The sequence below is a fragment of the Lepisosteus platostomus genome, chromosome 4 (genome assembly GCF_059453375.1).
Source record: "Lepisosteus platostomus isolate fLepPlt1 chromosome 4, fLepPlt1.hap1, whole genome shotgun sequence".
In the NCBI taxonomy this organism is placed as follows: Eukaryota; Metazoa; Chordata; class Actinopteri; order Semionotiformes; family Lepisosteidae; genus Lepisosteus; species Lepisosteus platostomus.
This window is the reverse complement of record NC_142614.1, coordinates 62,641,578-62,773,360: the sequence shown is the minus strand read 5'-3', so window position 1 is coordinate 62,773,360 and position 131,783 is coordinate 62,641,578. Positions and strand designations below refer to the sequence as shown.

General features: G+C 35.9%; 3 protein-coding genes across 9 annotated transcripts; 2 read left to right on the top strand and 1 right to left on the bottom strand.

Annotated features, from left to right (window-relative positions):
* The first annotated feature begins 1,953 nt into the window (after positions 1–1,953).
* Positions 1,954–20,790, top strand: LOC148673564 (ubiquilin-1-like). Of its 2 annotated transcripts, none has more exons than XM_088630184.1 (11): positions 1,954–2,236; positions 5,550–5,701; positions 7,739–7,863; positions 10,614–10,876; positions 13,450–13,608; positions 14,864–15,089; positions 16,759–16,898; positions 17,621–17,704; positions 18,815–18,930; positions 19,166–19,337; positions 19,618–20,790. In XM_088630184.1, the coding sequence occupies exons 1-11, from the start codon at positions 2,117–2,119 to the stop codon at positions 19,768–19,770; spliced, it is 1,710 nt and encodes a 569-aa protein (XP_088486310.1). In that variant the 5' UTR covers positions 1,954–2,116; the 3' UTR covers positions 19,771–20,790. The 2 variants fall into 2 exon arrangements, with proteins under 2 accessions (XP_088486310.1, XP_088486309.1); XM_088630183.1 differs by having other exon boundaries at positions 1,955–2,236; positions 16,756–16,898.
* A 1,972-nt stretch (positions 20,791–22,762) lies between these two features.
* On the bottom strand, positions 22,763–30,409 carry LOC148673563 (gluconokinase-like). 2 transcript variants are annotated; one of them, XM_088630185.1, is made up of 5 exons: positions 30,264–30,409; positions 29,649–29,679; positions 29,476–29,562; positions 27,906–27,949; positions 22,763–24,755 (listed from the first exon to the last, which is right to left on the bottom strand). In XM_088630185.1, the coding sequence occupies exons 1-5, from the start codon at positions 30,299–30,301 to the stop codon at positions 24,410–24,412; spliced, it is 546 nt and encodes a 181-aa protein (XP_088486311.1). In that variant the 5' UTR covers positions 30,302–30,409; the 3' UTR covers positions 22,763–24,409. The 2 variants fall into 2 exon arrangements, with proteins under 2 accessions (XP_088486311.1, XP_088486312.1); XM_088630186.1 differs by having other exon boundaries at positions 29,476–29,558.
* A 2,809-nt stretch (positions 30,410–33,218) lies between these two features.
* frmd3 (FERM domain containing 3) lies at positions 33,219–128,198 on the top strand. Of its 5 annotated transcripts, none has more exons than XM_088630177.1 (15): positions 33,219–33,575; positions 79,528–79,632; positions 84,664–84,706; positions 88,034–88,112; positions 97,830–97,927; positions 99,365–99,488; positions 100,861–100,948; positions 101,236–101,324; positions 103,380–103,443; positions 104,326–104,361; positions 106,508–106,596; positions 108,597–108,671; positions 111,771–111,839; positions 112,093–112,217; positions 123,478–128,198. In XM_088630177.1, the coding sequence occupies exons 1-15, from the start codon at positions 33,471–33,473 to the stop codon at positions 124,110–124,112; spliced, it is 1,824 nt and encodes a 607-aa protein (XP_088486303.1). In that variant the 5' UTR covers positions 33,219–33,470; the 3' UTR covers positions 124,113–128,198. The 5 variants fall into 5 exon arrangements, with proteins under 5 accessions (XP_088486303.1, XP_088486306.1, XP_088486304.1 ...); XM_088630181.1 differs by lacking the exon at positions 33,219–33,575 and adding an exon at positions 63,225–63,541; XM_088630180.1 differs by lacking the exon at positions 104,326–104,361 and having other exon boundaries at positions 106,511–106,596.
* The last annotated feature ends 3,585 nt before the right edge of the window (positions 128,199–131,783 follow it).

The window sequence follows — 131,783 nt, the reverse complement described above, 5'->3', positions numbered from 1 at the left end:
GGTTGATACTATAGAGTTATGCAGAAAACATTTTATCCTTTGAAAGAACAAGTAACAGACATTACAAAATTCAGACCTGCATCTCATGTGAGGATTAAATCCCACGTGATGTTGGGTTCCAGTAAAGTGTTTTATTTCTTCTTAGCTTGAACTTTACACAATTAATATAAAACCCAAAAAATACAAATAAGGATTATGTAGCACAGGTCTTCCTCAATCTCTGCTCTCCCTGTCACCCTTACAAGGATCTAGTCCTTCTTTTATTGTATTTTGAAATAAATAGGATTAATAGGATCAAATACAGGTCCATAAATAAACTTGGTCCAACATCGGTGTTTTCTTCTAGCTCCTAAATCATTGACTTTAGTAGAGCCATCATAGTACTTCCATGTACTGGTTGATGACTGTAGATTGGGCAAAATCACGTCTCATCCCTTTTACGCTTAACTTTGCAGCTAATTGTGATTGCCTACCTTACATATTACAATTGTATTTAAATGGTCAAAGCTGTACAGATTTCAGTTTTGTCATGCAACAGCGTGGTGTGGTTTATAAAATATGTTAATTTCAAAATTTTAATTTCATAAAGAGGTAGGTAAGGCAATCATCAGTTAAGAAATACAGGTTTTGAATTTGAATTCAGACCATTTTATGATTTCTTTCTACCCAAAATGTTTACAAAAGTACGTTAGCAGTAAATGTATATTTCAATCAATGTAAAATTTCCTGTAAAAAATATATTTTTGTTACTTTCTCTTTTTAACACCTTTCATTCTGCCTAGTTATTTTACAGAATGTATTTAGATGAATGTCTTAGTTCCAGTTTTTTTACATTTTAAAAGGAGGATTAGTAAATTAAGGTTGAGAGTAGGAAAAAATTAAACTCTGGGATGAAAACTAAATATTGAAATAAAAGAATGAAGCAACTGTTTACATCAGTGATTGTCATCTCAGAGCTTAGAGTTCTCATTGATGGCTTCCCAGTCACATTCTTTCTTAACTGAGCACCTGAATTGCTTAATTGGAGCTTTATTATAACTGTTCCAGCTTGCGGAATTTTACTACGATTGTGAAATGTCCAATTGTTTTAAAGAGAAACCGTAAAAGATTTATAAAATGTCTGATCTGGCAAATTATTAACTTTAATTTAAAGCAATCAAATGTCAATTTCTGGTCCATAACCACCTCTACAGATATCTAACTTGTATCATTAAATTAATATTTCTATATAGGAAAAATTTGGAAACTACACGACAGCGTGGTTTAGTTTATACTTTTAAAATGTTATGGTCCTCATTTTAACTTCATAATAAAGTAGCTAAGGCATTCATCAATTGAAATACTGTATTTTGTAATATTAATTTTGCCCCCAAACAGTCCATTATGTATTTTTTCTACCCAGAATTTTACAAATGATACAATTCAGTATTGTTATTATATAATGCGTAATTAATTTTTATGAGACTTTATTACTTCTTGGGAATTAACATTTTTTTCCAAAATAAATGATTGTTCTGGATATTCGAGAATACATAATATAGATTCGTGAAGTTTCACGGTGAAACGGTGAAAACATATTTACTGAACAACTGTGATTCTTTAAACCACACGACCTGTATCCTCTTTTTTTTCTTACTTTTTTATTTTTTTTTCTGTATCCTTTATCTGCTTTCTGTAGTACTGCAGCATAAACCTACAATCGAAGTCAAAGGTCACACATGCGCAGTTTACGTTTTCGTTGGGGGAATTGGCCTTCCCCTTTCTAGTAACTTCCCCAAATGGCAACGTCATCGTCCAGCAAGTCAAACAGACACAATAAAGCCAATGTATTTACGTTCTCAAGTATTTTTATTTGCGGTCTTTTACAAAACTCACGACTTTTCTTTGTAAGAAATAAGAAATTCTTGGAGTTTCCTAAAATAGCTGGGTACAGTTGCTGGGATTTATTTTACCCATGATGCTCTAGACTAGGTTACAATCAGGAAGCAATAAGTTGAAGTGATCAGTTTCGCAGACATTTAATTTTAGATTGCACGGTTTAGATTTCTCACTTATCATTTTGTTTTTGTCGTCAGCTGAGAACCAACAGGGATTCAAACGAAAAACTAAAACCGACATGGCGGACAGTGGAGAGACCCCAGGACCCTCCTCTGATGCCAAAATCATCAAAGTGACAGTCAAAACTCCTAAGGAGAAAGAGGAGTTTGCCGTGCCTGAAGACAGCACCATCAAGCAGGTGAGTCTCTTCGAGATACTGTTAATCATTAAGCTCAGTCTCACCTCTAGAATCAGGACAGTCGTATCTTGATCAAAGTGATCTCTATCAGTAACAGTGATATTAGTTAAATCAGATAGTCGGCGACGATAGCACATCTGTCTTCCCCACCCCTCTGCACACACGGTCTGCTGGGTGAATACCAAGGGAGTTTCTTCAGAGCAGGTTACTGCAGTGCTGTGGCATGAACTCGAATCTCTTGTATCGCACCAGAAACCTACGTTTCTGCGCAATTTTCAGAAATGTATGTTGGGCTGTTTTCCTTCTGAGGTTTCAGTTTGCAATCTCAGTGATGTGAATCACTTTTTCCTGGCCTCTCCTTCCTGTATAGACCGCTGCATGTAACTTAACTGTTACCTGGGAATATGAGTAAAACACATAGAAACCTTTGAAGATGTAGAAGATTGTCTGATTTGGCATCAGAAATTTGTAGATGGGTGAGCAAAAGTGGCAAAATGGAAGAGTGAAGAGCCCATATTAAACTGGCGCAAAGGGTAAAAGGTGAGGGATACTTTCTTGAAAAAAGTTGCATTTCTTGTCAGATTTATTTTCTAGAAAATACCAACTTGTGATGGTTGTTCCTGTCTTTTTAATTCTGTAGGCCCTAATGTATGTAGGTTATTCTTGCTACTGCCAAATCACAGGTTTTAGAGACTGGCTAATTTTTTAAGCACCTGAAAATATTAATTTGCATTAGACGTTGGCTGGAGATGCACAGATTAGGTCAGTTATTTTAATCTGCGTTTTTTGAAAGAAAACCAACAGATCCTCCTATGCCAGGTTTCAGCCATTTCTACTTGTGTCTGTGGGGCTTTTATTTTGATGAAAACATGCTGAGAAAAGTGCATTCAGTTGTGAAATTAACTTTTAAAGTTGGATTTTAACCAGGCTGTGGTATACGTTGTGCCATACGTTTCTGATGATTCCTTGCAATTATTTATAATGTTAAATTTAATTTATCCTACACAGAACAAGTGTTTTTCCATTCAGGCTATCTTTAATGTGAATTTGTGAAATACTCCAAAACAAGATCACAGTTAATTTGTTTGTGTTCTTGGTTTAATTAAATAGAGAAATGTTTTTATACATGGGTTTATTTAAAGCCGCATGGTAAGGATAAGTCTAAGGATAAGATTTTCTCTTTGGGAGAACTGGACCTTTTTGGATAGTTGTGTGTTTATCTTAACATTTTTAGTGCATCAGTCAAGGTGGCATAGAAGAATTAAAAGAGTTTTCCTGTCTGTCATAAGACAGTCTTCTGACAATTCCACATTGAATTTCACTAACAATGCTGTTTCATCAGCACTGCCATTAAGTTGATAAGATGAATTTGGCTGCTGCTTGTTCTGGGATTGCACAGGAAAAAGGGGATGAATGGAATTCTGTCAGCAAATAATATTAATTAATCTATGATTTTATTTAGGTAGGGGATATATTCAGAGAAACCTTATACTGTGCAATTTACAGGAGGTATAGGTGAGTTTTAAAGATAAAGCAAGAGAGTGTGTGCTTGCTGGAGCAAGTGGCACCTATTTAGTACGCATTTGTACCACACACCAATTTGTCAAGTTCATGATGATTGCTGTGCACGCTTCATTTCGGCAACTGCTGGAGGCAACTCCTCTCATTACTATTGCTGTCTAGCCTATTTTCCAAAATGGAGAATGGACATAAAAATGAAAATTGACATTTTGGAGAATGTGATGCATACAAAGACAGGCCTTCCATCCTGAAAGATGCACTTCATGGCAGTCTGAACTTAATATATTGTAATCGATGAGTTAGCCATCAATTATAAATCAATGAGGAAGTCCAAAAAATCTGGTTTTAAACAATGAGAGTAGGCATGACACGTAGGCATCACTGTGATTTCTGGCTGAATGTAACATAACTATATGGCAGTGCCTCTTCTTCAAAGGTTAGATAGAAACATTTCTTGAAGTAGCCATCTCACTTAAAACATTTTACATCTAATATATCTCTAGGCATTAAGAAAATGAATAACTGCTGGATTACATTACATTATGGATTACGTTAAACAATAAATAACTTGTATTTTGAAAAAAAACTAAAGAAGGGTGTGATACATTCTAGAGAAGTAGTAGACCCTGATTGTATACCCAGTAAAATAGATGGGTATCAAGGAATGGTCATTGGGGGCCTTATGGTTATACTGCTAGCTAATTGACAAAGACGGTATTGTAGCATTTGAATGCTTGGTCGAGAAATCGGGCCTTCCTAACTCTCATTTTGGTAGATATATACAGGTCAGAACTTATCTTAAAGACAGTTTGAGCCTGAGTGTAACAATGAAAGATATAGAATCTCTAAGAAAAGATTTCCAAGCCAGGTATATAAACTATATGCAGGCAGAATACAAGTGATAAGAGTAAGATCCAAATGGGAAATGGAGGTTGGCACTTGCATAGCAATTGAGGAAAAGGAAGACATGTTTAAATCGGTAAAAAACTGCTAGTTCACCTTCATGGAGAGAATATACATGGAAAATTCATGTTTATTATTTTTAGCAGCCCCCCCCAGTTACAAGTCAAATGTGATGTGAGTACAAACATGAAGGAATTGTGTGAAACAGCTGGCAAATCGTACAAATTGTTTGATCATAGAAAGTTATGAAAATGTATTGGGAAATGTTTCGTGAAGAATTGCTTTATGCAGTACAGAGATATGGAGGAGACAGAGCCCAAAAGCGAGATGGGACACCAGCCCATTGCAGGGCCAACACTGACACCAACGCACACACTAACACCAGGGCCAGTTTTCCCAGAAGCCAGATTACCAAACAGTGTGTCTTTGGACTGTGAGAGGAAACTGGAGCACCCATGCAAAAACAGGGAGAACATACAAACTCCATCCTGATAGCAGTCCAGGTCCAGGATTGAACCCTATACTCCAGTGCTACCAGGCAGCAGTGCAACCACAGCACAACTGTGCCACCCTCAATAGGGATGAAGGTTCATAAATATGTGTAGATATCTGGTAAAAAAGCTCCATAATTACCAATTAAGATGACCATATCTCTAAAACTATTTGAGATGTTAATGTTCTGTCTCAAACAAAATTTAAATCCAACAGTTTGAACCTGTACACATGAAGAGGCAAAGGAAAATAACTAAATTATGTAAAAGTTACCCATTCTTGTCTAACATTCTTGTCTTATTCTTTCCTTGTAAGAAATAGTTATATTTTAACAGTTTTGGCACAGGGCTGTAATTGATTCTTTTCATAACTAACATAGTTTGTCTGTTCTTTTCAGTTCAAAGAAGAAATATCCAAGCGTTTCAAGGCACAGACAGAGCAACTGGTTCTGATATTTGCTGGTAAAATCTTGAAAGATCAGGATCTGCTTACCCAGCATGGTATCCATGATGGGTTGACTGTTCACCTTGTTATCAAAACACAGAGCAGGTAAGCTCGCTAATCACTCTTGGTATTTGGTTGGCTTTATTTCATTAGTGCTTTGTACTGTAATAGGGGGCCAATGAAGAGTCCTTATAAAAATATTTCACAAGATCCAATAAGAATTCTAACAAATATATTTACATGATGCTAAAAACGACATAAACTATGGAAATTTTAATCCATTTTTAAAAAGACCAAAACTTGAAGAAGTAGCAGTTAGGAGAATGTAATTGTGTGTATAAATAGGGCCTAACTAATATAACTGTGTATGAGAATTATTAGCTTGATTTACAGTGCCAAAAACGTTTATGAACCCCAAAGATAAATATGGAGATTTCATAGTTTTAACATGGTAGCCTTCTTGCATCAAACCAGTCTTAATGTAAATATCGAATAGGGTTTAATAGTATAACATTTGGGGGATGTGAACAAGGAAGTGAATCCCCTCATTTCAAAACCTCAGTTAAGGGAATAATTCAGGGAATCAGGTGTTTTAAATAAATAAGTAGATATTGGGGGCTGAGTTTGGTGTGTGAAAACAATTCATACCACAAAATCTCTGAGGACCCAGAAAGACTTATTGATATCCACAAACATTTACACAACTGTGTCTAGGGAACCGGGGATCCACCAATCCACTGTTGGACAATCTATTAATGGAGACCACATTAACTCAACTCGGGAATGATCATCCTACCAAAATCTCTCCCAGAACAAACAGGAAAATCATCAAGCAAGTTACAAAGAACCCAAGAGAACATCCAAGGAAATGCAAGCCACTCTTGGCTAATGTGACTGTTCATGACTCAGCTATGAGGAAACAACTGAACAAGAATGTTGTTCATGGAAGGATAACACGAAGAAAACCACTGCTCTCTAAAAGAGCATTGCTACCTGTCGAAAGCTCACCAATAAACATATTGATGATCGACAAGGCCTCTGGAACAATGTTCTTTTGACAGACGAGTTAAAGGTAATTTTGAACAGTTTGAACAGTGCTTTTGAACAGTAGAACCTCATCCCAACCATCAAGCATAGTGATGGGATTTGGGTCTGCTTTGCTGCCTCAGGACTTGGATTGCTTTCCATCATTGACACAACCATGGATTGTGCATTACATCAGAAGACTCTAGAGGAGAATATCAGGCCAACTGTCTGTGACCTGAACCAAACCGAAATTGGGTCTGGAATGAAATGGCTGCAGAAGAAGAATTTCCAGGTTCTACAATGGCCTAGTGCACCTGCAGCTCACCCAGTGCTGGTACTGACCAGGCTCAACCCTATGGTCTATGTGGATCCTAATGCCCCAGTATAGTGGCGGGGACACTATACTGTAGTGGGTGTCGTCTTTTGGATGAGACGTTAAACTGAGGTCTTGACTCTCAGTGGTCTTTAAAGATCCTAGGGCATTTCTTGATAAAAGTAGGGAATTATCCTGGCATCCGGGCCAAATTTTGCCTCTCTGCCTTTACCGTGGCCTCCAAATTGCCCCCATGTATGATTGGCTTGCACTTGCCCTGCGATGGGCTGGCGCTCTGTCCAGGGTGTACCCTGCCTTGCGCTTTAGTCAAATTCCCGACATAAAACCCCACAGAGATGTGGCAGGATCTGAGGCAAGTCCAATGGCCCAGAGATGAAGGAATTCTGTAAAGATGAATGGGCCACAATTCCTTAAAACCGATGTAAGAGACTGATTAGGAATTACAGGAAATATTCAATTGCAGTTATTGCTGCTCAAGGGGGAGCCACCAGTTTCTGAATATAGAGGTCCGCATTGTTTGTCACACATATATTGATAGTGAATGTTGTATCATTGGAGCCTAAATAAATGTTGAAACATGTTGTGTGTCATTTGTCCTATCAGATTAACTTGATCTATTATTAGGACTAAGATTAAAATCTAATCAGATTTTAGCATTTTAGGATCAAATGTGTGAAATATGTAAAAATCCTAAGGGGTTTATTAATTTTTTGGCACTGTATTTCTTAACTAGATGGAAATAAAGGAGAAATTTAATTTCCTTTTCCTTTTTTTATTTTAAGGTCACAGGACCAAGCAGCCCAGTCATCCAGCAGCTCGTCTAGCAGTAGTGCAGGAGTCTCCACTGAGTCTAGCAGCACAACTACAGCTACTACAACACCAGCCTCCAGCAATCCTTTAAGTCTTGGTAAGAAAGGCTGCTCTGCATCTTCCTTCAAAGCATTACACAGCTGGTGCTGAAAGTCTTATAACCATTAATGGCAATTATACAGGTATTCTTAAAGCTTGTGCTATATACAGAATACAGAACAAGAATAAACGGGCTCCATTCACAGGCCTTCCAACTCGTGGTTGTACAGAAAGTTTCAGTATCAGGCCTCGCACCCAGTAGCTTTTAATATGCCCAGAAATATTTTTCTGAATAATGAAGGCTTGCACACAGACAGTGTTGTTTAAACTGGGGGAAAAAGCTTCAATAGTTTTTTAATGCTGTTAAGACACGGTGTTAAGACCAGATCGGTTAAAATGCAAAAGTGAAATTCTTCTAATACAGGCAAAAGAATCTATCTTACATAACTCTTAGAATTGTATGGGTTAAGGCAGCATTGTGTAACACCAAATACAGTACCTTCAGTGCCTTTTCACTTTTTGTACTGTTGTTTTTACATAGGAGATTTACATATCCTATGGGGCTAACAACCTTACAGAACTATCCAGAGGAGTTGCTGAGAATGGACTTTGCCTTTAAGAATCTTATGCTCGAGAGTTTTTTATATGTATTTTTTTAGTTTATAACTGATTGTTTAAAAGTGAAAAATGATGTGCAAACGCAATGCAAACATCAGAATGTGACCCTGTGATGGCTTGAGTACTGTATCAATTCATCTCGCAGTTGACAGCTCGGTTGATTGCATTTCTGAAAGTTTCAAAAAATGTCTTTAACCTATTAACTGTCCAATTCCTGGGAAAAAAACAACATTTTATCTTGTTCACCTGACGCAAAAAATAGGATAGTAATTCCCATGTGGTCCACTTGAACAAACAGCAGAAGGGTTTGCTCTATGGTCTGTTTTAGGTCTGAATCGGTCTTGTTCATGCAGTTGACCATGTTGGAAACTGCTGAATTCATGCCTAGCTGGGTCATTATTTGTTCAACTTTATCTTGACCACAATAATAATTAATTCACAGGGGCAGTCTTCTTTTTCCGTTTCAGTGAAAGTTCCTGGAGGGAGGCTGGTGACATTTGTACTAAAAAGGTTACTTTAAAAATTCCACCATTTATGTCAATTAATTTATAAAATGAGGAGAATTAAATTAAATGAAATCTTAAGTAACTTTAAATTAGGTTTAATGTATTGTGCTATTCAAATACTTACAGGAGCAAACATGGCAAAATGGAGGTGGGCTTTATAGTATGTCTGCTGTTAACAATTTATGACGTTTCACATTAACAGCAGCCTGTACGGTATTTACCACACTAATGAACAATCTTTACTTTCCCTCTTTTTGATATGTTTTGACGTTGCCAGGTAGCAAACCAGAATGATGACTTTTTTCAGCCTACACATCAACTTGCATTTTCAACCTCTGATGGCTTAACAAAACAGCCTGCAGAGATGGCTGCTGACTGCTCTTTGCAACGGTAAACTGTTGTTGTTTCTAAAGGAGAAATGGCTTGCGACTTTGTAAATGAACCTGTTGTCATCTAGTTCCAAAAGCGAACGTTTGGAAATAAATGCAGCCAACTGTATCTTTTTCTTTACATATTTTCTTTCAGATGCATATTTGCGTTTTGTCACTGGGTTTTTAAGAAAATAATCGTAATGCTTTGGCCAGTATGGTCACCAGCGATTGCTGTTCTTTTCATTGTTTTCTTTACTGTTACCCCCTCAAAATTAAATGTATTTAACAAGACACTCCTGACCAAGAAGATCATGATAGAAAATCCTGTTCTTATTTTTTTGCCATAGTGGTAAGCGTTGTATGTGTGCATGCATGCACAGAGAAGTACTTTATTAATTTTCATTCAGCATACATTTGCCTGAAACCTTTCATCTCGACCAGTGGTTCTAAGCCATTTCATGAAAGCATTCCCTGTTAACCCAAAAATCAGAAATCGAATAACAACAACCACTTGGGTGCAAGTAAATAGATCCACCGAGGAAGCAGCCAAAAAGGAAAACAGAGCAATACAAAAAATGTTTTATCTGAGAATTAATGTGACTCTTGGGAATATAAAGCAGGCCTACATCTCCTAGAGTGCTGTGCTCCGTACTACTCTGATATGATACGGATTGTGTACATTTTAGTGCTGGGAAAACAGTACTTGAATATTTGATTAAGCATTTTTGTACATTTTCAGATACAATATGTAACATTCATGCTCAATAGGCTTCAGTTGACGGAAAGAAGAAGCTCATTTGCCACATGAACTGTGCTGATACATGATGCCAACTTACCAGAAACTATATTTAGGATGTAATGCGAAGGGTAGCATGTGGCTTTGATGTGTGATAAGATTGATGGAGATGGGAGTTAAGGTGAGCCTTTCAGCAGTGAATGGCAGAGAGCAAGTAGCTTACTTTTATTACTTTTTTGAAACCTAATGCATCTTCAAACTAATATATATTTTTTGGGCAAACATTTCAAAACAGATGCCTCCTCTTTAAGGTAATACTGTCAGTCTGATATATACACATGAAACATTAAAAATAAGGGAGTAAAAGTTGTACTCGTGCCATTTAGATGGGTAAGAGAATTGCACTTCAAATAAATTGTTTCTGCATGCTGAGCTTATTCTAGGTACTCAGATTTCACTCTGACATTGTGCGGGGAACAATCTCAGCATCATCCCTCAGGACTACTACTGATGACGATGTTCTTAGCCTCTCCTTATGTTGTCATTTGTACTGAAAGTGGGTTTGTGTGTGTTTCAGGGGGCTTTGGAGGACTGGCAGGCCTAAGTGGATTAGGAATGAACACTGCCAACTTCTCTGAGCTGCAGAGCCAGATGCAGAGGCAGTTGATGTCCAACCCAGAAATGATGGCTCAGATCATGGAAAACCCCTTTGTACAGAGCATGCTGTCAAACCCGGACCTGATGAGGCAGTTAATCATGGCAAACCCCCAGATGCAGCAGTTGATTCAACGAAATCCAGAGATCAGTCACATGCTGAATAATCCGGACATAATGAGACAAGTAAGTAGAGATGTGCGGTAAAACTTCTTTAGTCACGCGGTACTTACCGTGGTACGTTTTAGACCGTACCCAGTACGCTCGGTAATTTCCGGCAATTTCAGGCAGCGGTTTTATTTTTTCAGTTTTAATAAAGATTTTCTACTGTTTGCATTCATAAAATCTAATTTGATTCAAAGAACAAAATGACTGCGATAAAATGTCATTAACTTTAAAAGGGTGAGTAAAAAGGTATTTCCCGCATATCATTGGCTAGTAAGTATAGAAATATGACGTGATTTTGGAAATCACGCAGAAATAGTCACAGCTGATTGGTTCAGAACAACCTTGATTTTCATCAATATGGGCATTCCCAATGATCCATTGAACAGGTGCTGTTTTTTCTAGTTTTTCATTTTTCTGATTCTACTGTAACTCTAGTCGGGAAGGAAGTCTAGTCTTGATCATGTGTTTAATATCCATTACTACCATTAGACGTGCTTTGATTTTTTTTTTACCCTGTTTAAGTCAATATAGAATGTCTTGTCTCAGCAATGTTTTAAGCAAGTCTTGAGGATTCTTTGAAGTTTTAGATGAAATAGCCAAGGACAGTCGAACATGCTAAATATGTTTCATAAGGTTGTGAATCTCAACTTTACTCATTCTAAAGAAAAATGTTACAATTTACAAGCACCTGTCATATTTGATATAATATTGGTTATGCAGAATTTGGAGGTTTGTCTTTGTTACATCAATACGTGGGAGGGAATTTAAATCTGAAGGAGTAATGATTCTTTTGTTCAGTGTGGATCCTTAGTTTTACACTCAAAGGCAAACTTGGGGATGGAACCAAGAATTTCCTGGACCACTGAGCCATAAAATATATGAAAAAATGATTTTGTCCTTTTGGGTAATGTAAACTTATTAGTGAAATAGGATGTTTATTCTCCTTATTTTGATTGTTTTACCTGAACAACATGAATAAATCAGGATATGTTATCAGGATATGAGATCCTTGGTAAGGAAGGTGGCATGAATAACTTGTCTTCTGTATTTAGAGAATCCAAGCTCAAGTGTTTAGATTGACAAAGAAAATGCATGTCACTGGATTCATTTTCAAATTTTCAGTATACTCTAGTACATATACAAATGTTGTGAAGCAGTTTTTTTATCATTATACACCTGTGACACTTAACTCTAATGCCTTGATACAGGATACATTTAATTAGTGGAGAACTGGTACCAAATGTCTTCTCTTTGCAAGAAGCATACTGTATATAAAAAATAAAGTTTTCAAGAAGGACCACAGGGATAATACTACACAGTAAATCTTCTGAAGTCAGTCCCTGGATTCTGTATTTCTTTGCAAAAACAATATCACATTATAGTGTGATTTTCACCTTTGAATATCCCCTGAAGACAAAAACAAAAAAGGCAAATAAAAATGTTACATTAAAAAGCTTGCTGAATATATACCGTCTCAAGGAATCTAGGTGATAGGTACAGTAAATAACAACATAATATAACTTCAGGACTTGAACATCTGTAGCAAATGGGATTATTTCAAAGTACTGTGATGTGAAAATGTTAATCTGACCATTTCCCTTTCAAGTGGTTTAATTCAGCATGATTCTCTGAAAAATGCAGTGTGGTGAAAAAGTAAGTAGACTCCCTTAAGATTTTATGGTTTAACACATTTAGACTAATTTATTCTTCACCTCTCCCTCATCAAGACCTAACAGTAGGTAAAACTGACAAATTATGCACAAAAATCTATATTATCGTTATTTTAAATCACTTAGCCTACAATACCTTTGTGTGAAAAGGTAAGTGCACCATCTCGGTTAAGAGGGTAGAGTTCATGAGTCCATCATCAGGATAAGACTGAATAAGAATGACTTTAATGGAAGGATGCTCAGGAGAGAACCCCTGCCCTCCTAGAATAACATTGCTGCGTGGCTTAAGTTTGCAATATTGCTTTTGAATGAAAAACAAGACTTCTGGAACAATGTTTTCTAGACAGAAGAGTCAAAAGTGTTGTTTGGCCATATGAGGATAGCCTCATCTACTTTTAGAACTTGGTGAGGACCAGGTGAAGGTCAAATATGTCTAAACATATTAGACCATGATACATATCCATAATACATTAAACATAATACACCATAAACCATAATCTTCTTAAGGGGGTGTATCTACAGTTTCAACAACAAAGTACTCTTTGAGTGTGATATAGAACATGGATTCAATATGTAAATAAAAGTAATATTGCGGTGTTACAGTATGTTGTTACAGCAAACATAACCTGGTGAATCCCTCTAGTAAGAACATAAAAATGGTTATGAACAAGAGAGGAGCATTTGGCTAATCTTAATCATTTTGTAATCAGAAGGCATTAAAGTCAGAACTGTGCTACGATGTACTGTTTATTGCTCTTCACATTCCGGCTGCCTCTGTAAACACAAAGTTGTTTTATGATCCCTTAAAGATAGAACGTCTGACTGCTTCAGTGTCAATATGGTTATTAACCAGTTGTTTTACATTTTCTTATTGCTGTATCATTAAGATGCATGCTAGATAATACAAAACTGCCTTTGTAGACTCTGGAGCTTGCCAGAAATCCAGCTATGATGCAGGAGATGATGAGAAACCAGGACAGGGCACTAAGCAACCTCGAGAGTATTCCTGGAGGCTACAATGCTCTGAGGCGGATGTACACTGACATTCAAGAGCCAATGCTGAATGCCGCTCAAGAGCAGGTGAGTCCTTACACAGTCCGAATTTGAGGGAGAATGCATACTCTTCTGATTTTATTTTTGTGGAGTAGAACATTCAAATTCCACTTTATGCTCCACTTTAATCTGTAGGTAGTCAAATACCACTCTAAACTCTATTTCCAGGAAAAGCTTTGAGATAGGATCTCTGTGGTTTCCTGGTAAGTGCGCTGCTTCAGTCTGAATGCCTTTCATCGAGATCACCAGAATAGTAGACTTCTTCATACAATCAGACCATGATATGGAGAATATTATGGGCTATATAGTTCTCAGGAACACTGACTGAAATGATCATTTTTCTATATTCCCTGTGTAGATATAGCTTCAGAAACAGCAATTCATAAAAACAACCTCTTCAAAAAAGTCGCTCTGAGTATAACAGATATGGATGTGCTTCTTGTAGAAATTGAAATATTGTGTGTCTGCTTGGGATATATTTTGCTTAGTTGATTAATTTAGATCAGGTGAAATAATTTTCTGTCAAGCCCCATCAGTTTGATGTTTGATGTTTTTGCCATCGTGATGTATGTCCATAATAGCCTAGCAGAATTAGCTATTCTGGTCATTTAATTTTCATTAATTTTTAACCTGTACTGTAGTTTCTCCCAACTTCTCCTTGTTGGGTTTACATTTTCTGCTTATGGCAGGGCTCTGCTTAATGCACACTTTCAATTAATATTGAGAGCATTGAACTGAATACCCATCACTTGGTTGTAAAAGCCCTGTAATTAGTGAAGAAGGAGTAGAATCTTGAGGTGGTATTTTGTGATTACAAGGTTACTTTGAGCACAATTTCTGTGATCTCCGTGGAAGTAGGTGGGTGGGGGTACATATATTTACATTCGAGTTATGCTGTTAAATGGGTTTGCTGCCGGTACTGATGTTTTGTTATTACATTATATTATGCATTTGGATTAAAAGTCAAAAGCAGGTTACCACTGATACCACTTCACAATCTAATTACACTGAACTCGTTGACACCTGCACTTCCCCATTCTAAAAATGTGCTTGTAAGTTAAGATAATGATCAGAAAAGAAGTGCCCAGAAGAAAAAAAAAGGTTATAAGCCAATATGTTGTTCAGTTTACATAAATGAATGAAGTACATTTTTAATCTTTCCTAAATGCACAGGTTGGGGAGTTTCTCCTTGATATTTGTTTTTTACATAGGATTGAAAGTACCACTTCAGAACTGTACTTGTCATGTGATATCCTGTTGGCTCTATTTTCCCCAATTTCAGTTTGGAGGAAACCCCTTTGCTTCATTGGTGAACAGCGCATCTGGAGGTGGGAGTCAGCCCTCACGCACTGAAAACAGGGACCCTCTGCCCAACCCCTGGGCACCGCCTGCCAGCTCACAGCCTGCCTCCTCCAGTGCCACTGGCGTCACTGCTAGCACCACTGCCCCTGCCAGTGCCAATCCGGCACAAGGCACTGCCCACCCCAGCCTGGGGCCAGGGCTGGGAGGTAAGCTTGCAGTTGTCATGGTGTTTTTTTGTTGTTCAATAAAATGGCATCGGCAGCCTTTTGTCTCATTCTGATTTACTGCAAAAATGAGGTCCATGGAAATCACTCTCTCCTTGTAAAATTGTCCCTAGGTGACGTATTCTGAAATACTTTACATTATTTTAAGAAATTCCACGGAGTGGAATACATAATCTATTGCAAATAGCTTTTGCTTTTGTGTCTTTCAATTTGGAAAAGCCATTTTTTATCAAACCTGGTGATGGTGTCACAGTCATCTGCAACACTTTGGAAGAGATGTAGACAATACACAGGAATACAACCGTCAACCCTCCAAAAAACAGGGCTTTAATTTCAACTGCAGGATGGGTTCTGTTGTTTTTGTACTCATGAGTACCTGTAATGGTGTTGTAACTTAAAGTCTGCTGCCCACAGTTCTGCATATTTGAACTGATGACCTACCAGTCTATAGAACTCTTACCAGTGCTTCTTGGAATAAACTGCCCAGCATTCTTTCAAGATTTCCTCCCCCAAAGATCTTTTATTTTAAATAAAAAAAGAATACAAGGCTGTTTTCACACATTATTCTAGAATCACAAAGGAAGATGTTCAATTTCTTCAGTCCAAAAAGTATTTTGAGAAAGATGTCCTTCCATTGTGGAGGCACTGTGGCTGAGGGGTTAACACTGCTGCGTCGCAGTTCTTGGGCCGTGAGTTCAGTTCTGGACCTGGGGTGCTATCTGCATATCTATATGTTCTCCTTGTGTTTGTGTAGTATTCCTCACAGTTCAATAACATACTGGTAGGTTAATTTACTTCTCAGAAAATTGGCCCTGATGTGAGTGTGTGTATGTCTGTTTGTGCCCTGAGATGGTGTCCTGTCCAGGGTGTACCCAGCCTTGCACCTGTTGCTTGCTGGGATAGGTTCTGGCTCTCCAGTGACCCTGAATTGGAAGAAGTGGTTTGAAAATGGATGGTTGTGCTCCCGTTGATGATGTTGTCTTAGAGGGGTCTATTTTTTTTTGCTCTCAGCTGTGTCATTACTGGGAGCAGATTCCCGGAAGAGAAATATGACGGCTGGATGTTCATATTTCCTTCTGATGGCTATGTCCCGGTAGTCGGACTGGATGCCATGCAGTAGAAGATTTGTCTGATTTACCAGTCTTACCTTAAAAATATGTTCATATAGCTCTGCTGCTTTAAAATAAGCACACCAGAATCTAGTGGAATCAAGCTTTCCTGCAACAACTCCAGACCTGTTTTTTAAAAATACTTCTGCTTTCTGCTCGAATGCATCACGTACAAAGCCAATAACTAAGCAGTTGTTCCATATTGTATTTTGTTTATCTCATGCTTTTTATTTTTGTGTTATGGGTGGTCATTTTCATATAGGGCTCTGGAGAGACGGGAAGAAATACTAACTACAGTTAGTGTGTTTGAAGTGCTTCATGGGTTTAACTTACAATAACAGAAATAATGTCTGTTTTAACTGATGTGATCTGCCTTTTTCATAGAAGACTACAAATTGGGTGTTGCAATAAAATGAGATATGAATTTGTAAAAACCTAATAAACATTTTGGATAGACTCTAATCCATTCCATCAAGCAGACGATAAAATGAAAACACCATTATAATTTATCTGAATTAATGTTTTGATTTTTTTTTCAGCAGGAATGTTTAATACACCTGGAATGCAGAGCTTGTTGCAGCAGATAACGGATAATCCACAGCTGATGCAGAATATGCTGTCAGCTCCGTACATGAGAAGTATGATGCAGTCATTGAGCCAGAACCCAGACCTAGCTGCACAGGTACATAGAGAATAAAAATAGTCTGTCTGCCTGATGATATATGCAGTATCCAGCCATACATCCATACATTAATTATTCAACTCCCCACACCCAAGTACATATTAAAAGGAATAAAAGTGCCACTGACAAACATCACAATTATTTTAGTCTGCAATAAACTACTAAATGAAAATAACCCCATTGTTTCCTCAGCCTCTTTGAATTTTAAAGTATGACATACTTTTTATGTAAGTGTGCATAATTTAATTGTTTTGTTTTACACTGACTTGAAACATTCAGGCTTTTATTTCTAGTCAGGTGTACCATTCTTTTAAACTTTTGTTCACTCATTTGTTATTTCTTAATCTTAGTTTATCTTGACTGATATCTTCTGAATGTTTTTCACTTTATTTTTGTTTGAAGCACAGTAGGGTTGTGACACCTGTGAATATAACATGGAAATTAAGGTCAGAAATGATGCAAAACTAAAGTGTGCTTTATGTGAAAGTACAGCAGGAAAGATTAATATTTCTGCTACAGGCAATTTACAGTGTTGATTGAGAGCCTTATGTAATTTGCATTTGGTTTCTAAGTTGTCAATCTGTATTTAAACCTCATTATGTCAGGACATGTTTACTAAGATCTGGTTAATGAAACATGCTCTGCATTATTACAGAGTCAGGACAATCTGTAGAATATCTCTTCCCATTACTTGGTAGTAAATGCCACCTGCTGTTTTACAGATGATGCTGAATAACCCACTGTTTGCTGGAAACCCACAGCTGCAAGAGCAGATGAGACAGCAACTCCCTGTGTTCCTTCAGCAGGCCAGTGTGAAAAACATAAAGCAATGTCCATTGATATGTGGTACTGTTAAATAAGTCATATTTGTTAGGATCACAAACCGAATTAATGAGTGAGTAGATGTACTGTATGAGCTATGTGTTAGTTGGATTTGATGTTTTTGAGATCATGCTAAAGTCGTACAGTTACTAAATGTAACTTCATGGGTAGAAACAGTTAATCATGCAGTTCAAAAGGGAAGTATTTAAAAAGAGACAAAAGTTTTATTTTTAGCAGTCATTTTATTCTCATTTTAAGACCTTCGTTTCCAAAGACAATTTTTAATTTCCAAACAGGTGAAAATTTGTTAATGCTTTGTAAAAAAAGATGCATCCCTTTCTGCAAAAGACATCCCTTTCTCAGTAACTCACAGAGCTATTTTTTAAAGTGAAGCAGATCAGTGAAACTATAGATTGATTTATGAGGCAGCAGATGTAATAGCTCAAATGTATGTCGTTTTGGATAAAAAGATCAGTCAGATCAATAATTCAAATTGCAAGAAATTTAAAATATTTTAAATATTCCTTCAGATTTTAATATTGGTTTACTTAGCATCCACCCATACAATATAGAAATTATGGAAAACAGTGGAAAGTATATTTGTCTGCAAAGAGCATGTATCCCTATTTACACTGAAAGACCTAGTGTCTGCTTACACTATCATGATGCTGTTATGGTGTGCTTGCAGAGTTTGTTGACTTAATCAAACAATTTGTGTATTGTGGAGAAATGGAATATGATGTACAACCAAATGGGACAGGGAAAGACGATATCACCGTCTTGGTACTACTTTATACCACGTGACAAGCTTGCACGCTGTTGTGGACACAGCTGGCAGTCGCCTTGAGCCTTCTGGTGTGAACACAAGAATGTGTTCCCGATGGTCGCATGTGTACACAGATTTCATTGCTCCTCAATGCTGTTTTCAAGAAATGGTTGTTTAAATTGGCCAAAAGATTTAATAAGCACCCTATGTTTTTAGATTATAAATGCATGGGAAGTGTAAATGCTTTAAAGTTATTTTTATTATATACATTTTAAAATTGTAATTTGTAATGTCTTATAATTGCTGTTGCTTTTTTTCCTCTCTTCAGATGCAAAATCCAGAAACCTTAGCTGCCATGTCAAATCCTAGAGCAATGCAGGCCTTGCTACAAATCCAACAGGGTTTGCAGACTTTGGCAACAGAGGCTCCGGGCTTTATTCCAGGGTAAGGAGTCCTTTTACAGGCTTAAAATTGGAGAAGGCAAAGAAACATATATTTATTTATTTGACAAATTATAAGTAAATATTTTAATATAATGTGTTCTGCACTTAGTCCACTTGAAATGACAGTACATTTCTTAACAGACCTGCTGGAACTGAAGAGGTCAGCATCCTCCAAGTCTTGTCTTGTCGGACGAGTTCATCCTCCTGCTCTTAGCCTGTGGTTGTGGTTCTTACAGGTTAAACGTGGGTGGTCTCGGAGGACTGGGGAGTGCTGGTGCTCCAGGCAGTAGCTCTGTTACAGGTTCTGGTACTGGGGACATAACAAGCAGCAGTCATGGAAGCCTGGAGGCAGGGCAGCAACAGTTTGTCCAGCAGATGTTGCAAGCCCTTGCTGGAACCAGTCCGCAGGTAGGGAGAAATTCAAACTTCCAGATCACTGTGGCTTATGAGACGGTCTCATGCAAAGACATGTTGTGGAAATGCCCCCAAACCTGAATGCTTTTAAACTACCTTTAAATTATTGACATCTCGGGATCTAGGTAAGAATAAATTGACCCACTTGAGGACCTTAAGTGTCCCTTAAGAAATCACTTTAAAGTGATGAACCAAAGCTGGCAACAGAATTATCTGCATTTTCAGTCACACAGTATGTATTATGAAAAATGTCGTGTTTCCTTTCTCATCTCAGGCTCAGAATCCTGAAGTAAGGTTTCAGCAACAACTAGAACAACTCAGCGCAATGGGATTTCTTAACCGTGAAGCCAATTTGCAAGCACTTATCGCAACAGGAGGAGACATCAACGCTGCAATTGAGAGGCTACTGGGGTCGCAACCCTCATAGCACCCCTCTTTCAGGCTGCAAACAAATGTAATTTATTTTTGATATAACAGCTGTTCAATCTTTAAAATACTTGCTTTATTTCACTTTAAACCTGAAGACATTGGTCTTATGTTTAGGAAGTTTGGGAGCGCTGTAAAGTGAAGTGTAGTAGTTGTATATGAGCAGTGGGAATCAGTCCATTTTCACTAATAATGTTGCATGATTCCAAAACAAAACTGAAGACTTTAACATTCATTGTGGTTTTTTAGACCATTCTCAGCTTCTTACAGTTGTGTGAGCTGGTGTATATGATGCGAAACTGTCATACTTTGTATTTCCGTTTTTGGTTCTTAGCCTTCAGTAGTAATTTATATTCAGTTCAAAGACAAAACAGGCTAGAGTACAACTGATCACGGCTGCAATTGTGGTATATTGCTTCTTGGTTAAATAGCATGTTATTTTTGCTAATGGAGCCTTAAGATACATGACCAGATGTATTAAACTGGTATGCTAACGTAATTATCCAGAACAGTGTTTCTAGAAGTGTAAAACAGATGTATAACTCATTCAAAAAATTACAATTATAACAAAATTTGAATTAGACAACAGTTGTAGACTTTGAATTTCCACATTATGTAATTACATTATGTAATTTAAGTGAACTGAAGAATCTTGTTAGAAACACTGATCTGGAAATCTATACATGTAGTACACCTGTACAGAGAGATAGCATTATAATTTGTCTTCTAATATATACAGTGGTTAACCATCCTTGATTGTTAAAATCCTGTGTCCCTTTGAAGAGCACTGTATACCCAAATTAAAATGGTGTGCTTTTTTATTTTATCATCGGTTGACTCCTCATTCTATTCAAGAAAAGCGTTAGGATTTGCATCTCAAGATGCATTTTCAATTCAAATGTCACTTGTGATATTAATCTTGTTACTTTTAACTGCCTTGTAAAAAATTATATCTTTTTGGTTTTTATCCGTAGCTAATTCCTCCTGTTCACAGGTCAATAAAATCAAGTGTATAAAAATATGTCCTTGCAATTAATGCCATTTGTTAGATTATGTTGCTTTCATTTGATTTTGTTTTATAATTTTTTTTACATTTAAACATAAACACAGAGCATATTTTAGATATTGGTGTTCTATACTTTGAACTTGCTACTCTCAACTTTAACTTAATACATTTTTAAAGACGCACTCTTTTTACTAGAGCAGAAAATTTAATCAATCAAATCCCTAAAAATGAAGCATGAAAGATCATTAAATGTGGACCATGTTAATGTTAACATGTGTAACATTTCTTTACAGATATTTATTGGCTATATACAATTTCTTGTATGAGGAATTTATTTTCGCATACCCCAACTTGCTCTCCATGAGAGGCACAGACAGGGAGAGAAGCTTGGGGTCAGAGCGCAGGGTCAGCTATTTATACACCATTCCTGGAGCAGTTGGGGTTAAGGGCCTTGCTCAGGGGCCCAACAGAGTAGACGCTCTCTACTGGCCGCGGGATACAATCCGGCAACCTTCCAGCCACAGGCGCAGATCCTTAGCTACAGAGCCACCACACCACCCCAATGTTAAAGTGACCGAAAGCATGACAGGTGGCATCACTGCATGGCAGTGATCGATTCTGAACTGTAAATCTTTCCGTGCAGACTCTTTATGTTCTGTGTTTTCATTGATGTCTCCACACTGCCCTTGTGTGCATGTCAGTGAATGTGTGTGTATGGGCTTACATTCTGGAAAGTAACCGACCTCGGCCCTCTAAAGGTAGATGGATGAAAGAGTGAATATACTAAATATTGAATGAATGAATATTCCATTACTTAACTGGAATAACAGATTGGAAGAGTTTTTTTAAGCACACTATTCTAGTGGTTACTTCAGCATTCGGTAGAAGCCAACATTTTCAGTGAAGTCCAATCACCAAAAGAAGTAGAAGTAGAGACTCAGATTCCACTAGGTGGCAGTCAAGGTATCATTTAAATACTGTTTCACATGCTACAGGGACAGAAACATTTTAGACAAGAACAAGTTAAACCTGTAAAATTTTTGTTCTATATTTTTATAAAGGCTCCAAGAACATTCAGGAAAATGTTCATTAAATAACTATGTATTACACAGGTTTTAATGGCCATAAAACGGGAATGAAGTGAAGAACTCTACTCAAAAAGTCAGTAGATATCTACATTACACCTATAACAGTGTTGCAAACTACTATCACGTTTCCAAGTTAACCATATGTTTTAACATTGTTAATAATACAATTTAAACAGACAGCTAGACTTCATTTGCTGTTTTCTGTCAAAGGTTGAGAAAAAAGAACAGATGCAGAACAGAAATGGAGTTTACAGAAGAAGCTCTTATTTACTTGCCTAAATCCTTAAATAGCTTAGTTTTCATGTAGACATTTTCAATTTTCATTTCTTAAAATGCTGATGCTTTCACATTTTTATTAAGCTTCTCAGGTGCTTGGTTGTTTGATAATTGAAGAACAGCTTGAAAGTGCCAATTAATCAAACTTCCAGATCAATTAAAAATTAATAATAAAGGACGTAAATGCTAAATTCAAATGAAATCTGCAGAACTTGGTTTGAAATATTCTTTTGAGCTCAGAATTCAGACGCAACACTTATCAGTGTCAAATGTGAAAGTAAGGAATATGGCATTTGTATTCATACGGCACCATGCATGTGCAATACATAGATGGAAGTTTAATACTCTCAATTCATTTCCAATTTCCAATTGTACCTACATTTTTATATAAAAGCAATGACTTGATCCAAAAACTATACATTTTGTGCTCTTTGCTTTGTATCTATTGACTACATCTTATAAAAATTGTAGTGCAGTACTTTGTAAGGGATTCTAAAATGCCCCTGAGAATGTTTGAGATGAATGTTTGCAATGACATGTGATGAGTTTTTCGAGACAATGGGTATAAACTCCAAATTTGATCTTGGTTCCAAATCACATCTTCAAATAATCAGAATGACACCTTTTTCGGAAGGAGTCCAAAAAAGTCACTTTAATTGGGTAAAATGTCTTCTGTAATAAATAACATGCTGAACTGAATGTCAGTACGCATCAACAGCCAAACAAATGTGATAATGTCAACCCTGTCATGCAAGATACATATTGCACCACAAGACCAACACAGATCCCCTGTTAGTCTTATCAGTCACCTTTGGATTCATGGAAGACAATCATCCTCAACTGCAAGGGATAGCCAATGAATGAATGCGTCAAGAAAACATTTTGCAAGGTTATATTTGAATTGGAAATTCCAGGATATCCCTACACAGTATTACTGTATTTAAAAATATAACATGTACAAAAAACATATTTGATGTGTACTAAAATAGTTATTAAAGAGTGGTGGCAGGATTACCACCTTACTGCCTGACCTAAGCAAAGCTAGACCTAGTCACTACTAGGATGGGAGACCTCTGAAGAAATCCAAGTGGTGTTGATGGACCACTAGGTGGCTCTTTTTCTTTGGGACCAGTATTTCACATAATTCATGAAGGACACTGTGGCCTTCATAAAGCTCCCACTTAATTCAATTGGTAAAGGAATTTTCCCTATTCCCTCCTGATCTGGGGTGTTGCGAGGCTGCTGGCATGTAAATGACTGTGTATCACCTAAGTGGGTACTGCCTTCGGAGGTGGATGAAGTGGGTCTCCTTCCATGTCAGGACTTATTAAACTGTGTATGAGAACTGGAATACAAGGGAGAAATAATCCTACTGAATACATTTCTTTATTCAACCTTCAGCATTTTAAGTAATAATGACCATTTATCTTCAGTAGCTTCATTGTAATTAACCACCACTCTAAACCTAGAATTTGTTGTAGGATCAGATCAAATAAACCAGTGTAACAACATGTCTTGGATGATAAAGAAATAAACCCAGAACTGTTAATTCTGTATTTAATATATATTGTTTTACAATATGTGCATGGCACACCACAGTTTTGGGTCATCCAGATTTGGTCATTTTATTTCTTATGCTATACTAAGCAAAAATAATTAGAATCTAAAACAAGTTATGTTCATCATAAATGCTGTGCCACAGTAAAATCTGTATGATATACTGTACCGTTCTAACATTATTGGCCAGAAAGATGCTTATTCATGGCACTGGACTTAGCATCCCAGTGCCTACCCAGACGTACAGGGTGCAAAATGGGACCACATCCAGGACAGACAGCCCAGGGCGGCACCAAGACAGTTTAAAAGTATATCTTTGGAAAACAGAAGGCAACCAGAGCACCAAGGGAAAGCCCAGAAAGAACCCTGGTCCAGAATTGTACCCAGCACCCAAAATTTATGAGACAGCAATACTAATCAACGCTTCTCTACTTAAACCAGAGTAGGTCATTATCTACCAAAATTATAGCCTGCTTAATTTGTACACAGGATACATTTATTAGTTTTTATTCATCAATTTTAAAGATAATGGCAAAAATGAAAAATCCTGAACAAGATTGCAACACTGTTTCAGTGCGCACTTCCAGGAAAAATGTTGAAGTATTAAATGGGGTTTATGTATTGAATTAAAGGAACTGTCATCAATGCATTTCCCTCTGTATTGTGCGTTCTGCCAGGATCCAGCCTGCTGTTGACTTGAAGTGTTTCCATGGTTACAAATGTGAAGAAAGAGCTTTCTCTATCTCGGCTGTAATTTCTTGGATGCCACTGTCAATGTCCACAGTAATAGAGTTCTCGTCTTCAGAAGGGGGCTCCAGGTTGTCAAACTGGGACTGAATCAAACTTGCAGCCATGAAATGTCCTTTTCTGGCAGCCATTCTTTTACAGATGAGCTCCATGGACCCATGAAGGTACACAAACAGTATTTCCTTTACAAGATCGTGCTGAAGCTCACTGGGATTTAAGTGTAAAATATCTGATCCAAACACCAGCAGCTCTCGGTAGAATTTCTTCAGAGCAGAGCATGCCATGATCGCATGTTTCCCACCAGACAATTCCCTAAATATAACCAACACAAATGTTATCATTAACATGAGTTTCAATGTTCTGTTGCAGAAATGAATACTGCTTACATAGAGGAATGGATTGGGATCTTCAGGTAAGAGGATTATCCAGCTGTGCTACTTACTTAAAAGGTTGATCAGTTTAAATTATAGAATATTATGTGTAAAAAAAAAAATTTGGTAAGGAAAATGTAAAACCCCACAAAGAAATATTCGGAACTTTCTGTATTAGCATTGGACAACCAATGTGCCTTCATCCAAGGTAGCTTGATCTTTTAAACTACACAGTGTAATAAGCATCAGAAAGTTACAGAAAATATACAGTTTATACTGTATGATCTCATTAAGATAGGAAAAAATATATTTTTGACATACAGTACAGTGCTTGCATAAGAATTTAACCCTAGCTCAGAGGACGATCTTAATTCCTCAGTGAAGACTATGATGACATGTTCAGTCATCAATAATCAGACATTATGCGTGGTACCTGTAGCAACCATTTGATCCATGTCCTAACACACCTACCATACAAATCCCAAGGGCTCAAAAGCACACCGAAGCCAAAGGGCACCTAACGCCTACGAATTCCATAGTTTAATATCACTATAACAGGCTCACTCGAAAAGTTAAGAAGAGGTAAATTACAACGCCATCAAACTCTAAAGATTGGTTTGATACACAGCTGTTGGCATGCACAGTTTTAAATTGGTGGTAAAGTAGTTCCATCATTTAATGTGAAACAGTAGAAAATCACTTTCCCCATCAATATTGAGCTCTACCAAATATAGGAGAAGGTACAGTATATTTTCAATTGTAAGTGTTAGACCAGTAAGTGTTTAGGCAGCATAAAAATACAGCAATGACAAATTTATAAAACAACCAAAAAAGGGGACACCGATCTAAAGTGATTTAAAATTTTGCCAGTCTAAACAGTGGTAGGAGCACTCAAATGTGAGTAAAAGCATCAGATTTCAAGAATGAGATCATCTGTTTGAAGGGTGTTACACAGAATTCAGTGAGTAAAACCAATTTTCATGTGTTCTCTTTGCTGACACGCCTCCTTGTTTCAGAATCAATTATCTTTGGGTCCAAACTCCAGCGCAGCTGAGACTCTTAAACCTGTCACTAGCTTCATCTGTTCAAAGCTGACAAAGTAAGCCCTCACTTCCAAAAAACGCAGATGAGCAGAATGCTTTCAGGCAGCTACAACTCAAACTGAATTGTAATGAAAGCACAAATGCCTTTCCTGCTTCTAGAATATAGCTGAATATTTTGTGGCTAAGTAATGTCTCCAAACCTTTAGCTTGAAAAATAAAAAAATATATATAGAAGGCCAGCAAAGATCAAATATACATGATACAGATAGGGGGAATTTATAGGAATACTGAATATATAAAAAAATGGTGTAATCTGTTTCTGTTAAGGACAGATTTATTTTATAAACTGAAAGCATTTTGAAGAAATAATTAAATTCACAGAGGTTTAACTTTTCATTCCTTATCCTCTTGCATATGTAGATTATCATACTATTTTTAAAGGTATTTTAGAGCCACAGATGTCAAGCTGCATCTTTAGAAAAATCTCTGTGTGCTCAGGTTTACACATCAGTGTGGTTACCTCATTTAACTCCCAAAATGTATTTTTCCTAAAACTGTTCTCTAGCATGGTTAACAAAACCTAAGCCCAGTAAACTAAATATAATTCAAGAAAACTAGCAAGGAAAAAATGAATAAAAGCACATACACTGTCTTCTAAAAATGTTCAGACCCAATGGTCCTATGGTGTCACATTTAGCAAAATTATGCATACAGTACACATATTTAAATTAAATTGTATTAAAAATTATACTGAAGACCTCTAAGGATAAGACAGGTTACAGTAAATGTCATCAAAAGCTAAAGAGAAAAAACTGAAGTATACTGAAGTCATAATATATAAAAGAGTTCTAATATAAAAATCAATATTTGGTGGAGACAAATAACAGAAATTACAGTCTTTTTTTATCTCTATCAGCTTTGTCCCATTGCTTGGAGAAATTTTTGCCAATTCTTCTTGGCAGATTTGCTCAAGCTCTCTCAAGCTGCTTAGGGAGCGCCTAGTTTTCAATTATTTTCATAGATCCTCAATAGGACTGAAGTCAGTCACTACACTCAAGCATATTCATCTCATTATTCTTAAGCCTTTAGTTTTTGGCCATGAACTTTGAAACGTTATCCAGATGAAAGGTGAATTACTGTCCCAGTTTTAGAAGCAAGTTTTCCTCTACAATTTGCCAGTACTTTACTACATCTATAATCCCATCAGTCTACACAAGCTTCCAAATTGCTGCTGATGAGATGCAAAACTATAACAATGCTGCTTCCTCCATGCCTGACAGTAGTGAACTTAATATATATGACAGGATAGTGTCAACTGTGTGATGCAGTATGTTGGGTCTGCGTCAGATGTAATGACAGACGATGATTAACCACAAACATTTGCTTCTGTCTCAGCAATTTAACTTCTTAACTCTTTCCAAGTTGCCATTGGACCTGTGGTGGCATCCCTAACCAGTTTCCTCCTTGCCATGCTGCTGATTTTGGAGGGACAGACTTATCTATGTATATTAGACAGTGTCTAGGCACCTTACACTTAATAATCAACTTCACCATGCTCAAAGAGGTGAAATGTTTTCATAACCTGCTCCAGATCTGTGTCTTCGCTTGAAATTCACTTCCTGAACAGGGAACCTTACAGAGGTAGGTCTATTTATTCTGAAATGTGAACCATTATTATTCGACATAGACAGGGGCCACTCAACTAATTAGGTGATCCTGAATTAATCATAGTTTGCTACAGAAAAATCATGATTTTTCCATTTTCTTTTAAATGTGCCATTTTTATTTGAAGCTTTGGAGTACATTTTGTATATAAGTATGAATTGCCACATCAAAGAGTCATGAATATAAGCCCACAACATATGAAAACTGTGCAAGTGTTGAAATACTTGTGCAAGGCCCTGTATAACATCACGTTTATTAACTAAATGTATACATTCTGTATTGTACTAGGTGTGTTTCAAAATACTTTTTGTAGCAACTTTTTATAATAATAATAATAATAATAATAATAATAATAATATTTTGTAGTTTTCAAGATTTGTTACCTTAGGATTATGTCATGCAAAATGAGTAACCAAGGAATCCTATCCTGTTGAATAAACATATAAAACAGTCACAAGAGGAAAAAATATTACAAAATGTAATCATTTACCTAAATTAAAACACTGTCTTATAAAGCAAGTTACATTGCTTAGATTTTTATATCTTTGTCCTACGTCAAATGGCATTCTTTTCTGGAGTCTGGATGCTCATAATATATTTAACGATTTTTTCCATAAAACACCCATGGCAAGTTACAGATTGGATGATCCTGTTTATGTGGAAATGATGTGTGGAGCAACTGCTCATGGACAGTAATTACATACTGTATAGAGCTTTACTGCATGGAGTTGTTTTTAATTTTTGTGAATAATAACATATATAAACATACATTTCAAGAAACAAATGACTGGCCTCATTAAGAATATTTAATGAGGTCAACCAAAACATTCCACAAAACTTGGCAATCTTTTGAAACTGAAGCCATTATTTCACAACCCTAATAAAACCATACTTTAACACTAGGTGTCACCAATGTTAAAAGTCTCGCCATCAGTCAGACTGGATTTGTTAAATGCAATGTCATAGCCCATCCATCCATTTTCTCACTGCTTTATCTAATACTCAGTCGCAGGGGATCCGGAATCTATCCTGGCAAGCAATAAGAGCAAGGCAAGATAGAGCCTGGATGGAATGTCAGTCCACCAGATACAGACACACCAATTCTCCTAAAGCTGAATTAACCAACCAGTATGCCTTGGACTGTGGGGAAAAAACCCACACAATAAAGAGGATAACATACAAACTCTGTGCAGACAGCACCCCAGGAAATTAACCCAGGGCCCAGAAACTGCTAACCACTGTACCACAGCGAGTCTGATTTTGTTTTATAAATCACTGAATCGAATCGAGATTTTGTAGTAACAGAAGATGGAGTTTCTGAGGATCTTAATACGATGAATCATCAACCTTTTCTATTAAATATCCATTTGACATGTGATGGAAGTTTTACAGTAGTAAGATCTCATTTCTTTTCTGCCTTGAAACTTCACATTACTGTGGAAATTTCCAAAGCTCTTCCCCAAATTCCAATTTAAAAAACATTAGGACACTGTATAGAAAATACCATACGCTTGACTTAATTTAACCTTCCTTTCCAAATGAATAGCAGTATACAAAACCACTTGGAAATACGGTGGATGATTAATGGGTGTACCTGCCATCAAACTTTTATCCAGTAGCTGTGATTAAAAACTGTGGCATCTAAGGTGATTAATTTTGGGCATCTTAAGAAGGAGGTCTTTATAAGGTTTAAATATCTACAACACATCACAATTCACAAATCCACACATGACCCTACATTTGTCTCTTTGGCAAAGACCACACCAGTACCACAAATCACAGACCTCTAATGCTGCTGCTCTTTATGGCCATCTTAAGTACAATCAAAACGGTCTCTTTATCATTAATAATGATTTCTTGCACTTAAAAACAATCTCAAATATATTTGAGATTTGAAACTGCTCATAGCAAAAGTGTAGCAGATAGTCTAAGATAACCTTGAGAGCCTAGTACCTGATCAGTCAGTGGTATTCCATTTGCCATTTTATCTCTGTTTTCTTTGGGATGATAGTCGTCTCCATCAAAAAAAGTCCATCCTAGCTACAAAAAAGATGCATAACTGAAAGTTAACATTCCATAAGTACACATAAGCATTTGAATAACCTACTGTAAAAATCAAAATTTACCTTGTTTGCTAGAGATGCTCCCACAGTACTCCTGAGAAGCAAAAGGGCAAGTTATTTTAACAACTTGAAACAAATGCCACAAAGGACAGCTAACTGGCAAATCCTAATACAGCTCAAAAATTAACCAAACAATACATTATATTGTAAAGAACTGTTAAAAAACCCTCGGAAGTTTCAGCTGTTTACATACTGGAGTGCAGGGACAGCTGAGCTTATATTGATTAGAGAATGGGATCACTTAAATCACAAAACCAAGAGAACTAAATAAACCCAATGCTTTAAGCACATTCATTTAAGGCAGTTAGGTCGTCTACAGTGTCCTTAAAAGCACATATTAATACAACCTTTCCCCATTCACTTGGTACACTTCAGTTTGAAAGCGCAACAGTAAAATCGAAACATGAGACGCATTTTAACCGTTTTTAATTATTTTAGTGAACATCAGTCATTCTCAAATTAAATCAGTTAAGATGAAATCTTGATTTGAAATGACCCCCTATAAAAAAAAAACTTTTGTTTACTAAAGACATGCTTTCCATGATGAACGCTAACTCCAATATCAACACATACAGTATGTTCACTGATCAAACTACGTATAGTGAAGCAACAACGTACTTCCCACATCCACATACTCCCATTAAGACAAGTATCATTACGCTCTGTGCAGCAAAACTCCGTTTATATAATTCTTGTTATTATAAAACTGCTCCTGCTGCCCCAGCAGAAAGTCGCAAACGCGCAGTACTCTGACGTGAAACCATTTCCGCCTTTACATTTAAAGCTGTAGTACACGTGGAGGCCCGTCACAGGGAAAGCTATTTAATACTTTAAAATAAAACAGACTTCAGAAAGTTATTTTTTATAAATATAATTTAGTCTTATGTCTTTATTATATGAAGTTTTATAAATATAATTGAGTCTTATGTCCTTATTATATTACGGATATTTATATTATTCATATTGTAACGCAACGGGGGCTCAGGCGGGCGCCCTTGCCGCATTAGGTCGGCCCCTGCACCGTCCGGGGCTCGAACCTGGGACTTCCGCGTCTCTCTGCAGCGACCTAGCCCCGTGAGCTAAAGAGAGATCTCTCTACAGCCCAGTAGCTGTGGTCCTGCTATCACAGGGAAGGGCGGTGACGTCACCCGCTCTGGTACGCCGGCTCTTACACACACTGCTTGTCGGCCGTAAGCGTTACACTCTCCCCCGCTTAAATCGCCGTCCCCGGCGAAGGGCTATCCCATCCCGCTCCTGACACCAATGTAACGCAAAGGGGGCTCAGGCGGGCGCCCTTGCCGCATCTGGTCGGCCCCATCCCGACTGGAGGCTGGAACCCGGGACTTCCGCGTCTCTCTGCAGCGACCTAGCCCCGTGAGCCAAAGAGAGATCTCTCTTTGGCTCACGGGGCTAGGTCGCTGCAGAGAGACGCGGAAGTCCCGGGTTCGAGCCCCGGACGGTGCAGGGGCCGACCTAATGCGGCAAGGGTGCCCGCCTGAGCCCCCGTTGCGTTACATTGGTGTCAGAAGCGGGGTGGGATAGCCCTTCGCCGGGGACGGCGATTTAAGCGGGGGAGAGTGTAACGCTTACGGCCGACAAGCAGTGTGTGTAAGAGCCGGCGTACCAGAGCGGGTGACGTCACCGCCCTTCCCTGTGATAGCAGGACCACAGCTACTGGGCTGTAGGGAGATCTCTCTTTAGCTCACGGGGCTAGGTCGCTGCAGAGAGACGCGGAAGTCCCGGGTTCGAGCCCCGGACGGTGCAGGGGCCGACCTAATGCGGCAAGGGCGCCCGCCTGAGCCCCTGTTGTGTTACATTGGTGTCAGGAGTGGGATGGGATAGCCCTTCGCCGGGGACGGCGATTTAAGCGGGGGAGAGTGTAACGCTTACGGCCGACAAGCAGTGTGTGTAAGAGCCGGCGTACCAGAGCGGGTGACGTCACCGCCCTTCCCTGTGATAGCAGGACCACAGCTACTGGGCTGTAGAGAGATCTCTCTTTAGCTCACGGGGCTAGGTCGCTGCAGAGAGACGCGGAAGTCCCAGGTTCGAGCCCCGGACGGTGCAGGGGCCGACCTAATGCGGCAAGGGCGCCCGCCTGAGCCCCCGTTGCGTTACAATATTCATATTCATATTCATATTATTATATTCTGACCGGGCCGTATCTGAATTTTCTACTGCTGCTTAGCAACTGTTTTCCAGAAATGCTGTGTATGGAGCTTTTTAATAAAATAAATTCCACTATCTGTTTGGGTGGCATGCTTTTAAATTTCCCTGGATCACAGAATGAATAGAAAGGGAGAATAATTTAAATGACTGCATAGGCAGAAATCAGTAATTTACTTTATACCTTTGAAGTACTCTTATATATTACATTATTAACCAATTCCATAAAGAACACTGGGAAACAAACCTAAAAAATATTGAATTTGTCTGCGCAACAATTCATATTTATAATTAGTTAAGTGAAGAATTGTGATTCTTCTTAGTAACACGAATTGTTACCTTTTTTATGTATATATTTGTTTTGGCGAATAAGAAAAAACAGTTGTCTCAGTTGCAGTGAGATCTTGCATCTTTTCTGGGAACCTACCACACAATCTTGCATAAAAAACAGGGCTGGGCGAAAGAGAACTTGTATACTGCCAAGAGCAGCAAAGGTTCACCGCTGGTTGACTTTAAACCTTATGTTATACATTCTTATTACCTTGAATATCGGATGTGAAAACATGCGTGTACATTTCTTGATGGATTTACCTACTGTTATTAAACATGCGCTTCCGGTATTTTATGTATTTTTTAATTAATGTAATGCAGTCATAAGCTGCCTACAGTCGTGTTAGAAGTCTTCTACAATGTAACACACATTCAGGGAGAATGTGTTTTTACATTGTTTTCCTGTGTCGCATTAAAATGAACCACGTTGAATCGCCCCCCCCCCCCCACAGAGTGATGCTAAGTTACATTAGACATCTCAAGTACGGCCATTAAATTATTCATTGCATTTCACAGACATAAAGAAGAGTGAATTAATGTTCTTGAATTGAAGCCCACTATACTACACTTTGGACCATAAACGTCATCAATTTTGAACACATTAAATTAATAAATGATGTTCTGCAGAATCTTTTCAAGGGATACAAGATCACATGCCCGAAGACCATGCGGGACGTATTTCCAGCGATATTTCCATAACATTTTAAAACATCCTGAGGTGGTGCTATAAGGTGCTCACGGGCACCCATAAGGATTTTGCTCTACAAAAATATTGCAATCATCCACTGAAAATCAAAAGTATTCTACACAGTGAACATTTACTTAAAAATTCGGTGTACTTTATATACGGTTCATATGTGATTGTTTTCAGTGCAATCCGCTGTATTATTACTCTCCCATGTACATTAAAGATACATTCTTGATTGCCAAGCAATGCATTATTAAATATGTGGATTTTAATTGACGTTCTTCGTCTTGCACTGCATTTGTATTTCCCATCTAGTTACAGAATGAATCGATTTTCTGTGTGTTCTTGTCTAAAGACACTGGTCATGTGCAGGTTGAATAAAAGCCAGGCGTGTTTCTGGAGTAACTATGAATGGAGAGAAGCGCAGAGTAGCTTGTTCGCTGGGGACAGAAAGCGGCTCAGATCACAAACGTCAGAAAGAGCTCTCCTACTAGTCTGCAGCAAGGCGATCCTTCGATTGCTTGCAACTGATGGTTTCCATTTCATCATTTCAGTAGCCTTTTACACCAGTTCTTCTGCTTTACGTTGCCTTGTGACAGAGGTCTTCGCTTTGTCATGTAGAATTAATAAATAACGACAGAATAATGAAAATGCTTCGCTTTCGCACTTCAAGTGTCAAATCCTTAAACCAGGAGATTAAATGTACCATCAGGCTGTTGGATGACTCGGAGATCTCATGCAATATACAGGTATGCGAAAAGCTTTCTTCTCATTTGTTTATTTCCAGCGTTTATTATTTTTTTGGGTGAACTTATCGACGCACATTCAAACCTTACGGTTGCCAAGGAACCCCTTTCGCGATGTAAAACGTTAGCTCATTGTGTTGTGTTTGTGGAACAATGCAGTTACAAGCGTGCATGTTTACCAAACGCCACAGATTCTTTCTTACAATTTGCATCACATTGTAACACAACTGCACTTCGATGTGAGAAGGGTGAGCTGTGAAAGCTACAATTAGAACGGTCTGTTTTAAATTAGCAGTGTTCTAAAATATAAAATCGATTTTTATATTGTTTAAACCAAGAGACTGGAAAACTTGTTCCTAGGATATGCGCATCAATGGATGTCCCCAAGAATAGCCTCCTTAGAAAATAAATCAGAACAAAACCCATTTAAAAGCACAACTGCAAATGTGTTGTTTGATATAATACATTTTTTGGAAGTAGGTAATACATTAACCGGAGTCTTTTTGCATAAGGGCTATAGCAACACGAATTAAACTTGATATTTTAAAATAACCCACTTCTACTGAGTGGACAGAAAACTAGGAATATTCGTTCTCTAGTGTAATTTGTGCTGCATGGTTTCCATTTTAACTAAAGAAAGTTACGAACTAAGAATAAGAGGGAAAAAATCAGATGGGTGTGGTTTTGGTTACGGTGTGGGATACAGTACTTAAGTGGACGCAAGCTTGGAGTGGTGATGTTTCTTTGACTACGGGTGTAGTTATACTAATTGGCGTGTGGGGCTGGTAGATTCGACAACACACGTGGTTTTATCAATAATGTCTGAAATCCTGGCTCCATGAGTAGTTTTAATTGAATCTGCTTTTTATTAAATATGTACGCGAAGGTGAAGCATACAGGCTGTTTTGTTGTTGTTTTTTTTTACAATCTTAAATGACTTAAATGGGACATTGGCAATGGAATGGCAGACAAAACGTTTTGTGGTATGAAACCACTTTTATTTACTGGTGGTATGTGTTTAAAAATGTTTTGAATTTACTAGACATGAGAGTCTATAATTTTATTTTTAATGTGAACTAGTGACACAGTAATACCGTACTTTCCTTCTTCCTGAGGTGCTTTTTGAATGGTTTTAAGATCAGCACATACAGATAGGCCCGCTAGTTCTCAGTGCACTGGAGGAATCAAAGCTTCAGATTTTTATTGTCATCAGTGTTTAGTATTGTCTTTAATATTGGTGGAAAGGAAGGGCTTTACATTTTCACTTTATAATACAGCCCTGTGAAAGCTGTTGATAAATTGTATATTTAATTGTCAGAAATTGTTTTTTTGATGTCTTAATGTAGAAGAGGTAATGTCACATTTAATAGAACATTTAATTCATTTTTTGACTTGATTCAGGTCAGGCATGTCCAGTTCTGGCCCTGAAGTGTTTGAGCTCCGAAGGGTTTTCATTTCAACTCAGGACTTGAGGAGTAAAAAAAGTTGTGACTTGACTGGAGCACTTTGACAGTTTCTCCCAACTCTTCAGGTGCTACTACTTGAAAGAGACCTAGATAACCTCCAGGACTGGGACTGGACACCTGTGGCTTATGCCCCTATGAGCAAAGGACTCTTAGTATGAAGAACCAGAGGACTTTGCACTTCTGGCACAACCTGGAGCTCGTCAGGTTTCTGCCTCATAATATAGCACAGGATTGGTGCTGGCAGGTACTCAGCCTGGCTAAAATAAAAACACCTTGTTGTCTGAAAAGAAAAAGAAAAAAACTCAATAGAAAGACTGGCAATTTACATTTCTATCACTTCACATTATCGTGCAAGTATTACATCTTTTGTATTTACTACCATCAAGATCACCAGTAAAATGAAGTTGTGACAGTGAATGTAGTATTTTTAAGATCTTAGTTTTATCTTTTTTAGCTAGCACAGCAAAAACAGATGTTGTTTTAAATCAGATAAGATCTACCTGCTAAATAAAAAAGATAGAGAATATAGAACATTGGAACATACGGTTACAAACAAGAGGAGGTCATTTGGCCCATCTGGCACGTTTGGTTGTTTGGTAAATAGCTGTACAGTATATTGATCCAAGGATCACTTCCAGTCATATCTTGATGGAAGTCAAGGTACTGTATTGGCGTCAACCATAAGGCTGGGTAGCTTGTTCCATACTCCCACAACCCTTTGGGTAAGTGCTTTATGTTCTGGGTTCAAAATGCACTTCCACACAGTTTCCTCTTGTGTACTCTGGGTCACGTTTCACTGTTCATTCTGAAAAAGTCCACTGCATCAAATCCATCAATGCCTTTGAAGATTTGTTTGCCCTTGTAATCTTTTCAATCTGAGTTTAAGTTTAAATTGAGTAATGGAATATTGTTATCTGTGCACCATGCATGAAACGTCTTGTCATCATCTGGAGTTTTAAGGCGTGCCGAGAACTATTTTTTTAACCTTTTCTTAAATTTGAATGAAATGAAAGTGTGTTTGCCTTGGTTAGATAGAAAGGGTGCACGTTTCTTGTTTGCCTAAAATGAATCTTAAATACATTTGACACTTCCTGTAGAATCCTTGACAACTGCACAAAAAAGATAAAGCAAAAGCTTGTATCTCCAGTGAAATAGCAAGATATCCTCAGGCCAGTGCAGTGCACTGAGTCAGTCTACACATACTGTGCAAACGGCAATAGGAGAAAGAATTTCTGAAGTGTGGCATTACGGTTGCAGAAACTCCCCAGTGAGTGAATATGTTTAGAAGAATACCATATTATAAGATATTTGTCATCAGTCTATTGTTGCCAGATTTACTACTAACTCTGCCTTGCTACAAACCATGCAATCTAGGGATGATACAATAATATATCATTGTAAATAGCATTTATTTCTGTATTTAATGTTCTGTGGAAAAACAACAGTTTTGTTTATGTTTCACAAAAAAACACTGTTCATACAGCCTTACCAGTAATTGGAAACAATAACAATCTCCTTCAGCTAATACAGTACCTTACTGTGAAAAAAGCTGAAGGAATCAGGAATTTGTAGTTTCTCATGCAAGATAATGACACTTTTTATAACTCAATCACCTAGTTAGACAGAAAAAGGGTTAATGGAATCCTGTTTCATGGCTGCTTGTGATTTATATTTTATGAGTGGTGGCACAGTAGTCACAAGTCATTAAATTCTTACCTTATAACCAAGTGATAAAGTATATTCAGGTTTCTTCATTAAAGGAAGATAATTCTGAGAGAATGTAATTGAAACTAATAATGACTGCTATGACAAACAGAAATATTATTTAAATATATAGAATTGTACATCGTACCTTCTGAATTTCACTACTGCAATGCAGGAAATGTCTGCCTGTTGTGTTAGTGCAACATAAAGAATTGTTTTGTTCCAACTTTAACATTAGTTCTACACATACCTTTCTTTTTGAAGATAAATATGGAAGCCTCTTCTGTTCTTCATGTGAACAGATATCTTCTGTATATAAAAAATATTTTGTTTTCTTAAAATTGTTTGAAAGGTACAGTATTCTGGTGAGTCTTCCATGGAGCATGAAACATTATAAGTCATGTATTACTAGTTTTAACATGCAACCAAACCTTACTTTTTTAACTTGACTTTTTCTGTCTGTTACTTCTTCCATTCTGAGGTTTTGGAGGATTTGTAAACATTCATACTGTATTTCACTTGGAGACACTCCGATATGCTGGCACAACGGTACAACAGTGGTGCCCCACCTGAGAATTGGGCCAACCCTCCAGTTAGAACTTCTACTTAATGGAGAGAAAGCAGAGTACAGTGGCTTCAATTATTACATTGCGGTGATCAATTCTAGGGGTACCACAGGGATCTGTATTAAGACTACTTCTCATCTTAGTGAATATCAATGATCCTGAGACTCAAATGGTCAACCTGCTTGAATTTCACATATTACAGCAAAATAGGCGATAAAGGAAATGTTATAGAATTAAGCAAGTCATTAAAAAAATTAAGACAAATTTCCAGAGTGGGCAGACAAGCGGAAGATTATATTTAATGTTGACAATTTTCTATGTCATAAAAAACTTGTGAAATTCCTCTATCAAGGCTGTGTAATTAAATTAAACAGAATCTCAACATGAAGGCATGAACAAGTTTCTTTTTTATTAGGTCTGGTGAGATGCATGTTTTTGGATAGTGTTAAGGCCATGCACAGCTTCAAGGTCAGATAGCAGTACCCTGGCTGTATTACAACCTGATGCACTTTAGGTAATCAAATACCGCTGAATAGACATCAAATCAAGGACTAATTACATTCTTCTTTTCAGGTCACATACCATCTATTTTTAACAACAGCTTCAAGCTGCTCTTTTACAACTCGATGAATTCTTTAAGAATGATAAGGATATTGGTTCTTTCCATATTAACATCTCAGGACAAGAGTATGCTACAAACTATAGAGTGTTTAAAATACAATTTCAGCCAAAGCATAAAAAGAGTTTGAAGTAGCAACAGTGTTAAGACAACAGTGTGGAATAATGATTATGGTTCTGGATTCAAGACTGGAAACACAGTTCTTTTACCCTTTAGCAAGGTACTTCTGTCAAATTGCTTTGCTTAATGCCCTGCTGTAAATGGGTCTCTGGGTTATAAATGATTTTCTTCTCAATTGATTTATCCGGTAAAGTAAAGAAATAAAAAACAGTCCAAAATCAGTTCAATTATGAGGTGTTAAACTGAGGATGTGATTTGTAGAGCACTGAGATAATTATGTGATACAACTTGACCTATTAAATATTATGGTGAAGGTGGTGCCTTTTATCTTTTTTTTCTGTGGCATTCTGTGAAGTTCATATTTTAACACTTAATATCTGATGGTGTGGATGAACATACAGTATAGCAGGTAAAGCAAGTGTTTTGGACGCTCAGTTGAATGGATGTACAGTATATGAAACTATTTACGAGATATACTTTTTTCTCACATTAAAATAACTATATTTCACTGCTATTTTTTTTCTTGTAGATAAAAGAATTATCACAGGGGCAGAAATGAATTCTGCTTTGTCACTGTACAGTATACGGATAAATAAACAATAAGTATCAATAAAAAAGTAAAGCTAAAAAAGGATAAAAAAGAGACACTGGATTATTGCATGCCTGTTTTAAATGTCCTGCAAGGCCGTTTAAACCGACTTTCGCAGATGATTAGTTTTTGTTGTCTGCAATATTCTGCTATTTATTTTACAGTATATTTAGCTGAAATAAGACACCTGGCCCCTACCAGCAGTGCTGAAAGTGAATGTGCTTGCCAGATTTCCACAGGCCTTGTCTTGCACCTGATGTACAGAAGGGCTGAATACCTCAGCAATAGAATAACAAATAGGATTAGCAACCTGGCATAAAAAGACTAATTTGATGTAATTAGACACTTCATATTTGTTGAGGGAGAGACATTTGTCGGAGAGACATTTTGCTGAGGCTGGGGTGTGTGTGGTATTTGTTTTGTTTGATATACAGTACAGTATGTACAAAAATAAAACTTTGTAGGTTCTATACACCTGCTTTTTCACCTTCACACATACGTACTGTATGAATAAAGCAGTCTTGTATCATATTTAGCCCACTCTAATGCAATACAATTAGTTGTTAAATACTCTGGAGAGCATACCAGATGTACTCTGATATTGTGAGAGCAGGAAGAATTGTGTATGGCAAATAAATCTCGAGCAAATAAATGAAATGAATATTTATATGAAGAAAACAGAGCTACTAAGTCAAATGATTCAAGAATTCCTAAATATAATCATTCCAATTACATTGGGATCTCAGCATCTTTCCTGAAACAAGAGCTTGCTTGCCCCAGTATAAGACTTGGGAAGGTAAGGCACACTTAGCATTAAAAAGTGGTTCTGTAGGCTGAACAAGTTCACTGCTAGTTCTAGTAGGCAGCTTTTTTTGGTAGTATTGGATATGCAGTTCTGGATATTTGCTCTCAGCAGAAAAAATATATAGCTTTATTGGTAGGAACCTAACCAGTTAAAACTATAAGGGTGTAAGAAAGTGAATACAGTACATGGGAGTAGGCTATTTGCCTATCTAACGTCTTGGGCTGCTTGTACAGTAGCTTACAGACCCAAGGATCCCATCCAGCTGTTTCTTGAAAGAAGCCAGGGTAGCATCTCTGACAACACTTCATCCACGAGTAAGCACATCAAAGGCTGGAAAGCAGAGAAAATATTTAATAAATTAAAAATAAATATGGAGGAAAGAAAGCATTAAATAAAAAATGGATCCAGCTATGAAAGGGGTACATTGTATTGCAAACACAGGTAAAGAAATATATTTGGAGGGATGACAAGTACAATGAAAGCAAAAATTCAGTGGCAGATTTTTATTAGGTGTTACAACAGCAAAAGAACAGTAAAGGATTAAATATCTCCGAGGTAAAAATTGCAGTTTGAGAAAATGAAAGGGCGATGGCTGTGATAGTAGATTAGTATTTTAGTCAGACTCTCACAATCCTTTATAGAAAAAAAATGCCTCCTGGTCTTTCTCTTACACACACTTCTGTTTGTTGTTCTCTTGTTTCACTGTTGGTTCTGAAGACGTCCAGTGGGTGGACTTTGTCAGAATGTTTGAGGATTTTGAAAGCTTGAATGAGGGCCCTTTACACTCTTCCCTGTTCAAGATTAAAAGATCACATTCTTTTAGCTTGTCAGTGTAGGGCATTCCTTTAAAACCAGGAAGGCATCTCATCTTCTTCTTTGGATCTTTTCTGTTGATGTAGTGACAAAAATGTTCACACAACTTTTAAATGAGATCTTATTAATGCAAGGTACAATTTTAATATAACATCCCTTGATTTACATTCTACACTTCTGGCCTTAACATTCTGTGTTTCTTTTGGTGTGTATACAGCTGTTTTTTAAATAGCAGTTCTTTCAAACTTATAGTAAAAAATCCTTATTATTTATAGTTTTTGTTTTTCCTACCTGTACTATATAAAACACTGATAATAAGCTGGAACATTCACCCTAATTATACTCTGTCTATTCATTGACCAATTATTGGTCCAAATACCTGTATATGTATTTTCTTGAATTCCTACCTCTTGCAATTTGAGAATTATTTGTTTATGAGGAGCTTCGTCAAGAGCCTTATGTCATACTTCAAAGAACTCTAAACAAGTTAGTGAAACTTTAAACCTGTCCTTTTGTGAAACCATGTTATCCCCTAGAATAATCATGGTGCTCTAGAGATGACCCTGTAGTTGCTGTCATTCTTTTCATCTCCATAACATAATATGTAATAAAATTAAGAGTAAGTGGTATTTACTAGTTGGTTCACTTTTGTTACCTATTTTGTGGACAGGTGCTACAATTTTCCAGTCCTTGAATATTCACTGCCTGTAGTGACTGTTGGAAATGTTGTGGTAATGGCCTGTATTAAATAAGTACAATCTTACATGTTCTATTTCCACACAAGTTCACATTGGTGGTGGTGGAGGGGAGTCCCCATTACCTATAAAGTGCTTTGAGTGCAGTGTCCAGAAATGCGCTATATAAGTGTAAGCTATTATTATTATTACGACCCACAAAGACGCAGGGTGAGCACCCCCTACTGGCCCCACTAACACCACTTCCAGCAGCAACCCTAGCTTTCCCAGAAGGTATCCCGTCCAGGTACTGACCAGGCTCACACCTGTCTAGCGTCAGTGGGTTGTCAGTTGTGAGATGTAAATCCCTTTGATAAAAGTGTCAGCAAAGTAATTCTCTCTAACCATGAAATTATGAATAATGAGAATAATGCCATTGGTACAGCTGAACCCTCTTAACTGTCTCAAAATACGTGAAATTATGAAACTTACAAATTGAAACTGAGGTCATGAACAAATAGTCCACATAATTGCTAAACATTCCCATCTACTATTAGATGTAGATGTGCACAGTTTCTTACTAAAAATCAGAATCAGAAGATTTTTACACTGACGTGTTTACTTGAATTTGACAATTCAATGGATATGTTTGTACTCCGATTCCAGTGTGACCTTTCTACTCCAACCATTATTGTTCCTTGATTAATTTTGGAGTCCTGTTGTTCAGTAGCCTTTTGGAAAGTGGTAACAAATCACCATTAAATGCTTCTTTTTGTTTTGGAAATAGTTTGGGACAAGGCTTAACACCTCAGGCTTCAAAAGCGATTGCTTTTAAATATTCTCACAGGGCTCTTACATCAATTAAATGCGATATTGTCCTTGATATTGATATCGGTGAAAATGTGTCTTTGACTCCTGAGGATTGTAAACAACCTGTAAAGCCTCCAGGACTGTGGGCTGTCCTGAAGGAGGTCGACTACCACTAGCTATGCACATTATGTTCATATCGTATTGCCCTTTCATACCATTCTGTATCATGAGTCTGTTGTACATTGATAGTACAGTTTGCCATTCTATATCAACGCATAAATGTTGGGTTTTACTTTTTGTTTTCACTCTCTGCTGATTAGAATATGTTTTGGTTTCTAAGAATTAAAGATGGTTAAGTGTTTCTGAACACTTTAGAGATTTTATAAAAAACTGAACATGTAGGGAAACACAAATGTCTTTTAGAAATATCAGGTAGTTGATTCCAGGTGTTGCCGGAAGTGTTAAAAAAGCCGATGAGTTCATCTTCAGATACCAGGGAGTCCATAAATTGAATATAAACTGGATTTGTTTGATTTGCCTCATCTGTCAGCATCCCATTAAATCAGCCCTGTGCGAGAGAATGAAATTATCTTACTGGTGACCTTTCCTTGGCTGTTGGCAGTCAGTGGTCTGTGACACCTCTAAGAAAGCTTTCCTTGCCCAAGAGTGAAGCACAAGATGGGTTTAATTTGTGCTGATTCCACAAGGAACGTAAATATTTTTTCGACAACCTAATTTCCACTAGTTAATTTCAGGACATTTTCACGTAAATGTCAGAATGTGATAAACTCTTTCTGAAGCCTTGAAGGGGGATTGTTGGTTTCATTGTGAAATCCCAGTCTCTTGTGTCACTGTTTTTAAGGGGGGTAAATTGTTTTTTTTAACGTTTGTTTGGAAAATTTGACATTATTTTGTTATTTAAAATAATGTCAAATACAGCCTATCTACACTCAGTGCTTTTTGTAAGTCATTTTAGGTACAGAAGGATTTTCTTAATGAATGTTTGCAACCAAATTGTGTGGAAGTGAATGAAAATATGATGGGAAATACTATATTCAAATATGAATGCAAATGCTCAGTACATTAAAATTCACTACCATTCATGTACTGCATGTTTGTGAATACCGTCAGTTTGTCTTTCCCTCTGTATGTAATGGCTTTTTTAAATCAATCTAAAATTCCTTGGATTTTTTGTTTAGAAACAGTGTGATATAATCATCATTACAATGACTATTTTATATAGAACTTTTCATTGTACATCATCTCAAGGCTCTGTGATGTACAAGCAGTTCTCAGCTTCTCAAGTGGCATTAACCTTTTTATACCAGAAATGTATAATTAATGAAGCTGACTTGCCACCCTGCCAGGTAGCTGTGTTTAATTTTGCTGATTATGATGTCTTTGTCTGAGCATCACCCTTTCACCTGAAGTCCTTGTCTAATGTTAGCATGCTTGTACTGGCAAATGAGCCCATATGATGACTACTTGGCTGTAGTAGTTCCTACAAAACTGGTCAAGCATGAAATAAAGCCATTCTCACCGGTACCCAGCTTATCTGGGCAATAACCCCTCCCCAGACTTTTAGTCCACCACAGTCTATAGCTTCACTTTAATCTGTCATCTCTAGGAAAGCCTGTGATGCACCTGAAATGTGGTGACGTCAGCATAAGAAGTATTTCCCAGCAACGGGAAATTGGATATGCTATAATGATTGTTCTTCTGTCTGGGCTTTGCAGATTCCTCTTTGAAAAAGAAAACAGTAGGCCAGAATAGCTCTTTGTGCTGCATTTTTCTTTTGACATATTTTTATCACTGAATGTCACCTTGTCTTTACAAAAGCAAAATTAGAAAGAGATAAGGGCGCTCAAATTTCTTGGACCTAGACATTTTTGGTACACTGTTAAACACAAGAGTTTCTATTTATTTCACTTGTTTTGTTTCATTTATTTTTTATCAGTTTATAAAGGTTTTCAATAGTGGTTTAACAACATGAAAACCAAAGATATTTAATACAAAAAAATAGAAGCCACTGGGTTTATGTTCAATACCAGTGGCACAACCCATCCAGAGCTAAGCTTAATAAATTTATGATCAGAGTCAGAGATCAGCTGCTCATTGAACAGGAAGTATTAGTTTCACGTGTGAAGCAAGACAGAGAAGCCTGTAGTACCTGTTTGTGTTTGTTATTTATTGGAGGGTTTGCGTTGCTTCGTTACCTGTTAAGGTATATAATGAATTACATCCAAAAATAACTAAAATTAAGCAATTAACATCTATCCATCCATTTTTTAACTGCTTCTTTTAATTCAGAGTCACGGGGGGACCTGGAGCCCGTAAGCAATGGGCACAAGGCAAGATATAGCCTGGACAGGACGGGAGTCCAGTGCTGGGCAGACACACAGACACACACTCACAGCAGGGCCAGTGTTATCAGAAGCCAATTAATCTACCAGTATGTTTTTTTCGACTGTCTGAGGAAAGAAGAGCACCTGGGGGAAACCCACGCGAGCATTGGAAGAACTCGAACTCACTCAAACACAGATAGCACCCCAGGTGTGGAATTGAATCCCGGGCACCAGCTCTACAAGGCAGCAGTGCTAAACACTGCCACTATTTCGACCAGTAATTCACATTTCTCCCTATTTTCCCATGTGGTACTGTATAGGGTTAGCAGGTGGAGAATGTATTTTTTACTATGTATTACTACTGTTTGCTAGTAGTACGTTCAAGTCCTATCAATATTTTTTTTATGATAATAAAAGTAAACATGTTTAACCTTTGCTTTACATTTACTGAAACTAAACCTCTGGCATTTGTTTTGTGTGGGAGGTATTTTTTATTATATAGTACGTTACTCATTAAATTCCTTAAATGCACTAGAGATGTAATGGACAAGGGAAGCAAAATTGACCATTCTTGCTTGTTTGAGTGCTGGAGGTATTGATCCTAGAAGCTCATTTAGCAGCTCTTTCAAGAGCATCAGCTGTCACAACATGGATGAGTAGCTTGATGAATAGTTTGTTTCGTATTTCTGTTCCAAATTCACACATTGTGTGAAGTAGTGCCTTCCTTGTTTGACATAAACACACTTCACTTACAGAAGACAATTTTGTGCTTCCTGTGCACGATATGTGGAGGTTACTTTTCTACACTTTCTTTCAATATGGTGAACAGTATCAGTATCTTTCCAAAAGCAGATTTGAATATATATTTATTTCAAGAGGTTCTTTGTAATGTAAAGTTATGCTTTATTTGCTACTAAGAATGTTAGCATAAAGTTAAAGACTTACTGTAGGTAAGTGTATAACATTATGAATGACAAACTCTTTAGAAAACAATTTCTGCTAAAGTAAGAAATTCATTATAAGCAGTATTTATCTTTTAGCCAGGTTTTATTGCAGAATCTGTAATTACATACCTTTTTGATGAGCAAAGTATAAGTGAAAAGACTTTAAAATATTTTTCTAATGTACTTCTTAATATGCTGTGAAGGCACTGAAATGATAGTTGTCCTGTTGGAAAGTTAATCATACCTTATTCTTAGGGTTTTAATGAATCTTGTCTTCATGACAGCTGCTAAAGGGGATATTATAAAATATTAATAAAATCAGCATTCTCTAAATCGGAGCCATTGCATTTGGTATATCTCGCATACACCCTAGTTAGAAAGTTTTGTGAAAATGTGGGATATTTCCTTAAGTGTTCTGGTAATTAAAAAAAAACATGCATTAGACATTGCTGTTTGCTGGATACTAGGAGCCAAAGGTTTGATAGGATCTTACAAGGTTGATGTTTTACACTTTAAAAAATGCTTTTAAGCCAATTACACTCAACATCTTATCCATAATGGATGCTAATTCAATTGGGAGAGCATCACAGTGGAAGAAATCAAATTTAGCATTTAAAACAATGCCAATGAGACAGCTGTTAACTGCCTAGCTTGCCTCCAAGCAGAAGTCATAATTTCATCTTTCAGTCTGGCTTTGACATATTAAAGGAATAAAGACTATTTTTACTTTTCATTAAGCAGTAGACTGGATGGGAGTGTCATTTATTGAGCTATGCTTTGTATACCCAGTATTTGTGAAGTTTTGAACCTTTTGTTTTTAATTTAGTTTAGTTTTTTATACTTGATACAGGGTGAAGTGATACTTGAGCTAAAGAGCATAATAAATAACCATAAATATGGAAGATATTGTAACGCAACAGGGGCTCAGGCGGGCGCCCTTGCCGCATTAGGTTGGCCCCCCACCGTCGGGGGCTCGAACCCGGGACTCCCGTGTCACTCTGCAGGGACCCAGCCCGGTGAGCCAAAGAGAGATCTCTCCACAGCCCAGTAGCTGTAGTCCTGCTATCACAGGGAAGGGCGGTGACGTCACCTGCTCTGGTACGCCGGCTCTTACACAGTACCTGTCGGCCGTAAGCGTTACAATATGCTTCTGATTATTTGGATTACACTCTTCTATGGGCCAAATAAAATCTAATCAACAACAGAAGAGTACCTACTGTTGTGGTCCATCTATCCATTTTCTAACTGCTTCATCCAATTTAAGGTCATGGGGAAATTGGACCCTATCCCAGCAAGCAATGGGCGACAGTCCATCACAGAGCACACACAGACACAAACCCAGACATGCTCAGACCAAGGGCCATCTTTCCCAGAAGCCAATTAATTCACCAGTATGTCTTTGGACTGTGGTAGGAATCCCATGCTAACACAGGGAGAATATACAAACTCCATGCAGATAGCTCTCTAGGTCTGATAATGAACCCAAGGCCCCAGCATTGCAAGGCAGCAATGCCAACCATTGCGCCACCATGCTGCCTACTACTGATGAGGTGTAGTCTGTTGTTTTTGATGAATTGGGAACTTTTGCTCATTTTTCTAATGTTGGGCAGCTTTTTAGAAAACGTTAGTCTTAAATAGTTTGATTTAAAATGAATTCTTCAGAACAAAAGATCTTTTCTCATAAGTTAAGTTATTCCATTAACCCTGGTTCTCTGAAAGAGAAGAGTAGCCATCAACCAAAGATAGATAGATATTTCCATCCACAAGGTAGGACAGGGCTGAGTATTCCAACACTGCCAACAGGCCTGCAAAGTACCATGACCTTATCTCTGTATCTTCACCTGAACATCTATCTGTTCTTCTAAATTGGTAACCCTGCACAGAGGCTGCCCAGACACCTGTGGGGATAAGCGGCTTCTCATCTCTCAGGGAACCAGGGCTACAGAAGTAACTTAATGTTTCTTTCAATGTTGAAGAGTCAATCGATTGGGCAGTATACCAGTGTTTCGATTGTAATATGAGAGCAGCAATCCAAGGCCATGAAGGAGAACTCTGCAGGCAAGGCAAGGGTGCTAGCACGAGTAGGGCAGGCTGACAGACTGGAGTGTGCAAGTCGTAGCCAGGTTCGTAATAAGGTTCATAATAAGGTTCGTAGCCGGCAAAAGGGCACAGGGAAACCCAGAAACAAAACATCAAGGAAAGGTCAAAACATTGGAGAAACAAGAGACTAGGAATGTCAAAGTTTGAGACTGAAGCTGTATGACTGAGGAGGAATGTGACCTAGAGACGAAGTCTTAAATATCCCATTCATGATGAGGTAAGCAGTGATTATTTACATGCAGGAGGAAATTATCTTTTTTTGGACCACATAGTCACGACAACCAGCTGATTAGTACATCGAAGAGAGATTCTGCCAGTTGCCGTGCACCTTTTAGCGTCTTGTCCAGTGTTCTGGTGGGAGCGAGTATAGAAATTGTGTGGTAGGTCAGCAGAAAACATTGATGTACTGTAAATGCAGCAAGACTGAATGCCTAGGCATTAGAATTCTCACCATTGAGAAACGTAAGGGACCTCTCGCATTCAGAAAAGGAAATCCATGCTTCTTGTGAAGCTAGCAGTCTCTCTGGGGAATGGTGGTCTTTGAATGGATCATTCTACCAGCAGAGTTCTACCCAAGAAAGAGAAAAAGACCAGTAGCTGGCTGTGTATACTATACATCTGATGTAACATAAAGGCATTGAACAGGTCGAAGGTCGAAGGTGAAACAGACCTACTGGAAGGGTGGAGGCAGCAGCTACCATTAAAGCCAGCAATGCCTGACGTAGAAATACAGTAAGTGCCCTTCCAAATCTGAAGTGGGAGAGACATGTGGCAAGATATTCTGTCCTGAGACAGTGCAGCCCTCACTGCTAAGTGGCTGTTCTCCAGGTTGTCTGCAAGACTGAACCAACGAGGGTGGTCTGTGTCAAGAGCTTGTTGAGACCCAGTTGGCTTCCTGGATAGTGTGCATATTAACCTGTTTTTTCAGATAACTCTTATTCCTTATAAACTTAATATATATCCAATGTCACCTAGAAAGGTCATTAATAAGAAGGAATGGAGGTTAAGCTGATGCTCCATTTAAGTAAATTGAAAAGGTGTAAATCAATGTAGTGAATACAAAATTTACTTTAGTGAGCTTTCCATAAATTCTCTTTACGACATGCTCCCTAAGGTGTGCTTTGTTGCTACTCTGCATTCTTGCTGATGAGATTATTACAGACAGGAAAATGAAGAGAGAAAGGCAAAAGGAACTTTGTGGAGCTTCTTGTTTATTTATTTTCCACAGTTTAATATGCACTTTCAGATTTTGCATCATGGAGAGGAGACACACCAAAATGTCCTAGAAGGTGAATCGAAGGTATTTTCTGTGTCTTGGAAAAAAAGGATTCAGACAGCATTGCAGAGCAGAGCTGGAATGGGTGATAGTGATCATGCAGGTGAATGAAGCACAATATTCCCAGTGGACAAGGGGATAAGGTTGGAGGGAGTGATGTACCAGAGGCCTGAAGGAGTCAGAGCCTTTGAGTGGGTGGGGTAAAAGTGGCCATAGAAAAGGCCATTGGCTGTAGGGAAATCTCTCTTGTCACCTGTGAACATCCATTGCCAGACCAAAGGTCAGTCCTACAGTAAATAGGTACATTCTCACCATCTGGGATACATATCTGCACCAGTGCTAACCATCATGCTAATGTGTAACTCAGATATGCATTTTTGTAAAATTAAAATAGATGAAAAAACATAAAACAGATGGAGATGTAAAGCCTAACAGTATAACTGTGCTTCATTACCATCTGTGAAAATTAAACAGTTTCTGTATTTTCAGAATAACCCCTGCTAAATATGTTGTAAGATGATTTGAATTAATTAAAAGGAAGATGTTAAGGCTTCAAAATGGCATTGTGAAATTGACATTTTGCACTCTTAATTGTTCACTATACCTAGATTTCTTAATGTATTTACCCAATCCAGATCTTGGGATCTAGAATCCAGCCAGGCTTTTTAATTTATCAACATGTTAAGGGTGAAGAGGAGAGAGAAATTTGTTGGCTACTTTTCAGTTCACATGCAACTAAAATTCTAGATAATCTAAATATTTTCTGTGTCCAGAAAAATGGGAACTCACATCTTGTTGTTTACAGGAGCCATATCTTTGTGTTTAAATGTACCTTGTTTTTAACACATTAAGAGAATTGTGTTAGAAAAAAAAATATCAGGCTATCCAATGTGTTCACAACTGAGATGATGGAAAAAGGATTCTAAAAGTGGAGATTTATGTTTGAAATCTGCATTGTTGAACAGATCTGATTCAGCGCATTTAAAAAATTGAGTACATTCGAACTATTTTTTCTCTATTTTTCTATGTGAAGCTTACAACTAGCTTGCTGGTCACATTCACGGTTGTTCATTGAGGAGTGCTATATAAAAGCTGTGGTTTTATTAATTTTCTTCATATGACATGGAAAAGCCTTTTGTACAGGAGGAAAAACCCAATTTGTTTACAGTTACAGTTCTTCTAGTCTGAATATATCTTTAAACCTTTTATGCTGTTTTTTATTTACTTGTCCTTGGACAGGAAATGGAAAACCTATGAATTATAAATACTTAAAAATGGCATTCATCCATCCATTATCAGTAAACTGCTTATTCCTGGTAAGCATGGCAGTACTATACCAATACCCTCACAGGATAAACTGACAAATGTGACTGTGATTTCCATTCACTTAATATTAAGCAGGAAAGAATGAAGTGATTATAATACTCAATTTTGATATACCTCACATAGATTGAGGGATGTTAGCTGCTGAATTCAAATGGTACACATGGCTAATGGTTGCTTACTATCTCAGACCACCCTTAAGATGGAATGCCTGTATTGACCTAGTCTTTTCAGCAGTAAAGATGAAAAAGCAGAGGTGAGATAGTGAATTAGGGAATTGTGAGCATAATACAATATTCTCTATTTGGAAATTATACAAATTGAGTTTAAAACAATGATTTATGATTTCATATAAACAGAGGAGCAAGATGGAGTTTTAAGAAACGCAGAATAGAGTAAGTGGTATAGAATCAGTATAGAATAGGTGACAACAGATCAGCTCCAGCCATGGAAAATTTCATCTCAAGGATAAGTAAACCAAAGTCTAGAAAACTGTGGCACAAATTGTTTAATAAATTAAGAACTAAGTATCTCTGCTACATTAATTACAATTTGCATGCAGACTGAATGAGATGTAGTATCCCATGGTTGCTGCACTTTATATGCGTCTGTCTAATATTATGATATGAACGCAAGAAAACTGTAGTAAGCTAGGTGGTTACAGGCATGGGCTCCCAACATCTGCTGGTGACATTTGGTGAGGTCAGTGGTTTTATTGATGGAAATCAAATGAAATGAAATCAAACCCTTGGTGTTACAGTACCTTTGACCCCATGCTGTAATTTTAAGTGCGTGCACGGAGCATGACATGAGTATTTTTCTTTCACCTGCATCTCATTTCTCTGTTAAGATTCTTGATCTGACTATCTGATGGTGATATTGATACATGCCTTTATTTAATCAAGATTCGACTACTATAATGCCTTCTTACTTGGGTTATCTTCTAAGCTCCTAACTAAGTAGACTTCAGTATTTCCAGAATTCCACAGCCCATGTGCTCAGCATTAAAAGACTCAGCACATAACTAATTTCCTCTGTAAATTGCAAAGGCTCCCTGTGAGATTTTTTCTGAAGGGCATTGATGATTAGCGTTCAAAGATTACCAATAGTTCTAAGTGACACATAGAATGCCCGAATGGATCTGATAGTAAGACACTGGTATATTCTTGACAACAGCAACCATGTACTGCGTGTACCTCCTTATCTATGGTTTTTATCTATACTTTCTCAATCTGCGGTTTCGTGTCTTCGTGGTGTTAATTTAAAAAAAAAGGCTAGAAGCTTTTCCAACTAGCCCCGGATCTTAATACTCATATTACCCAGCACTTCTGTCCAGCTTAATCTCACACATCCTTGAAAATTATGGTATCCATTCACTTTAAAGGTACATGCTTTATTTTTTTTTTGTATTCATTTTTATAATAGAAAGCTATGCAGCATTGTATTTTCTGTAATGCTATTTTGATATTTGGCACATTTGTATTGATTTGCACGGTGTATTAGCTAAACCCGTGGTGTAGAGTTATCATATTTGAAAATTAAAAAAGAGAACACTTCATCAAGAGGGGGTTGGAGGGATATTTTTACCAGTGTCTCTTAAAATGTATTAATACTATATACAGTAACATGTAATATTGTACATTTACTTGTACATTGTACACAACTTGTACATTTATAATATATATCTTGTTTGCCACAGAGATGTAAGTACCATCTACACAGCAGGCACTCAGCTTCACATTCTTTCTACCACTTCGAAAACACCGGATAGGCTCCGGCTCTCCTGTGGGCCTGTACTGGATAAAGTGGTTAGAAAGTGGATGGACGAACTATTCAAATGACGAATATTTTCAACCTGATGATAGGGGTGCCATTTTAAAATCTTTAGCTTACAAAAGCAGATGCGTTTTCACAGTTTGTGAGATTTAATAAACGTAAACTAATTAAATATAAATGGAGATTTAATAATGAATGTCCTAACCTAAATGACAGTCCTTAGGCATTCCACTGTAGCTTCAGAATATTTTCATGCAACAAAGAATTCCATAACCCCTCCTGTATCTCTGAGAATATTGCAGTGACTGAGTAAATAATTTTGCAGTCATTTATAAGCAGTATAGCTGTGGCTCGGAATTTGTTTTTACTAAGACAAGGAGCTGGTAAATGTGGTTGGTTTCTACCAAATAAAATAACAGGGAGGAAGCTCAGGTGTCAGTGTTTTTAAAGTAATGAACTAGAAGTCTGAGGTGAAAATGCACTGGTCTGTATTTTGATAGAAACTTTGGGAGAAACAAATTTGAAAAGGAATACCCAATTAGTTATCGATTTGTTCAATGATTTGATTTGGTAAACATCAGTATCTTTCTTTTTCCCTTTGAACATTTACCACAGTAAAACTGTATTGGGATTTTTCAGTTTTACCAAGCTTATAAAGAAATGTGGATCACTATAGTTTTCCATGTTCTCGTGCTTTCTAGTGCCCCCTCTGAGCTTTACTGTGCTTTTATTTCAATGAGCTTTACTATGCTGCTGTGCTTTGATCATGGTATACCACATTAACATTTATAAGGGTTACTGTTTTAGTATTCTAATCTTCATCAAAAGAAGGAGATTCTTTACTGCTTTGTAACTGAAACAGCCTTCTTACAGGTAAATGCCTATATAATATATTATGTCAACCTGGAATATTAATATTTGTACCAGCAATTTAGTAAGAATACTTTTCACATCTTCAGTATTTTCCATGTTATTTTTTTTTTCATGAATAGGTGGAAAAAACATAAATTTGTTTCTTTTCACATCATAACACACAAAGGAATGTGCTTCATTTTACTATTTAAATGTGTCTCTTGCACAAGGATATTTAAAGACTTGAACTCACTGGTTTGTGGGGAACAACCCTTAACTACAGGTGTACATTGGGTTAGACCAAAATGTATTGGAGAAGTTATCAGTAGATTATTACAGCACTATTCCATATCCTCAAACAAACTCTGCTCTACAAAAAGCACGGGTTTAAAATCATCTAAGGGATTGCCCTCATCTCCCCTCCAGAACAAGCAGCAACCTCCAGCCCCAGGACGTCTTCATTCCCAGTTCTTGGTGGGGACACTGCGTCCCCTACAGGGCTAAAAATAACAGGAATTTTGCGATGCTTCTCAGTATCTTCCTTGTTAGAATGGAAATGATGTAAAAGAAGCTGTGCAACATAAATAAACATGACCGTGTTTTTTTTTGCTACTCTTTAATAATGTGAATTTTGTGTTCACTATGATTAATGTAGCCTATTACGTTATCCCATTAGGAAAACTGTATAATGCTATTAGAATACATTTATGGATGCAAGTGCTCATCCCTGGAGTGTGTTTACATTGGGGTGGCTCACTGCATCTGGATTAGGCCATGACGAGTGGTGCCTTTACATGAATCTAAATCGGTTTTTAAAAGAATTCTATGAAAGTTGATGGGAAGTCTTATTATCAGTGTGCCTGCTGCAAATGATTAACTTAATCAACATGTGATGTCTTGGGAGAACTTTTAAAACCAAAAGGAGGAGGCTCTTCTTTAGGCAAAGGATTGTGGGAGTAGGGAACAATCTACCCAGTCATGTTGTTGAAGCAGCTGGATGAGCTTCTTGGATCAATAATAATAATAATTGCTTACGCTTATATAGCGCTTTTCTGGACATTCCACTCAAAGCGCTTTACAGGTAATGGGGTCTCCCCTCCACCACCACCAATGTGCAGCATCCACCTGGATGATGTGACGGCAGCCATAGTGCGCCAGAACGCTCACCACACATCAGCTATCAGTGGGGAGGAGAGCAGAGAGTAATGAAGCCAATTCATAGAGGGGGATTATTAGGAGGCCATGATTGGTAAGGGTCAATGTGAAATTTGGCCAGGACGCCGGGGTACACCCCTACTCTTTTTGAGAAACGCCCTGGGATTTTTAATGACCACAGAGAGTCAGGACCTCGGTTTTACGTCTCATCCGAAGGACTGCACCTGTTTACAGTATAGTGTCCCCATCACTATACTGGGGCATTAGGACCCACATGGACCACAGGGTGAGCGCCCCCTGCTGGCCCCACTAACACCTCTTCCAGCAGCAACCTTAGTTTTTCCCAATGAGCTACTAACTTCCACATGATAATAATATAATTATATAATAATGATAATGATGATAATATAATAATAGAATAATATAATTACTGCAGAGAATGGTCAATATGGCCCAGAAGATCATCGGCTGCGGTCTCACCGAGATTAAACAGCTCTATGAGGACCGCTGCCGTGGTAGAATTCTGGCCATCACAGAGGACAGTCACCACCCCGGGCATGAGCTCTTCACCCCACTGCCCTCAGGCAAGAGATATAAGAGCATACGGACACTTACCACTAGATTCTTCAATAGCTTCTATCCACAAGCAGTGAGACTGGCGAACACACAGTCCTCCCTGTAAATATTTAAAATGGCATTCAAGCTCTGTTCTCTGCACTGGTGTGTTTGAATCTTTCAGTAAGTTCACCATAACACATTTGTCCTGTCTTGCTCTTTTGTTTGTTAGCTATCTGAGGATCTAATCCTGCTATTTCTTGAAGGATGCTTCAACAATATGGCTGGATAGCTTGTTCAAGATACCCACAACCCTTTATGTGAAAAAATAAGCCTCCTCTTCTGATTGAATGTCCACATTGTATTGGTTAAATAATTTGCAGCAGAGCCATTGTTGGTAGACTCAGGCGAGATTTGTTCTGGTAGCTTCCAGTATTGTCCTGTGTTTCAGTTTTCAGTCCTGTTGATTCCATTTGGCTGACTCTGTAACTATAAACATTCCATGCTTACAACTTATCCGGGTACAACATTCCTTTAATCCCATTGATGTATCCGGTTGCTTTGCACAGAGCAGCAATCTTGTTTTTTTAATCTGGTGACCAAAATTTAACAGTAAGTGATGTCTTGCTTGTTTACCATTTTAACATAACATCACTTGTTTGAAATTCTGCATATCCTAACATTCTTTGCTTTATTTATTAGTTCTTCACATTGTTATTATCTCTGAGACACTTTCATTCATTGATTCTTTACTGTTCTTTAGTTGTTATAGTACTGAAAATGTATTATTATTATAATTGGAGATTAAAATATAATAAGTAATTCATCATATAATCATTAAAGTAATTACTTTTATTAAGTACTCCCTGTATTATCATTAATCTTATGTGCAGTTGGTCAAGGCATCTAATTACACATCTTATGAAACACACTTATAAAAAGTTTTATCACCATTTGTTTTTGTCAGTCCATCTCTGTTCCTCTCCCGTATACTGTATGTTGGCTGTGCCCTCATTTTCATCTCCTGTAAAAACTATCAACCTGATCTTAAAATGAAGAGTGAGGATGTTGTGACTGTGAAGGCTAGCACACCTATTCAGCTCAGATTTATCTTTCTGTTTAAGTGATTTCAGTTTAACCTTTCCGTTTGTATAGATTTGATACCTCAGTCTTGTGCTTGTTATAGTCTGACATAGAGTGTACTCACAATTTTCCCTCATAAAGCACAAGTTCAGTATTAACAATTTTGTAGTTTATCAACAATAAACAATCCTTAACAGCTACAGAAAAAATATAAATTGAATCCTGTGGCATTTAGTGTATGTGGCTGTACAGGCAAAAGGAGATTTTATGTCAAGTGTCCACTGTTATGTAACATTTCATTTTCAAATTGGGATTGTTCTAAAACTAAACATCATAAGCTAACGGTATAAAGTACAATTTTCTCTTCTCACCAGGGTAAGATTTACCCCATTGAGTAAACCTTCATTATACATACAATATATACAGCATACTGTGCATAGTTAAATTTCTTTTACAGTTTGACTGTATCGTATTTATGTTATGTAAAGATGAACTCTAAAAAAACTTATTTTAAAGAAATGTGAAACGCGAAAGTACTCCACAGTCAGTTGTGAGGTTAAAAATATTTAGGTCCTGTTTTCTCGAACACTTTACGTCTGTCTGAGATTTTGTCTGGAGCATGAATGTAAAGAACAAAACATTCTACGGATACGGCCTTGTTTGGTACCGAACAAATACTCTGAATTATTATTCTTAATTAAATATATCCTCACTATTCACAGCATGTTGTTATGTAATCATGTATTGCACAGGATAAAGGGATTATATTGTGTACTATGTACAAATCAATGCTATTCTGTGCAAATAAATAGTCGCTTCACTTTTCCTGATCATTATTAATATATCATTATTATTCTGTTAACAGTGTCATTGAATACTACTAGGATTTTAAATAGTTAAAGATACATTAGGCACTTGCAGGCATCTTGTAGTTGGACTCTAAGAGCATTGAACTATTCTCATGGATTTAATTATTTTGTCTAAGGAATTAAAAGCCTCACACACATGAGCATGATTAGACTGTTTAGACACCCTTTTACTTTCTCATTTCAGCCTCATTATATTTATTTATGCTGATAGAACTTCTATACCAGTACTCTTCAACTTCAGAACTCACGCTCTTAGTTGAACCTGTTTTTGATGTATTGTTTGACCTGTGCTAATACTCATGAAAGGGTTCTTATATACCTATCATACCTATCAATATAATTAATATCTCTTCCTAAAAGTACTAATGAACACTTACAAGGACACAGTAAAGAGTGTCTTTAAAGAAGCTAGCGTGTGCATTTAGAAAAAGATAAGTATGAGGATGATGGTAAGAAAACCATCTAAAGTGACTTGAATAGGCATTGAAATAATAAGGCTGGGTGAAGGAGCAATCAAGAACAGTCTCTTGGACTGATGAAATAATACTGTGAGTTTTTAGCTTCAAGTTGTAATAGCATATGGAAATGACTGGAGATGATTGTCAATGTATACATTAAAACAAGAGGTTGGTTTAGTAAATGTCTAAGGATGTGTTATTGGTTTTATAAAAACCGTTTATTCTAAATGTGAAGAGTACATTTGAAAAGAAATAGTTATTATCCTTTAGGAAAGTAGGTTGAGGGTGGGTGCTTTTTTTACCATAAATAAAGAAATGAAACAATCATATTATATTTTTAAATGTAACAAGTTTTCAATTTTGATATGATATGTCTGCATGATTAACAGGTTTTGCTATAAAGGTTAAATCTGAGGAATTGAGTAGGATGGAAAGCTAGTATATCTCATCTCCAGACAGGAGATCTTTGTTTCAAGTGGCTCTGAGGGGCTTGTGTTGCTACATGAAGTGAATGATCTTAGTAAAAGCCAGAAGCAGATGCTTTGATTAAAAAAAAAAAATCAATATCTCAAATGCCCCAGAGGTTGAACCTGTATGATGTGGGTCACAATGTGAAGTAAAATGCATGTTGTTGCAGTGCAGTTGTGCAATGTACAATGAAGTTCTCTTCTATCTTCTTCAAGCATTTAGAGATACATACCGTACACTGCAGTGCAAAGGTCGTTTACATTTTGCATTGCTACACTCTTCACTCAATGGCTTTCTTTTTGTAGAAGTACAATTATATTGTGTTCTTCTTTTCACTGAAAGATTGGTCATTTTGTTTTAAGATAATCACTTATCTTGATAGATTTGTATATTCTACTCCTGTATTAAAAGTAGCCTTTTAGTTTTATGGGTATACAGCATAAAGAGTAACACGTGATACTATTTCAGATGGGAATATCTGACAGTCTCTTAGTTGTAGTTTGTAAATGGGGTATGTTTTCCAAATGGGATAGATTATCTGCTGCAACACTTCATTTTGTCTTTGACTGCTCATGCACAGCTTAGATTATGATCAATATGACTTAACAAATGCTGAATGACAAGCTTTGTTTCTTCTACATGAAGACAAGCTTATATCTCCCACTATAAGCTGTGAAAATAAAGTTTGTTAGAACAGTAAAAAACACTAATGTTGGCTTTGAGTACATTTTTACACTTGTACAGAGTAAGTGCAGACCCTATCTAAGATGTTAAAACTTTTTTCAGATGTGTTCAGTACATAACAAAATACAGTACTGTATATGTAGGATGCAATTCTGATTTTCTCTTCTTTTACTTTTCTAGTTATTTAATTTCCACTCAAATTGTTAGGAAGCATTAAGACTATTCCTATCATGATTCAAATCCAATGTGCTGGAGTACAGAGCCAAAACAACAAGAATTGTGTCACTGTCCGAATGCTTACGGACTGCACTGTATATTATAATTGGTACAATATCTGCTTATATCTATATAGTGCTTTTTATCTCAAAGTGTTTTGTACGTACAATGCTTTACACCTTGGTTATAAGTAAAAAAGTACTCTGGGATCTTTAATGACCAAGAAGTCAACTCCTTGGTTTAAAGTCTCATCTGAAGGATGACACCTCTGACAGTAGTTATCTGGGCATCATATTGGGACATTGGATTGGAAAATAGAACAGTGCCACCTACTGAGTACTAAGCAGGTGTGAGCCTGGCCAGTACCTGGATGGGAGACCTTCTGGGAGAAGCTAAGGTTGCTGCTGGTAGAGGTGTTAGTGCGTCTGTGTGTGTCATAATGTCCTAGTATAATGACAGGGACACTATGGCTATCATTGCATTATCCAGGTGGGGTCTGCACATTGGTGGTGGTGGAGGGGAGTCCCCATTACCTATAAGACTTTGAGTGGAATGTCTAGAAAAATGCCAGTGTAAGAAATAATAATATTATCAAGGAACTGTCAGAACATAATGTCAGACTATAAGCTTCAACTTTAAATTAAGAAGTTCAGTATTCAGTAAAGGGAAATAAGCCCGTGGGAGGTACTGTACAGTATTTTCACTTCTGGATGATGGGAATACCCAAAGTGCAAACCATCTGCCAATCTTCAACCATGAATTTAAAGAGTATTAAGTGTCTGCTGCTCCTACATAAGTTTACGCCATCAGGTTTTGCAGGTTTTATTTGTACATGTATGCTGACTATACAGGCAATACATAGTCGCATCTTGCTTCCTGCATTCCTGTCAGCCACTCTCCTTGAAAATGGCAATCTTGGTCATATTCCTAATAATACAAACGTAACATGACTACCCTGCTGAGTTGCTGTAGCTATATTTTTCCATGCATTATTTAATCTAGGGGTTCTTTTACAGTTTGGCAGATTAAACTTTCTATCATGAGTCAAGTGAAAAAAGCTGCTTTCCCTGGAAATCTAAACCAAAAAGCAGGAAGGTTGGGAGACTTGATCTTGTTAGAAATGAAGGCTGCAAATGTTTCATTGAATGAGAATAAGCAACATGCTGTCAGCAAAAGACTTATTGGAAGACCTTTGCTTGGCACCAGCAGTGTGGAGCAGTGCTTAGAGTTTTGGACTTATAACTGGAAGCTTGTGGGTTCAGATCCCAGATGTAGCACATGGTTGTGTACTTGAGTAAAGAGTTTCACTTGGATTCTTCCAGTATCATATCAAGCTGTATAAATGGATACACATATAAGTTATTTTGGATATAAGCATACAATAAAGTAGTAATAATTATACAATAATAATACAATGGGTTCAGATGTTATGTACTCTTCATAGGCAGTCAATATAACATAACATAACATCACTTTATTAGCCCTCTACAATTTCTTGCATTACGAATTCGTATTTTCGCATACCCCAGCTTGCTCTCCATGAGACACAGACACAAAGACAGGGAGAGAGAAGCTTGGGGTCAGACCGCAGGGTCAGCCATTGTACAGCGCCCCTGGAGCAGTTAGGGTTAAGGGCCTTGCTCAGGGGCCCAACGGAGTAGGATTCCTCTGCCGGCTGCAGGATTTGAACCGGCAACCTTCCAGCCACAGGTGCAGATCCTTAGCCACAGAGCCACCGCTCAAGAAATTAAATTAAAATGAAGAATAGTATTTCTTTGTACAAATTGTAACAAAATGTTTATTAATACAATCAAAATACATTGCCAGCAGCTTCACCATTTAGTTGACTCATCTGATCAGATTTCAAAGTTCAGCAAAGCTAGGCTTGACCCATACTGGGATAGGAGAGCAGATGGAAAACCTTGGATGCACAAATGGTGCCGGTAGACTAGCTGGTGGCACTGGTCTCAATTTACCAGCATTTCCAAAACCAATACAGCAATATAGTGACCAGAGACTTGCTGTAGGAGTGCCATCCTTCAGATAAGACTTTAAACCCAGCAGATGAAATACACTACACACAAGCAAACAGTTCTTGTTGTAATTGTTATTTAAATGTTTATGTTGTTAACTATATTCACTATCAAAGTAGTTTCCAACATTTTTTTTTCTTCACAAGATAAGGAAATGTATTTCAAAATTAATCATTCCGTTCTTGGTTTGGAATGTTTTAGTAATATTTTGCATGTTTCTGCTCTTGGGATAATTTCATTCATTTATTATTTCAGTTATCTCAATTTCCTTCTAAAATATTTATAGAATATCTGCTGTAAGTGCAGTCTTTTTTTCATATTAATTGAATTTTAAATGCTAGTCACATACTGGAAGGATTCACTGCTGAGTCTGATAGTTCAGCACAGAATTAGTCCTGATTTTAAATTCTGTAAAAAAAAAAATATGCTGAATGACTTTTAAAAGTAAAAAAAAAAATGATGCAGTAGGTCTAGGGAAACCATTAATATTTTAGAAAATGTTGCAGTGTTACTTATATGATATAAGGTGATCTGTAATTTAATGTACCTTATACACAAAGGAATGTAGCAGCCTTTGAACAGGATTGGAGAGCAACAATCGCTTTCAGAACTTAATGCTGCTTTCCAAGCCTTCCCAAGGTTATGCCAGTTATCCATTTTTTTAACTTAATTCCACAGGGTTTATGTTGCTAGACAGACTTTACTAGTACTGTATGTAAGTCTGTATGCTTATTAATACTTATTTTTTATGCAAGGCTAAATCAGACTTAACAGATATTGAGTATTATATGCAGTGATCATTCAAAGTTAATAAATATGTTTGTATATGGAATTAATTAAAGCACTTATGAATTAGCTTATTCTTGCAGTAGTTACACTGTTTTTTTTAACAAGGAAGATATTACTGTAAACTTAATGCATTGTAAATGAATACAAACTTGTAGGGAATTAAAAATGAAAACAAAGAACAGTAGGGAATGGAAGTTTCTGTGTGACATGGATTTAAACAAATCATGGTAATATACTGTATTGTACTTTCACCAGTAACCAAGATTAGTTGGGACACTATAAGTCTGCTGAGACAAGTGATCATTAGGATTAGGCTGCATCTTGATGATTCTTGATGGTACCATATTTGTTTTAGAAAACGGTGTCCAGATGTTCACCATCTATGATATACAGTACAAAGATATACTGTAAAAGTGAATCTCTTACAATCACATGTTAAATTCAAATCCACTTCTTGGGATTGCATGAATTTCTGTGCAGGTAATGGTTACATCCCTATTGGTCAACATTGCTGCTAATTTTTATGTACTTTGGCATAAAAGCAAATGCCAAAAAAATACTACAACTCCACTTTTACTTTTTACAGATACAGTATAAATAGGGGTTCTTTAAATTATGACAATTATTTATCGATGTCAAATATCTATACATTGACATGCACCATTCTGTAGAATGAGTTTATCTACTGTAGGTACTTGAACAGTATATAATAGTAACTCTTTGCACAGGATAACGAAATACTGTGAAATACAATACACTGTGTAGGTGACAGAATAAACACAGAATATAGAATGTGTTTTTGTGTTCACTACCTAAAATTGAAATAAGAGGTATAACAAATTAATGTATCTCATATAAATCAGATTAGATGAAAGCTACAGTACATGTTTAGCGGTATAATTAAAAGCTGTTCTTTGATACACTTCTGCACTGAATTATAGAATCCTCTCCTTTCAGGCAATTATCATTTAGCAAAGTGAAGATTCTCTGTTTTTATTCCTGTCATTTTTGCCTCACTAGCAACTGGTTGTTAACCATCTCTTGAATATGATTTAACAGGATCAGTAACTATCATATAACCTTCAGTAACATCAAAAATACCATACTGCTAATTCTGAACATTTCCTGTGATGTTCCACAGTTATTGTGTTTTTATAAAGGCAGGTTTATTATCTGAGCCTGTCACTGGGATTTGTTATATGTGTGTTTCACTATGTGGACAGCTTGCCTGCAATATCAGCTTTCACTTTACTATATAGTCTAAAAGAACAGACAAGTGTCTAGATCAAGCATCTAATGTCCAACAGCGTCAAGCTACTCCGGCTTAGACAAAATCTTCTCATGTAAACTTGTGGACGAGGAGAAACGCTGCTGCATTCAGTACTTGCAATGTATCCACCTTATTGTCTGTTATGTTTTAATAATGCAAACCTTACTCTTAGTTTAAAATATTCCTTATGCAATTTATTTTAACTACCTGTTTCCCAGGATGCAATCAATTTAAAGCAGCTTGTGCAATTTTCTGATAGTGATGGAGAGCATCTTTCAGATTCATTTAATACCCAGATATGTTTCACCTAAATCACATTTTATGCCTGGTTTTCCATATATAATTTGAAAAGTCATTAACCCCTAAAGTCTCAGGCAGGCTAATAGCTTGAACAACCTCAGAATATCCATGTCTTTAAGAAGATAATATTTCTATAGATTAGTTTTAGGGTGTCCATTAGGAGGACAGTGTCATTAGATATGTAGTAAAACTATTGAACGAAATACATTTTTAAAAAATCTAAGGAAAATGTTAAAGAAGCATATTAAATTTAAGAAAAATAAGGCAGAGAGAAAAACATCTCAGGAGTGTATTACAAAGCTTTCCAATTACATTTTTGTGTAATTTGTTCATGTAATTCATGGTTAACCTCTACAAGAAGCCAAATAAATTTAATCTGTTTTAGGTTTTTTCAAAATTGTTTGGTTTTGGTTTTATTGTCCCCTGGAATATTTAGTATTCTAAAGGATTAGGGCAACAAACACAAAGACTTATCTCTGGGCTGTGAACTCCGACAGAGGACACCATTGGGCCTGAAGCCCAGAGATTTGGATGACCTGAAAGAATATTAGTGTTGAAGAGGATAACACATAGGAGAGATAGAAAAGTTGAACCTCCACATTGAAGAAAGGAGTGACAGCAGGACTATACTATAACTATACCTCGCTAAAGTAAAGTGTGTAAAGTGGTAATGATATGAGAAAATGGTCCCCTCACGTTTGCTGTATCAATGGTTGGCTGCTTACACAGAAAGCAGCAATACAAAGGGTCAAAAATACATGGGTAAACACTTTTGTTTTTTATGGCATCTGCAAGTTAAGAAATGCAATATGTAACAGGAAAAAAAAAGATGAATTCACAGTGAGAAACAGAGTCTCCCTGTGAGACTCCAAGAAACTGACAGATCTAACCTCGGAAGGTGTCCGGTTACAGCAGCAATTAGGGAGGGGAATGGAGAATTCTACAGACAGTCTGTTCCAAGGGAGAGAGAGTGAACTGGGCTATCTGAGGGAAATGTTAGTTCAGGTTTAATGGAGAGGCAAAGTCTCGCAGTGAGACTTTCACATACTGTCTGCTCAGGTTTGGGCGAGACATTTGTTTGGAGTTTCAGAGCAAAACAGTCTCGGAGTGAGACACTTTGTTAGAAGTGAAAGCCCCAAGGTTCCATCTGGGCGAGTTCAGGGTGAGTTGTCTGGCAGTGGCAGGAAGGTTCTCACAGAGCAGCCGTCTCGGTTGTTGCCGTGCTAGACAGCCAGCAAGGTAAAGAATGTGACAAAGCGGATCTGGCCAAATAGGAGCAACAAATTTCACTGTGATTTACTAGCAAGGTATGAAACCGAGACGGAAAAGGCAAAATTCAGGTTAAAAAAAAAGGTTAAATTAAACAGCCCTTGTCCAGCCACCTCTTCCATATCATGGTTATAAAGAGGTTATAATGTGTGCAGATTCTCCACACTTGGGCCCCTGCTAACTGTCTGTAAGGGGATTATATTAAAAACACTTGTTTCTCTACATCCCAACCCTTTCTTTTAGCAAATTCACTACATTTAAGTCTATTTTGTAAATAGTATATACTGTACCTTGTTTTAAATGTGCATTGTATAATAGTGCTCAGTATAATGCTGAATTACAGCTCCTATGGCTTTTCTTAATTGTTATGAATTGTGGTTTTGAGTACGTACTGCTACTGTTAATTGCCTCATTGGCAGTTAAAATTTTCACTTTCTCATGCTGAACAGTATGTACAGTACCGTGAAATGTTGACTTGAGACGTTCATGCTTCTACATCAAAGGCAGCTGCATGCAGTTGAAAAGTTTCTGTTTTAAAATTGAACTGTTATCAAATGCATGACAAAAAATAAATACCTTACCTATATTTCTTTCGTGAGCTCTGCTGGACACTTCTGCTCTATGTCAAATAAGGGTCTTAAAACATATATACAGCATATGTATTGAAAAAACAAAAGAATAAACAGTGACATTTGTGATTTGTATAGTCTATTTAATCTCAAATCAATGCAATATGATTTTCTCAAATGTTTTTTTTTCCTTTATAGGTCTGGACTTATCACTGTCTTTGTAAAATGTGCTTGGTGGTTGTAATAGGGTTTTTACAGTTTGTCCTTTGGCTTTATTGGTTTACCTGGTGCTACTTTAAACTTCCATAAAAGCTGAGAGAAGGCAGCACCCTGTCAATTTGAAAATGTTTGATTTGCTGTCACAGATAAATAAAGGACCTTTGTGTATGCTAGACAATCACATTTTGTGCTACTAATTTAGAATTAATAAGAACAAAACAAAATATTAGATTTGCTATTCCACTGCTGTTGTATTCTGTACTATTTTGTAGTGATGAAAAATGCCCAGTGTGCAAGATACACAGACGATCAGAAGGATTAAAAGTCAGTCATGGAAATCTTTTAATAGTTGATGTACATGTCCAGATTACACTAGATATTAACCACTACAGAGAAAAAAATGACATTTTAATATATTGATATTTTCAGTATTCTAAATATATTTTAAAAATACAATTACATCAAATTCACCAAAAGGGTTCAACCACTGATGAATGGCATGTTTGAATGTTTTTTTTTTTAATCTGAGGATTATCCAGCTGTATAATTTAATTGCTAGAAAAGATGGAGATACAGCAATATACTGTATGGTATAAGGCAGGTGCAGTATTTAATTAATTGCTTACACTTATATAGCGCTTTTCTGGATACTCCACTGATTAGTGAGGGCCAATGGGAAATTTGGGCAGGACACCGGGGTAAGACCCCTACTCTTTTTGAGAAACACCTTGGGATTTTTAATAACCACGGAGTATGAGGACCTCAGTTTTACATCTCATCTGAAGGACAGCACCTGTTTACAGTACAGTGTCCCCGTCACTATACTGGGGCATTAGGACCTACACAGACCTCCAGGGTGAGCACCCCCTGCTGGCCCCACTAACACCTCACCACTAACTAAGCAGCAAACTTAGTTTTTCCCAGGAGGTCTCCCATGCAGGTACTGACCTGGCTCACACCTATTTAGCTTCAGTGGGGTCCCAGTTGTGAGTTGCAGAGTGATATGGCTGCTGGACATATTTACACTAACAATGGGGTTACTTTCTATAATATTTAATTTTCTGATTTTCTTTATTGTCCTTAATTATCAACAAACTAAGTAGCCCAACAGAGTAGGATTCCTCTGCCAGCCATGGGATTTAAACCGGCAACCTTCCAGCCACAGGCGCAGATCCTTAGCCACAGTGCCACCTCTCCACCCATATATGAAATATGTGAAAATATATATATTTATTTCCTTATATATGAAATAAAGGCCAAAAACATAGTTCACTGAAATTGTTCCAGTTTTGTTAATGTTTGCTCCCATTACAGCTTTGTAATTTTTTTGGAACTTTCCATGCTCATTACCATCGATCAAGTAAATAGAATAAGCTATTCAGTATATACGATATACGATATTTGATTACATTTTGTTTGTATATGTTTTGGTTTTGAAGAAGTTTTATGTGTGAATTACATTGGTAAAATCCTTGCTGCTTCTCTGCTGCAGAGATTCATGAGCCCTCTCTTCTACTCTTTTGTTTTTTCTTAAAGTATTGTACTGTTGTGCTATTCCCCTGACAATTGTACATTGCAGAGAGCTGAGACAGATGTAAGGAACTTTGTCGTTTATTCCAGCTTTTAAAGCAATGCTGTTTCTAGTGCCAGAACTATGTGATTAAGCTGGGGTGTTAGAACAAAGTACTAATTAACTTTGTAAGAAAAAATGTGGGGCTGTATTTCTCACATCACTCTGAAACCTACATTTTAATTATTTCCCTTATACATCCATACTAAAAATAATCAAGGGAACAATTCTGAGAAACGTCACATTTGAGCTTCTGTTTGGTCAGTATTTGTGACAAGAGCACTCTCCTTTTATACAAATTAGGGAGTTTAAGTGAGATTCAGGTCACGTTATAGCTGTAAAAGCCTGATTAGCTTTCTGGTGGTGTGTTGCACAGGCGGTGTAAACACTGTTTATAATAACAGTGCAGACACTGTTTATAATAAAAAACAATGCCTTATTTGAAATGAAGACATGTAGCGCAGCATATTAGAATTCTAGCTTGGATGATCTTTGTATGTTGAGCAGAAATTACAGTTCATTTGCAAACTAATAGCTGTGATTATATCCCAGACCTCTACAAATCTGCCATGATCTATCCTACCATCTAACTCGTACAAGTAAGGGACAAAAGAAACACCAATGTAAAGTCAGCTCATAGGGTATTGGGTCACCACATGCAGCCAGTACAGTCTTCCTACGCATCTACTGGGATCTGGAATTCAGCAGTAGGGCTGCACCATTCTTCCGAAACAAAAGTGGAAAACATTGTCTCAGGTGCCATTCCAGAATATCCCATACAGTAAATGCTTGCTTAGGTTCAGATCTGGTGACTGGGAAGGCCATGATACATGGTTAACATTACTGTCATGCTCATCAAACCATTGGGTGACCACATGCTCTGAGGATAAAGGCATTGCCATCCTGGTGGACACCTGTCCTGGCAAGAACGAAATACTGCAACATGTAGTGAAGTTACTCAGTACTGTTAAAAAGCGATTAGCATTGGCCTTACCTATAAATGGAGTGAGAGTACAGAATCTATACCAGGAAAATGTGCCCTACAACATTATGGAACTACCAGAACCATTCACTGTTGGAACCAAGCACACAGGAGCTACACGTGCACTTTGTTTTTTGAGAACACGGTGAAGGAAATTCTATTTGACTATATCCCATCTCTACAGTTTTCTGTAGTCCATTGCAAGTCCAGTGATGCAGTTCATTTGCATCACTCGACTTGCAAATGTGCATTACCGTGTGTGATGAGCACTTTCTGTATTGCAACATGATTATGTTATCCTGCTCTGGAGAATTCTTGACGGACTTTCCTGTTTCTCTTCTTTATTACTATGTTCACCTTGTGCATTCTATTATAAAATTGTTAAAGGAGTTCAGAAAAGAATGACCAGGGTCATTTCAACCCAAAGGTCTGATTAAAAGTAGCTGTGAATCTCTTCATTCTTAATAAATAATAAGTAAGGAGAGGCATCAATGTAAAGCAAAATACAAAGATAAATATTTTAATATGTCAAGCACAAGTTTGCAGGGATAGTAAATTCACTTTTAAGAACACCAGACAGGTTTTAAAAGAGAAGAAATAATTTAGGCCATTAGCTTGTTTGGTTGCTAATCACTAATGGAGATCAGTATCAGTATTATACAAAGAACATTATAAATAATTTTACAAGCCATATTGTGGAGAATGATGGAGAGGATAATGGAAGGGCCTAAGATATTGTAAAAAAATGTCTTATATTATTATGTTGAAATTTGATTGCTCTTGCTGTATTAGATATCCGGTATTACTTGTCCCAGAAATGACATTCATCTCCTTTATGGCATTAACTAATTGCTTAAAAACCCTTATTATGACTAAATACTGGTAATTTTTATGGTGATGGCTATCACATGCTCTGCGCAGGTCAAGCCTGAACAACAGTTTAATATAAATCAAAAGACAATAAAATCAAGGACAACTGTAGATCACAAGGCTCTCTAGTTTAGAATCGAATGAAGGTGATTTTTTCTCATTAGAGGAAACAGTTGTCTGGGCTAACAGTGTTGGATTCTCAGCATCAGTGGAATAAAAATCAAATATTCAAAAAATGAGTTATGATATATTTAGATTTATATGAGGCTTTTAAGAAAATGGGAAATGCTGAGCTTAAGAAGCTACAACACATGTGAAAAATACTTTTATATTTTGTAGACAATGTGGGGTGCAATTGAAATGGAAAACACTATGTTAGGATCTATAGTTAAAAGTATATAATTTAAATCCAGGGATGTTATCTTAAAATTGTTTAACACACTAGTAAGGAATCATTTACAATTGTGTGTACAATTTTGGAACCGGCAAAATTCATATTAGAGAAATATATTGCTGCTCTGGGCAGTCTAGAGAAGAGCAACTTGATAGATTTTGGGGCTTAAGTGAATGTCCTATTCTGACAGGATGAAGGAACCAAACTTTTTTAGTTTTAGAGAAGACTACAAGGAGACCACATACTGTATAAGTATTAAGAATTCTCAAAGACCCTTGACAAAGACAACCCAGCGGATGCCTTCATTAACCCAACAAAAGGTTTCTAAAGTGTGGAATGATTCAGTTGTCATCCGAGTAGCTAAAGTAAAGTTCACTCAGTGATTACACACCAGTAGCCATCACCTAACTGATTATGAAAAGAATACAGTTTGCTTACAGGGCAGGTAGGGAGTGGAAGATGCTATAACATGCCATCTCAATCTAGTCCTCCAACACCTTGAGAGAAACCCATGCTAGACTGCTGTTTGTGGATTTCACCTCTGGATTTAATTGCATCCAACCTCACCTACTGGCAACTAAGATATTGTCAAACTTTGGTTTTGATCTCAATCTCTTTAGCTAGGTTACTGATTTCCTATCAGGCAGAACTCAGAGGGTGAGAGACAGCAATGTTTTATCCAACAAAAAGCATTCCTCTATGCCCCCCCGTAAAGGAGACAAGATGAGTATTGTCTCCTTTACTCTTTGTTCTATACACAAAGGATTGCAAGAGCTATCACCACTCAAGACACATAATCAAATTTGCAGATGGACCAATCGTTGATGAGTTTGCCACCTGGTGTGAACAAAACTTCCTCAAGCTAAACATGTCCAAGACTAAAGACATAATTGACTTCAGGAAGAACACCCACACTCCCACCCTAACCTAAATCGGGGGAGATTCAGTGGAGCTGGTAGAACAATACAAGTACTTGGCGACTGTTCTGGACTCCAAGCTTAATTTCGAAGCCAATACTAGCCTTTTCCTCAGAAAAGGTCAACGGCGTCTTTTTTTCTTAAGGAACCTTAAGTATTTTAAGGTCTGAGTTGCAAGAACAAACTGGGCAGTCTTATGAAAATGTCAGAAGGTCATTGGCGCTGATCTAACTCTATCATTCATGTATTTCCTTCACATCCCCTTTTTAATACTTTCCAGTTACTCCCATCAGAACGCAGATACCAACTCCCCGAATTCAAAACCTACAGTTTCAAGTTCTCATTATACCTGTATCCATATCGTTACTTGTCCCCCCCTCCCCCACCCTGGGGATAATAAAGACACTTTCTCTCAGAATGGGTAGTGAAAGATGAAACGGAGAGATCATGGAAAGCAAGTGGAAGCTTTTTGGAAGTGCACTTGAGATTGAAAACAGGAGGCACTTATTTACTCAAAGTATTGTGGGAGTATGACACAGACAGCCATGTTGTGTAAGCCGATTCAATTGCCTTCTCTTGTTTCTGATATTTCTTACGTACTTATGTTTTAAAGATGCTGGCAACGTTCCAATGAATACCACCTTTAATTATGGGCAGGTTATAACTTGCAGTCAATATTGCCACTTTTCTACACAATATAGTTAAAGGGCAATAATTCTAGGCTGTTGATAATTTGTCTTGTGTATACCCATCTTGTGGATGGTCCTGAAATGTATCCATTGGCAAGTTTGATTTTGACACAATTTTTGACCTGCTTCATTACTGGTTGTATATACAGTGCCTTGCGAAAGTATTCGGCCCCCTTGAACTTTTCAACCTTTTGCCACATTTCAGGCTTCAAACATAAAGATATACATTTTTTATTTTATGTGAAGAATCACCAACAAGTGGGACACAATTGTGAAGTGGAACGAAATCTATTGGATTTTTGAAACTTTTTTAACTAATAAAAAAATGAAAAGTGGGGCGTGCAAAATTATTCGGCCCCCTTGCGTTAATACTTTGTAGAGCCACCTTTTGCTGCGATTACAGCTGCAAGTCGCTTGGGGTATGTCTCTATCAGTTTTGCACATCGAGAGACTGAAATTCTTGCCCATTCTTCCTTGCAAAACAGCTCGAGCTCAGTGAGGTTGGATGGAGAGCGTTTGTGAACAGCAGTTTTCAGCTCTTTCCACAGATTCTCGATTGGATTCAGGTCTGGACTTTGACTTGGCCATTCAAACACCTGGATACGTTTATTTGTGAACCATTCCTTTGTAGATTTTGCTGTATGTTTGGGATCATTGTCTTGTTGGAAGATAAATCTCCGTCCCAGTTTCAGGTCTTTTGCAGACTCCAACAGGTTTTCATCCAGAATGGTCCTGTATTTGGCTGCATCCATCTTCCCCTCAATTTTAACCATCTTCCCTGTCCCTGCTGAAGAAAAGCAGGCCCAAACCATGATGCTGCCACCACCATGTTTGACAGTGGGGATGGTGTGTTGAGGGTGATGAGCTGTGTTGCTTTTACGCCAAACATATCGTTTTGCATTGTGGCCAAAAAGTTCGATTTTGGTTTCATCTGACCAGAGCACCTTCTTCCACATGTTTGGGGTGTCTCCCAGGTGGCTTGTGGCAAACTTTAGACGAGACTTTTTATGGATATCTTTGAGAAATGGCTTTCTTCTTGCCACTCTTCCATAAAGGCCAGATTTGTGCAGTGTAAGACTGATTGTTGTCCTATGGACAGACTCTCCCACCTCAGCTGTAGTTCTCTGCAGTTCATCCAGAGTGATCATGGGCCTCTTGGCTGCATCTCTGATCAGTCTTCTCCTTGTCTGAGCTGAAAGTTTAGAGGGACGGCCAGGTCTTGGTAGATTTGCAGTGGTCTGATACTCCTTCCATTTCAAGATGATCGCTTGCACAGTGCTCCTTGGGATGTTTGAAGCTTGGGAAATCTTTTTGTATCCAAATCCGGCTTTAAACTTCTCCACAACAGTATTACGGACCTGCCTGGTGTGTTCCTTGGTCTTCATGATGCTCTCTGCGCTTTCAACAGAACCTTGAGACTATCACAGAGCAGGTGCATTTATACAGAGACTTGATTACACACAGGTGGATTTTATTTATCACCATCAGTCATTTAGGACAACATTGGATCATTCAGAGATCCTCGCTGAACTTCTGGAGTGAGTTTGCTGCACTGAAAGTAAAGGGGCCGAATAATTTTGCACGCCCCACTTTTCATTTTTTTATTAGTTAAAAAAGTTTCAAAAATCCAATAGATTTCGTTCCACTTCACAATTGTGTCCCACTTGTTGGTGATTCTTCACATAAAATAAAAAATTTATATCTTTATGTTTGAAGCCTGAAATGTGGCAAAAGGTTGAAAAGTTCAAGGGGGCCGAATACTTTCGCAAGGCACTGTAAATCATAAAAGTATAGGACATGATTGTGGTGAACCTAAAATAAATTAAAATAGATACAGGGAAAAAGGTTTAAAAAATTTTGAGTTAGATGTAATTGTATTTCTTTAAGTGCCCAGTAAAAAAGCATAATTCTGAGCAGCAGAATGACATGTGGTATATCTGAGGTATGATATCAAATAATAATGATCAAATAATACATGATATGTGTTCTGCAGGTTGTACTGGTTAAATAAAAACAGCTGAAGCACACACAAGGTGATTACAAAAACAGAATTTTAATTCAAGGTACTGCTTTGTTTTGTCAATATCTGAAGAACATTAAATGATAATTGTGCATTCCATGTGAATATGGTATCATTTATTTGGTTGTTTTTAATTTTTAGTCTTGTGCCTGTGCACATTTGCAGATTTGTACATTAATGAATGCTGTTTTATAAGGAATACTAAAAGTAATTCACTCTTGGTTTCATTAGTATGACAGTCAAGGGTCACAGACTTGTTCTCGTGTCTAAACACTGTATCACTGACAACAGGATACCAGAATAAATCATAGCTAAGGGAACAATTTCCGAGCCCGTTTCTGCATCTCAGAATGTCTGTGATTATGGTTATTGCTTTAAGGGTGAGCATGAAACTGTAAATTTGTGGGGGTATATTTAGCTCCATCTGGTTAATCAGTTTTGTTGAAGACCTTGAACTGTCATGTGGGACGTGATATATTTACTTCAGGAAACAAGTTTCCAGCCAATCCTATGACGTGTTTTTTTCTGAGAACAAAAGGCTTCAGTTAGTGTGATGGCTCGAATCAATGACATGAAATGTGTCTTGTATTTGTCTACATTAATTCCTCCCTAGTGGACATTGTACAGTCTCTATGTAGTTTATACCTGCTGACTCTGAGCATTGCACTTTTTCTGAAGCAAAACAAGGTTAAAAGTTCTTCTCTTGAGAACTCTTGTTCTGTGTCATACTTCAACTCTTTATTTAGCTGCATTTAAAGGTTTTGTGAGTTACAGTTCATCTTAATTGATTGACAGTAAGTTCTCTGTGATATAGAAGATATTTTGTAATTTTATTGTTGCAGTTACAGTAGGTCCCAGCAAATTAGCAAAAAACTGCAAGGTGGACTTCAGCTATCATGGTAATGTACAGTAACTTGCTAAAGGAAGCAATACCAAAACAAGTCTGTGAGTTAACAGGCCATTTTCTCACTATAATTCTCCATTGTTCTCCTGTGCATAAATTATCTGATTTAAGCAACTTGCAAATTCCCTATCTCCCTATCTGAGAGTTCCATTATGACTAGAATTCTACTTTCTAATATTCCGTACTTTACTTTGTCTTGAAAGGTTTCCCATTTAACAAATGTAAAGGGTGAGACTTCTTTTTCTATAGGGTTTCTAGATGGAAATTTACTATAATATTTAAAGTTGGTTAACAGTTACAAAACTGTTACATTTCATTCCCCTTTGAGCCTAGCCTTTTCAGTATGGAAATCAGACATTTCATTTCTTGTGGGCTGTAATTTACAGTATCTGCAGCATACAAATGTACAATTATGCAGTCAAATAAACAGCTAGTATGTTTATGCTTATCTTTAATTTTGCCTAATGAGTATTACTTGAAACTAAGGTCCCATTTCATCTCAAGGTTTGTCACAACTCTGATTTTTTTTTATCTTACATAGTGAATTTAAATTCCTTTGCTCTTGCTGTCAAATATTTGTATTATTATTTTTTAAAAGCCATACATTTTGTGTGTAAAGTGAAAATAATAATCTTTGGAAGGTCTCAGAATAGCATAAAATGATGCAAAAAACATGTTAAAAGCATGTTTTGTGTGGCCATTCCATTTTTTTAAAACCAACTCACTACTTGACTACTGGGTTAGGGGATTTAAAGAGTAAGAAACAAATGAAAAGGGATATTAAGGTAAAATATGAAACATGCTATTGTTGCAGGTGTAACCAGGTGACCTTGCGCAGGCTGGTAATTAGTTACCCACTACCAGCTGCAGTACTCCTGTCCTGTACCATCCTGAGAAAACATCTAGAATCACTCCCATGGGATTTTCTCATTTCTTTAGAAAATAAACCTTTAAATAAGGAGTCCCTTTTGAGTCCATTCTCAATGCGTGCCTTTGACAACAGACCACCACTGGTAAAGCTACCAGCTCTGGGCGGGACCTGCAGGATATCAACACTGATCAGCAGCTTAGGGACTCACGAAGTAGACCTTCAGATTTCCTGGAAATGTAGTTCCTACAACTAGTGCTGATATACCAGCCAGTTTCTGTACTCAGCTGTCCATGATTGATGTTAACCTGTGTGCAAGAACCGTACACTACCAGCTACTGCCTGCTGTAGGGACGTGTTAGGTCATGGTTACACATGCATCCTTTGCATCTTCACCAGATGTAATTTAAAGTTGCTTGGGATAACAGCTTCTGCCAGATGAATACAAGTAAATACATTCAGACTGTCCTTTACATTCACAATATTATCCTCTCAGTTTCTTGATATTGTGAGATTCTTCTTGTGAAAAATGAGGAAAAATAACTTTAATAGAAATATTGTACAGTATGTTTCAATGAATCCATAGCTTTTAGTTTAACTGTGGAAATTGTGTGCTTGATTAGGGAGTTAGTAAGATGCAGACAACATTCAACGTATCTTATAAATGTTTTTAAATTGAATAGTTAAAATACAGAAATATAATGTTTTCAGTGAAAAACACTTTATGAATTTCTTCTGATTTGTCTGCTGATGATTGTCCTTAAAAGAGATTCTGGTCATTAGGATACATATGGATAGGATGTGATAGCTTTAAGGAGGCATTTTCTCGTCACAGACTTACTACAGACCTTCTGTGGTGTGCTGGGAACAACTTTGTCCACTAAACATGCCTGAATAGATGTTGTGAAAGGGATTGAACTGGGCAGCTGGAGAAATGATATTCCACCTTTTAAATGGGAGATTTGGGGTGCTTCAGTATCTGGCAGCTTAATTATAGTACTTACCTAATTTGATTTTCAAAGCATTGCTTAATTGTATATGTGATGTTTTTCATCTGAACACTTCATGTACTTTCATATCTGAGATAAGTGATGTGAATACTATATTTTTGTGAATTAAATACACAAGCTACAGTAGATATCTCTTTTCTTCATAAACCTCAGTACATTTCAATATTATCTAATTTAATGTCACTGTAAAATAAATTATCTTGTTCAAAGAATAGACAAAATGATTTTTAAAGCTGATTATTTTTTGAGTGTGTAGGGTTGGTATAGTTCATAATGAAAGTATTATTGGATTGGTTTTCAGGAAATGTGATTACTGGTGATTTTTAAGACTTTAATCTTCAACATTCAGTTTGCCATTCTGTTCACCCGCTACTTTTCAAACTAGGATTCAATCTGTGGTAAACAGTACATAGCTCAGAATTATTTGGAAACAAAAGTTTCATGACAGTGTGGTGCCCTGTTATGATTATTACAAACAATGAGAATATGATGTTTCTAGGGTAGCTGCAGTATTTTGAGATGTATTACTAAACCATTTATAGAAACTAGGCATTTCTATGAAGAATACTGTATGTTCACATGTACAATACCTACTTGCTGCTGACAGAGAAAATACTATTTACTAGTTATTGGGTTTATGGAGTTGAAACTTCAGCAAGTTTTAATGTCCAATGTATTAGTTTTATGCCAACTCTGTCGGTGAGATGTCATTATAATTAAAAACACTTCAGTAACAATAAGATTATCTGAACTAAGCTGTAGTTACTGATAAGCAGTGTATTACTTGGAATATTGTGTTCAGTTGTGGTCACCAAACTATAAAAAAGATATGACTGCTCAATAGGCAGTAGTAAGGACAGCACCCAGAATAATTCCTGGTCTGAATAGAGTGTCATCATCTTAACACAGGATACTTCTTCAAGATGTGCAGTAATATAAGGACCTGGGAACACAAGAGCCAATAAACCTTAAATATTTTAGGACCGCAGCAGGAGAAACTTTTTTACACAGAGGTTTGTATGTTCAAGATGACTCTGTGGAGACCTGGCTTAATGGAACTCTTGCATCATTAAGTTACCAACAACAAGTTAAATGGATGAGCTGAAAGTCCACCTTTTGATTGTACTGATGTTCTTGTTATTGAACACATGGCAAAGAGATTGTTTATCCTGAAATTTGAGAGTGGGCATTGATTCAGACAACTGGCTATACTGAAGACACTATTTCTACTATTATTTGAATTTTTGCAGATGAGTGACTTAATGCACTGTAAAGAGACTGAGTGAGGCAGAGAGACAGGCAAGACTACCTCACATAAAATCTCCATTAGAATCTCACTGTTGGCTAAATAAGATACTTTTATTCTCAGTTTAAAATTCTAGGTATCCATCTCTTCCAAAATAATTGTAATAATGTTGACGTGAAAGCAAAGAAGAGAACATCTACAACTTATAAATATAAAGAATTTAATAAATGGTAAATTGTAACATCACGCATGGAGTTAACTGGTGAAATCCAACATAGCTTATGTAAAAATGAAGCATTTTTTTATTAAGCTACAAGGCTTTAAGTTAAATTGCGTGTATTACTTGTATTACGTCAACAACATATATTGAAACATGCTTTCATAAACTCCTTAGCTCCAGAACACTCTACTGTTCTGTCTGTGGTGTATCCCTCAGGAATTATTTTCATGCATAACATTAAAAAACAAAAACAGCAAGGGGAAACTTCCAGGCCAGCTCAATAGATCGCTACCTAATCATTCACGCATATCTAATCTCTCTGTAGATGGCAAATAGTGAACCTACCCTCTGTACTTGCATCTTGTGTACAGTTTGTGTGTAATGTACACATAGCCATGTTATTTTCCTTAAGAATCAAACTTTAGAATTATCACAAAAATATATGTTTATCAATAATGCTGTAATTAGATCTTTTTTGTCATTATCCATGGGATTAGTCCAGATTGAACTGCTGTAATATTAAGCTTGCAAGTTAAGCCCGTTTTTCAGCTGCACCTTGTATAAACATCAGGTTAGAGTTTCATAAAAAGAAGGCTGTAACATACACATAAGGAAGTGTTTCAGTTTTCTGAACTCCCTTTTTCTTTCCTTTTTGCAGAATGTCTAGCATGCATAGTGGGGCAAAATATTCTTTTAGCTATATAAATGGTCTTGCAAAGCTGTCACAATTTCTGGGAAGGTCTGACTTGCAGAATACAGTATGTAGAGTAAGGTGTGAGATCAATAACATTAACATTTGTATTTGCTTTGTCACTTTGTTTGGTGTCCCATAAGAATGAAAAATGAAATGTATGATGTTTTAACTGCCTCTCTAGTATGATAATAAAGCATTTATCTGTACCGAATGTATTCCTTATTTGTCCCAGGTATTTTCTGTGAGGTGCACTCCTTACACTCGAGTTTTGTGTGTCTCCAACTTGAGCTTGGGTCATTAGAGAAGAATGAAAAACAAGTGTTGTTTAATCCCTCATCATTGACGAAACTGACAAAGTATTCTGGCAAGGATAGATCTAAAATGTGTTTATTGCCTTCATAATTGCTGCTGTATTGCACAGCCTTTTCCCGTCCATGGCAATTTCTAATTGCTTCAGCAAATAATTGTTGTTGCTGAGCAGTGCAATCCATAAAGTCAAGCTGATAGTTGCCAGTTGGGATAGACTAATTTATTACCTAGTTGTAATCATAGATCAATAAAATGCAATTACATGTGGCATTCCCACATTCAGTATGTAATAATGCTCTGCTCTTAGTCCAAGTTTATTGTAAGTTCAGCACGGCTGATACTTGTTTCAAGACAGCAGTGTGATAGATTAGTTTTAAAGTGAAAGTCTAGTAGAAGGCCGTTTAAACTGAAACAACAAAGATGGGCTTTAAGTTTATATGGAGGAGTTTTAGAGTATTATTATGCACACAATCTGTTTAGATTCTGAATTTAGAAAGCTGAGCAGGAAAACATTCAACTGAGTTTAAATCCCTAAATCCCACAGTTCTCACCCCATAGATAATATTTTCCTTAGATTAAATGAAAATTGGTTTCTTTTAACATTTCTAAGCAAGTGTGAAAAGCTAAACCAAATTTTGTCGCTGAAAAGGCATTCTGATTTAATGGTTTTTAAACATTGAAACATAAATACTGAAAAATGCAGTATGAAACAATATGCAGCTGATTGAATCCATTAATGATGAGCCAGGGCTCATCATTACTCTAGCTTCCCAAGTGCCTTTATTGTTTTTTTAGCTAATGCAATATTATAAGACACAAACAATTCCTCAGAGTGCTGACTGGTTACAATTCTTCTGTAAAGCTACTGCTATAAAGCAGAAGATTGGCTTTCGTTTTAGAGTCTCCTTTTGCCATTAATTTGGACCCAAAATCTTTCCTCAGTCTATGATTCCATATATCTTCAAAAAAGAATTGAGAAATAAGTCATTGGTCATTTGAATAACCAAAGGTGTTTGTCTTCATTTACAAATATCATTTATACAGTTGTTAGCATCTTAAGTCTGTTTTCTGTCATGTTCTCTAAGGCACGGTTAGTGTCCTGAGCTGTAACCCAGATCGCACCCTAGTTTTTAATCAGCCTAGAAATTTTAAGAAGTAATAAAACGCCTACAAACTTGAATAAAACCAGTTCACAATTGGTCCAAAAATAACTCGTAACACATTTACACAGACAATGTTGGAAATACTGTACAGTAGGTAAAGCATAAGAAGACTTTACTTTCTTTTTATCATTTGACAGTAAAATACTATCTCAGACTAACCTGTCAGAAATAAGAATCAGAATTTTATTTGAAGATTAAAAACTTAGGAAAAGTGGTAGCATTATTAATTGTAAAATCATAATGAGAAATCATAATTATCATAAATCATAATGAGTTCTCCTTAACATGTTTTGTTGAAAAAAGTGATACAATTTTATAAACAGTAATACAATGTGCAAAATGAAAAACTGAAAAAAAATAATGCAATGGATATTGTACTTCAGTGCTCTGACTGCAGTTTAAACTCTTGGGTTTAAATACCACCTATGAAAGGTATCTAATTTCAGTGAATGATGATTCTGAAGTTGGTCCCAATGGGAACAATTCTGCCTTATATCCTCACCATAGACAAAGAAAAGTTCACTATATATAGCAAGTGAATCATTTGAGATACAACCTCAGCATGATGTAGAAGGCATGTTCTGACTTTAGACCTAAAGTCGTTTAGCATATAAAGACTTTGGGTGTAATCACCATACATTAATATGAAGTTCATGTGCTTGTAAAAATTACAGTGAGTTATGTCCACAAGTTTGAAAACCGAATTATTGTTGTATCCAATTAATTATCCTTATTATTCTGAAAGCAAAAGCCATCAATGGTGCAGAGATCACAATGCCAGCTAAAGGAAAGCTAAAACAATATAAAATTATTACAAAATAATGACATTGTGCTTTATGTTGTCTGATTTTCCTTTTCTGACTTGTTTGTGACTGGGCTAACATTAGTCATCTTCTGAGATCTAAGAAAACTTGATTGAGTGACTACATAGAAATTAGAGTTTTCTACAGAGAGAGAAGCCTTACATTGTTCAATACCGTATTTCATGCAATAACTGCATTGTTATAATGAATTACCTATTATTTTATAAAGGAAAAAAGCACATTGCTTGATATTTAGACATACATATTTACTGTATGTTTTGTAACTCATATGCCATATGTATTTTATTAAATATTTAATACTCATTGTTAAGCAAAACGAATAATACAAGCCATACAAATAGGTCACCGTGTGGCTTACATTGAATCTTACTGTCAATAGTAGCTGTCAATGATTTTATTTCATGCCTTATTTGCTTCACTTAGAGGCAGGGTTGGAATAGGGGTAATAAAGAAGTACTGCTGATAAAATATGGATGTCTTTGCACACTATAGAGAAGGAATTTTCCATTGTTAATTATTTCTCATTTTGTTTTCTTCTCTTGTCATTCTTCTGCAGAGAGATACAAAAGGCCAGTTTCTTTTGGACCATGTTTGCAACCATTACAGCCTCCTGGAGAAGGACTACTTTGGCATCAGATATGTTGACCCTGAAAAACAGAGGGTAGGTAACAAAAACCTCTAACAATTAAATAATATAAATTGCTTGAACCCCAGTGCCTTCATTGACTGTGCAAGATTCGCCTGACTTTCTTTGTAATTTAAAATGATACAAAACTTATATTTTCGGTTGGAAAAATGACAGATAGAGACTTACTGTCCCAGATGGGAAATTTGCATTGCAGGCAGGTACAGTAAAAGGTACAGTAATTCACAATACATTTATCACAACATGAGCCCATTAACAAATAAGAGACATACATTTATGATGAGAAAGAAAAACATACAATCAATTGTACAAATTAAAGTGGTTAATAGCTGTGGGAATAAGTTAACTTAGTTTTATTGCACTTGAAAGTGGGTAGTCTAAATTGACACCCAGGTGGAAGGAGCTCAAATTCGTGGTGCTCATGACCATCGATGATTATACTGGCCTTCTACATAGATTTCTGACAGCTGTAGCTCTTGTGCATTGATAATTGTGATTATTGTGAACCTTAGGTTCAATAAAAAGTTCTATAGACTGAAGTAATTGTTGTACTACACACAAAATAAAGAAAGTTTTTTCAGGAAGAACAATCGATGTTGGCTCTTTTTACATGTGGCATCCATCTTTTCCTCAAAGCTTAGGTTGTAATAAGCAGTAGTGCTAAGCTATTTCTAACTTTTGGCAATTTCAATTTCTTACTTCTCAAAGACTGTTGGGTTTGCAGCTAGTGGTTGCTTTCTATAATCAGTGATCATATCTTTGGTTTTTGACACAATTCAACAAAATAATCCACCTCAGGCCCATGATCAGAGTCTATGTCTTAGAGGAGACTGACAAGGACATCAGCAAACTTGACGATGTGCCTGTCCTCCAAAAGACAACACTGCAGACATTACCACTAAAAGTAAAATGATTAAAGGCAGTTAAAGCTGTCATACAAGAAGTCTGTAATTCACAAAGGAATTAAAATAGGTGGAATTAGAGACCCAAATTTTAATCAGCCTATATATATATCCATGTATTCAACACAATTCTTTTGCCATGGAATGGTGGTGATTACGGTACACACCTTTCCTTTTTCAAAGAGTAAGCTAGAGGAAAGTCTTGAAGACATCATTCAGACAGTAAATGACACATTTCATATGACTGAAAAAACTGTAAAATGTCAAATAGGTCCTTTTAAGCATTTTACCCTGACAGAGGGATCTACTGTAGCAAGCAATGGTTCCTATACTTGACTCAATATAGGTGGATAACTATGAGGGTCTGATGTTGCTTGTTTCATTTTTCAAGAGATTATTTGAATCCTTCTGACCGCCGTTTCTGGAAGCTTGCAAAGTGTGAGTATTCATAAAGGCCCTTCTGTGAGGTTAATTTTATGTGTATTACATGAGGTATTTATCTGCCATCATAGAGAAAGTATTGTTATTTTATTGCATGGGTGGCTTAGAACTATGTGCCTTTCTCTAAAACAATTCCACAGCAAGAGAAAGTGTGTCTGGGACTGCCTTACAGCTGGTCATTGTACAGTATGTCTCAGCCTCCTAGTTTACTCCTACATGGAAACATTGATGACAGCTGAACGCCTCCTACATACTCCTACAAATTAATCCTCTCACTCACTGGACTGTAATCCACTATTTAGCGCTCTTTTTTTCCCTTTTAACTTGTAAGAGTGACGTTTTGTATTTTGCCATGGGGATGGTGCTTGTGCTTCATACTGTTTTTAGATTTGTGGAAATAAAATAGCTAATCTTCCTTTATTCGATTCTGCTGTAATTTACTGATGTGGGATCAGCTTCAGGGACAAAAAAGAACTCTTTTGTTTGCCCATTTTCATGAATGACTTGAAAACATGGTAAAAGCATAAGCTCTGACAGTTTTAGGTTTGGTTACCATGGAAATGTGAGACAGGAAAGCTCCACAGTAGTTTCCCAATATATCTGATGTTTCTCGGAAACAACCCTCTATCTGCCGATCCTAGTAACTAATTGTAAATTATTTACATCTCTTTATATTTCAATATTAATGCTTATATGCTAGATTTATGCACCGTTAAGCCCAGGAGACGTAGTACTGAATCCTGAACACAGAGAACCTGTTTTTAATTGGTGAGAGAAACAACATGACTCATAAATGATAAAAAAATGTACCATACTGGAATGATGCCTTTATTTATGTATTTATTTAAAAAAAGGATTAAACTGAAGTAAAAACATAAAAATATTGTTAATAAACTGTACACCTACATCAGTGATAAACATTTATTCTAAAAGAAATAATAGATTTATTCAAATATTTCTTTTTATACAGAAAGAATAATAAAGTCTGAAAGAAATCATTTTAATCTGTTACTATGTTACAAAATGCAAAATTAATCAGGCTGGAACAAAAATTCTTTCATCACTTGATTGTTTTATATTTTGGTCAGATAGGTTTCTTACCTTAAAGATTTTTCCCTCCTTTTGTTTGTTTAAATGTGTGAGAATTCCATTCTTTTGATAGACAAGAAACCTTGTTATGTAAAAAACATCTTTGCACAGTCCATCATAATGTTTTGTCAGGTACATGTACTCTATATAACATTTTAGAATCCCCTGTAAAACTATTAGTGGCTTGTTTCTGTGCACTGATTTTTGACATTCGTTATTATTAACTTTAGTTACTAAGAAGAGTTAGTTGAGAACAATGATGACTTCTAGATCAGTTTACACAGCAGTATATGTATTTGAGTAAGGTGAATGAAGTACCTTTCTTAGAGGTACAATGGGAGTGCACAACTAGCACAGCCAGGGTAATCTCAGCTTGTTGTGCAGCACTTAACTTAGGTACTTTCCCAGGTGTCTTTTTGCTCACAATGTGTTTTCAGTGCCACATCACTTCCCCAAACAGTTTTTGTTATCTAAAAAAAGTACATACTTTGGAAAAGTGTACATTATCACCTCTGTTATGTTCATATTGGAATCATAGTGGTAAAATTTACTTTATTTACAAGTTGGATTGTCCAATTAAGGATTGTGAAAAGTATAGTAATTGTCCATTTCAATTTTAAAATTTGCCCTTATTATTTATAATAAGACTGTGATACAAAGTATATGTTTCTTAAAGCAAGGTAGAAGACGATAGTTGGAAACAAAAGTCTCATTCTATTTGTGATTCAAAAAAGAAAAAAATATAAAAATCTATTTGAAATATGTCAAATGTGAGATTTAATTATGTTGTTTTGAATTATGCACAAAGTCATAGTGTTTAGTTTGTTTCTTTTATTGTTTAGATTTACATACAATGCCCACATACACATTAAATCTGTGTGGAAAAGCTAACGTTTGGCTGGATATTCTGTATAAATTTAATCTTGAGTCCTGTGTTCTTGATTGTTAAATATATAGTTAATATATAGTATATTTACCTTTAGCTAAGGGACAGATGTGCATAAATAATATGTATAGAATGGATAAATAAATAAGTACTCGAACACATAAAATGTTAGCTGATCTATACAGCTCAGTTTAGACATGAAAATATTACTACAAAAAAAGAATTATAGTAAATTATTATTTGTATGAAAATTAATTATCTTTTCAAAAGAGACATTGCAGAAGATATTATTCACTAGTCCGCTTTTCTCTTCAAAACACTCCAACCCTTGTTGGACGGCTCAGCTAGACTTACTGTAAACATTCTGCCATACAATCTAAAGAGTGTGTCTTCCAGTGTATACTTTTACTGGCTTTTTTAATTTCATCCTGTCAAGTTAAGTCCAAGAGTCTGGAAACCCCATCTTATCTTTTCTCATGTTTTTTGTCTGATTTTAGTGAAACTAGTCTGGTCATGCATTTAGAGTCATAATGAAACACAAACCCTTTACCCTCTGCTAAGCGACCTGTAGATACTTCATAATTGTGACCATCTGTTTAAGTAGATTTAGAATTCAATTATCTTAGTAAAGTTTGTATAATCAGTGATATTCATTTTGACATTTCTTGGGTACATTACTCTTTGTTCCATTGAGTGGAAAGCTTTTGAGTCACATAAAAGAATACTGATTGCCAACATTAAGTACATGCAAATACGTTTCAGTGTGCCATTTAAATTTAAATTTTGATTTTCTGTTTTAATGTGCAACAATGTTGCAACATTTCTCAATTAAAATGCTTTTAAATTTTAAATAATAGTTTCTTCAGCATGTGGACATTTTTGAAGAGCGTCCAACTCATCCATTAACTGTCACAGAAATTAAAGCTCTAGTTCATCATTTATTTCTGTTTGGTGACATTCCATTTCCAAAAAAAAAAAACATATTGGCATTCTTACCAAATTCCAGTTCAAACATAATCCGTTACTGTTGTATACTGCGTACACCCCCTTCCAATTAGGGGCTCCATTTTGTTGATTTACTTAATGATGTATGTACCTCTGTTTTTTGAAAGTGAATATACCTCTGTAGCATTTTTAGCTAACCAGCTTACCATAAATGTTTAGCATTCAAGTTTTGGTTAACCACTTTGTATAATTTGTAATTCAATATAATGGGACATAATTGGAAAGGGGCAAATAATTTTGCAAAGCACTGCCTATGAACCTCATTAACTGCAATGCTGCTTTAATGTAATTAAACTCAAATTATTTTGGATTGTCAGCGTTCTGTAACCTTCTTTGGGTATTACTTTTCCATATTCAAAAGATGAAAATAAATAAAAATTTATGGCTTGGAAAATTAAAATGTACATTTGAAATGTAATCAGGATATTAATATCACATTCAAATTTACCATTAACACATTTTTAAACTACATTTCATAAAGGGGGGTTAAATTTTTTCCCAGTCATATCTGACAAAAAAATAATCACACATTTATATCAGAATCTTCTTTTGTTTACCATAACTTCACTGCATTGTGGCTGAATTTTCAGAAATGCTACAATGTTTACTTTCTGCACTGACTCTGCAGAAATGTGAAGCATCCAAAACTTGCTACCTCAATAAATTATTTTTGCTAAGAAACTCTTTAGATGAACTAATGCTCTGTCCATTTTTCTCTTTCAGCACTGGCTGGAGCCCAACAAGTGCATTGTGAAGCAAATGAAATGTAAGTGTTGGTGGCTTTTTTTCTGTGTCTGTTAAAAATAGACGTTGCTTTAAAACATTTGGCCAGATGGTACAGGCTTATTTCTGTGACAGACTGAAACACTGAAAAGGATTAGGTATTTTATGGTTTACAGCACATTTGAATATGTTTAGAAGGTCCTGGTTGAGAGTCATTAGTGTCTGGTTATAAAGATATCGGCACAGGATGTCTATAATTATTTGACCCTGCAATTGTTTACCCCAGTGTTTAGAATTATTAGTTAATTTGAAATATTCTAATTATTAATCCAATGGTACATGTCTCAGTTTTATTTAATGTGAAATCTGTTTTTTAGTAAGTGCTTGATTCATCAATGTTTTATTCAGGACTACCTGAAAAGTAGAATTTTAAGCAATAAAAAAGGGGAAAAGAAAGAGGCACAATATGAGCTTGGTCACATAACATTTTCTAAAAGTTGTGAATTTCTAATTACATAAATGCATGTCTCATGTAACCATAAGTAAATTAAATATTAATTTACACTAATCAGGACTTAGGCATCATTTTGTAACCTAGACCTTTTTTTGCCTCTTTCTGAAAATTGTCCTGAGGGTGTTTAAGCTTTCCTAAAAAATAATGTACTCAGTTTTAGAATGACAGCACATTTAGAAAGAAGACACACAATTGTCTGTTTTATGTTTACAACTTGAAATTATTGTCAATGCAAAAACTGCACGGACATTATTTTGTTTATATATATGCACATGTATAAATAAGCTTGGTTTTAACCTTGCAAAAAGATTGTGACAATTATCTGATGTTTTCATTGCATTGCAGTGTTATACACCAGGTCTGCATTTCACATTTTACCACAAAAAATTATAGACTTACTTTTTTGTAGCTGGTTGCAAATATGTGTGTGTAGAAGGAGGATTCATTTAAACTGCAGAGGTTATGCTTTGTTAAGTAGTGATGGGTGCCAATGATTTGCAGCCTCACTGTACTCTTGTGCAACTGTACTCTTGTGCCTCTGACTAGTGAAAAGCCATGCATATTTAAAAACTGAAAACAGGAGACACCTTTATACAGAGGTTTGTCAGAATCTGGAAAAAGGCTGTCCATCCATGTTGTTCCATGTTGTTTAAGTCTGTCTTGTTTAAAAAAAGAAGACATCCTTCAATCACTTAGCTACCAGCAACAAGATGCATTATATAGATTGATTGCCTCCTCTCATTTGGAATGTTCTTATGTAAATATGCAAAAACAAGGCTTAATATCAATCAACTTCCCTTTATGTCTTGATGGTATCATCCCTGAAAATGATAAGAGAACTGTTTCTGGTAACATTTTACCATGCTAAAGGATATGATATTGTGGTGAATATGTGTGTAGGCTTGCAGATACCTTTGAATTAAAGATGATTCTAAAGATCTGTGACCTATTATACTTGTTAAGGATAGTATTTTATTTATTTTCCCTGGATCATTTTTTTAAAATATGCTGTCGGTGTCTTTGATATAATTCATAATAATTCATATCAATCATAATGTGGTAAAACTAACTTTACAACTTACATGATTTTCACATTTGAAGGAGAAGTCTTTTTTAATTATCTCACAGAGAAATCCAACTAAATTTACAGATTTTGCAGAAAGACGCTTTAAAAATGTAAAAAGACAGCTCAAATATTAAACCTTTTCAGTGTGTTTTGAAAGTATTCTATATAAAAAATGTATTTTCTAAATAATTTACTTAATAACTGCTTTACTAAAACTCATTTTAACCTCATTGTTAATACCCCATTTAACTCCATCCATTAACTGGAATTTTCCACTCCAATACATTTTTCTTTCTTAATCAGAATATACAGCAGCATGTACCTTTTCAGTGATCGTTTTCCTAAGGTATCTGCTTTTAGCGCAGCATGGTGGTTTGGTGATTAACACTGCTGCCTAGCAGCACTTGGGCCCCGGGCTTGTTGTAGGTCTGGGCTACCTTTTGTGTGTGAAGTTCCCATGTTTGTGTGGCTTTTCCATGAGTGCTGGCTAGGTTATTAGGTACAGTAATTAGTGTCTCTAAAATGACTCCTTGTGCTTGCTTGTGTGTGTCCTGCAATTAACTGGCAGCCTATTCAAAGAGAAGTCCTGTCTTGTGCCCAGAGCGTCTTGGATTGCCTCCAGTTGGCTAAGACCCTTAACAGCACTAAGCAATTAACTGATTATGTATGACTTTCTGATATTTTTTTATCAATCTGATTAAGGGTGGGTAAAATGAGTTCTCTAAAGGATGACAGAGAAGAAAGAGGATTTCTTTCACTGAAATCTCCGTCGAGAAAATTCCTTTTTCCAGGGAGTCACGGATTCAAACATTAATAAATATGTAAAAAAAAAAAAAGAAACAGAGATGTATTTTAGTAGTCATTAATGGGATTTTAAATATGTAAATGAGTCTCAGGTGTATCCCTTTTCAATAAGTAAAATGTGTGTTTGTTTTATTTAAAGGTGCGAGTGGGGGGGGGGGGGGTAATTTATAACTGCATGGTAAAATACTGAAAACCTTTTAAGACACTCTCGCATTCACTTTTAAAGCAGGACCTTTCAAACACACTCCACAGTTCTAATACAGTATTGCCTCTCTAGAATCAGTCCAGAGTGACCTGATACATTATCATTCTTAGAGGGATGTTGTACTCTAACAGGGTTAAAGAACAGTATTACGAGGGAAGTATTCAAAATACTTGATGTATTTTTATGTAAAAGGTTGCAGGAGTTTGGAACAATGCTATGAATGTTTAAATCAACAATCTCCAGCTCTGGTCCTGCAGACCCACAATCCTTCAAGTTGCAAGGTTCCCCAACTCTAGACTTTCAGAAAACCATCTGGTTTTCTGTCTCTATAAATCTTCAACAACTTAAGGCTTTGAAGAAGGGATAAATTACTCCAAATTACTCCAATTAGTTTTTATTGAATCAATTTAACACTTTTCCCTGGAGAAGAGCTACTTCTAACTTGAGGAGAAAGAAAACCACTGGATTGCACGCTCGGAGGACTGGAATTGGGAATGCCTTTTTATTGGAATCTTGAATAAACTACTAAAGATGATGAATGTTTTCCTAATTAAGGCAGTAATTATTACAAATTAGTAAATAAAAGCTTGGAAGTAATGAACCAAATGAGAAGAATCTGCAAGATGCGGGCATTGAGAATGCAGAGTCCTGTTACCACAGGTTGTTTACCATTTGTAAAAAAGACCAATACAATTGTGATTCAACTGTGGTTTACTTTTGATAAGACCCACTTTAGGAATAAGTTTTTTTTGATTATCTGTTCTTATATGCTCTTTTTCAGCTCATTCACCATATACCATGTGCTTTAGGGTGAAATTCTACCCCCATGAACCCATGAAGATAAAAGAAGAGCTTACCAGGTATTTGATTTGGCTATGTTACTAATAATAACTCTCATCTGCAAAGGACAGGAGAAGAAAAATAAGTAAAATAAAATGAGCATGTGACTGTACAGCTGTACTATTTACATTGTCATAGTAACCATAAAGTGGTACTGTAGAATAGGGCTACTCAAAAGGCAATTGTACCCAGATGGAAAAACAACGAGAGAAAACAGGGATTTTTAAAATACAGTAAACTTCACAGAAGGGATAAATCAAAAGCTTTCAAGATTTTGTAACCTCTTTTAGGTAGTTAAAGTAATGAAAAGGATAAATGGAACACAGATCTTCAGATGATCAAATTCATGGGTCTTCTTAGAAGTGTAATGTTTGTACTGTCAAGTAGTGCAATGTGTTTGTGTCATCATGTGTATTTTGTCGGAATGAAACTAAACTGAAACTAAACTCAGTATCAGTGATTTAAAAAAAGCTTCAGGGAAAGAAAGATGAAGATTCTGCTACATGTTTTGCACTTTAAGAAAACAGACTGTTCTTGCTAAGCTCAGTAAATTCCAAATTCACTATGTTTATTTATATATTTACCTGGTACTTTACATAGTTAGATGTAGTTCTTACTCTTGTCAAAAATTCGTTTTCAAGAAATATTATTTTAAAATATAACAAAACAATTATAGAAAGAAACTCATTGTTACTTGTATGGTGTGTTACAAATAGTTCTGCAGAAATTAGGAAGATTTAGAGACAGGGGTGGAGAGATTTTGACCTCTAAGGTTAATACTATAGGCTTTGGTTTAAAATATAGTTTGTCTGTGTAAAAGACAAGTGATAAACTGCATGTTTGTTTTTCTTGCATCATTAATTCTTAACAGAGTTATTTTGAACAATCTGCTGTATGACCAGATGGAAAATACAGATGGTTACACAATGCCCCATTTGTCAAATGTCAATGTTTGGTGAAAAGCTGGAATCTGCTTGAGAATGAACATTAGACATAAAAGCATGTATATATCTCGTAATTTAGTTACAGTAGCTTTATATATATATTATTTTATACAGTACATTACCTTCATTGACCATTATATAACCGCACAAAAAAGACACAAAAATCTTCAAAGGCATTGCAAAGAACAACACGTTTATAAGAACTAAGATCACACAAAACATTTTTTTGCAATATTTTCAAATTTCATTTTTGAATTTAAAATAAAAAATGCAGCCACTCAAAGTACGTGACTGATTTGATCTCTGTGATGTACTGTAAGTATACATACAGTAGCTAAATAGCATCTCTCAAGTAAAGCCCTTTCTTGCTAGTTTGAGTTTTGTCAAAAAGACAAATGTCAATCATTCTATCAAAGTAAATTTAAGAGTACAATATATTCAATTAAATTGTGAAAGAATAAGTGCATAGTTTTAGAAAACAATTGCTTAATAATAAGATAAAGGTTGAGAAGAAACAGTAAGTTGCCCTGAGGAATTTAAGTCACATTCCATACAGTAAATTGCTCCCTTTGAAAATGAATTTAATGAGCAAAGTAATGTTATGGTTTTGGAATACATTCAGATATCCGCAAAAAGATAAATAATTTGTATGCAAAGCAAAACATTGCAAAGATAAAATACTCAGATTTCCAATGCCTCATTGGCTCTAGATTTCATTATCACAAAAAACGTAATATTTAACACACCAAAAAAGCACGTTTGTTGAACACAGGGTTAAAATGTTTTTTATAAAACTTATTTGTTCAAGGTCATTTCTGACAAAAATTCTTCTTCAGTCATTTAGAAAAAATTCAATTACAGTACAGTATACATATTGAATGAATTAAAAAAAACATCTTGAGTCGTTAGAATAATCTTATTGCACTACAGTAATGATTTGTTATTACACAGAAATCCAGTACAAACAGCTGGAAAATTATTAATAAATACTAATCTTTTGAACTGACACTTTCTGTGTTTCTGCTGTCCTAGAGCATTGTTAAAATCAATTTTCAAAGGAAGAATAACACAGAGTACTTTATCTCTAGTCCTAAAGGGCCAGACAGTCCTATGTTTTAGTTCCAACAGAGGTCTTAGATAATTGAACTAATTTCTCACTTAATTTGAATAACTGAAATATTTTTGCTTCTTTAAAGGAAATTGTAATTTAAAAAACTTCCAAAGCCTGCCAAACTACGGCTCATGAGGATTGCATTGAGAAACACAGTAATAACAAGTATGACTGAACAAAAGCAAAGGTCTTACAAAATCTTAGTAAACAATAGCTACTGTATGAGACATTTTGAAAGTGGTCTGTGCATTTGACACATTTTAAAATAAAACAGAATCATGTCTCGCTAGTGTTATTTTTCCAAAAGGAATTGATTCATTCATAATTTTTTTCAGTTATTAGAGACTAAAACTAAAAAGTTTATTTTTAAATCTAAATCTAAACGTTTTTGGAGACTATAGTTTGTGGTAACACTTCAGATAAAGAGTGCAAATATTTTGTTTTCCCAAATAATTAATTTTATGTAGTTTCCATTCCATAAAGGCGCAGAAGAAATGGTGGTTTGCTAGAAATGAGTAATCTTACATGCCTATAATCAAATACTCAAGTGTGAGAGGTCAAATAGCAAAGCCACTTTGGCCTGCTGCTGGACCAACTTTAAAAGGATATACTGTACATGTGGCATGAATGTCACTTCAATAACACTGTCATTTAGCGCAGTGCATTTGGAACGGCCCAAAAGACAACTGAATTAACATCAAAGGCTTGTGCATGCCTTACTGTGATTAGATTAGTTATGAAATCTGGTGCTGTATTCTTTGCATTTTTTTTTATTTTCGTCAAGCATCAATTAAACCTTATCAGTTTTATGACGCCAAGGACCAGTCTGAAGTATTTCAAAGTAAATACATTATGAAATTGTTGGGTTTTTTTTGATGGTGTGAGAGTGGTTAATCTCTGGAGTGGTGTTGAAAGCGAGGAGGGGACATTGCTTTTGATCACAGTCCAATGCACAATGGAAAAGAATGCATTCCCAATGTTCGACTTAATTTTACTTCTGACAGTTTAATACAATACTTACACTGAAAGATTTGACGATACGTTATTGACGTTTTATCATTCAAAGTTGTCAGTATTATCTTTGGAATGGATATTGTTTTAAAAGACCTTTGACTACAATGAAAGATTCTCAATGAAAGTAATACATCTATCCATTAAAAAATGTTACAAAAACAAAAATGCGATGACAGATCAGAACTGTTACATTAGGCCTCCCAGCAGTTCAATTTAAAACAAAGTTTGTTACCTCCACTGTAGGTTAAACACACCACTTTAATCACTGCTGTTCCTGTATGTTTTTTGGAGCACGTTGTGAATTAGGGTTAGGAATTTCAAATTCGGAGTAAAACTCTTTCAAGGTAATGACATGTTATAGTTATATATAAATGAAATAGTTATAAATCTTTTATGAAATCCAATACATGCCTCCCATATTCAACTATAGTTTTCAGATAAGCTTTACCATGGGAGCAGTGCATTTGAACATACTGATGTTTTACATACTATGTGTCTTTGTGCCATATAACTCCTCTTCAGTGCTTCCATAGCAGATGACAGTGTCTGGAGAGGACCGATTTGGCTGTATAAACCTATAATTCAAACGTCCTATGTCCAAAATTCAGCAGCCAGAATCCTGACCAGGTCTAGTGCAAGTGTTAACATTACTCCTGTCCTGGAGTCCTTGCACTGGCTTCCGATCAAATTCCGTGTAGACTGAGGTGCCAAGCTCAGCATGGCTTGGCACCTCAGTACCTGTCTGAACTATTATCGCCCTACTCCCCACCTCGCAAACCTCCGCTCTTCAAATTCTGCCCTCCTTACTCTCCCCCAAGCCCGTCTACATTGTATGGGTGACAGGGCCTTCTCCTGTTATGCCCCCAAGCTCTGGAACTCTTTGCCCAAGGATATCAGAGAGTCACCTTGTCTAAAAGACTTTACTTAACTCTTTCCATTCTTCACCCCTCTGCTCTTCTTAGTACCACCATCCACGGTCTCCTCTATATATTGTAATTGTGTCTTATCTTGTGTATTCTCCTTATTTATTGTTATACTCTTCTTATTTATTGTTATTGTCATCCTGTAAATCGCTTTGAGAAGCCACCTTTTAAAGGTGCTATATAAAATAAAGTTTATTATTATTATAATGAACAGCCCCACAGGCTGACAGTGTTCTGAAATAGCTGGACTATATCAAATGCCCAGGGATACAGGGAATTTGCCACTGGGGTTCATGGTTTGTTTATGGTGTGGTGTGGGGGCTTGTGACATCTGACATCTTAACATCTGTATCTCCGAAGATGGGTTGCTAACTCTGGTTTGAATAGACAATGACATGAAGTAGTAAATTAGACAAAAAAAGTGTTTTTAAAACATTCCATTCCATTTATATCTCTTGTTGTAATTAGAAGGCATTTCACATGACATGGCATTGCACTAAATGCAATAGGTCTGTAAACATTAATCTGTAGGAACAATTCTGAATTTGATGATTTTCAAATAACAAACATGCTGTTTTGTTATCTAATGCATTTAATTTTAACTACATGTTTTGCAACATTATTTTCTGCTGTTCTAAAGTGTACAGATATACAAAAGAGGGTAAGATATACATACAGTTGTGGCAATGGAGGGGTTTTCTAACTCTGGACCTCTTACTACAGAATATAGGAAGTTTGCTACTGTATATGAGTATCTCTTTAAACTGTCAACAGATTAAGTCCAGTTAAACTTTAGACTGTAGCTATTTGTAACCACCCATTGGATTCCAGACCTGAGAGGGAACATTAAACAAAATCTAGATCCAGAAAGAAACTTGAGAACTTGCTAAAGGCACCCAGACACTTAAAGGGCTCCAAGACACTAAAGAACAGACAAAACTAACATTCAGGGAGATGTGTTCCCTGGATTGTCATCCTCCTCCACTGTGCTTTATAGCCCTACCTTACTTTCTGTCCCTAAAACCTGAAGAAGTCTCTAGAGCTAAAATAGTTTTTTTTTGTCCTGCTTTTCAGAGTGCAAGTAACTTTTACTTGTTCCTATGTTTTAAAATATATGAGGGTGGTGTGGTGGTGCACTGATTAGCATTGGTGCCACGGGTTCAGTTCTGGGCCTGGGGTGCTATCTGTGTGGACTTCGTATGTTCAGTTACAAAGACATCAACGAAACACCAAACCTAAATACAGACACAGCAGCAACAACAAAGTAAAATAACATACAACTTAAATAAACTTAAATAAGAAGTCGGTGCAATCAGTGGGCAAAAAAAAAACACAGATGTGAGTCAGTGGTAGAGGTAGAATTCAATAACCTGACAGCTTGCGGGACAGCCGATCACCCCCTGTAATGCCTTTCTGTTAGACAACGAACTGCTGTCAAACCACACTGTAATGCCACACATGTGCACACTTTCATTAGGTGTAATAGGAGTACCTGAAGATAGACCAAATTTTTTCAACTGCCTGAGGATGTAAAGGCATTGTACTTTGTAGCTCCAGTTAGGTGCTGGGCCCTCATTAAATCGTTAGTAATGAAGGTACCCAGGAACTTGAAGCTGCTAAATAACTCTTTAGCCACCCCGATGATGTGACTATGAGTATGCTCCCCGCCCTTATTTCTGAAATCGACACTCAGCTCTTTGGTTTTGCTGATGTTAAGAGAGAGGTTATTGTCACAGCACCACCCCACCAGGTTCATGAACTCTTCCATATCGGCTGTCTCATCATTACTGGTGATTCGGCCAACAATGGTAGTATCATCTGTGTACTTGTAGATGGAGTTGGAGTTGAGTCTGACCACACAATCGTGAATAAACAAGTGGAGAGCAGGGAGCAGGGGGCTAAGCACATAGCCTTGAGGGGCACCTAAAGTATATTGACAGTCAGAAGAAAAGTTTGGAAAGCATGGAAAAAATCTCGTAAGTAGTTGCAGAAAAACTGCAACTGTTTTCAGTTCCGTGTATTCCAAGAGAGACAGACATTTTATAAATACTGTCTTTTAAAGACATCTTAGGTTGCTTGAAGTTTATTTGAGTTATTATAGTTCAGGGGTCTTCTCTAGAGGGCCTGGGTGATGAAAAAAAACACCTGAAGAAGATTCCTCTGAATATTTAAAAATTAGATATTAAAAAAACAAGATGTTCATTTGTTACTCATTTAATGCATGTATACATGCTTTTTTCTTGCTGTCATTATTAGCAAATAGCATATAATGAAATCATTACAAATGTAAGGCATGTGGAATCTTACATTACAAATCAAAAGAAACATAATGGATTTTCCAACCTAGTGTACTTCAAATGGAGTCCAGATGAATGTGATGTCAGCTGGGGTACTTGGAGGTATCTTTCCATGCAGCTGATTGTATCAGTGATCATTGAGAATGAGGCATTTGGCTGTTTTTTTTATACATGCCCGTCAGACATCACTAGGGAGAAGAGACTCTGGCTAATTCTTGAATTAATTGCAGGGTTGGAGTGTTAAATTATAGTGTACGTTTAAAATGGTAAACTTCTCAGGGCTGTAGGGAATGAGCTAAGCAAAGCTTGTGTGAAGTCTGTGGTGGTGGTGAGTATATGGAGGGCGATCATTAATGAGACTCCTGTTCCTAGACACTAGTAACTTGAGGCATAATTACAGACTGTTCTTAAAGTTACTGGATGGGTGGAAGTGGATGACATTATCCTTGGACAATACTGTATGTTTGTAGGACAAGCACACTTTGATGTGCTCTCCAGTTAATAAGTGTATAACTATTACAAAAAACACAGGTTAACATTATATATTAAAATACCTTCTGACATATATAGAAAGTGCAGATTTTTTCTGCATTATGTACAGTATGGTTAAAATTATTACCTGGGTTAATTTAGCAAGACAATTTATAGATTTTTATTTTAAAACTGGGAAAGAGAATGCATTATATTACAGAGGTCTCCGAAGAAAGCAGTACTTGCATTTTGAAATTCTAAAAATAAACTTGGTTTTTAGCCAAGTTTAAAATTTAATGCACTGCAACCTTAAATGCATAGTAGTACTATCTAGTTGGTGAATAGGGTGAGGGAATGCTATAGATATTGCTGCCTATTTTTTCTGTGATGCAGACATCAAAAGCAGAAGATATTTTTCATTTTTTAATACACTTCCGTGTTGTTGAAAATATGTACTTCACCAATACATAATCAGTATTGAATATTAGAGTTTACTGTAAGCTTCATACCTTGCTATATGTAGCGTTTATGCAATATTATGAATGATGTTTAAAGAAACAGAAAGCATGCTTGTTATATACAAATTTCTTTAATGATATCAGCCATTCCACAGCTTCCAAATCATTGACAATAAAAGCATTCTGTAAAGGAATTTCCTAGAAATGTCAATGTTTTACATAATGAAGTACAGGACACTATCAGCAGAATAAAAATGGATTGTGCAAACATAAGTAACAAAGGCAAAAATATAAAATAATAGAAGGGCAGACTAGCAAACTAGCACTTGGCCTACTGTGGATATTATTTCCATACCAAATTTCACATTACCAAAGAAAACAATAAATAGATTTTTCTGATAAGGTGAACGAGTTCAAGCCCTTTGTGAACCATCACACATAACTGAAATAGGCACTAGACCTAGACACATTTTCCAAAAACAACGACAAAATGGATGGCTGGAATTTTTAAGAACATGCCAGCAGAACATATTTTTCATATTTTACATATTTGAAAATATTTTCAGATTTAAATCTATAGATCCTCTTTAATTATAATTCAACAACTTTTCCCAGTGGCCAATAATTCTGACCATGAGTGTATATGTAAGAGAAGGATTCTGAGCTCCCCAAATACCTAATTAGACATCAAACAATCACAGAGAAAAAAAAACTGAAAAAATCTTGAACTGACAGACAGTATATTAATTCACTATTCCTTAGGCTTAAGGAACAAATGTGGCTGATGAGCCTTTTCATTTCCAGAGGCATTTTTTTTTCTTATCTAAGCTGTCAGCCTCTACAGCTGTGTCACATTTTATTCTTCTTTGGAGTTTCACTGTGTGGTGTGGTAGTTTGTCTCATTAGATCATCATTAAGTAGAATTTGTTTCATTCAATATGTAAATATCCCTCATTTTAGTTTTATAAACCTTTTAAATTTTGTGCTTTATCTTTCAAAACATTTTATTGTCTTTAGAATTCTAAGACACTTTGAAGTTTTTTTCTAATTTTGTTAACTACAAGAAATATGTGGATCCTTATGGTGTGCAGTACTGGCCTTGGCCTTCTGTTGATTGGGGAGTGGAAGTCCTCAGGGTTGTGACTTCTCCATGTCATAGCAACACATACTGAATAGCCCCTGGTGACCTCCTGTGTTGCCATGGTGACAGCAGGCTGTCCAAACTCAGTCATGTTTTTATGGCTATGCCCATTGGTTTGATATCATCCATTTGCTAAGTTCATCAGATCAAAAGATGGTCTTTACTGAATTGTTTGTAACTATCGTCTGAAACAGTCAATTCCCGGTGAATTTTCCCGGTGAATTTTCAAATTATTCACTCTGTTGTTTAAGAAAGACAAGTTTGTATTGCATATTTCCAAACTAATTATAACATAATATACAACTAAAATTATAAATTGTTTGAAAATAATGTGGAAATGAATGTATCAATTGGGAGACAAGGCAGACCCCTTTGTTTTTCATTCTCAAATCATTTGATTTTATAATTGTTATACTTAAAGAAATAATCACTGAGTCAGAAATAACTTGTGCAGTGTTATTTTATTGGTAGCAGTGAGTCAATATATATCAATTATATATAAATTACATTGGAGTATCTGAACATGAGCCTTCATTCTTTAAGATCAGTATCTCATTACTTCTATAATAAGTTATCATTCATACTAACATGTTATTCATTGCTAATCCGTGTAAAAATCACCCTTTTATTTTTTAATGAAATGCACTGGTACTGTATATGTGGATAGAAAAATAAGCTTACTCAAGCCTTCTTCAACTGTGGTGCTCCCTCTAGTGATGTTATTATCTGTTACTTCTCTTGATATTTTTTTCTTATCTTCTTACACTCCCTAAGAAGGCTCCACAACTAAAATGTTATGTTTTTTCTTCTCTTTTCAGCATGGAATAATGCTTGTTATTTAACTTGTTCTGTGTTTATATTTTGGTGTTTCCTTAATGCCTTTCTATTAGAGCATACTGTACACTTAAATAAGCATTCCACGTGTGCTTGTAACATGTGCTTGTAACAAATAAACTGAAGTGAACTGAACTTGCTTTTCTTTAAGCCCTGTAGTCAAACATATTTCTGCTAACATTTAAATTGTATACACAGTTAGGTTGGCTACAATGTTTAGAACTCAGTGTAACATTTTTTGTTAGACACTATTACTTTCTTTATTGCTTATTCTTGTACTGCACATTCAGCAGACAGAAGCTTTGTAATCTGCTACACTTTCCATTACTATTTTGCTTTGTAATCATTGGCAGAAAAAATTATATCCATGCTTAAGGCTCCAGTTTTAAAAAACATGTTTATAATTAACTTTGCTAGTCAGGGACTTTTTATTGTAATAAAGTACATTAAAGTATTATTCCATTCTGATGTTAGGAAGATTCCCCTGGTATTTTGAAATGATTTTGCCAAAAGTATACTTTAACTTTTTTTTCTCTTTTGCTAGGTATCTTTTGTACTTGCAGCTGAAAAGAGATATTTTCCATGGGCGTTTGCTGTGTTCTTTCTCTGATGCTGCCTACCTGGGAGCCTGTATTATCCAGGGTAAGTCTGAGGATTTTAGCACTTTTCTTTAGCTTTAAAATGCCAGCATAATTAAAGCAAAACATTTTTCACAAAACAGTTACTGAAATATGAAAATGTTATTCTGCATATTAGTGTAGACCACATTGCATTTTAAAAAAATGTACCAGAAGAAGATATTAATTTGCCAGAATGTTCAGTTTCAGACTTTTTTGAAAACTAAAGTCTTAAACAGGTAGACACTGTAAGGACGCTGGGAATAAAACATAAAACCCTTGAGCTGCTGTTTAAAGAACTATTTTATATGGATAAAATAATTATAATTTAAGGTATATGATGATGTTCTCAACTCTCCCATGTTAAAGCAGTATACCCCATCCAATACAGAATTCTTCCAATTTCACATAACATCTTTTTAACAGGCAGTGGAACAAATTAAACTAAATTAATCAGCCTTGAATGAATTTCTGACATAGTTAGATGGGTCTTAGGCAGAAGCTAAGCCAGGTTGGGCCTGGTCGGTTCTGTGATGGGAAACTTTCAAGAAGATCACCTTGTTTTCAGAAAACCGGTGTTAGTGGAGCAGTAGGTGGTGCTCTTCCTCTGGGATTAGAATTTCCTAGCCTGTGCCACAGCAAGGTGGCTATGGACACTGTGCTGTTGGAAATGCCATCATTTAGATTAGACGTTAAACCAAGATCCTGAATGGTTAGTCATTAACAAACGCAGTGTTTGTTTGGAAAGAGTAAGATTGTTGCCCTATCAAAATTCGAATCTAGCCTCCCTTTATTCAAATAGAGAATCAGTTTCCCATTTCTCTACTTCATTTACTATGTGTTGGAGCTACTGACTCACAATAGCTATCGTGTCACCCAGTTGGAAGATGTTCTGCAGAGGTGGATGGATTGGGTCCCCTCCTATATATGAAGAGCACTTTGGAATCCTGATGAAATGTGGGATTATTTTTATGTGGGATGAATTAAAATGGATTATATTCAGTGTCCAGTGTTCAGGTTACATTTGGAAAACGTTCTGTTATGCTTATTTGAATGTTGATCAAGTGAAATCTAATGATTTTGAATGGCCTTTAGGGACAGATACTCCTGAATAATACTGCAGATTAATATACTGGGAGAATGCTTCGGATGTATAGCTTCCGTACATTTTGGAATTGTGGTTGACTTTTTAAGGCCAGCTGGGTATTTAATTCCAGGGTCAGATAAATGTCTTTGACTTCAGTGTAATAGGTTACTCAAAAAGCTGACCAGGGAGGTCATGCGTGATTAAGTAAAAAAAATACTCATTTTATATTATCACTTGTACTAATTAAAAACAAAAAGGATTTTTTTCCCTTTGTACCTCTGCCTTGTTAACTATACTTTTTCAAGACTGTTCAGTTTATTTTGTAATACAATAAGTGACTCATTGCAATTCCTAATAATGTTTATTGTCTTTTAGCTGAATTGGGAGATTATGACTCAGATGAGCATCCTGAAGATTATGTGAGTGAATTCAAGATGTTCCCTAAACAGACCCTGAAACTGGAAAAGAAGATTGCAGAAATTCATAAAAGTGAACTTAGGTAGTTTTGACTTGATACTGTTTGAAGTATATTGTAACACTATATTCAGTATGTGATCTGAATAATGTCAAAGAGGTTAATGTATCATATAATTAATTTAATTGTATTTTCATTTTTGTGTTTCATAATATAAGTATGGTAAAATGAGAGAGGGTAATTTCCATTTTTCTTGTCTTGTTTCTATTACTTCAAATAGCTGAGAATTTTGTACAAATATTTATTCAGCCAACCACAAAACAGTTTAGAACATTTTGTCATGGAATTGAATGACCATACCTTGTCCTGTACTGTGTAATTTTTTCATAAACATGTTTTAGTTTCTGCGTCTCTAGACTCTTTCCAGCATATCACTGTCCTTCACATTATATGGTTGCCAGACTTGGACACAATTTGCCACACAATTGGAGTATTTTGTTTATGGGTGGCAGTCAGATTCTGGATCCAAATCACCATCATAGGCTCACTTCCAAACATCTGCTTTGCCCAGTCCATGCTCGTCCCCTTGTCTCCTGGAACATTCAATTGCTCTTGATAGACACAGGGAGTGAAATCACTACAACAATCTCTTTTTATGGTGAAATATCTTAATTCGTGTGTTAAAAAGATAATGGATTTATTTTAAAAATGGTGAGATACTTGAGGAATTGGATTTTTTGTTAACATGCTAGATCAGAGCCACGCTGAGTAAAGAAGATCTGTTTATTTTAAGCTCTTGTATTATTCTGTAAAGTTTAAATTCTCAGATTGATAACATTGGAAGATGGTAGTTGGACTAAATGGCATCCATCACCTCATACTACTCTTTATGTTAAAATTACTCGAGACTACAAGATATATTATGTAGTGTTATGAAGGTAAAAATACATTTTTGTTGTATTCTTTTCAATATAAACTTTTCTCTTTTTGTCAACATATTCACCTCTACTGTTCAAGCTTACAAGTTTTACATTTAAAAGATAATCTATAAATATATTGGAGTAGATTATACTGTGTTTCACCAGCTGAAATGCCGTCAAACACAATACTTACAGATGAATATACATTTTTTATACTTTATTGCACTGGATATACTGTACTTTTAAGCAGATGTTTAATGATTGTTTTTTGTCAGTAATGAAATACTTGTTATAGGAACTGCTTTCCAACATCATAGAGGGGAATGAAATATATTACAAAAATTGACCATAAGTACTGTATACTGTATATATAGTACCTTAAGAGATATAAACTGGCTTTTATAAATTTTCACTAAAAATCTTGTATTAAAAAATTGTTTTGTTTCTTCTTCTCAAGAAGGTAATAATTCTACAACCAAAACTCGAATGGTATTCACATTTCTAAATTTTTCATCTTCTCAATCCTGTTTTTACAGGGGCCAATGTCCTGCCATTGCAGAACTAAATCTGTTACAGAGAGCACATACTTTAGAGACCTATGGAGTTGACCCTCACCCGTGCAAGGTAATATCACCGCCATAAAGCACTGCCTTGTTTCATTTCACTCTACAATATTGATCCCCAGAACTGAAAAAATTGAAGATAAAGCATTTTTGTCAACATAATACATGCCTCAAATCACTACAATGACAATATTTGAGAATTCCATTATCTCAGATGATGCTGGTGAAAGCAAAAAAAAATCTTATATAGCACACAAAGTTGTTTTATCGGCAGATATATAAATACATTATACTGGGAAGGTGTCTGAAATTTATATTTGATCAGTTTATTTCCTGCTTTGTCTGTAGGACTTCACTGGATCTACTGCTTTCTTGGGATTTACAGCCACAGGGTTTGTGGTTTTCCAAGGAAATAAGAGAATCCACCTGCTAAAATGGTAATCTGTCATACCTCATAAGTACTGTACGGCTATGTAAAACGTTTTTTTACATAGGGCATCAGTTCTAAAGCACATTTCTTCTTACACTGTGGGGGTTACAATTGGTAGAAGGACAAGAAGGAGACAATGTACTTGTAACTGCCAAAACAAATGATACACCACCATATAATAATAATAATAATAATAATAATAATAATAATAATAATAATAATAATAATAATAATAATAATAATAATAATAATAATGTCTTACACTTATATAGCGCTTTTCTGAACACTCTACTTAAAGCACTTTACAGATAATGGGGACTCCCCTCCACCACCACGAATGTGTAGCCCCACCTGGATAATGCGACGGCATTCAAAGTGAGCACAGTACTCTCACCACACACCAGCTATCAGTTGGGAGGAAAATTGAGTAATGATGTCATATTCAGAGATGTAGAGAAATGTGGTGTTTGGCCACGAGCCACGAGCCACAAGCCACGAGCCACAAGCCACGAGGAACTGCTTCAGTGCACCTTGGCAAAAATTCTACAAGTGTCTAGAACTCTAGTGGAGGGGTTCAACACCATTCTTCCAAAGGAAATTCCATCGTTTGGTCTTGTGTTGATGGTGATGGGCAACCTCTCAGCTGCCGCTCCAGAATCTCCTAAAAGTGCTCATTTGGGTTGAGAGCTGGTGAGTGGGATGGCCTTGGCATACAGTATGGTTTACATGCTCATGCTTATGGTTTCCTTGCTCATCAAAGCATTCAGTGACCACTCGTGCCCTGTAGATGGGGGCATTGTCATCCTGAATAATTCCACTCCCATCAGGATAGAAGCGCTTCACTACAAGATTAACATGATCACTCAGAAAGGGTTTGTATTTATTTGCATTTACCGTGCCCTCTTAAGGGATTAAGTGGACCTAAACCATGCATGGAAAATACATAGATAAAATGTTGTAACCCCAGATGATTGTGTAAGTATTCAAACCTTGGCAGTGGCAAACCTAAAATAATTTCTGTGCATTAGGAACCACACAATAAGATGAATGTAATTTGCGTACAATAACAGTGATTTGAGAATAAACTCTCTCTGTAAGGTCCCTCAGTCAGGTAGTTAATCTCAAGCAAAAATCCAGCTGTGAACACCAAGCAAGGACAGGGAAACTTGTCAAGACTAATGATAACATAGATAAAGTAAAGTATTAGCAATTCAGAGGAAACAAGGCAAAAAACCCCAAAAATTCCCCTTTCAGCAGGACAATGATTCAGAGCTACTGTACATGATTGAGGTTTACTGTAAGAATAAGAAAGTGTCCTCAAGTGGCCCAGTCAATTTGTTAAGGGCCCAGAGAAGGGCTCACTTCAGAGAGCTTAAGCAAATCTGTTTAAAAATAAAGCTGGAACCAATCCAGTGTGTAAAGTTGGTAAAGATGTACAAAAAAGCCTCAAGGCTGTAATAGCTGCCAACGGTGCTTCCGTCAAATATTCACGGAATGCTTATGAAATCAACACATTTTATTTTCTGTTGACTTTTACCATAGTTTATCTGCTATTGAGGTGAAATCTACTGTAAAACAGAGTTGATTTGTCTCCAGTAATTTTGGAACTGTTGTTGTTATAGCATTTTGATAAGGGTTTGGTGCTAGTTAGGTCTTTAAGAAAAAGTAGACATGATTTAATCTGTAAAGCTTTCAGCGATGCTATGGGTTGGCATTGGTTGGTAATTTTTTTAGATGATGATTTTTGCAATGATGATGACAATGATGATTACTATAACTACTGTTATTAATATTTCCAATATAGGTATTGAATATTTAAACGTGTATGGCTTTTTATAGGCTCAGGAGTTTTACATTGTTAACTTAAATTCTACAATATCTAATTTTGTGTTATATTTTATAACACCAGACCCCATACACACTGAGAATATCACCATTTCCTTATACTCTGAATGAAGAATTAAGACACCAGGATCCACTGATCTTTATTACTGTACATGTGTGGATCCTATTATTTATCCTATTATTTATGAATTGTTTCATAATTTGCTTTTCATTCTAGGACTGATGTAAGCAAATTGAAATTTGAAGGGAAGACTTTCTATGTGATTGGCATTCAGAAAGAGGTAAGATAAAGAAGGATGGGGTTCACCAACTGATGCATTCTAGATTAATTAACTTAATTCTAGATTAATTCTAGATTGTGTAGATTTTTCTGTTAAACAATAAAAAGAAATGTTCACACATAAAAGTGATAAACAGATTCAAAGAAACACATGTTTTCGCACTAATGGTTGCCAGGTTTAGTAATGCATCCAATACCATGCTGAAAGAAAAGGAAAAGAGACACAATGTTTCAGCTGTAGAGCCTTCTTCAGCTTTTCCTTTCAGCATGGAATAAATGTTACCTGTTCCTTTGCAGCCTACACATGCTGACACAACTACCTACTGTACTTGAACTTTCAGTATACGATCTAATACTGTGCTGTATAGGCTTTGAGAGTATCTGAGAAACACTTAAACATTTTGTCACTGCCCTCTATAAATGATGTAGTATCATTGCTTACTGTACATCTCTGTGTCCTCACGTGTTTTCATATCACATATTGTGTTTACAAATTATTGTCTTTTGGGTTGGAATATTCTATGATCTATAAGTAAGTAGGCAAATATATCTATCTTGAACAAACATAGAGTGGTGTCACTACTGAGAGACAACAGTAGTAGTTTTAACATAACTGCATTGTGTCAATTATTGTCATCATGGAAGTAACGCTAAGAGTACTACTGATCTTCTTTCTTTAGTGATGCTCCTTGCTACAGTATGTTTAACAAATGTGCTATATTTAATATATGTTCTTTACTAATATGTGTGTTTTGAGTTATGAAATGTCTTGGTCACCCTTTAAAAATCCCTGTAGCAGGTTTTATGTTTTATTGTAGTGTACCTGAATGTATTTTCATTTTTCATTGATTCTTGTTAAATAAATGATTCATTTATGTTACAGATCTCTTTCAAGGGCAGGATGCATTATAGTAAACTGGTGGGTCTTAGTGCCTCAGAGGCCTGCTGTGTATCACAGCCCCTTGATCCTTGAGATTTCAGATCCTTAAACAGGATGGTGATGTTATAATTCACAAGAGTGGAACAACAGCAGATTCTTAGCAACAAATAGGTTCCCAATAATGTCTGTGTCAACAATGGAAGTAGTTTGGTTTTGTTGGGGGCTGGTTGCAGATGTCTTTTTACAGGAGAGCCGGTATTTGTTCACTTTTGGCAATTGTCAATTAATTCTGAATTACTTTGCCTTTTGGTAAACAAAACTGTAATGTGGATGTTGATGGGCCACAGGTCATGCAGGTGTACATGCCTGTCTGGTAAATCTGGTTTAATGTAACTGGACCAATGTTGGGAACATGACATATGTTCAGGTTTCAGTGATATACTGTACTTAACCCTTAAATGGGCCATGATTATATACAGTAGGAATATGTCACAGATGTGAACATGGTGCCTGCTATAAAGACATATGAGACTAGCCTGCCATTCTAAAATGACTTAATTAATTTCTGTATTTCAAATTTTCAAGTCAGTTGCTTAATATTCATCCATTCTTGTTCCAGGTTTCAGGACATTTGTTTCATAATAGGTTTCTTTTTAAATTGAGTTATTTGTCCTGAAAACCATTTATTGTACAAGAACACATTTTTTCTCAAAATGTCTTTCTAATTGCACATTATACAGCAGACCCTATAAATTAAATGTCTATAATACATTTCAGTGGTTTGGGTTTATTAACTAGTCCTACATTTTGGCTGGCTCCTGTAGTTCCCTCTGTCCAACCGCATGGTGATAGTACATACTGCACAGCTGTATGTACTGTGGTTATGGTTAACTTCTAATGCACCTAATTTATGCAATGTTCTCATGTCAGTTAAAACTCTTTACACATTTGCCTTATGTGTTTTGCATAACTGTGAAATCATTACCAAATGTAATTCCTTTTAAAGTCTTCTCTGTTTCAAACTATTGTTTTATCCATTCAAAGAATCTGTTACATTTGCATGAAGTGTCACCATTTATGACTGTTACTGTGATATTTCACTGATATACAGTTATTCTTGTGTTTTTTTTTCTTTGTATGTGTATTCATTTCCATTACTGGTGAGTAAATCATATCATAGTGTGTTCAGAGTGTATAGAGTATCTTGTGTTCTTTTTTTGTCCTTGGAACATTGTGTTATCCATGAGTAATGTAATACATCTGAAGGGATCTTTTAGCTTTAGGTTAAATGTGTGAATTATAAAAATGGGGCTTCAACAAGAGACCTTCTGAGCTGAATACTGTACATAACATAAATTTAGTGCTGAAATTGCACAGTATTTTAAAAATAAATTATTTATTCTAATCCCTTAGTGTGCTTTTTATTTTTCAACCAAGTGAAGATATTGCTCTTGATAGTACTTTTTGCTGCTTTGTATGTAAAGTGATGCTAAATATGAGTATTCAACTTAGTATAATATCGATCAACGGGCTTTGATGGTCCTGTACTTATGTGTGAATGCAGATTCATTTGCCTTTTTACTTATTTAATTGCCTTTCTACCAGCATATTACTGAAAATTAAGAGTCTAGCTTCATAAATAGTGGAAATTACTCGTGAATACACAATTGATATGCATGTACTCACTACTGGCATGCATTGAAAGCGTAACATGTTTTTGAGAGTGTGAGCAAGTGCTGAGGCATTAACCTTCCTTGTAGAAAAGGGAACATGACCTGTTAAGTCACCCTGCCTCACTTTAGTCTGTTTTGGTTGAAATTAGCCTTTAGTCTGTTGTATTAATGGATTTCAGATGGCTTGTGTTAAGCATTTGAAATTTAAATAAATTGTTAGCAATTGATATAGACAGCAATTATGTAGATTTTTTTCTTATTTGAACTTGTTAGCATCTAGCAATTTTATTTACTGCAATCTGTTATATGTATCCATAGTGATTTTTTATCAATAATTCTAAATGCAAGCTACAGTACTTAATACACCCCAAAGTAGAAGTGCCCTGAAGGGTTTAGCTTCTGTAACCTCTCATTGAACTTTGCCAACTTAATGTTCAGCACTCTCTCTTGCACTCCCCTTTTCACCTGGGTGGTACAGGTACTAACTGCCCTTGTTTCTTTGTTTTAATTAGAAGAAACTTGTGCTGACATTCCACACATCCACACCAGCAGCCTGTAAACATCTCTGGAAGTGTGGGGTGGAAAATCAAGCTTTCTACAAGTAGGTACCGTTGCCTGGGCTTACTGCAGTATTGTTCTTCAAAAATAATGCTTCAAGAAAAAAACGGAAAACATCACTTGGCGAAATGCACAATATGACATTTAAATTATTCATAAACACTTCTCATAAGTTCTGTGGTAAAAGTGCATTACTTATTCTTGACATACTGCGCAGCCACAGAAAAACTCAAGATCCAAGTACAGAAACAGCTAACAAGATCTCAGTATTTAATACCCCCGGTTCATGAATACCTCTGTCAGCTGGAGCAGCAACAACATCAAGAAGGGAAGAAAGAGAAAAATACAGAGTAAATGATGGTGTAAATTAAGAGTAACAGTGGCATTTTTTGTCTCAGTTGTATACAGTACGTATATGTATGTATAGGTTAATTGTCAACTATTTGTGTAATGCTGTGCATTTTTGATAGTCCCTGATATGTTTGGCCTGAAAACTAGTTGTTTAAAATTTTTCTTTTTCATTTTTTTATATTTCAAAACATTCCCTCCTTGCATGGGAGTACTTTGGATTTATGTAATGGTGGAATATAATGAGAGGATAATGCATTGAAAGTGTATTTGAGAGGAAATGGACGCCAAAGCAGTGAATTACAGATGATTCATCTGTGCAGTGAGGCTTCCTTTTGTTGTTTTTCCATCTTCATTTTCCATTTGTACATTTCAGTCGATAAAAGCCACCTGCTGATGTCACCATGTAATCAATTTGTTTGAATGGAGCCAATTATAAATAATATCCAACATTCCTGTATAAAATGGCTTCTGAAGCTTTTTTTTTTAATTGTCTTCTTGGTGTTTCAAATATTCACTTGACACAAATCTTTTCAAGCCCATTTTCAGAGGCATTGTTACAGTACATGACATGCATCACTAATTTGTTCTGATAACTGTCATATTGAAAGAGAAACAATAGATTTTGTGTATATTTTTTATTCATGCATATATTACTTTTTGGTCCTAGAGCCACCCAAGAGAAAGAATAATTGTACAAAAGTAAGCTTGATAAACAGACATACTGACCCCTCATCATTATGTTAAAGCACTGCATGTTTAATGATAAGACCCAATTGTAACTAATTTAAGGATGTTGATATTGGAAGCTCAAACAGGCCACTGCATCAGCAAATAGCATTTTGAATTTTGCATGTCCTCTGTGCAGTTTTATGTTACATTTAATTGTTATTAAAATGCTTTATTAATTGTGAAAGGTCGGACAAGCAGCTTTATTTTTATAAGCTATATTAAATGTCCTTGGTAAAGGGTTCAAGGATATTTACACACAGAATGCTCTTTAAAAAGTTTCTTATTTAGCATGTAAATTTAGCACGTGGATGTGTATTGGATATTTTCATACTTTCTGTTTGAAAAATCAAGCTGATGTTGTTGAATGTTTTAGTGCGTTTTATGTAGTAGTTTTTATGTAGATAGTGGATCAAACTAGAAAACTAGTAAACATTAACTTAAACATTAGAATTTAAGGTAAATGTTTTTGTAAACACATAGATTTGTGTCAGAATAACACCTTAGTCTCATAATCTGACATTAAAATGCTACAAATCAATTTGTAGCCAATACCATTTATAACATTTTTAATATGCCTACGAGTATATAATTAAAAGTATAATTTTGCAATTGATAAAAAGGTAAAGCATAGTTCCTAGCTAAATATGTCAATAGATAAAATAAATAAGTTTTTGTGCTGCTCTAAATTGTCAACTCTCTTTCTGCGAACAAGTGAAGTTTTATTCCGTGATGAAAAGACGAAAAGAAACACAACATTTCCGCTGAGGAGCCTTCTTCAGGTGTGAAGAAGAAGGCTTCTGAAGAAGGCTCCACAGCCAAATAATTGTGTTTGTTTCCTCTCTTTTTAGAATGGAATAAACCTTTACTTGTTCCTTTGCAGCCTACACATGCTGATGCAGCTATCTACTTGAATTTATTTAGCTGCCTTACTAACCTGATGTTCATTAATTTTCTCTCATTTAGGTGTGCAAAATCCAGTCAGATAAAGACGGTTTCCAGTAGTAATATATTTTTTAAAGGCAGCAGATTCCGATACAGGTAAGTTATCATTTTCATTACATTTCCAAGTCACTGTTTTACACTTTCTTTTTTATTAAATCTCTAATAGTTTTAGCAGTAGTAGTTTTACACTAGGGTTTAAATTGTATGAGTGACATGACTGCCTGCTTCAGTTTAATCCTGCCTACTTGAGCTTGATTCCCACTGCAAATGTCAAGTACCTAAGATTTATCATAAGATTTTGCCTTTGCGATGCCCTTCGTTATCTAATCAGACAATCACTGGGAGCAGTGTATTTGTGAATCTTCTCTCACTTGAGTGCACTCCTCATCTGTTTGTGCCTGTCATAAAATTTAAAGTATTACCTCATATTAACCTCTCCAAGGTCAGATTTACTGAGATTTACTGAGATTGAGATTCAACCTATGACAGGTGCAGTAAAGCCCTTGCCACCCTTGATCACACGTTCTGGTGAAGTCCTGAGCTTCTAGATGTCTGTCTTAGTGATTCTGTTCCAGATTGTACTGCAGCCTGTGGATTTCAACCTTACAATTGCTTTATTTGGAGTAACTCACAGAGATATATTGTCAAAATTGCAGTTTGCCTGCACTCACTGACATACACACACATTCTTGGAACACCTTAAACTTGGGAAAAAACATAATGTATACAATTTCAGAAGATCTACAAACAGATTTTATATGAGTTTTATGTTTTGTTTTATATGACAGCCTTCCTTTTAATTTCACATAAAATTTAATGCATTCTGAGTTCTGTGTTTTACCCATTGTCTGACCGCTTGTGATTCTCTTGTTGGCTTCTTTTGTGTGATTATGCCTCTCTTTGATTTGGGTGGTTGGCTTTCCAGATCTAATTATCTTCACTTCATATCTGTTGTTTAATCATTCATTAATTGAAAATCGTTTGTATCTACTTCTGAAGACTTTTTTTTTCGAACTATCTGATGCAGGACTGCACTACTCGGTGAGCCTACCAGGTGGTGCAGCACCTATTAGTGCTTTCCTGCGCTAATCATACTGTGCGCATACTGTTCAAGAGAAAATTTAATTAATATTAAATATTACACTGGTTAGGACATGATGTCGTTACCAAGTTGCTACCACAACTCAAAATTAGATGTCACAATATTGCATAACACTGACAGATTTATTGTTTTTTAATTGCACGCAGTATACAGAATTATCAGTAATTGTGTAAAATTATTATTTAAAATTAATATAAAATATTATTTACATACTGGTATTTAAAAGCAAATAAATACCTAAAAAACATATAAGGCCAGATTATAATAAGCTTTGAGTAGTCATTTGAATTACTTTGTCAGTCATGTACTGTAAATTGCATTGTAGCTGATACAAGTCTACACTATAAAAAGGGTTTTTCTCTAATTAAGGTATAGTTGAATCCAATAAACATCCTGGTTTGAAAGAAAATAAAACTGGAAGAATATTGATAAAGTAATGCCCAGTCTACAAAGATTTGAGATCCTCAAATTGTAATTGTTTATTTTACAAAACTAAAAAAAACATTGGATATGAGATAGCACAAAGATTCCGTTCTCCTGATGTTCTATTTTGGTGACACAGGACACAGGTACCGGTGAAACAACCACTATGTGGGGCCTTACTCACAGTTGCTTACAAACATCCAGAGGCTTCAATCTAATATTACATAAAGTGATCATTTAAAACAGAACAAATACATTTCAACGTCTTCTCACCATTTCACATTAATGGACTTATATTTCCAAATCCCCTGCATTCTAGAATATTTGGAAGTCTGTTAATATAATTATTGCACATTTGTTTGGTCAGCACCAGAGATCCTCTTTAAGGAACAGAAACCACACTTTCGCTAGAACACTGTAATATGATGAAATGCTTTTGATTCATGATATGCTTTGTTTTGTTTTTATTTTTCAGTATTAATTAATCATATGGTTTTATTTTCAAAACACTTCTGGTTCAGTTTGGTTTCACTTCCTCTGCAGGCAATGGAAGTTACATATTTTTTAAAATGAAAATTAAACTTCCTATCAACTAAACCCATCACCAAGCAATGCTTGTAGTTTTTAATTTAGTTCATGGCACTAAGTACATGTCCTAATTTCCCACACATTCATTCAGTCCAATCAGAGTGACGCAGTGGTGATTCGATTGATAGGATTATCACCTGCCATGCAGGAGGCTTCGGTTAGATTCACAAGCTGTACTTAACAAAGTCACTTTTAAAAAAGCTTTTAAGAAAGCCACTCGGGAAAAATAAAGAATCTCACTAATAATAAAACAAGTATAATGAATAATATGTAAAATATATGTCATATGTATTAATTTATATATCACAGTATATTACATATTAAATTAACATTAATAATAAATATACAATTTACCAGCATTTAATTTTTTTTAACACAATATCTGATTCATAGTCATTTGGAATTAATAAAATATACAGGCTGTGAGGATAAAAAGCATGTCTATATTGTTACTTTGAAAAGCAGGGTTCACATACTTTTTTAGCAAGGATGACCCTTTCATAGTGAAGAGCAAAGAGACATACGGGGAGTAACGGAAACCAGTTTTACCAGTAACTGGACCACAGCAAACCGTTTTTGTAACGCATTAAATGTTTAGTACATCATATAATATATTTGTATTAATATATTAAACATTTAATACTATATGTAGTCTGACAACCACATGCAGCTGTGGTACTTTAAGGATTCACTGCCCAGCAAATTGCAATTTAGCAATTTCAGTTGTTTTGATTAGTTTATAATCAATTCATGAAATTCAGAAAAAACTGTACAGTGATGTTATATGTGAAAACAGTAGCTAAACTATGTATAAATTATGTTTATATGACATAAAATGTTATATTTAAAAATATATGATTATTAGACTGAGAAAAAATCAGATTAAATGAAACTGCCATTTACCTACTACTGCTTTATCTAACGCAAAACAAGTGCCACCTGTCGATCTTCTTTGAGCAATGAAATACTAAATTTGCTTTTCAGAAATAAAGTGCAGTAAATGGCAGTTTCCTCAATAAAAAATCTCTTACACTTCTGTTTTTATAAATGTTTGTTGTTATGATACTGTACATTTTTTGCAGCGGAAGAGTTGCAAAAGAAGTGATAGAAGCCAGCTCAAAAATTCAGAGGGATCCCCCTGAAGTACACAGGTAGGAGTAAAGTGCCCATATGCTTGATACTTAAATGTGCCCCTTTTTGTAACTCATAACTTTTTATTTTAACTCATTCAGGATTATAGCATTACACCATTAGAGCCATTATATTGTATTAATTACGGCAGTATGATTCCTGTATTTAAAATAGGCACTTATTTTAGTTATAACAATTAGATGTGCAATTAGCTGCTTACTGGTAAGTAAGAAAAACAATGAGTTTTCAACTTACTGCCTGACTTATTTTCAGGTCTGCCATTGGCCAGAGTAAAAGTTTTAACTCTCTGAATAACAAACAACTGATTATGAATGTGGAGCCTCTCTTGCCAGCCCTTCCATCGTCAAACGAACATGAAGAGAGTGCCTCTGAAAATGGTAAGATCTCCTGTTTTCTAGTGTTCCTTGCTTGTGCTTGTGAAGATTCCCCCATTCCAGCTCTTCGATTTCATTTTATTTTTATTTTCTTAAATCTTTCAACAGATTCTGTGGTGCTGTTGTCAAATGGTCAGGCTTCTGAGAATCTTCTCAGTGGTTAAACTATGCTGAATTTGTCATTGATTAGGAAAGAAATTATTTGCAACAAAATTGCTGTAAACATGGTATAAAACTGGGGAAATTACATACAGTAAAAACCATAAGTACAGTAAATGCATGCTGCAGATTTTTAAAATTCTTCACTGATTCTTTATAAGAGAAACATCGATGTGATTGTGAGGTATCCCCCAAACTGTGTATTAATGAGATACCTTATAATATATTGAAATTCTGTGCTAAAGTCTAACATTGTGAAAAAAATGACTGTATTTTACTAAAGATTCGTTACCCAAGCCTGCTGTTCTCTAAAGTGACAAAGTGTAGGCAGTAGTTTTTTGCTTGTATTACATAGCTCTAACAGGTGTTAGGAGCTCTATTCTGTCAGCCCCTATGAAAAGTGAGCAGCTGATGTTTCTGTCAGGCTTTTCCCCCATGGATTTGTGAATGTGCAGTCCCAATCAGAGGGTTATATATTTATCTTAGAAGTACCAAGGGGAGACAGTACTAATGACCAGCCTATGTATCTGCTGACATCATGGAAACTCATGGGGATCCCACTCTCAGTAGCCTTGCTTTACTTTAAAGAAACATTAATTAGCGGCCTCAAATGCTGCCTTTATATGCCTATTAAAAAACAAGTAAATGTTTCTTTCACTCTTTAAGGAAAAGAAAACAGATTGTTTTGACTGCTGTGTAAACAAGTGTGTTACCCATTCCTTTGCAGCCTACCCAAGCTACACCACTACAGTACCTACTCAAACTTCTTTACAGTATATGGCTATACTGAGCACAGTACTTCTGAGCTCTAAGAAAATAGGAACAAACCTGAAATTCACTGCTTTTCAGGAGCCCTCATTTACACTTCTTTTATCTTCAACTTATTAAACACAAAATAGTGAAATAAGTTTAATGTAAATTTCTGCTGCATCATTTATTTCAAACTTTTATATTTTCGTATAGCCCACTGATGCAGGGCAGGATGCAACATATGCAGTCATAATCTTGTCTCGCCTGCTTCTGTCTACCTTACATTACATATTTTGTTTTCTCATTCTTTCATTCAGTGCTCACACTTGCGATAAACAAACCTTCCCATGCAATTCTCTGTTTCTCTAATCTGGTTGCTCAAAGAAAACCAAAATGGCCTTTTCTCTTACCCAACTTTGTGCTCTTTCATCCATTTCTCTGTTTCCGACATTTGCACCCCTATGGCCCGCATCATTTCTCTCTCTCCTTCGTTCACTCTTGCACTTTCCTTGTCTCCCCTCCGTGGTTCAATTTTCTCTCTCCTTTTTCATCATTGTGTCCTACCCAACACACCTTCATCTTCAGGTGCCCACGCTGCTGTCACCGTACATGTGATCAACTTCAAAATGTTGTCAAGGCTCCCAATAGACCTTGCATATTCCCTTTCCTTTGTTCACTCTATTGGCCATATTTTTGTCTGTATTCTGTTTTAAACTCTGTAATTTAAGTATTCTGCATCGCCATAATACAATTACACTCACATCTTTCGTGGATTCCAGCAGCCTCTTCCTAAACAGTTCTTTCAGCCAGGTGTTTTAAGTCAATAACGCAAACTAATTCAAATTACATCTTTACGCTGACTTAATTAGGGCTTGTCTGAAACACAAAATAGTTCTACCTTCTACTATTTGTTTATTCAAAACTCACAACTAGAATACAGAGAAACCTATGGGTGTACTGAAAACATGCTGTTACAATAGTTTTCCTTAAGCCCAACACATTTTAATTCAAAGTAGTTTGCACTTCTAACATGGGGTATTACGTTCCAGTGTCTTATATCTTCTGTAAGTTTTTAACTTTCCAGTTGTCACCTTTTGCCTCATAGCATTTCATATACAGTAAGTCTGCAACATGAATGAATTGTTTCCAATGTGGAAAGGAGCACATTTTTTACTTTTTGGTTTAAAGCTGAGACTGAATCTGCATAAGTTTGCTACTTATTTAAATGAGAATACAATTATAATGATAGCTTAATTTGCTTAATTTCATTTAAAAAATCATGCATAATAAGATTTGAGGAGAAATGAGAGATAGGATATATGTTACATTCTACCCACAGCACTTAAAATGTAACTTTCACTAAAAAAAGTATATAGTATCTTATACGTATTGTATTTAATACCTACAATATAGACAGTTGTAGTCTAACTGATACATATAATTCAATTCAAAATATTATATTTGAATGATAAATAAAATATAGCTCTTTATATTGTGGTTGTTTAAGTATTAGTTGGTCATCCAGTTAGCCTCAAACTGGTTCTCCTGCTGCCCTGATAATGGATCTCTGCTTGACTCTGTATCCAGTTCCCTAGGCTTAAACATGTTCCTTTGCCTGCTGGGTGAACTGATCCATCAACATAGCACATTTCCTCCCCTCTGTTGTTAATGACATACCGATTCATTTTAAAGTCCATTAGGATCATCTTTCCACAGATTCTGTGCTTCCAGGCAGTCACCCTGACACTGAAGCTTGAGCAACTACAGCTAATTACATCTGAACTCTTTTTGATTTTAGTGCTTTGTTGAATATCAGTCATCTATGGTAGTAGATTTCAGCACTCAGTTGTACCCATGCTGCTTTTGTGAACCATAATTATTACGTTTTGATGTATCCTTTTAACTTGACTATGGAACAACTGCCACTGTCCACCTCTTTTATTATTACAATGCTGCATTACTGATCTGTGTTCACACTCTATTCATAGAACACTGCTTGTGTACAATTCTGCCATAAGAATTTTAAATGGGACCAATTGTATAAAACCAATTAACTTAATCCTGCCTCACCAGAACTGGGTGTCAGGCAAATAGCATGTTGTTTTTTACAATCACGTTCTTTAGGTAAAGGAAATATTTTTTGATGATGTAATGAAAAGAATACAATAATACAACCTAATAATACAATACTCAGACAACCTAATATAGTGTGCAGTATAATCAGAAAATTGACAGTTTGGGTCATGCAATCAGTCAAATCTAGATGGCAGAAATAACTCTTTTAAAACATTTTATTTCAAAAGAAACTGGAACTTTGAATATCTAATTAACGCAAGGTGTTCCAGAAGGACTCCTGGTTTTGGTTTTGTTTGTAAATTGTATAGTAACAAAAAGGAATGTCCTTTTCTTCTGTTAAATTAAAAATAATACAAGTTATATATATTAATTTATATAACTTACATATATAGATATACAGTAGAATTTAACTTTGCATTAGAGCAGTGGTTAAGCTTATGGTTGCAGTATGTGTGAGATAAAATCTGGTATACATGTGTAACAGTGTAATATACAAGGCAGTGTGAAAATGGTTAAAATCTTTAACCACATTCTATCATGGTTTTGGATAGCTTCATAATTATCAGAATTGGTAATTCTGTTACAATATTTAGAAACAGCTATTTGATAAAACAATCATAGAATCAGTGGCTTTAATTATGGGTTTCTTATAATTTCTATTGTACTACTTTTCAAATTTGTCTTCCAATTCCCAAATAGATTGGAAACCATCTCCAGTGCTGTTTACTGATACATACCACTGTATGTCACTGTAATCTCTTGTTAAAATTTCTACTCTGGGTTTATAGTTGACATTGGTTATTGTTTCTTCTTGTTAAACTCTTTATGAATTATGATTATGAATATTTTTGATTGTAAAGCCCCTTATATTAAAATAACTATCTGTAAAGCCTTCTCTGGTTTTTCTCTTATTCAGATTTGTGCTAGCTTTAAACCTCTCTGAGATTATACATTAGAGAGCATTCCATGACACTGCAATTTTTAGAATTTACAAACACAACCTTTAGCAACAGAATATGACCAAAAAGGCATACATTAAAATATATTGAAAGGAACCACAGAATTTCTGCAGGTACCCTGGAATGAAGAACTTAGCTGAAAGATACCTTTACATAGATCACAACAACTGCAAATTACAATTTCAGAGACAACTAAGTGAACGTTTAATTGTCCTCAATTTATTGTAAGCTTCTCAGCAAACAGGAAGAGGAAAACCAATGTAAAAAAAACTTACTGATTTGCTTTATATTAATTTACTAATTAATTTACTAACTGAAGTGACTAAGTTCCAAAGATTTTGTAATAGTCATTACATAAACATTTTTTATAGACTATTATATATCAGAGTTGCACAATATTTTAATATTAAGGCCTTTAGTATTAGGAACTCATTGTTTCTTTGTTCATTCTTTTTGTTTTACCCATTGTAAATGTATAGAACTTCTAGCTAACCAAACTGAAGATCATAGCTGTGTGTAGCAGAATTACTTTTCAAATACTTTTTTTCTTTAGGAAGTTAAAATGTCAAGATTGCTATGAGATGCATCTTCTGGAAGAAAAAAATGAGATATTGTATCTTTGATTTAATCACTGAAACAAAATATGAAACAAATTACATACAAAAACTAGAATTTAAAATTGGAATACAATGTTAGAATCAACCAGCCCAAGAATAAAACAACAAGAACATAAAACAAACAGCAACATTTGCTTTCATCCCTATAAAAACTACAGAATATTTTTTTCAGATAATATTTGGAAGATCATTGTCATGTATTAATGTATTATTTGAAGATGAAAGAGTTATAAACTGGAAAGTGGACTGGAAAATTACAAAGCCCTTTGACACCAGCTCAGTTGAACTGAAGCATTTAGAGACATGTGGTACCTGAGCCCTCTGGGAGTTGATGTAGATTAGTGTGCTTGTAAGTACACTACAACAATTAAAAAGCTCAGTGAAATGTTTCTTATCAAAGCAATAATACTGCAGGCTCTCTGTAGTGCTGTTTAGGTGTGTATACATTAACGCGTATGGTTTCTTCTAATCATATACTAATATAAAGATTAGTCATGTAAATTACAGGAGAAATACAAGTTAAAAGAATAATAACAAAGTGAATGACATAATTAAATGACAGCATTATTAATAGACTAATGGTAGTATATTGTTACTTCTCACATATAATAAGAAAAGTCAGTCCCAGTGTTTCCCTCTTTTACCTTTAGAAAGATCAGTATTATTACGGATATGTCTTCTGGACATTCAATAAAGATGGGTAACTAAGTGCATATTGTAAGAGACTTGAATGATCTGAATGGCTTAATACTGATGCAAAATATCAAAACAAAAATCAAATAATTGTTTCTGCATTAGAATTAAAATACCTTTACTCCGAAAAAGCTTTTCTTTTTATCCTCAGTTGTTTAAACAAACAATAAACTGCCTGAGGTCTGAGAGAAGTAATTTAAAATTAAACCATGATTTAAGCCACAAGAAAATAGAGTATGGTATGGCAGCAGAAAATGCATGTTAAAGTTTCACACTTACGATGGGCCAGTGGGGTATTAACATGCTACAGCAGTAAGCATTAAGAGCATGATATATAAATAACATCTTGCATTTAGTTATCCTCTCCCTAATGCCCTATCTTTGTTAGTGCTTTCAGGCTACTGACATTTGATTCATTCTGAGGGACTGGGGCTGGTCCTTCAGTAACACTCACAACAGCACTCTGGTCACAAGTAGTATGAGCACTGTAGTCTAGGATTGGGAAAAACTCAGCTGATAGGATGAAATGCCAGGTAAAAATTACAACCAGGAGAAGCATTCAGCTGCGAATGAGAAACCACACCACCAGAGACATGTATGTGCGGCTATTGGATCATGGAGCAAGAATTTCTGGAACAGGTAGAGGCAATTTATTTCTGAAGGGGTATTGGTGTTTCCTGTCTCTGTGCAGCTTCTATTGATAAACACAGCAACTCAAAAAGAAAAATGTACTGTATCTAGGTAGAGTTGTGTGAACCTTGTTAGAACACTGCACTATTTACAAATAGTTAAGTTAGCAAATTTATTTTACATTTACATTAAAATAGTCCAATAGTTCATCTTTTAATTGTGCTTGGAATTGGAATATTAAATTCTGGTTCTTTCCAGACAACATATTTTAAGGTTTTAAAGCACTATGGTACTTAATGCTGATCCATGACTTAATCCATTTTGTTAAGATGACCATCACAAATTAGACAACCAAAAGTTATTCTTAAAATTATTTTAAAATCTTAGTTAAGCCATAGTTACAGAGGCTTGATTTCATTTGCTTAGTAAACCTTATTGAGATAAATGTACTTAAATGTATTTGCACTATATTGTACATACAGTATGGAACCATGAGCTTAACTTTATTCTTAAGCCAAAGAATACATATTGTGTATAAATTACCATAATGTAAATTTTGAAGTCTCCTTATATAATGCTTAAAAAAATCAGATAAAATATAAAACTCACAATGCTTATATAATTCAATAGAATACAGGATGTTTATGTCAGACAGAATGCAGTAGTCGCATACAGTAGTTTCAGTAGCTGTAAAGTGATAGTTTTGTCCTAAAACATACATCCAGAATTACTGCAATTGGCCAGATTTTTATAACCTTTTTAAAAGTTTTTTTAATCATTTACCTTTCTTTAACAAATATAACTTTTCTTATTTCTTCAAAACAATTTTAATAGGAGACTAAACTAAATTCCAGTAAATGGCAATTCTTCAGATCACTTTCGTGAATATTTGTCAGCTGGATTCTACTAATTCCTTGGTACCAGCACTAATTGTCTTTGTAACTCTTTAAATAGAACATTACAGCTGGACTGATGTGAGTCAGAAGTAAAAAGTTCAGTGCCATATGACAAACAATAGTTTAATACTGCAAAAAAAATCTGGAATTAGACCAATGTTAGTGTCTTAATTCCTTTAAAAATCTCTTTATACTTAACACTTTATAGGGTCTGTAAATTCATGTATAAACCACATATGATACATGACAAAAACATTAATACAGTGAAATCACCTGGTAGAAAGTGACCTTTACCATTATTGTGAACATACTAATTGAAGGTGGATAATTTCCTTTTGTTATTAATAGCTACTTCACTGTTACAAAACTGTGTTTTATATGTGCCAACAGTAGGATTACCAAATACAACATTCCCTGTGACATACTGAGGTCATTCTTAATCTGTAATGGTGAACTCTTTTAAACATGTGTGTAACTCGATCTTTAGAGCTCCATTGGTAATTACAGTGTGAGAATGGTAAGGAAACACTGTGTCTCCATAGTGAAAGAATCACAGTGGTACACATTCATTGTCATCCTAATGTTCCAAAATATATTTACTGTTTAAGTTGATCCATATTTGATTTTTTTCACTGTGAATTTGTTTTACTGTATTTTCATACTGAATTGTATACAACGGGCACACCTCTAGAAAGGGTTACTTGCTATGTGTACTAAGACAACCCCACACTTCTGCCAAGATTCCAAATCCTTGATTCCCTTAGTCACTAACTTGGACAGATAATTTGACGTACTATAATCCTATGTCTGCCATTTCTATAAAAGTTTAATTAATAATACCTATGAAGCTGTCTTCATGGTAATTGGTAATCACATTGATGAAGTTAAAGGTGTGAGTTTATGTTTTTTTTAATAATGTATGGAAAGTATGTATTCAATGGTGTGTAGCAGTTTTTGTTTCTATGCAGCAATCTATTTTTCAGAACAGATTTTCAGATGTGCAGTGCTTATGATCATTTGAAAACAATGACTTGATTTACATATAAATTAATGAACATATAAAAGGTTCCAAATGAGTGGAGGCCATTCGTCACATCCAACCCGTTTGGTAAAATTCGATACATGATATGGAATACATGAAGTAATGAAATATACAGTATTAGTCTCTGTTAGGATTTTGTCTGTTTGAAAAATAAGAATGTTGTTACAATTTGTATGAACATGTAATATTAATTAAAGTGTTTTTTTTATAGCAAGGAATACATTTACTCTGTGTGTGAAGCAAGTTTCAAATTGCAAATAAATACTCTTGACGTACTTTTGGAGAAAAAATAAATTTCTGTGAAAAGACCCAAAAAGAGGTTCTTAAATGAAAATAGAATGCTCTGACCTACAGCAGTGTATCCAGTGTGATCAGTCATTCTGTACCTCATATATAAATTATGACCCAATCTCTTGAACCAACATTATTACTCCACTTTCCTGTCTGTGACAGCCTGACAGCCTGCATGTTGTAGAGAAGATGAATAGCAACAGACGTAATGAGATGTGGTATTTTATCAAAACAATCTTCTGTATGGTAAAATGTACTTTTCTCATACATGTGAAAACTGCTTCATACTCTTCTCTCGTCTCTGCAGTTGTCTGCAATTTTTGTTTCGTCTTCTGTTATCTGCAGTTGTTTTTGCAATTTGTTAGTTGCAAGTGGTTTTTGTTTTCCTTTTTTATAAATTGTAATTTCCAGTTACTTTTCATCATATGCTCTCTTAATTTTTATTTTAAATCACATTTTTATATGCCATATTTCGCATTGCCACTGATGGCTCAGCAAGCTCTGCGGGACCCAAGAAGCAAAAGCTGGAGATACAGTATGCCTGACCGACTCAAACCCACACAGCATTGTCAGTGCTTGGCTAATTGGCTTCATCAGTCTTGGTCACATCTGACTAATGACATAGCCTGTCTTTTCTAATTTATTTTCATGGATTTTTTCCGTGATTATCTCCCATTTTAACAATAACCTAAACTGTTTTATTATGCATTTTTATGTAGTAGCTGTACACCTTTAATTTTGATTTTACTACATGTCTTCATTATAACCTTTTTGGTTGTATATTGTTCATTATATGGTTATTTTTATTTCCTCATTGATTTTTTATCACATTCCAAGAACTCACCACAGTAACAGGAGCTAAACACAAAGATTATGCAGAATGTATTGTAGTATTAATCAGCATATCGCAGAGCAGACCAGGTATTTTGCATAAAAACTTCTGAAGTGCATTTTTAAAGTTACCCATGACCAAAAATCAATATAAATCACCTGCCCTAGAGTCAGTATTCTCGTATAATAAAAGCTTACATACAGTTTTCTTCACTTGGATTAGGTCTTCTTGTAAAAGCAGAACAATTTGAAAAGCCCTGATGTTTTATCAGTAGTAAACAGAAACAAACAGCAGAGCTTGGTAAGCGCTCGTCTATGTCCACCCAAACACTATTGTTAAGGATTTAGCAGTAGGAATGTAAAATCAGTTTTACTTATAGTGCCCTCCAAAAGTACTGGGATAAGTGTTCTAGTCAGTCCATTATAGGTGTATGCTCAGAAAATTTGAATTTCAAATCACAAGTTGAATGTGAGACAAAGACAGAGAATATCCCCTTTTACCCATGGGTATTTTTATGCATAAATGTTTTACCGTTATACAACAACAGCACATTTTTGTTAAATCTCCCACATTTTAGATGAGCATACGTATTGGGACAAGCGGATTTTAAGGTATTTCTCACTGTCCAGTTGTTACACATTGCATACATTTCACACACATAAAAGAGCTGTGAAGGTATAGGCATGGTTGAGGTCTTTTGAAACTGCTTCTGAAGTCTTTTACTTGAATTAGCAAAAACCAGCATGAAGACCAGAGAATTCAATATAACAGAAAAGAAGGCCATTTTGAAAATGAGAGGAAAGAAAATGACCATTAGATAATTTTTTAAGACTCTTGGCATTGCAAAATCAACAATCTGGAATGTTCTTAAAAAAGGAAACAACTGTAGGAGTCAAGATCAGGCAGAGAACAGGGTGTCCAAAAAAGACTAATGCAGTGGCTGACAGAAAAATATTTGTAGGTGTAAAGAAAAATCCAAAAATTACTGTTATTGAAATCTCCAAAGTGCAGAAGAGTCCGCAGAATACCAGTTATTGCTGAATAATGAGACATTCAGGCATGTTGACAAAAGTCCAACCATATTGCTCCAGTGATCAAGTGGATGCACGGTGGTAGCTAGATGGCCATGAGTCCTTGGCTACAGGCTAGACCTCGGGTAGAATTGTTTGCGTATGGGCTCACTCTGTGACTTTACAATCCGTGCCAAAAGTTTAGACATCAGTTGTGGCCGTGACTTGGTTCTGTTGGTAGCCAGCTGAGTTGGTTCAGTGGAGAGAACCAAAGTTAGAAGAGGTGTTCACCACTTTTTAACTGGGGACAATGTGGTTGGTCATTTTGTAAGATGTCACCAGGTGGAGTGGGTCTCCACGCCTTACAAGTACCTTTCTTGGTCATCTTTTGGGATGATTGACCACTGTCTGTGACTTTAAGACCATCATCCAGATATGCGTAAGGCTCTCTGCCAGACATCCAAGCTCCAGGAGTGGACATACATCATGGGGAGTGCTGGTACTGTTTGGTGTCGCTGTCCTGGGAGAAGCTACATATGAAAAGCCAACCTCATATCCCATACATTCCAACATGCAAAGATCAGTAGGCTATTCTGGGACCACAGAGAGAGACCTCACAGAATAATCTACTGCAACACTTAATTAATGTTGCTTATTAATAAGCATTGCCAAGACCACTAGACAGCTGGGCTTCCAAACAATATGATTTCACTCTGAGACTCAACCTGAGAAACCAGTTTCTTTGAGACCTGACAAAATGTTTCTGTTAACTCAGAATTCGTTCTCATCAGTAAAGGTGGGTGAGCCAGCTCCATAGGCACTCATGCATAGTACTGTACATAGTTTTCATGCATTATTTTTTATTTATAAGTAATTTATGTAAAAATATACAAATAGAAACAAAGAAATACACATACAAGTATTGAAGTCTTTTAGAAATTACATCTGTATTTTTATTCATAGTCCTGCAAATATTCTTTGAGAGGAAATATACATAGACAACATTTTGTTTTGACTCAGATGTCATGAATGACACACTGCCAGAGTATTCAAGATCACTTCAGTAGGTCATTTTTTTGCTTATCTGTTTTGGTTGGTTAAAGTATTTGAAAGTGTGTTGGCGTTAAGCATGCATTACTGAAAATTTTGTTTGTGAATTTCAAGATGAACACGTTTAATGTTGTGTACTGTACAGTACATGAAGCTTCAAGTGTATTTTGATCAGCAGGATTAACTCTAATCTATCCATGCTCTTTTGTATGATTCAGCCTCTTCTTCATGCTTCCAATTCATTTTTCGTATTTACAGGCCTGCTAGCTCTGAAGGATGTGGTGCACTTATCGCCCATGAAGTCCTCCCTGCTGGAAGTGGATCCTGGGGACCTGAACGAATGCAGAGCCTCAGGAGAGAAGCCTGCGGAAGACCTGCCTTCAGAAGACAACCCAGGAGGTGATGAGGAAGCCCTCACCATCTCGGAGTTGATGTACAACCCCTCCACAAGTGTGCTTCCCACCCCCGTGGAGGATGGAGGAATTGACCTGCTCTTTGATCACCCTGTGAAGCTGGCCAAGGAGCCTGATGTTGACAACGAATCTTATGAAGAGCTTGAGGCTGATGAGAGGGCGTTTCTGATTGCTGAAGAGGAAGAGATGAAGGAGGTGAGGAGGGTGCTTGGCTGTAGCTACAAACTGTTAACAGGCAACAAGCAGCTGAATGCTTGCATGCAGAGTTTTGTGCGTCTCCTGGCTGTAGGCCTTGGCCTACTTGTGTTTGCCCTTCCTCTACTCCTGGTGCTTCTGGAGTCTGACATTGACATCTCTTTCCTTCATGAGATTCGGCAGACCCCCGAATTTGAGCAGTTCCACCATGAGTACTACTGCCCACTCCGCCAGTGGATGACCTGTAAAATGAACTTCATCCTTGACAAGCTTGGAGGCTCCTAAAAAATAAATGGTGGCAGCATCTTTATCCTAAAACATTTAACGTCAACAACATAAAAGGGAGGGTTGCTTTCATTTACTGACAAGTTATTTCTGTGTTACTGGTGTGAATGTGATCCTGGAGATTTCATCATTATTTTAATGATCGGCAACCTGTGAAATGTTCATGAAGTAATAGTACTCTACACCTCAATCCAGGATTAACAAGTTTATTTATTTTTAAATATTTTGTTTCATGACAAATCATTAAAAGTAATATGGCAAGTGAACAAAAAAATGTCACCAGATATTTTTTACGTGTTTTTCTGTGTGAATGAAATTTAAAATGGGTCAGTGAGTGGCAGTTTCAAGGAACGTATTGATGGAGTATAGTCGTTTATAAAATAAAGAGGAGGAATCCAGGAGCATTCTCAATATACATTAAAGAATCCATTGACAATGAATTCTTTTCTGAATTTGCATCTTAAAATATACATGCAAACCTACAGGAAATGATTTTATTTTACATTTGTTGTTTTGGTGAATGTTTCAAAGTTAAAAATGAATTTACATTAAATATATAAACATAAGGTCAAACATAATTAAAAATATATGTTAAAATATTATTGCAAACATTTCAATACTTTAGTTTTCAGCCACATCTTGTCTTTTAGTCTTCAAAGTGATTTTTGTTGGATGAAAGAAGGAAAAAAGTATAGCTTAGTTTTTAGTTTGACTGTGGGAGAAAAATTAAAAGGTGTTCCATTGGTGTCACTCTAAAAAGGAAGTCCTTAGAGAAATGGTTTGGTGGTTATCCGGAACACAATGAAGATAGCAATAAAAAAGAAAGCAAAACAAAATAGAATTACAAAATATTCAAAATACAAAAAATATTTTTAGTATGCGTCTCAAATGAATTCCATGAATCATACTATAAAAGGTCTTTGTAGAATTAGGTTTAATGAAGTCTTCTGTCAGGAATAACTCACACGCTATAGGTTTCTTCTAGAATATATTGAAGGAAACAGTATTTTCAACAAAATACATCAAAAGTGCTCTGTATTTTTTTTCTTGTTATCCGGAAATAGCACAAAAGGTTTTGAAAGCAACCCTTGTTCAAAACAAACAAAAAAAACTTACCATGGCCTATACAAATAACTTTGTTTATGCTGTTTTTAATGTTTTGTACATTTTTATGTGATACAAGTATTTCAGGAACTTTTTTAGTCAGAAAATCTACTTTAACTTATTTATGTGTACAGATTTGTTGAAGACAGGGGCATGGGGTAGAGCATGTTATTTTTTAACAAAAAATACTGATTTGACATTGTAGGTAGTACTGTGGGTTTGTTAGGCATTATAGCACAATCCTTTAAAACAGAATGTGTTAGGATTGAGGGTGTTACTGAAGGAATGTATACTGAATGCAGCAAATGGTAAGAGTATGATGGATTGAGTCTTGTATTTTAGTTTTGTGTAATTTGTATGCATAAAACTAAGATAAGGATTATTTTTACAAGTCAGAATTCAGAAGGGGCTTGGATGAATAAAAAAATAGTTCATGTATGTCAGTCTAAGGCAGCTATTTGGGGGTCAATATAGTATTAATAAGGTATATGTCTTGAGTTTGTTTGAAAAACCTAATGTTTAGGGATGAAGTAAGGGGTAATGTCCTGAGTGCGAGACGACTTTCCTCAAAACTGAAGAAAGGATTATTATCCGATGAACTAAAAAATAGGCCCATTCTAAAATTCAGAAACCACCCCAAAACAAATACAGTATAAGCAAATACCTTCTTGCATATCTTAAATTATATAGACCAAATAGGGTTACCGAAACATTTACACTGGCTAGTATTATAAATCATGTTAACTACTTTGAGCTAGGCTGCCATCCCAGGTTAGAAGGTGAGAAAACAATAGCTGATTGATCTTTTTTTGTTGTTGATAATATATAATCTGTAGTTACTGGAAATAGCCATTTTTGTTGAATTATCATCCTAGAACTATATAATTTATTCTCCATAACCTTTCCTACCAGTAATGTTTTTCAGGTATATATTCTATGAGAGTTGCATAAAATTGTTTCATGTTTGGTTGTTCTGGTGACATTAGACAATACAACTATGAATCTTCTATAATGACATTTAGTTACTAGTAATATTTTCCTAAAATATTATGAGATACTGTAACAACAATATTATACTTTTGATTTTCACTGTATGTACACCGCAGCCTATCTTTGTGGTATTATAGTCTGGAATTCTAATTGCGCTACTGTTGTAATGCTTTCATTAAATTATTTATGAGTACTATTGGATTCATCATAGAGTTTATAATAAAAAGAAATATAATGAAGTAAACCCATGGCATGCAATACTCCTTTAATATTACAATATAGAAAAACATAAGTAAGAATACAACATGCAGGGACATTAAAAGTTTTTTCGACGATCGAAAAATCAGTAGTTAATAGAATCTTGATTCATAAATCATGGATGTCGATTTTTCTACTGAGCCTAAATCAAACCTGCCCCTCTGAATAAACACTTAATTTAATTACAAAGACATCTGGCCAAAAACAAGTGTGTTTTAATGAGCTACCCTCAAAAAAGACTAAAATGCCACACAAATATAAAAATAAAAAGCCAACAAGATGAGTCAGCCTACACTTGTGTTTCTTATGGAAGATAAAGAGTCTGCTGATTGCATGAATATTAAATTGTTGTAAATAAATCGAAGGAGAAAGACATAATGTGTAACAATAATATTAAATACTGTGATTACCACCAGTTGTTTCCCTTCTACCCCATAGACATGTGCATGACTTCTGTAATAACAAATTTGACACCTTGCTGTTAAACTAAAGAAATTATTTTCTATTGTGCACTTTTGTTGGCTTCTTCATTCTCTATTTTACAAATAGTTCACAACATTTCACACCATTATACAGTAACTGAATTTGTTTACCCAATTAAAGGTCAACTAAAAATCTCACAAGATACATGTGTAATAATGTTTTTGTGATTTATACAGACAAAAACCGTTGTTTTGTCTTATAAGACATCTGTATAAAATTAGATTTTTGGTTTAGATTAACTACACGATCAAGCAGATAGCTTTGCAATTTCACCAAAGGGAAGGGCAGAAAGCTAAAATGTTTGAGACTAAGAATGTCATCAAATTTGAAATGCAGACACACAATAGCAGTAGGAACATTATCTATAGTCTTTTTTCCTTGGTGAGATTATGAAATAACCATGGTTTCCCAGTAGAATTTTATTTCGATATAAATTGGACTTAATCCATATCCATAGTGCATAATGGGACATCATTAAGATTGGCTAAATCATGAAGAGCTAAAATGTTCTAGTTTTATTTAACACGGTTTATAAAAATTCATATATTTGTCTTGTAATTAATATTTTGGCTGCCTGCTCCCCCTTTAGGTTAAATCATTTTTACCGGTTTTGCATGATAAATGTAATTGTGTAACTTTGCTTTTGTCTTAGTATGTAAATATTATTTCTGTTATAACTACTTTGACCATGCATTGTATTAAAATGGTACCTGATGAAATGAAAAATAGTTTGTTACAAGAATAATTATCTTAACCCAATAAAAAACAAAGTAAATCAGTTATTAACAGTTTTTAATCAGTTATAACAGATACGATTATAAAAAAAAGTGAAATTGTATTATACTTGGCTTTTTTTCCAAGGTTAACAAAATATACGTAAAAAGAAGCAAAAACGATGCATTGAAGAAACATTCAGACTTTGCTTAAGTGTGTAATTGGTTCTGGATTTGAATGAAAAAGGAAATAATTTGTCTTTTTTTTGTAAAACAGACACAAAAACGTGTCTGTATGGATTATTTTGGCACATATTTTGAATTGTAGCTGTTAGCTGTCATCTGTTTGTAACAGCTGTTTTGTTAATGTTTGTAAACTCAACTCTGGGAGGAATTAAAACGTTTCCTATGGTTTGACTGATGCCGGAACTTAAGCCTTATGAACTTTGTAAAATAAATTTTGAATTAATGTTTGTATGTTAAATATGGATTGTTTTATATGTTAGTACTGCCACAATAAACCCCCCAAATTAATATATCAAGTATCTTGATCTTTTATAATCTCTATAATGTTTTTTTTTATTATTTTTTGTATAGGAGAATTTAGGAGAATTTAAAATCACGTGGAACAATTAGTTCATTAATTTGGCATGTGGGTGGCAACCTATTTGTCATGAAAAAAATCTTAAATTAAATCCATATCTTATTGAATTTCTTTTGCAACCTCTTGGCTAATCCTCCTATTTACTTTAGTATCCTCTATGAATTAGCTCACTAAACTTACTAGAATCCAGGTTATTGATATTAATTAAGAAGACGGTAGCCTTAACACAGATTCTCGTGGCACTGTACTCCACTAATTACTGTGCTTCACCTCAGACTGAGTGATTAATTTACTGTGATGATGGTTTGAATTTCCTGGAACTTGAGAGTAGTTTTGTGGCTACTTGGATTCAGTAAAACAACAAATGTTGACACAAATACCGTACATGGATTCCAAGAGTACAACATACAGTTCTTTTAGGAGAAATAATAAAGTGGCTGATTAATTATTCAGGAATTAGTCATAGTAATAGTAAAAGAATAATGACTATAACAGGGTTATAAAAAACAAAAACACAAAGGCATCTTTAAAAACAGACATTAAATATTGCATAACCGGGACTGACTACAGGTCAGTAGTTAACTCATAGTCTCAACTATCAACCCACGTTTCATATACTCTAAAGAAAAGTAATATTCAGATACTGCACTGAATTAATACTTCCCAAAAGCACATTCCTTTGGAAGAAAAGATGAATTCTCGTTTTTTACAATCATATCAATATTGACTATATACTCATCAGACTTATACAGTGGCCAGCACTTGTCCAGATACAGTCTGAATGCCCCAGAGGGAGAGGAAGACTCGATCAAGGTTGCAGCTGTTGCCTTGCTTTGCTGGCTCTGTGTCAAAGGGTGTTCATTCAGTCCTGGAGGAAAGTTAAGTTGAGCGTTGTGCTTAAAAGGGAGAGGATCCTACTCCACGGGTTTAAGGTTGGACAATCTTGGTCACAGTCATGTGATTAATCGGATTGTCAGGATTTGGAGTGAAAGGAGATCCCAAAAATCCCAATTGCTGCGCAGTACATTTTAAGTTAAGACATCATTAGTGCTGATTGGTCATGACCAGCAGGCGCCTTATTGGTTGATCATTCTAGCCCTGTCAGTGGATTTATCACAGGTGACCCCCAGTGAACTTCCAGTCCAGTAGTGTCTCCCTTGTGAAATTGCAGACAAAGAGACACCAGCATGGACTGTTCATCACTGTGGGTATCAAAATTGAACCAATGTATGATGTCACAAGAATGAAGCTGCACCACGATCAATTTCTGTTCAAGGCAAGAGAAAGATGTTCATTCAATTTTCTGCACACTTTGCTGCATAAAAGTCATAGCCTTGCTGCTACCATCTCCTCCTATCTGTTCTGTATGTTTCTATTCCATTGCCTAGTTATCAATTAAAATACCTAAATGTGTACTGCCTGCAATCTGAAAATGAATATTTTATAAGAATCATTAAATGCCTTCTGAAAATCTAAATGTTCCATGTCCCGTGCTCTGTTTGTATCCATTACTGCTGTTGCTTGTACAGGTAATGCTATCATTTAGTAAGATAAGATCTACCTTTTCTAATTCCTGTTTCTGAATCTTTCTGAGACATGCTCTAGCCTAGTTCCCATTAGTTTCTCAATATCTTTTTGTGATATTTGTAGTGCAAGTAAGACTTATTTGTCTATAAATATTTGTCTTCATACTGATGCACATTGCATAATAATTTTCTAATAAATTGGTAATACCACTGTCTTGAGAAACTGTTTGGAGAGTTTTGTTAACAATGTATTGATAGCATTTCCTGTTTTTCCTTAGTTTCAGACATGTTGTAGATTTCCTCTATGGGAAATACCTGAGAGAAATATTTATTACTTTTATTATTTAATAATGCCCTTATCCAGCATAAAATATTATATATTTATTTGTATCTAATGTTTGGCCATGTTCGTTCAGACAAAGCAACATTTGAATGTTTTTCGACAGATCCAACAGTGCAGCCAAGCCATATTGCCAATCAACCTGTCCTTATTAAAAATAAACCCTCCACATGAGGTAAACTTTATATTGTGTCAAATCTGTTTTCATCAGTTTTAAAGAAGACTATTTTGAAAGGTGTAAGGAACTCTTGAATCTTTGTATAGAGAAGCCACAACATTTGATCTGAGTACAGTATGTCACCATTCACTTTCTATTCCACATTCACTTAGGTTGCTGTGGTAGGTTGGACTGAGATAAGCAGGTTTCACTTATCAAGGTTTTGGTATCAAAGGAGAAAATGAAAGGTGATTATATACAGTATACAGGTAAGGTTACTATAATACTGTATGAAATGGCTGTATGGGCATGAAATGATGAAATGACATGACAAGCTCTTAAAGGGTTTAATAATTGATTTTAGAGCTTTTAGATGTACATTTAAGCAAAGAAAGGTACAAAACCACTAGACTGTTCAGAAGAGAATCACATGCAATTTGTTGAGTCTGCGTTCTGAAAACGATGAGTTAATTTCAATTTCCTCTTTTTAGAGCAACTAGTGTATTGGTGCAATGTGTATCAATTGTCATAATAGAAAGTATTCATCTTAAAGCATTGCTGACAGTTAATTATTTACATAAGACCATAAAGACATAGCTACAAATCAGCCACCAGACAGACTACAAAGGAGAAGAGGCCAGCTAGCCCATCCACAGTAGTTCATTTGCTTGCCTGTTGCCAGCCGACTAGACTCTTCTCCAGCCAGCAGCCATATCACCCTGCAACTCACAACTGGCAGCCCACTGAAGCTAAGCAGGTGTGAGCCTGGTCAGTACCTGGATGGGAGACCTGGGAAAAACTAAGGTTGCTGCTGGAAGAGGTGTTAGTGGGGCCAGCAGGGGGCGCTTACCCTGTGGTCCATGTGGGTCCTAATGCCCCAGTATAGTGACAGGGACACTATACTGTAAACAGGCGCCGTCCTTCGGATGAGATGTAAAACCGAGGTCCTGACTCTCTGTGGTCATTAAAAAATCCGAGGGCGTTTCTCGTAAAGAGTAGGGGTGTAACCCCGGCGTCCTGGCCAAATTTCCCATTGGCCCTTACCAATCATGGCCTCCTAATAATCCCCATCTATTAATTGGTTTCATTACTCTGCTCTCCTCCTCACTGATAGTTGATATGTGGTGAGCATTCTGGCGAACTATGGCTGCCGTCACATCATCCAGGTGGGGCTGCACATTGGTGGTGGTGGAGGGGAGTCTCCATTACCTGTAAAGCGCTTTGAGTGGAGTGTCCAGAAAAGCGCTATATAAATGTAAGCAATTATTATAATTATTAATTATTATCTAGTTTCTTCCTGAAAGGTGCATCAGCTTCAGGTGGTTAGATTACTGCAGACACCCACAGTCCTGTGTGCAATAAAGCCCCTTTCCCTTTCATCACCTGAGTGTTTTACAACACTACGTGTTTACTGCATTCTTTACTATTTGATGTTGTAATAATGATAAACCTTTCTTATTTACTCTCAATTTCAACATATTTTTCTATTTTTGACC

What these genes read in the sequence shown, in the direction of transcription:
- LOC148673564 (XM_088630183.1), top strand. Translation starts at nt 2,117, where the DNA reads ATGGCGGACAGTGGAGAGACCCCAGGACCCTCCTCTGATGCCAAAATC. An exon ending in CAGCAATCCTTTAAGTCTTG is followed by an intron (nt 7,864 to 10,613) that starts GTAAGAAAGGCT and finishes TGTGTGTTTCAG; the next exon opens with GGGGCTTTGGAGGACTGGCA. An exon ending in ATCCGGACATAATGAGACAA is followed by an intron (nt 10,877 to 13,449) that starts GTAAGTAGAGAT and finishes CTGCCTTTGTAG; the next exon opens with ACTCTGGAGCTTGCCAGAAA.
- LOC148673563 (XM_088630185.1), bottom strand. Translation starts at nt 30,301, where the DNA reads ATGATACTTGTCTTAATGGGAGTATGTGGATGTGGGAA. An exon ending in GGAGTATGTGGATGTGGGAA is followed by an intron (nt 29,680 to 30,263) that starts GTACGTTGTTGC and finishes TTTGCTTCTCAG; the next exon opens with GAGTACTGTGGGAGCATCTC. An exon ending in TTGCATGACATAATCCTAAG is followed by an intron (nt 24,756 to 27,905) that starts GTAACAAATCTT and finishes GGTTATATTTAG; the next exon opens with GGAATTGTCTGGTGGGAAAC.
- frmd3 (XM_088630177.1), top strand. Translation starts at nt 33,471, where the DNA reads ATGAAAATGCTTCGCTTTCGCACTTCAAGTGTCAAATCCTTAAACCAG. An exon ending in AGATCTCATGCAATATACAG is followed by an intron (nt 33,576 to 79,527) that starts GTATGCGAAAAG and finishes ATTCTTCTGCAG; the next exon opens with AGAGATACAAAAGGCCAGTT. An exon ending in GAAAATCAAGCTTTCTACAA is followed by an intron (nt 106,597 to 108,596) that starts GTAGGTACCGTT and finishes TCTCTCATTTAG; the next exon opens with GTGTGCAAAATCCAGTCAGA.